Source organism: Nymphalis io, chromosome 15 (genome assembly GCF_905147045.1).
Source record: "Nymphalis io chromosome 15, ilAglIoxx1.1, whole genome shotgun sequence".
In the NCBI taxonomy this organism is placed as follows: Eukaryota; Metazoa; Arthropoda; class Insecta; order Lepidoptera; family Nymphalidae; genus Nymphalis; species Nymphalis io.
Window position 1 is genome coordinate 921,409 of NC_065902.1, and position 104,496 is coordinate 1,025,904.

Here is a 104,496-nt window from a genome sequence, read left to right on the forward strand (position 1 = left end):
TGTATTTGCGCATTGCAGTTTCATTATTTTTAAATTTAGACTACTAACGTGGCAAGTTAGAATTTCATGTACTTGTAATAATAACGCCGAGATGGCCTAGTGGTTACAACGCGTGAATCTTAACCGATGATCGTAGGTTCAAACCCGGGAAAGCACCACTTAATTTTCATGTGCCTAATTTATGTTTCATATATATATTTATGTATAATTCATCTCGAGCTTGACGGTGAAGGAAAACATCGCGAGGAAACCTGCGTGTGTCTAAATTAATTGAAATTATGCCACATGTGTATTCCACAAACTCGCATTGGGAGCAGCGTGGTGGAATAAACTCCAAAACTTTCTCCTCAAAAGGGAGAGGAGGCTTTAGCCCAGCAGTGGGACATTAACAGTTTGTTACTGTACTGTAATAAATAAATGAAAATGTCGTAATAGACTGCTATGCTTCAATACAATGAATACCATCTTACTTATTAGCATGTTTGAGTAACAGAACAAAGACATATTTTCGCATTTAAAATATTAGTATGATATTACCATGATATAACTCACAGCCACATCAAAATAATGTTAAAAATAACCCTTAACGTGCAAAGCGTGGTGAATTAAAAATATCAGATACATTACAAATGGTCGTCAGTTTATATCCAGACGTTTGTTATGTTAATTCTTTAAAAGTGATTCTAGTTATCACCCCATTTTCGCAGAAAACAAATCCTTATACATGTGCTGTAAGGACTATTTTCCCGTAGCTCGTAAGCTGGGTGGACTACCGTACTAGTCAGAAAGGTTGTTCGTGTATTGTTTACATTTGCAGACTTCACAAAAGGACTCGTAGACGGGAAATAAGTATAACATATAACTTATGTTAATTTTACAGTCATGTTTTTTAATGTAATGCGATTGAAATGTTTCCGGAATTAGTTTTATGTGATATGTACCTTTTATTTGAATACATGGCATTTATTTCCTATGTTAATGTTTTAATTCCCCACTGCTGAGCTGAGCTCTCCAATTAAATAGGTTTGAAGTTTATTCCACCACGCTCCTATATGGTATGGTGGATACACTTGAGACATTTTTTTATGTTATATGTATATATACAAATTAATAGTTCAGCCACAAATAAAATAAAAAAATACTTAAGGTAATTAAATAATGTATGTTCTTTAGGATAATTATAATCAAAGCCAATTAATAGTCAATATTTGAGGTTATTTATGAAGAAATCACAAATTTGACAAAACACATTTGTTAGGTAACGAAGCGATTTTTTCTTATTAATATCGACAGGTAAAGGAATACGCCGAGATTATGAATACTAATTGGTGCTACGGTAGGCTATTGTGAAAGTCTGGGTAATATTACCAAATCATCAGATATTCTACCATCAAACAGCAATATTTACGATTGTTGTGTTTCAGTTTGAAGGTAGTAGGTTAGTGAGCTAGTTCAACTACAAGCACAAGGAACATAACGTCTTAGTTCCCAAGATTGATGACGATTTAGTATATGTAAGAAAAGGTTAATACTTCTTACAGCCTCAATATCAATGAATGGTAATGAGCACTTAAGATCAAGTAGCTCATCAACCCGTCCTAAAGAGTTCCACGTCAAAGAAAAACTAACCGAGTTTTCAAGAAACTTCTACGTGAATTCGATCGAGTTGAAAAAGAGTTATTCATTTACCATTTCAAAACATAGAATACTATACGATAGTGACCTTCACTTCAATATATCAAAACAATTTAAAAAAGCTTTTGACATTGTACATTCAAGTACAATTCATTTTCAAATTTCGAATATGCTATATAGAAAACACCACAGATCTAAAACAGATCCAACACTAGTTTACAAACAACAATAGCTATCCCGCTCGTACGTAGTCCCACACGTCGATACGTCTATGACGCGTGTGTGAACTATCACGAACGTGTAGTGCGCCGTGGTACGGTTAGGTTGGAACTTTTGAAATTAGAATTATAGTTTTTGCTTTTTTTAATTCCTAATTGTCTCGTTTAAGGAATGGCATAAATATAAAAGGAGGTTATACATGTTTATAAAAATGATTATTTTGTATCATTTATTAAAATCTTTTAATTAATGTTTTAATTGTTATTTAATGTAGTTTCGTGGCTGCTACCAGCTGTAGCATTGTTTTATTATCCCATAGCATATAAGATTTAAGTTTTTAATGTATAAAAAATATATTATTAATATTAAATTGATTAAAACTTTTTGAAAAATAAAGAATTACAAGGTTGCATCTGTTCAACCTCTCAGTGATCGTATTAAAGTACTTTTTCGTGTTTTTGATGGATCAAGGCAGTGTTCCATTTTTAAAACACTATTATCGTTTGAATAATGTTTTGATAACATATGTCATATGACAAAATAATGTTATATTGCTTAGATGAAATAGTTTATATGTTTCTGCTAACCGTCAAATGCTAGTGTGTGTGTACTAGACATCGCCTAGACGTGCTGACCCACTGCCCGGCGACCTTGCTTTTCTTATGTTATTATTCCGTCTCGCTCGCACACACCGAGCACTATCGCGTACCCTGTCATACGTCGTCTATTGATAGGAAAGACGGTTAGGTCCAAGGTCAGCGTTCCCTCAGAACATAGTCCGAGAGAAGTGCCATGGAATTTATTACATAAGCGAATAGTTATGACAAATGTTTTGCACTAGTTATTATATACTAATAATACATACGTAGCGAATACAAAAGTTTAGAAAAATACAAGCTAACTTCATAATATTTTATTGTTATTAGTTAATTATATTTTTATAGCCTTTCATATAATCTCAAAAGTTATTTCAATTTAAGACAGTTTAAAATATTAGAATAATGTTTATTTTAATGTGGCATTTAAGAATATCTCTTAGCTATGAATGTGAGAATACCCATCCCAACATCTTTATATATAAAGAATAAAGATAAGGCTTTAGATTATGATATTTCTTTAAATAATTAAATATAAACAATAACATACAATATGATTTCTTACCTCATGTTCCCTTGCTATTGTCTTTTTTATGTATTTGTTTATTTATTTCGTAATATCTTAATTGCAAGGTTTTACGGCTAATTTTTTTACTCCCAAAAATGTAACTTATGTAAAATATGTTTTAGATATTTTTTTAAGCATTTTCAATTAATAAATTCCCATTAAATATAGTATATCGTATATCGATAAAACAGAGGATACAACAAAACACTTGGTGCTAGGGTATTGCGCAAGCCCGTCTGAGTAGGTACCACCTTAACATTCTGCTAAACAGCAATACTTAGTATTGTAGTGTTCCGGTTTGAAGGGTGAGCTATCCGGTGCAACCACAGGCATAATGGACATACAATCTTACTTCCCAAGATTGATAGCGCATTGGCGATGCAATAAATTATTATTTCTTACAGAGCTTATGTCTATGGGCGATGGTGACCATCAGTTGTCACATTAGCCACTCCGTCTACCTATTTTATAAAAAAACTATCCTATAATAAGAGTTATACTGACTAAGAATTTTCACTACATGAATGTCCTCCAGACCGATTTCGGCCACGGCGGCCAATCACAAGAAAGATTAGCCAACTGCGCAGGAGATATTATAGTGCACAAGTGTTTGCGCAAACACAGATGCACTCTCTATTGCCTAACTCTCATAATCCGATGGGACGGCAATTCGACACGACCGGAGAGAGTTCAGGCGCAGGACCAACGGCTTTACGTGCTTTCCGAGGCACTGGAGTTGAAGTGTGTACACTTCCAGGCTCCGAGCTGCTACTGACAATTTTCTGACAGAAAAACCCAATAAAATTTTATTGGCCCGACCCAAAGGAATTGAACCCAGGATCTCCAAGTCTGCGGCCTTACATATAGCCACTAGATCAACGAGGCAGCCTGTCTTATATCAATCAATCAATCAATCAATCAACAGCCAATCGTTGTCCACTGCTGAACATAGGCCTCTCCCAAGGTGCGCCAAAGCTCCCTGTCCTCCGCCTTCCGCATCCAGTTGGTGCCCGCCACCTTCTTAAGGTCGTCGGTCCACCTGGCTGGAGGGCGCCCTACGCTGCGCTTGCCGATTCGCGGTCTCCACTCTAGGACTCGTCTGCTCCAACGGCCATCGGTCCTACGACATACGTGACCAGCCCACTGCCACTTCAGCCTGCTAATTTTGCAACCTATGTCTTATATATCTATAACTAAATTAAAAAAAAATATAGTGCGCTCATAGATAACAGCAACAAGTGAATGAAACAATTGCAAACAATATATTAAACAAATTAAAATTGTAAACGATTACAAAACTTGTGGCAGTCTTTAATTTGACTATTAATAAGTTAGAGTAATATTGAATAATGGAATCTAAATCTGAAATTAGTACTATTTATACCATTTCCCCTAATATCAATTCTATGACAGTTCCTATGTGCGGCTCAGAACGTGTTTGTTGCTAGGGCGGATACTAGTTTGAGATTAAAGTCTTAGATTGCAAGGGCGCATAAAACACATTTAGGTTTGATTGAAGTTTCCGAACGTTTTAGAATGAGATTGAACGAACAATAGATTTTTTATTGCGAATCGTTTATTTCCTTTTATCGATATTAATGAACGAAAATCCAAATTGAAGAGAATTCAATGATAGTTTTTGCTGTATACATAGATATAGGAAGTACATTTTAAACCATCATTTACGTACATATAACGTATACAATTTTATAAGAATTCAATTGTAGTTAATATATGTATCCGATCAGCTGTTATTATCCGTTTTTAAAGTTAAAAAAGACAGACAAAGTAATGATTCGGCTAATGACAAAACTGATCATGTCCACCCTAAATATTAGAAATATGAGAAGTATAAATTATGCATTGGAATCTAAGGTTTTATATCACTTATGACTCTATTTACACTGGCTTAACAACATACAAGATTATTAGTCAACAAAAATATTACATTAATACTATCATATGTAATACATAATAACATAAAGTTACTTTGTAAAGAGATAACAAAGTATATAAGGCATGTTTATCCATACAAGGTTTTGCTTTGAATACATACCTTTCCCTGGTAAAAAATCTAACATCATTTTACCTAATCATAAATATTTTATATAATCATAAATATTAAAACCGAGATGGCCTAGTGGTTAGAACACGTGAATCTTAACCAATGATCGTGGGTTCAAACCCGGGCAAGCACCACTGAATTTTCATGTGCTTAATTTGTGATTATAATTCATCTCGTGCTTGACGGTGAAGGAAAACATCGTGAGGAAACCTGCATGTGTCTAATTTCATTGAAATTATGCCACATGTGTATTCTACCAACCCGCATTGGAGCAGCGTGGTGGAATAAGCTCCAAACCTTCTCCTCAAAAGGGAGAGGAGGCCTTAGCCCAGCAGTGGGACATTAACAGGCTGTTACTACTTACTACTACATAAATATTTCATCACAGTATTTATTTTGTCATAAGTAACCGAAATACGTAAACGTTTTTTCTGTTCAACACGTGTATCCAAACTTCTAGTATTATTAAACAGTACATGCGACATTTTGAGAAGCTATCGCTGTACTCCTCACCCTTTACTGGGTTTCAACACAAACAACACGACAACAAGAGCTTTGCAAGCACAATACGTCTAGACAGCACAGACTACAACCAAGACTTGTACATATATATCTATACGAATTTGATGGAAAAACAAGATTACATCATTAAATAATTTTTATTAACACATATTTATATATAATAAATATACCCGTCACAGGATTCCTGGTAGATTTGAAATATTAATAGAAAATTGTAAAATAAAAAAAATATATTACTACGCGAATCCTGCCTGAATTGAATAACAAACCACTGTTGGATTAAGACCTTCTTTGTAGGGTTTTGAAACTTATATCTCACTATTCCAATGCGGGTTGGTGGACACATAGAAGATTTTCATCCGATACATGCAGACTTCCCCGCTTTTCCTTAACGCCTAGCACGATATGAATTAAAAACACCTATTAAGCATAACATCCCGTAATCTTCGGTTGAGATTAATGTGTTCTAACCACCTGAGCCAACTGGGCCATTTCATCATCATCATCAGTGAGGGTTCATCCTCAATGACGTACACATACAGTAACAGTACAATAACAGCCGCGAATGTCCCACTGCTGGGTCAAGGCCTCCTCTCCCTTTTTTGAGGAGAAGGTACGGAGCTTATTATTTATTATTAAATGTACACATGTATCACCAAAATAAGTTTCATGACAATCAGGAAGTGCACCTTCCACCCAAAGGGGGGGAGGTAATTGCTAGCATTATAGGTAAATTAAAAAGCGGTCACCATTTCTACAACAGTTATTTTGAATTTTGATTTGTATCTTTTGTAATATATTTAAATTATTGTTAGTAAATAAAAGTAATATTGATGAAAGTGGTAGAGCTTTGGTGGTGAGCGAGCTCGTCTGGGTAGGTACCAGCCACTCTTGGTATTTTGTATTCCGGTTTGAAGAGTGAGTGAGCCATTGTAATTACAGGCACCAGAGACATAACATCTTAGTTCCCAAGGTTGGAGGCGCATTGGTGATGTAAGCGATGGTTAACATTTCTTACAATGCCAATGTCTATGGGCGTTGGTGACCACTTACCATCAGGTGGCCCTTATGCTCGTCCGCCTTCCTGTTCTATAAAAAAAGATCTGTACTTATACATTTTTACGTGATATTCAAAAATGCACTTTTAACGTATCATGTTTGATAATATTTTCCACGTAATTGATTTTAATAATTTTATTTATATAAAATCATGATTTATATTATTAAATATTTAAAATTAAATTATATTTAAAATGAAAATTTAACTAAAAACGTTATCAATACCGTATATAGGGTTAGCGCACGCCGGAAGGACATTGGATAGCCAAAAAAACTTATTAAATAAAACAAAAAAAGATATAATTGTTTCGCAAGGTTAATGTAATTTTTAAATTTATAATCTGATAAATAATTCATGAAAAATATTTTTAAATATAAATTTTATTTATATTATTTATGTATTAAAGGGTTAGTTATCTACTTTATGTGTCTGTTACAGAACGAAACTTGTTTTTTATTTTAATTAATGTTATCTGGTAATATATAAATAAATAAATAATAAATTAATAAGTATGAACAAGACAATATTATCGTACTATATATTGTATATTGTAAGTGCATAAGTTTGTGTGTCTAGATGTTTATAGATAACACTGTTATATACTCAAAGCCAAGATAACACATAACACTCCTTAAATGATTCCGTCCACGTGATGAAAATAATGAAAGCTACATCTAACACTTGTAACGGGTAAGGTTTTGTGCAAGACCTACCAATTGATTTCCCGACGATTATAAATACTTTGTTTGGCTATGGTATGGCAGTGTAATAAAAAAAAAACGGAAATAAAATTGTATTGTTTATGGCGCGTATTAAGGTCTATGAGTATTTGTGATCACGTACCATAAGCAAGTCACGAAAAGTATATACTTAGGCTTCAAAATTTTAATTCTACAGTTTATCGTGTTTAAACAACATTAATTTTTTTTAATTAATAATTATATTAAACGATTTAAAATTTTATTTCATTAATCAGAATATTTTTAAAGGTAAGTTGTTTTATTGATCTTGTTATTTTTGCTTAAAAGCATTAACCGATCGTTAATAACACTTAACATAATATATTGTCTACTTAATATTACGAAATAGCGTAATAATTAAAAAAAATGTAATCAAAAATAAAAATAAAAAAACACGACTACCATAAAAATCGATAATGAAAATTCTAACCAATGTCATTCCGGATAATGTAACGATTCTAAAAATAGCCGACACATCAAAACATATTCAGCAGTGATATTCTGTAAGAACTCACTTCATTACTCACCCGTGAAATGTTAACAACCGACTTATGGTGATATACTATTTTGATGCGTGTATTCTTGAAATGTTATAGTTATTATGGTCAATATAGCATACCACTTTCTGATATTCCACGACCGTTATCTGCGACGAGTCTCTGGTTCATTCTTACAGAATGGCCCTACTGGCATTTTAAAGTTATGGTGGATTAAAGAAACATACATACATGAACCCCGAAAACATATACATTCCTTATTTGGGGCAATCATGCAAAATAGACTTATCTACAGTTGAAATACAAATAATCCTTCTATAATATAAGCACATTTTTTAATAAATAAGGATCACTTGCTTGTATATATTTACAACAATGTTATATATATCAACAGTAAATTTGATTATTTTTATAGAAACAATGTCGTAGAAAAATAAGGAGTAAAGATTAACTTGTAGCACTAACTTCATGAATCCTTTTTGATTAACATCAAATTGGAACATACAAATTTAAAGCAGAAACACGCCGTCTATAAGATTGTCCTGTGACATTGTACCCAAGACGCTGGCACTATTGCCTCTCTGCACTGCTAGACTCAGCCTTTGGGCTAAATAAGCGCCAGCTCTTGGGCCATCAGAAGTGTGGACCAGTTTCTTATTTTTTATGATTATTTTTGTATCGGACGACCATGGACCCAATGTTTCAAAACCCAGCCCCGCAAATTCATAATCATTGGATAAAAGTGAATATTTGCGGCGCTTGAGTATTTGAGCAGCTTCAGAGGCTGCACTGGCCTTCATATTAAAAATTAATAAAATAAATGAAATCGATACCTCAAAAAATTCTGTACAGGATTAAATAGAAGATATAGAGGCTCGCATTAGGTATTTTTCATCCAGGACATATTAATTTTTTTGGATAATATAGGCGGACGAGCATATAGGGCACCTGTTGGTAAGTGGTCAGCAACGCCTATAGACATAGGCATTGTAAGAAATGTTAAGCATCGCTAACACCGCCAATGTGCCTTTGAACTAAGGTGTTATATACCTTGTGCCTATAATTACATTGGCTTACTCACCCTTCAAACCGGAACACAACAATACCAAATACAGCTGTTTTGCGGTAGAATATCTGATGAGTAGGTGGTACCTACCCAGATGAGCTTGCACAAAGCTCTACTACCAGTATAAATATACAATCTAATTATACAATCAGATTTCATTAATGAAAAAGAGTAGTTAGTGAGTTTCTTGTCTGTTTTTTTTTTGTAAAATCTACACGGCAATATGTTGGTAATTTAAAAAAAAATGATGTTTCCAAGTGTGTTTACAAAAGCCTACTTTTACTATTGATATTTTGATTATCAAAATATAATTTATTAAAAAACAACTACTGGGCCTTATTATACTAATGACAAAACCCGACGGAACTCCGCCCACGTTAAGTAAAAAAAAATATCAACGACACACATATTTGATCTGATCCCTAAAATGTGCCCCACATTTCATCTTGTTGTACTAAGAGCTACGTTTTGAACGAGTTGATTAGATGAAGGCAAAGAGTAGGATCTGCATCCCCTTAAAATTAAAATAACGCAAAACTATTTCTTCAAAATCAGAAACCAAGTTCACCTTTACATTTCAAGTATTTGAAATAGATAGGCAGTCAGGACTTGGTATATTCAGGACCTTTTATATATTTCGGAGCCTATTATAATTATTTATAGATTATACTGACGAACCGTAACGCTTGGTTTAAACACGTGGATTTTAAAAGAAAGTTTCAAGATTCAAGCTCTGGTAAGCACCTGTGAGCTTAATTTGTGTTTTTAATTTCATCACTTGTTCTGCTTTGAAACATCATGGTTCTACCACACGCATCCATTGAAGCAGCATAATCAAATTTGTTCTAAGCCTTCTTCTTTAAAAAAAAGAACGAAGAATAGGAAAAATAACGAATTGTCAATGTTTTTACATTTTAAATTTAGAAAAATAACGAATTCTGAAAAAGTATTCAAGTAGGATAATCAAAATGCTTCCGTAGCTTTGTCAATACTTCAGCGGCGTGCAGCGGATACTTCCGGTTTGTAACGTAGATTCTATCAAGAAAAACTTGGAAAATTATCAGTTTTTCGTTCAGTATCAGTGTTTTTCGTTCAATTTAATATAAATGTATTCATTTAAAAAAAATGTATAGATTGTCACGTGCGAATATCAACGGATAATAACTCGCCATAATCATCATCTATATGATAATCATCATATATATTGTATATAATAAACTTTACATACGAAATTAAATATAACATATATGAACCTCGGCAAATAGATAGTTTTAGTTTTATTCAAGACTAGCCGCAGTGCTATTTTATACGCGTTAAACGACTGCTCCCGCCCAATCGCTCATATCGTAATGTTATACAATACCTCTATCAATAAATAGACAATCTAACGCGAGAAGGTTATTTCTGATTCGTACTTTTAAGATTCTATTATAAGTACGTTTAAACAAATAATCTCTTCAGCTTCATAATATACAAATAATGAAACGTTTGAGGTAGTCTCAAGTGAGCGAAGATGAAAAGAAAACCTATTATTGTGATTTGAATATGTAATGAAATTGGCTTAATGTTATACTAAAAGAATTTAGCTAGGAGTTAAATGATTGAATAAGTTAAAAAGGCTAAGTGAATGAAATTAACTGCGAATATGCCAAGAGATAGCCACGAATGGAAAAGAACACACATCCCCAAAAAAATGGTTTGAAGACAAGCGTTGATGATGACATCGTAAAGATTTCGAACTGTTTTAGTAAAAAGCATTTTGCATTTGTCATTTTCTCTGCATCTTCATCATATTTTATCATATTTTTTTAATGACCTTTATTTTACGTCTTGTTCTTAAGTAATATGTCAAGACCACCAACGCTGCTTGACACTTATTATTGCAACATATCTGATGTACAAACACGAGACTAAAAATAATAAAACAAAAAAAAATGATTTAATTTTAGTTCACGTAAATCATCTTAAGTAAAAACAATTAGATACATTACAGAGTGGCAAGTGAACCGCCTAATGTTAAATGGTCACCACCGCCGGTAGATATTGGCATTGTAAGAAATATTAATCAACCCTTCTATCGCCAATATGTCACCAACCTTGGGGACTAAGACGTTATGTCGCTTGTGCCTGTAGTTATACTGGAGCACTCACCCTTCAAACTGGAACTCAATAATACTAAGCACTGTTACTTGGCGATCGAATATATGATGAGTGGGTTCCATACCAAGACAGGCTTGCACAAAGCTACCAATAAGTGAAGTTTTAAGCAAATATCCAGTAAAATACTTATTTATTTACTTATAGTAAAATATATTGTGAAGAAACATATTCTTAAATAAGTCCAAACGTAACATAATGATTCCTTCACTAATGACGACAGCTCATTGAATAAAGACGAAGCAAATCCCTCTGTTCGTGTTACGCAAAAGCTCACACGATTTTCGTAAACAATGAGGATTAATACAGAAATAAAATAAACACAAAATGGAAATACAAAACCGACGACATTTGTAATTTAAAAAAGTAATGACGTCCCATTTCGCGCGGGAAAGAGAGCTCAAAAATTAAACACGCTCTGCAGTGTGCCAGTTAAAATTATTTTTTCACCCGTCCCGCTGTGTGCCTCTGCCCGCTCGCAAAAAAAAGAAAAAGACACCAATACAAACACGCGAATCCATCATGTGAACGACAAAATTACGCACACAAATGAATAATACGCAACACACTTTAACTCACAACGTCGATACAAGCGCAAAAAGAATGCACTCAAACACCTACACATGCGAAAGCCTCGAAGCACACACCTAAGAAAATTCGGTGTTCTGATAATCAAAAATTAAGCTTTTGTGTGCGTAACCGTCATTCCCACGCATGCATTATGTGTTAACACGCTAGTTCTATAAGTATCGATATTTTTCTTCATTTAAAACCTTCGTTCGTTTCATTTTGAGCTGCTTTTTCGATGGCGCTCTTTAATGATTGGGCTGCATTTACGTTTATGTGTGCGGCAATGCGATTCGTTCGTTTTGTTCCTTTTTTAAATTTCACCGTTTAGTTCAATCTATTTATTGGTTGTTGGCATGTGTGTGTTGCGGTCATATGTATAAGCGTACGTGGTTTTTTTAAAGTGTGTGTGAGCGCGAAAGTGCGTAGAAAAATTGGTGGATATAATCATGTATTATCGACTATCTCTCAACTCTCAACCTTTTTTGCGTGGCAGGACCCAAAGATTTCATCATTTTACTAACACAAATTATCGTATCCTAAGCGTACGTTACTTCTTACTTCATTGATCAATATATTACGCACAGTAATATACTAAAAACCTACGTACACATTCGTAATTGCGTACGTAGTTCATACTAAAAATATCATTCTTTCCTTATCAATTATAAAATATATATAAACAGCAAAAAAAAGTTACTCGCAATCTAAAAACAAAAGTGGTAATGTTGATTAAAATGTTAGTTAATTAATAACTCAATGTCTACTAAGCATGACAATATAAAGAAACCTTTTCAATTTCTAATATATTCATTACAATTACATAATAAACTAAATATAAACTGATATGATAAAGTTGGAAAGCAGATTGTACAGATTTAATGTTCTGACATCTTAAACGATTGCTGTTAGTACCACAACGTTAGACATACGGAGACGAACGAAGGCTAGCAACCAAAATACGGAGCAAATGAAATGTCACAATATTGTGAACAAGCCAGAACTAATTTAAAAATATAATGAGAAACAGCTCATAAAATACATTTAGTTACAAACAATAATTTTCCGTTATAATTAGTGATATCTAGACCGTAAGAAGTTAACTAGTTGATGCTACATAAAAATCCACTCAAACTTTATTACACGACCGTTAGAAAATAAATATTTATCATTAAAAATTTTACAAAGAAAGCTATTACTAAATAGTACATTTTTAAAATGTAATATAATAACTGGATCTTGTATGTGTGAAGTCATTACATGGACGTCAGTGTATTTTAATCTTACGCTATCATAGTAATACTAATTACAACTAACCGTAATATAAATGAAGGTAAGACGTTTGTCCTTCGGTTACCTGTGATTACAGACCGACCCTTCGAAACACGTCACAGTTGTACAAAGTATTGCAGTTTGGTGGTAAAATAACCGATTATACAACCCGGTAAAAATATGACTTTTTACCAAAAGCAAAATGCATGATTTGAAAGGTAGCTATTTTGCCAAAAAAAAAAAACGATTTCCTTTTATTTTTATTAAGTTAATTAATTAAGTTTCGAATATTAAATAAACAAAGTGCAAAATCCAGGAAGTTCCTATTGTTAAGAAAAAATCTAATTGTTTTAAAATAATAACATTTCAATTATTTAACTTATTAAAACAGGTATTTAAAATTAAAGGCCATTTTATGAGGAAGGTTCTTTAATTTTAATTTGCATATAAAATTATTTTTTCGTTTAAATGAAGGATAGATCTTGTCTCGTGACGCTTATTATTTTCTGAATAAATAATGCATTTTTTAATTAAATATAAAAAATAAATAAAATATGACGCACAAAATTTCAAATAATTTATGATCCAATAGTATACAGTAAAGCATAAGCTAAAACGGAGAAATGCACTTACTATTTATACGGAAGAAAATAAAACTAACAAAAAAAATCTAAATATTATTATATGACAATGAATATAAATATTTATTCATGCAGTTATTAGTTTTCGCAATAGAATGGTAGGTAGAATGCGAACAGGTTTGATATTAATTGTCAACTAAAATGAACATTTGTATTGGCATATTTTACCTAAAAACCTTAAAACATTCTACTTATACTTAAGCTATATATTTCATTAAAAAAAAATCTTAGTTTGAATTTGTAATTGGAATAATGGATCTTATTATCAATAGATGACTTAATAACTAAATAAAAAATTTAAGGTTACGATTCAATGAATTTATTATTTAAACGGCGATGTAATCAAATTACGGCGTTACATTTACAGGAATATAAAAAGTAAGTAAATTATCCATATCTTAAGAGCGCCAGTCGCTTGCGCAGGCTGCGCGATCCAGATCAGACCGGTTGAGGACTAGTCCCGAATTCGTACCTTAGCCCCGCAGTATTACGTCTACACATACAAGGCATTGCACTCAGTCTGTCTGTTTAAACAAGTTTTTGTAGCAACCACTTATTACAAAGTAATTTTATAGATCTTAACAAAGATAATATGCTTGCTTGATCCGGATCAAACCAGTTGGGGACTTTTCCCTAATTCGTAATTTACCCCCCTCGATTTTACTCTCACACATATAAGTTATGACTTAAGGTTGTTCGTATATATGTACTTTTAAGTTATAATGAATTTTTACCAACATAGTTATCTGTAAAGTAATGCAGATATTTGAATTCGCAGGCCTCAGTTCTTTGATCCAGTTAAAACCGGTTAGAAGCAAGCTCTGAATATGTACTTTTACCAACATTATTGCTTGTTTAAAATATAGAAACGATTACCTACTTAATGTGATTAAACTTATTAGTATGAATATTTTACACAATTAATTTTCCGCTTTAAATACGTAATAAAAAAGCAAATCATCAGTATTTACTATAAAAATTCTATCGACTCCAAGTCAAACCAGTTGAAACTGGTTTAATCGTTATATTTTTCATATTATAAAAAAATAGTTGTTCAAGTTCAGAAATTCCTATAAAAAATTCAACTTACTGTATATCTCATGTCTACTTAAATATAATAAACAGGAATGAAAATATTTTGAAGCACATTTCGACTGAATTGAGTACGTTACATTATGTGGGCTTTCTTCTTTTTCAATCGAATTGCTTTATGTGTGTAAAAGGTCTGACGTATTTTCACAATAGCTTTCATATGCATAGGCTCATTGAAGCTTGAACCAGATAAACTGGTTAAAACTAGTTCGAGCCAGTAAGTCTGTTGGATTAGTTCTTACTTATGATATAAAGATATATAACGTCTATAATTCTGAGCTTTATAATTATTTGACAGCAAGAACACTCATACGAACGTCTCACAAATACACACACACACATTAATAACCAATATTTAATAGTTTCAACTTCAAACTAATCACTTACTACATTCTAAATATATAAAATTATATGAAATATTGACTTTCATTTCAGCCCAAGTTATCTTGGGTTTTGCTTTCGATACTTTTAAGACACCATGTTTTTTTTTTTTAAACTGCTAATAAAAACTCAATATACAATGAACAATCATAGAATAAATTAAACTCTTTGAAGATATAGTTTCAGAAATTAATAGGTTTTTTCTTCAAGATACAATACAAGATGATGAAAATGTCGACAAATATTGATAGCGCGCAAAGTCATGGCCATCGCATAGTGTGAACAGATACATGCGCGTGTGTGGGTGCCGGGTGAAATGCAACTTGTTCTAAGTAGTCGCGACAGAGGCGCGCAACATGTGGTACGAGACTAATATGTAATAAAATTCTAATTTTAAACATAACTCCTATAATCTTGACAGAGTGAATGAGTAAAATAACGGTAGATAAAAAAATTATTATTTTTTAAATGGCAATAGAATGAATCGAAATGATTATAGATATTTAAAATTTAACATTAATTGGCTAAATACGTTTATCTTTCAGAATTGTACAGCCGTACTTCTGAAAGATCTTACTTCATTACTTATACATGAAATGTTGACAACCGACTTAGGTACATACTATTTTGATGCGTAATGTTATAATTATTACGGTCAATGTTGCATATCACTTTTTGACATTTCACGACCGTTTTCTACGATGAGTCTCGGGTTTAATCTTACAGAATAGCCCTACAAATATCAGAATCTATCTTCTTAAAATAAGCACTCTTGATTTTTTTTTTTTACTGACAGTTATTCTACGAAGTTTTGGAAATCTCTAGATAATCATTAAAAAAACGATAATTTTGTTTATGTTTAGTTCAAAAAACTAAAGATAATTAAAATAGTAAATTTCCGTATTTATTTAATGTAAATCTACCAATGTTGAGTCGAATACCTCTATTACACTAGCAGAAACAAATCCAGAAATGATTGTTTATGTTCGTACAACACATAAGATTGTACCTTTGCAAGAATGTGTTAAGAAAAGTATATTTGTCTCTTTTTAATAACAATGCATTCGTACTGTAACATAAAATATCTATCTCAGTTATGTAGAAATCGAATTGCACTTAACGCTTGCAGGCGTAATCTTTAATTACTACCTTCAGTAATGTATATATTACATAATAGTATATTATATATTTCGTATACATAACAAGAATCAATTAATTTCATATTTAAGTTCAATAACGACATTCCTAAACGTTGCAACACCTAAACTTTATATCACATTATTATCTAAATAATGGCCCTATAGGGCTTTTGTTTATATATTGTGAATACATTTTATTACTTTGAAATAAAATTTGTATCTTTGATTTTATTTTTGTATTTCTCGGCCGTCGCTTTACAATAGGCCTATTATAATTGAAAACTAATATATATTTTGTTTTTTTTTTTTTTCATTTTCAAATGATTTCTTTAAAATATTAATAACTTATACTTAGGGTACGTATACACTTATTTCTACTGAGTTAAACTTATTCTTTTTCTTTGGATTTTACGTTCAGATATAAGTATCGGATTTTAGGTGATTTCTTAATTTCTTCATAACATACATACATACAAATAAAGTAATGTTGATCAATGAACGATGAATGATGTGCTTTGAATATTGATTGTCCTGTGTTTCGTTTTAGACTTTAAATTCAGGTCAAAATGAAAATTAATCAATATTTTAATATACACGATAATGTATATCTCAAATATAATAATGATATACTGTAACAGAATATCTAATATTCGCGAATACCTAGAAATAGAATAAGCTTAACGCTTATATGAGACATTTTTAAGCAGAGTAAGTGCACTTTTTCCTTCTCGTCTCCGCTTTTATATATTCGTATTTCGTCCTTCATGCTTCAATATACAACAGAAACCACGATTATCAAGTGATTAAAACAAACAAAGTCGGGAGTGAAACGTACTTTGTTATATTTTATTTAAATCCAATGCTAAGTTCCAACAAGCGACAAACTTCAAACAAATAACACCACAGCCTAAAACACTCGAAATGTCGTCAACCCCTGCCATAGAGTAATGTTACACGGGTAACAGGTCTCGGCCGCCATTTTGAAAAAGTTTTTTAGTGCTTTCGAATTTCGGGTACCTAGGCCGATGACCTCGGCTCGCCCTACAGGGCGCGTTCTGGGAAATCGAGCGATGATTCCATGCACAAAGGGTTACTAATCACATGCACACGAAACTTAGACTTTCAAGGGCTCATACCAGGTGTCCCTTAAGCCGTACAATTATTTACACCCTAACTAAACATTTGGAACGGTAGTAAAAACTTACTAAAAATAGTTACGTTTAAATAAACCGACATATTTAAGAACCTGATAAATAACTAAAGAGGTAAAATTTTATTTTAAATTTAAAAAAATAGGTATTTTATAGTATATGCTTAATTCTATAATAAGTCGATTTATCGAAAAATTAATCCGATTTGGGTATTATAAAAAATCTCAAAATGGCGTCGTATTATCGATTCATTATTAAATCTCTTTGTATATTATATAATTACAATAAAGCTTACTGTTAAATATCCAATACGATATATAATAATTGGTAATTGAAAAGAAGAAATTTTATAACTTCATTTCATGCACGAGGCCAATCTCGAGTTGTGCCGGTTTTTTCTTATCATCGCTTGCGCTGGTTTAAAAGGTTTTTAAATCGTATTTGAAATTGGTTTAGTACTTGAACAACCGTAAACTACTGTTTTATCCGCCAGAATTTAATGCCTTCGTTTTAGATTTCGTTAAAATATAACGTCATTACTATTAATTATTATTCATTATAATTTTGTAATATGCCGAGCTGTGTTATCCTTATACGTATACCTAATTGCCAAACTCACGTTATGGGTAAACATAACTGGAAACATACTGGAAAGCAGTAATATAAAATGGCTGTTTGATGGTAGATTTGTGAGTGGTACCACAAAACTTTATCAGTTAAGTTATTATTATGTCATAATAATTTATATTCATACATCAATACAACGTACAAATCTAAGGAAATAATTCAAAAGTAAGAATAATCTTTACAATGTATACTAAATAACTGAATTAAAATAAATAATAAACAATAATTGTAAATACAATAATTCCGCTGAACATCTCGGGTCATTTCTTTTTAAATTATTTCTTTTTTTAATTCTTTCTTTTTAAAATACGGTAGTAGATTTTTGAAAAATGAATAAGTGAGTATAATGCTTTTAAATTAATAAAGGTTAATAATAAAGGTTATAAGGTTAATATTAAATTTCACTTAAACTCTTATTAAGATTTGGTTGCTACGAAAGCAAGACAAAAAATTTAAAAAATCTTATGAGACGGCAATTAGAAAACGTCCAGGCTTAAGACTAAGGACTACTCTTTACGTGTGTTTAGAGGTACGGAGATATTCTTGACGTAACTCAATAACTTTTATTGACAAGATTTAGGCTCAGATAAATATAATAAGTCGTAAGCACTAGTCGATTTGGTCTGGGAACTGAGTTATGTGGGTTTTTACATCAGCCCGCCTTTACGCGAATTGGAGAGACTACGAGATTAATTTCACATATGCATCGTCTGCCCCGATCGTGGCTTGGTGGAGATCTTCTCAGACGACAGGAGAATTATCTACGTCTGCGTGTCGTTAGTGCGTTTGACGACAGCTCGAGGCCATCCCATGCTTTCCTATTTAAAGTCCACGCCACAGCCTGAGGGCAGGCTCATGCGTTATCCTTTTTTTTCGCATAACAAAACTTCTGGTTACCGGACCCTAGAGAGGTTACCGTATTATGTGGTATTCTTACCCACTAAAACCTTAATTTGTGTTCGTATTTCATTTCGTGCTCAGCGGTTAAAGAAAATATCATGAGGAAATCTGCATGTGGCGAATGAAAATCTACCCTCGTGTATCCACTGTGTAAGCTCCAAACATTTTCCTCAAATGAGGAGGCCTTAGCTTTTCTTGTGTTTTATCAAAAACTAAGAAGTAGATTTATATTAAACAGCCTTTTTATTTATAACTTTTTATCGACGAAAATATTGTGTAGATACTGTAAAACTATCATTACTATACATACAGTTATAATTATATATATTTTATACGCTACTCGACAATTTAATAAAATTAGGTATTGAATAAAAAACAATACTTAACCAATCTTTAATTTTTTTTATACTAAAGGTAGGCGAACGCGGTCTCCAACGCCCATAGACATTGGCATTGTAAGAAATGTTAACACCATCACTTACATTGCCAACGCGCCACCAACCTTCGGAACTAGATGTTACGTCCCTTGTGCCTGTAATTACACTGACTTACTCACCCTTACCAAGTAGTGCTGTTTTGCAGTAGAATATCTGATGAGTGGGTGGTACCTACCCATACGAGCTTGCACAAAGCCCTACCACCTGTAATTTTTCTAAAATTAACATATAAGTGTAAAAATAAGAGACAACGAAGATAATTATGTTACGTAAATATGTACGTATATACCTGTATATTTCACGAAGCGAAATAAATTTCACAAACAAAAAAAAAATCACTAAACATAATTAATAGACAACAAAATCGAATTAGTCCCTGCTTCTCACGTATTTGTTCGGGCGACCGCGTCCCTCCCTGCCCCCCTGGAGGTCCGGAGGTCCGTCGAAAAAACCCTTTAAAGTGAAAAGTTAGACCACACCCCTGTATCTCCTATTTACATAATCACGGATGTAAAGTTGCCCTCTGAAACGGATTAATTTCGTTGAATAAAATTCTAAAACATTTTATTGTTAAGTGACTGAATACAAATAGCGATCTATATCTCCATTGACGGCCCTAAGTAGGCTGATTTAACTGAACTTGGGCTTTTAGACATTATAAAAGAACAGTTTTTAGCTACAAATATTTAGAAAATTAAAATTGAAAATAGCTCTAGTACAAATCATGGTCGCACAGACTAGAGATTGCTTGTAGTTTTTCTCCGTTGAATCGTATTTTTTCAATTTTGATTCTCTGAGCAAAAAATTCACGAGCCCTTCTTTCATCCGTGGAGGCAATGAAACGGAGTGTTATATCGTTTGGAATGTATTGTATGTATATTAACGATTTGAAAAAGGTGGGTTGAAGGGTACGGGATTTTGGGGCTGCCCAAGATTGGGATGGTTAGCGTTCTATGGGGGAAGCTTTCGTCCAGCAGTGGACGGCAAAAGGCTGAATTAAATATTAACGTCACTACTTACACCGTTAGCAGCACATTGGCGACAAGTACTCATACATACTCTATCAATTCAAACGCAATATATAAAAATATATAAGTAAGTACATAAGCTTATCGATAGTTTGTATAAAAATATTATTAAATTGTAGAGAAATATATGTACATCATATGATATTTGTAAAATTCAATTTAATCATTGTTATCAATACAAAGGCTTTTTTATATCATATTGATGTCCCTTTGTGGATGCATCACGCGTATATGAGTTTGAAATACAAATTAAACTGGATAAAGAGCGTATTTTTTACTCAGTAACATTTAGTATTATTTTTAATTTGTAACAGGAAGACAGAAGACAGGGCTACTAACATATATTTATGCTAATTAGCTATATTTTAATTAGACACTAGAGCCCGAAAAAAAATGTTTTAAAATAAAGTATTATATATTTATTTATGCATTTTGCTTTATTATGTAATATAATATTTCTTTAAGTATAATAGTTAAGTACCACAAAGGTTTTTTGGAGATCGCTATCGTTAAGGCTACGTTTGCACTATTAAAACTTGTTCAATCCTTTAGTAGGATAATGTATTTTGTAATACACATAAATCATAAAATACTTAAAATTAGGCTTAAAGTATGTGGACATCTGATTCTTTCCGATTCATTCTGGTATTACAAACACACGTGGACAGAAATATAAAACGGTAGGAATAAAATATAAAACATGGGGACTTAAATAAGATATCCCTTGCGTCTGTAATTAAACTGAGCACCCCAGCACCCTTCAACAACAGTTATACAAAGCACTGCTGATTGCCGTTCTTTGCTAGCGGTGAAAAGCCAGCTTATAAGCCTGTATATCTAAAATCAGTGTATACATTCTAGACCAACTAATTAAGACTTTTAGTAGCAGCTAGAAGATTAGCAATGATTACACTCCTATGATCCAGAAAAGCCTCCTAGACAGGTAGGTTGATCCTGCGCCAGAACTCTCTCCGGTCATTTGATAGCGGTTACATATGTCAACGATATATCGTAGCATACTCGAAACGTTACGATTCAGTCTTATGTTCTCCACACGCCACCGATATCTGCGTGTGTGTGTCATTAGATTGCCGTCCATGAGTAAAGTAACAAAGAATGCACCTTTATTTACGTGCATATTTGTGCACTATATTATCTCCTGCGCAGTTAGTATACCTAACTGACATCAAAACTTGAGACTGGCTAATATTAAGCCCATTTTTATATTTATATATTAAGGGTTAAAATTTTGACCATAACGTCATGATCTTCTCGTTTTTCCTTCTCACTGAAACGAGTACAATAAAATCGGCAACGGTTTACAAAACGTTACACAAATATACAAAACTAAATCCCTTATATTCGTGTAATAAATCTCATTTTGACGTGAGTAACTCACAAGCGTTCCGCTAACACGTAGGATCCTGAAAAATAACATTATTGGCGTTTGTAACGACGCCTCAGGGCGACATCGACCTCAACGTATTGGTACATATTGCGTCTGCTCCATTTCATAGCAGGTCGCGTGACCAAATGTGATTAGAAAAGAAATTTGATTATATAAGAATTATTTACAATAACGGCTTAAATATATACAAATAAATGTTAAAAATAGCTTCTGTATGACCGCTTGAAATGGTGGCGAGGATGCTAGCAGCATTATTACTAATTCGTGTAGCAATTTCGGTCCTCGAGGCGAAAAATGAATCCGCCTATTTTTAATGAAAGCTTTCGCACTATTACTCCAAAGTTAAATAAATTAATGAATATATTATAAGAACGTTCTTAAAAACAAGTTTTTATATATCGAATTTTCGCGACTATGGTGTTGACCAATCTTGGCCAATCAGGTCATGCTTACCATAAAAATCTTTGTCATCAGAAGTGAACCAACATGTGTTTCAATTCTGTAGAATAAGATGAAGAGGTTTTATTTCAGCGTACAAAATTGTACCTGCACTAAAGGTTTCGTTATAAATGATTGAAATTATAACATAACAAAAAAAAAACACTTTTTAAATGGTATGTTTATATACTCCTAATCCTGTATTTATTAGAACTTCTATTTCTCTTCCAATCATGCATACAGCTTGATATTGAATTAGGCAGGCAATCACACCCTTAAGCGGACTGTAAAATGTTTAATTATTTAAAATACGTAGGCAAGCAAATGGTCTGCCTTCTGTTAAGTGATCATCACTGCCATAAACAATAGCATTGTAAGAAACGAACTCTTTATTTACCATACCTACATCGTCAATTCACCACAAGTCTTGGGAACTAAGTTTTATGTTGTGTGCCTGTAATTACACTAGCTTAGTCAAATATAAAACCGGAACACAACAATACAATGTATTGCTGTTTGGCGGTAGAATATGTGAGATTGATTCCTATCCAGGTAGGCTTGAACAGGCTATTGACGTTTGTATATTAGATCAGTTTGCCCAGTGCGATTTTTTCCTTATTCGATAGCATTAACATTTGTATTTTCGATTATTGTCATTAGACGGCGCTGTTTTCATTCCATACAAATACAGTTTCATACAAAAGCAGTTAACGTGAACACATCAGATATGTAATAGAACTCACACTAGACACCTAAATCTTATTAATTATTTCTCGGTCATTTTATGTTTTATCTGTTATAGTATAAGAACTTCTTTCACTTGGTTTATTTCGTATTGATTTCCTTTACATTTATAATATTTAAACATTGTCCAGGTTTAAAAATAAATAGAATTAAAATAAAACCGCTCTCCGCTTATATTTGTAAAATAATCCTATTCAACCCTACCCTATCTAAAATCGTTTTAGAAATAAAACGCGCACAGAGAGCCCCTGCAGGAATAACAGAGGGCTCAGGCAACTAATAAATTGGGAAATAATATGCCGACCGGACCGGACATACGTTATTTTAATGTTAAGGTTTCTCTATATAGATGACGTTATTGTTATCCAGTTAAACGATAATAACACAAAAGTAAAATCACAATAAGGTCTTATTTCAAAAATCGATTCATTCTAACACAATACAGTTAATCGATATTTAGCAGCACTGATATTCTGTAAGAACTCACTTAGAATCTCACTCGTGAAATTATGAAGACACTTACACTGATACGCTATTTTAATGCGTATACCCTTTATCTATTATTATAGTCAACTCGTTTTTGACCTCGGCTTCGCCCGCGTTTTATTTAGCTGTTAAGTATAAAAGTAGCCTATAGGATATAGATATATCCTTGAGTTCATGCTTCCTTCTTTCATCTTTTTTCTTACTAAATTTCACTCAATTCTAATCAGTGGTTTAGCCGTGAAAGCATAACAGACAGACAGTTACTTTCGCATTTATAATATTATTATAGATGTCGCATATCACCTTCTGTGAACTCGCGATCGTGTTTTGCGGTGAGTGTAGAATTTTTTCATAGGCCATATTTCTACAGAGCACAGATAACATATCCTTATTCGACTGGCGAAATAATTAACTTAATCTTTGAGCTTATCTGTTGTATTTGTCATGTATACGAATTTAGTTTCTTCCTTGTTCAGTTTGAAAATTATTACTATCTTTACTTCACATGAATGTTAGATAAATGACTATTAGAAAATCACACATCGAGAAAAGGTTGAGGAGACCGGATGTTAACAGAATAAAAAACTTGTTAGGTCTTTTAGTTTTTGTAACTCAATATTCTTACATATGAAACAATTGTAGTTTAAAAACAGTAAAAGTAACTTTAGCTTCAAAAATTATTTAAAAATTGACACTCAAAAATAATGGATTATATACGAAATATATATTTTCATAATAAATAAAATATTTTTAAAAAAATATTTATTATAAACATAATAAACAATTGTACATAACATAGTTTCAAGATTAATATCATTTACTCTTTACATTTAAAGCTTTCTATTATTAGGATATGTTACAATAACAATCGATAGTGCCATTAATATAGTTAATGTTATAAAGCAATCCTTAAAACATATATTATATAATACGACTAAAACGGACTACGATATAATCATTTAAAAAAATATACCATGCTCGACAAAATCTTACGAAATCACAACAAGACCTAATTATAATAACACCAAAGTCGAATTATAACAATTAAATCTTAACGAGAATAAGCGAGAGAGAAAAACGAGAAAGGACCAAATGATTTGTAGTTCGCAAGCCGTTTTAATGCGTGCCTTCGGACATATTTAAAATGTTAACTTTCTCCCCGTGCTCACATTTCGGTAGTTAGAAGGGCAAAGAGAGAAAAAAGCTCTCCCCGTGAGTGGGGTAAAAAATGCGTAGTTTTAGCTAATCTGCATGAGCCGGGGGGATGTTTAAACTGGGACGAGGGAGGTTTAGGCTTTTTAGCGAGGCACAAAATGAGAAGGGTGTGGAATCGGATGTATTATGCGTGGAATCTATTTATGTATTGCTCGTTACGTGACCAGAGTTTACGTAATGAAACGGGACTCGTTTACTAATGTGAATTATATATCATTATTCAGTCCTAATGTGCTTCTTAGAATTATATAACATAAATGTATATAACAAGTCTTATGATATCTGTGATTACGTAAAACTTAGGAATCATAAATAGACATTACCATTGTAGACCAGTTTATATACAAATTATATACATATTATTTCTTTTACTTTTATTTAATAAATGTTTATCTATAATGAGCCACATTTGTAAGGAATAATTTATCGTTAGTATAATAATTAATTCTGATACATCTTCAGCAGCAAGCTTATTCATCAAATTAAATTTAATTTACTTTATTCAAGTAAGTTTTACAATAATGTTTTTGAATTGTCGCTATGCTATATAATAAATGTAATACAAGTAATAGATAAGACAGAAGTTAATAATTAAGAACCCATTTATAAAATAATTGTAATGATGTTATCATTATATAGTACTAGTATATCAACGTAAATAAAAACTCATGGTATTGTAATAACAATAAATACATTTTAATATTATTATTTTAGAGTGGTTCTTCCCAGGACTGTCCCGCCCAGCAGTTTGGTCACTATACTCCCGTTAATATTGGTTGCTATAGCGACGAGGCGATTACTGCATCTACTCGATTTTTCGTCGCTTTTTCCGTTGTAATCAAATGAGGTGCGACGTGTGTGTGGGGGGGTTCGGAGGGCCAGGGGGTAGGGGGTCCAGGGGGTGACACGCGTGTACTCAATTATCCGCAGTGAATCAATAGCGAGATGAGGGTAGTTGACGACGCCTTTATGTTTATTTGGATGGTAATTTTGGAGTTGGAAAAATTTAAAACTCCATTGTTCGGGCGGTGCGTTGTCGTGTTGTCCTCTAAGCGCGGGATCAATGTACCAAAATTTTCGATTCATATTTATTTACCTGAGATAATGAGCTAGTTTATATAATTAAATATTGCATAGTGTAAGAGCTCCATGAACAACATTAAATTTATGTAAATTTTTATTTACATTAATAACACTTTCTTTTTTCACGACAGATCTAAATATCTTATAAAAAGTATTTATAATATATTACTAATATTGTCCTGCGACTTTCTTGCATGGCATACAATTAAGTTTGCTTTGTGCTTGAAGAGATAAACCTATGCGTTATAATCTACTGAAAAATAAGGGAAAGAACGAAAAAATAAAATTCAAAAACAAATGCTTTAAATATTATTTATAAAATGAAAAAGAATTACCTTAGAAATAAAACAACCTTAACCAACCTTATTACGCAATTACCATAACGATAATTCTGTATTCGTACAATCCCTTCATAAATAATTTTAGTTTATGTTGATACTGAATGAGATTTCAGTATTTAGTCAAATTAGTAAATCTGACATCAAGTGACGTTTTAAAAACTAAAAGTTACTGGAAATTATAGAGGAGCTGATCACATTTATCTAACTATACAACATAGAAATTTATCAAGAACCGTGTGCTTATAATTCTAGAAAGATCTACTCAGAAGCATAATTACATTTATCAGTGGACGAGATCTTAAACGAAGATGACGGACCAAGTCCTGATAACCACCACTATATTTTCAGGTGCTTCGTTTGTGTTTATAATACATTCCGTCTTCGGCGGTGACACATTGTGAGGAAACCGAAATGTGTTAAAGAAAATTCTGCCATATTTGGATTCAACAACCCGCATTAGACCAGTGTGGTGGAGTCAGAAATAATCTCCTCAGCATATCCTCAATAGCAGGAGGTTATTACTCTGCAAGATATTCTTTCTTACCTTACAGCTGACCTGTAGCTGTTCCGTATTAACATTAGACTTATACACATAAAGAAACACTTTATTTCTTACGTCATTCATTTATATTGAAAAAATGAAGCCATTACGTAGTATCTAAGTAATACCATTGAAATTTATCTTTAAGACGTTCAAACAGAAAATCAACAAAAAAAATTATTAAAGAAAGCCTGCCTGAAAGTCTTCCTTTCTTCAATATATGTTGTTGTTATTAGTTATTTTCCGGTGCGTCTTTTTAAATATCTTTTTTTTATACAAGACGAGGCAAAGGTGCAGAAAGAGGCTCACCTCATGGAAAGTGACTACCACCAGTCATGGACATCTAGAACACCCGAGGGCTTGCCGGTGCGTTGCCGGCCTTTGAGGATTGCGTGCGCTCTTTTCTAACACGGAAAAAAACATATAAATAAATTGCACTAAAGTTACCAAACATATACTCACTTGGTCGTAGATCTTTGATCAGGCTTATTAGGTAGGCTACACCTATTCATCACATATTTTACTGCCAAAAAGAATTAGTTAGTATAGTTTATTTAGTTTATAGTATAGCAGTTAGTTTGTGGGACTACAATTTTCAAGTATATGTCTCAGGATTTTTTTTTTATAAAATGGGTAGGCGGACAAGCAAATGGCCCACAATGGATGGTAAGTGATCACCACCGCCACTAGACATTGGCGCTTTACTACCGTTAAGTATGCATAATGGACATGGGCTCACGTCAAATCGGAACAGGAAGGTAAAAGTGTCTTGGTGTAATTTAAGGTACATGGAATCTTAGATCTCGTGCTTGAGGGTGAAGGACCAACCCGCTGTGGAGCAGCGTGGTGGATTAAGCTCCAAACCTTCTCCTCAAAAAAAGGAGAGAAGGCCTTAGTCCAGTAGTGGGACATACACAGACTGTTAATTACTTAGCTACTTACAATATCTATCGTTGTACATTACTATCAAGCGACCCTTTGCTCCTATATAAGTAAAGGAATTTAAGCACATGAAAATGCAATTCTACTTTCGAACCCGCAATCTTCGGTGAAGTATTCTAATCACAGGACTACCTCGGCCTATACCTTCCTAAAGTAAATTTAAAAAAGTAAAATTTTTAATTTTTTAAATTAACTATACAATCCTCAATTTTGACTCCGGGCTGTTTTCGAACTTTAATTCTCAATAATTAATTTAAATCTAATATCAATATCTACTATTATCTTAAATTAAATAACAAGATTATTGTTATATGTTATTGTTTTTATACATTTTATTAAAACCCGGATGTAAAATTACTACCAGTTTTTTTATTAACTAAAATATTGAATCAAGAATAAACATGTGACATAGACATATACGATTAAGCGATATTACTCACATAAGAAATATAAAATATATAATGTTACATACATATATATATGATATAAATGACTACTTAATCGATCATCATGAAATTCTGTATATACGCTGTCAGGGGTAATAAAAATACATAGGATACCAAACACCCGAAAAATCAATAAAAAAAATATTTATCAAGAATTTTTCTCTATACGAAGGTATAATCTTCCAAAGAAACCTGAGTCCTGAGGTAGGGAAAACATGAAAAAAGCCGAGGATCGGAAAGGTCAAGGGATCACATATGCATTAGCTGCTTCTTCCGTGCTTTGCGACGTTTTGGTCCTGGAAAAGTCTATCGAGTCATTTTTCCGGCGCCGACTAATTAGTAAGCCGCCGGTAGTACTTTTATTAAAAAAAAGTATCTTCGTCTCTTTTCCTTCGTGCTCATTTAAAATAACACTAAGCATTTTTGTTTAACGCTTTATGAAAACATAAACTTAATTTTTATTTAGTTTTTGATGCACTTTTTACTTTTTTATTTATCTTATATCTTATGAATAGAGATTTATCATACTAAATGATTGATTTAGTAATCGTTCTATCAAAATGAAAATTTTGGTTATTGAATTCTTGGTATTCATAAATAATGTTTCTCTCTACAACTTCTAATTATCATTTTGTTTGCTTACTTAATAATAGCTTTCAGCTACAAGTACTTTAAGACATTTAAATTTCTGAGAGGTACTTATTGTATATAATATAATTTATTATTCTTGTAACAAAATCATTATACATAAAACTGCCATCTATCGTCATTTTCTAGTACTTGTTAAACATAAATTACAAATAACTACGATTATTCATTAAACCCTCACTTTAATAAATATTTTACCCTTATTTAGTTTATCAACCCCTTCACAGATGTCGCTATTAATGTCATGTTTTACATTATCTATGGTGTTTGGAAGTGTTAGGGTTCATATAGAAGTTAATACTACTAGCGCCATCTCTTGAATCAAGATATGACTAAGCTTATGCACATATTTTGAATATCATCTCTACGTTTTATATTTTACTTAAAAGAATATTGTAGTAGATACAATATGATTTATAACTGTCTGTTTGTTATGATTACTTCCGTTATTTATTAAATGAATTTGGCAACTATATATTTTATTGTTTTTTTAATGTAAATACTTTAATTGACTTTAGTTTAAAATATAAGCCAAGATGGCCCAGTGGTAAGAACGTGTGAATCTTAACCGATAACCGTGGGTTCAAGCCCGGGCAAGGACCACTGAATTTTCCTGTGCTTAATTTGTAATTATAATTCATCTAGTGCTTGACGGTGAAGGAAAACATCGTGAGAAAACCTGCATGTGTCTAATTTCACTGAAATTCTGCCACATGTGTGAATACACATGTTGGTGGAATCACCAACCCGCATTGAAACAGCGTGGGGGAATAATCCCAAACCTTCTCTTCAAAAGGGAAAAGAGGCTTTAGCCCAGCAGTGGGACATTAACAGGCTGTTACTGTTAGTTTTAAATATAAATATAATTAATATGTTTAACAAAGGGGGATGGGGTACAGTTTAATAAATAAAATACAAAGTTAATTTGCAAACTTTAGTTATTTATAAAAGTAATTACAAATAAAACATTAAATTATTCATGCAAATCAAAATATTGTTTATTTTTTCATCATTTATAATCTAATTCTCTTACGTATTCTCACATTTACAATAGAATAGCACTTAATGGAATGAGATAGAATTCAAATTTGCTTGGCACAGTTTTTCGTTAATTTAGGACGGCGCTAACTAGAACACAACTTTAATATTGCCTTTAATTGAACTTAAATTAAATATATCTATGTTATAGTAAAATTGAATTAAAAAATAAAAAAAAATTATAAAGCAAAAAAATATAATTAGAATATATTTAAAAAAAAACACAAGTGAAACTTCTTAAGGTGCGACGAGAGTAATGAAATCGAATTTGACTGCAACGTTTCTGTTTATCAATTAAAAATGAAAAGATTCTGACGAAAAAGACGAAAATAATAACATTGTAATATAAAAAAATTAAGTCAATAATTTTTGACGTTTAGTGGTTTGAAAGTACCATCGACTATTAACTCTATACTAAATAGCTAGTTATAGTCAAAGACATCTTAATTATAACTTTTAAATCACGTCAGATGTCTTTTTTTTTTAAATCTTATGCACGAACACCAGTGTTGAAAATCAATTGAAGCCACGAGTATAAAGCTTCCCTATAAAGCAACTGTTAGACTTAAATAAAACCAAACTAAAAATTGTAAATTCAAGATTTGGAATCATTTCTTAGAATATTTATCTTTTTTGAAATTTATAACATGGCTGGAACTAATATTAATCCGAGTGCCGAGACTTGCGTTTCAATCCGAAAATAAAACACAGTCCATGACAAATCCAAAACTAAAAACCTTTGTTACCAAAACAAGTCAAATAATATAATAAAGTACACATACATAGAAAAAAAACATTTATAAAACGAAATACAAAAATTGATTAACACTATACTTTCACAATCAAATAAGATACATAGGTTTATATTTTATTATCAATTTCCATTTTGATACCATTTCTTTGATTTATTTTTCCACGACCTTATCATTTACATACATATTTGTTTAGTATGTACTTATGTACTTATATTACGCCTTGACATTAATTTGACCACGAAGAGGGTGAGGAATATTAAAAACTAGTTATATTTACAATTACTATTACAAAGAATGATTATATAATTAGAAAACAATTTATTCAAATCATAAAAACGTTTGTGTAAAGACAAAATGGTTTTGCTAAAAATCAAATACAAAAATGTCTCAATATTCCAAAGCTTCGTCTTCTTGATATCCATATGATTCTTTTTTCCATTCGATTTTGAAATCAATAAATTGTAAAGGCCACAGATTATTGTGTAGTTAGATAACTACAATCATAATTGTGTATCGGTCGAAGTTGACAGGCGAAAATCAATTATTATCTTAACATAATAAATTTAAAACCATTACTTACATAAATTAATAATTTTATATTATTATGTAATATTTAGTTATATCATTTTAGTTTTACAAGCAAGTTATTTATGGTGATTCAAAGAAGTTAAATTAAATTCTGTCGTTCTTGTGTACAAACAAATTTCAAAATATATTTATTTACTTAGCGATGACAACGCTCATTGTTGTTTATATTATGTTATTATATGCTCACGCTAGTATATATTATATAATGATTAATCATATGATTGTATGTGTGTGTTTGTGAAAAAGTCATTAGATTGTATGATGTGATATGATGTATCATGTACCCTAAGGCGATTTCGGTCACGGCGGCCATTCTTATTGGACAATAGCCCCCTGCGCAGGTAATAAATCCTTAAGTGATACCTCTCTATTCCCTCGCTCTCATAATGCGATGAGACCGCAATCCGAAACAACTGGAGAGGCTTCAGAACCAAGCCTCCAGACTCCGGGCGGCTATTGACCATTTCTCGACAGAAATACCAACATCTTTTTATTGATTTATGTATTCATGTTATATTGAAAACAAAAATAAATATTACAAAAAATTAACTAAATTTCCATTTACTAAAGTAATGCATACTTCAAATCGTCTCTAGTAGTGTCAACATAGAAATATTATTTAAATTAAATGCGAAACCGTTTATATGTACTGGAATTTATCTCTTTAAGAAGTTAAACTGAATGTAAAAACCACACTTGAATGTATTTTACACAATCTTCGAAATATCTTAATTTAACAAATATTTCGCAAAAAACTTATACTCATTTAGTTGTCGAATCTTTTAATATTATCGGCCAATACTCGAGCTTTTCACCATCCACGCGTGGTAATGTAATATTGTAAAACACAAATAAAAACATACTTATCGTTATATTTCATACAACAATGTTATTTCTATAAAACAAATAAAAAAAGCCGAGATGGCCCGGTGGTAAGAACGCGTGAATCTTAGTCGATGATCGTGGGTTCAAACCCGGGCAAGCACCACTGAATTTTCATGTGCTTAATTTGTGATTATAATTCATCTCGTGCTTTACGGTGAAGGAAAACATCGTGAGGAAACCTGCATGTGTCTAATTTCACTGAAATTCTGCCACATGTGAATTCTACCAACCCGCATTGGAGCAGCGTGGTGGAATAAGCTCCAAACCTTCTCCTCAAAAAGAGGAGAGGAGGCCTTTAGCCCAGCAGTGGGACATTCACAGGCTGTTACAGTTAAATAAAAAATAATTAAAACATTGAGCACAATTATATCGTGCTACTCTTTCCGCGGCTATATAATTTTCATACATATTAATATCAATTTCTTTACATTCTATATCTGAATTACAAACCTTAAAATAATTTTAATACTATATTCTAATAGGTCTTGTGACTCTCGCCTAATGTTGGCAAAATAAAAACAATAATAAATAAAAAAAGAAGAAGTTCCAAAATATATATGTAAAGATAAAATAAGACTGTCAAGTAGACTGTACATAAAATATTTATATAAACAAAAAATATATAAGAGAATATCTCTCAATTTAAAAACCCTAAAATATGATTCTGAGCTGTCTGTTTGCTCTCGCTTATAGCGTTTTTACTGAGTTATATACGTTAAATTACATGTTACATAATATTAATTATTTTTCGGAAAGTAAATTATAACTTTAATGAATTTGACAATCGACGACCTCGACGCAACGAACGATAAAGATATTAAACCAATTTCAAAATATATGAAAAAGTTTTTAAATACAACAAGATATGAGAGAATAGTTCAACTGTTACTTCATGAAATTAAAAGACAACTATAGTAACTGCACCCATGTATCTACAGATGAAGATTTACCAATAGTTTTGCCTAATAACGCAAGCGTCACATCGCTCCTATAAATACATTAATAGCGAATATAAATCAACACGGAGATAAACTACATTAGATTATCTAATACGCCAACATTTAATAAATAAAACGACGGACAAACGGAAAACAGTCCAATATAGAAGCTTACAATGTGCTACTACCTGACTAAGAAAATTTCACAAAATGCCTTAACGTACGCGATTCCAGTTAAAATATAGAGAACTTATTTTTAATATTACTTTGAAAAAGATTTACAAACTATATCATAATACATATCTTACTGATGAAATAAATAACGGTTATTACATAAAATAATATATAAAATTTCTTTAAAATATATATAATCAAAATCAGTTACTGGCACCGCACATAAAACCCTACAAAATACTAACTATCCGAATCTTCAAATCACATTACTTACGTCTATTTACAATAAAATTGAGATAGAATTAACTGGTGCTATCAGACTTTGCCGACTCACTCTCCTCCGTGATGGTGATCATGGGAGGGTTGTCGAAACTGCTCACACCTGGGGAAATTTCATTCGTAAGCTTCTCGAATTTAGGTGACTCTGTTTAAACCACCTCCTTAACTGATTCATACTTATTAATGGTAAAGATGCTCTCTTACCTTTTATTACTTCCTTTGAAAAATCTTCAACTATCGTCTCCATGACTTTTGCTTCTGTTTCGTCTTGTATAGTAACGGGCAAACTATCGACCCTATTAAATGTTTTAATTTTATTATCAACTTTATCAGATATGGGTATGGCAACACCGTTTTCTAATTTCTTCTCCCTCATATCGTGCAAGTGCTGTAAGCTAAATTCTCTGGCCTGCACATCAGATAGTAAAGGACCATCAGTTGACCCTTCGATACTATATCCAGGACCTTGCAACATGTCATTACCAATTATGGAATCTTGTTTAAATATAGCTGCAGTAACTACAGGCTTATCGGGATCTGTTGGTGTTTTACCTATAAGTGGTTCTTGAGAATTGTCATGCACTATAGCATCAGCAAGATCATCTTTAGAAGTATCGTATCCAGCATAAACTGGGTAGCCGAATGGGCCTTGATCGTATCCCATCTGGCTGCTGTACGAATAGCTGATATTGTGTGAACCAATTGAAGACATGCTGAGGTCAGATATTGATAAGCCTGTACTCGATAAGGCCAGAGCCTGACGTTCAAACTTTCCGCTACTTCGTTCACTGTCCTCTTCAATGATAACCTTCCTTTCCAAATCCTCAGGGACGCGATGAATAAGTGCTTGATTGGTCGATATTTGCGGGTCGTGTGGTGGGGAATTGTGGATTGATTTATGGGATCTGTAAGTAGTTGATTGTTGGACTTCAACTACAAATATACCATCGTTATCAGGAGAGTATTTCATTTTCGTCTCACGACCGTTTTTAGTTATATCCTGAAAAAAAAAGAAACAAACATAAAAATTAACATACATATATGTATTCTAGGAAATAATATATTCATGACACGACATTAAAGTCATTGAACTTTAGACAGATTTAAAATTATATGTGATATAATTTCAGTATTGTTATTGGTCTTAAAATAATCTGATTTACTGGCGCTGTAAATTATGGCATCTTTAAAAAAGTGATTTAATGACAACAGTTATAAGCTTACATTTCTCTCCTCCGTTTCAACAATAAGATGATTATTTTTAAGGGTCATGGTGAAGATGGATCCGTTGGCTGGAGGCGTCTCCACATCAGTACCACCTTCATCCGAAGACTTCAGCTATAAAAAAATATTACAAGTTAAAACAAACTATTATTTATAGATTTATATATTGAATGCATTAGATTTATAAAGCATGGTTAGAGAAAAACAATAGGGTTACTAATACAAGCTCTATGATGTGTATCGGCACCCTTATTTAACTCAAACCCCAGATTAAAGGAAATCTTTTGAAACATGAGCACATAATATATAAAAGACTTAAAAATCCTTTTTAAAAACCTTAAACCCTTTTCGTCTGATTCAAATTTACATCACTCCGAAGGTATGCAATCTAAAAAATGATTTAAGTACATTCATAAACAGACTCCAAATGTGCTGTAATTCTTTTATTGCAACGTAGGGTTGCCTACTTTTTGGTATTATATATAATGGATTAGTTTCCGCGCACAGTATCGCTGGCTTGTGAACGAGGGAGTTAGGTACATATCCTTTTCCGTACTCCAATGCAAATTTTCAAGATGATCGGTTGTGCAGTTAAGATTTATACATCTCGCAGTGTATGGGCAACGATTTAACATGAGATAACCAATTTTCTCCGACTTTCCTCAAAATCAAAATATATTGTTGCTGTTGTTGTTGCACTTAGAATTAACATTTTAAATGATTATAATAAATGTAAAACTACCACCGGTTTGGAATGTAGATACTAACAACCAAGAAGAACTATATAAGAATATATATATTATATAAATTTATAATATATATTTTTATATATATATATATATAAATATATATATATATTATATAAATTTAAAATATATACCACGAAATATTCAGATGTGATTCAGTTTATATAAACTTAACTAGTTAATATAAACAGTCAACGTCTACAAGAGAAAATATAATTGACTATCTGTTGAGCACCAACCCTAAAACTAAACTCGCTGACTAACAACGAGCGCGCACAAAGGATCAAGTTCTATTCGTCGCGGTACACTGTTCTGCGCTAACGACCTGCGCAATGATGAGCGTTCGTCTTCGCCCACATGCTCTTAATATTTAAGGTATTAATACATTCAAGTTCTTAACGTTAATTTTATCGAAAACATAACTTTATTCTCTTGAATATGAATAAAGTAAACCGTATTGAATATTAATGCAAAAACGAAATATTTCTGTATTTTCTGTGCGACTAGTCTATCTAACCCCAATAAGTATTTATTTTATGTTATAGGTAGATGGGCAGATTAGCTCCCTCATGGTAAGTGGTCACCATTGCACAAAGACATTTGCGCTGTAAAAAATATCAACCAATCCTCACATCGCCCATGCACCACCAACCTTGGGAACTTATATCCCTTGTCCCAGTAGTTACACTAGCTTACTGAACCTTCAAACCAGGACACAACATATACTAAGTATTGCTTTTTGGCGGTATAATATCTGATGGTGGTACCTACCCAGACGGGCCTGCACAAAGCCCTACCACCGAGTAATCAAAACGTATATAGTTATATACATTTGCTAAAAATAGCAACTCTTTGAACTAGTCGATTGGTTGAAAATAAGGATCAAGAAGGTGCGAAGCTCCCTTTGAATATTCACAAAATCTTGTGTTGTTGCGCGTCTGCGTGACAAAATAGACCATTATTTTCCTCTAAATTTCAAGTCTATGTCATATATTTGTCAATGATGTCATTTGTCTATTTAAAAAAATATATATTATAAGCAGAATAAGTTAACTTTCCGAACGTCAAGCTGTCAGATTGGTTTTAAAAATTAATCCAGTTTTGGCGGTAGACAGCGCAAAATACGGTTACGAGTATCACTGGTATACTATTTTGTAATAATATTCAATAACGAGAAATTGTTACAAGTATTATCTTACTCATTCTTATATTATTATAATAAATGTATTAAAATACGTTCTGTTTTGTATATAACATATATATGTGTTTATGGTTTTTTATTGGTTTTTAAATAAAGCAAATAAAAAATATAAACTTCTATATTTTAATAGAAAGGACTCTAACAATCATAAGTGATATAAAATTAATACATTTTGTAATAATAATACAAAAAAAATTAAGTCGGGCAATTAATAATCCTATATTCTTCTCTAATTGAGCGTAATGTTTGAGTTAGAAATAGGGATGACACTAAACAGAAGGCGTCCATATACCGTTGAAGCTAGTGTTGAAAACCTTCTGGCTGAGTTAGGCGGCCATTCTCCAGGAAACTAGCCAGCAAGATTTATAGTGCACAAGAACACTCTACTCCCTTTTTCTCATAATCTAATAGGACGGCAAATCCGATGCGATCGGAAAGAATTTGAGAGAGTTTTCCAAGACACGGAGTTGTAAGAAAACATTGAAATAAATATCGTAAAATTAATAATGTTTTAATGTATATATACATAATGCTTAATTCACTTTTTACTAAATCAATCGCTTTTGTTTAATAAAAATGTTAACACTTCAATTTTAGATTTTATCTGAATCTTAATTAAACTCTTCTTTACGAATAAACTTATACATATACATATATATATTTATTTATTTATAATCGTAAAATAATATAATACATATTTATTTATTTTCAAACCTACATGACTTATAAATCAAAAATATAAGCTACACAATAATTTGAACGACGCAAGCATAATTGAAAAAAGGAAAACATTCCATTTACAAAACACTTCGTCACAAAAACTAAATAAATAGAATTCTATGTGTCATCGTGTCATCGACACGTATATTTCAATACAATTATAAACACATTTATTAGCTTTCAAAGTCACCTTCCTAGGCGGTCTAAGTGCCGGGCGGGGTCGACGGCCGGTCGACGCCCGCGCAGTTTTCGGCCATCTTTATTTCCCGCCCGCAGCCTCCAGCGATCGCGTTGCACTTTTTAGATGTACCTACTCTTGCCATACGACTATCTAACGACTGAACAGCGATGAATATGGAGTTATCTGTTATATATGGATATATTTTTTTAAATAAGTGTCAATGGCTTAATATGGTATATAAGGCATATTTTATATAAGATTAGAAATGAAATTAGTTTATTAATCCGTTGAACTTAAGAGACATGTAATCACAAATGCCCCTAACGGTCCTTACTAGTTTAAAAAATGTGTAACATAGAATACACATCGCTCGACAAACCATTTTTAATAAGTACAGACATCAAACCCGCGATCCGTTGGCATAACAGTTGTCAATCAGTTCGTCGAAACTGAAATTAACACTTGCCATATAAGATATTTTAGCCGTATCATATATGACTTAATTTGTGGGTGCGGTTTCAATAGCTCGCAGATAAATACGTGTTCTTTACATACAGAGTAAATGTATTAATTTCTGTCTCAATATTTAAATTTGTCAAAACTAAAATAGAAACTTATTAATAAGAATCTTTAAATATGTTAAACATAAATATTAAAATATACATTACATAAATTTACCAAATACTTATGTAACTTATGTAACGACCAATTGATATCTAGATCTCGTCTAGAAGTTAACTATTTATGTATAATTTATATATACCTTCTCAAAATTGAGAGGAGGCCTTAGCCCAGCAATGGGACATTAACAGGCCGTTACTGTACTGTATAATTTATACATCATATAATTTATCTTTTGATTAAAAACATGTAACAGTCAATATTGATTTTGATTTTAAAGCAATCTTTTAAGTCAGTCAATTTATCCTTAATGATCAAGCGTTCGCCCTAAAGATCTTATCTCATATTGGAGAGTATTTCCTCTCTACAGCACCTCTGTCCCTCCCAATTCGCCTCACAGTACATTGCACTACAACACCAGTCTGACTAGATTTTTGGCAGCTCTCCCCGCCGCGCCAGAGCCGAATTCTTTTATAAGTTTTTGACGACTTAGGCCTTTTTTTTTCATCTTACAAACACACGCAACGCACATACGTAGTAATATAATCATATTATTATAGGAATTAGGTTATTTTAATGAGAGAGAAAGGTTTAAATAAAATTTCTTTTCATGTTACACGCTTTTTTTGTTTTATTGCAGTTGCAAATTTAGTATCAACCTTTTTTTTATGCAATAAATATCCTAGATCGTAGGAGTCGTTTTATTTAATTATTACGGAAACTTGCATGTGTCTAATTTCACTAAAATTATGCCACATATGTATTCCACCAACCCGCACTGGAGCAGCTTAGTGGAATAAGCTCCAAACCTTCTCCTCAAAAAAGGGAGGTCAGGTCTTAGCCCAGCAGTGGGACATTCACAGGCCAATCTGGCATCAAACTATGTCAATAAGTTTTGCCTCTTTTGTCTATAATTGTACCTTATTCGCCCTTAAATCAGGAACATAATAATATTAAATCGTGCTGCTTAGCGGTAGAAAAAGTGATTGTATCTACCACGTGGGTTGATACACATGATGGAGAAAAATCCGTAGTGCTTGTCTAGGGTTGAACCCGCGATCATCGGATCATCTCGGCTCTATTTATATTTCAAATGTACCACCACGTTGTTGTGTACTTTGTCTCATAAAGTAATTTATAGTATTCTATATATTAAAAAAAAACTTTTTATTCGTGTTTTTAAACTCTACTATATCGTATAAGGACATACTGTAAGAACACATATCATGGAATAATTATCGTAAACTGACAATTAAAATATTTTCTTTTTTTTTTATAATTACTTCTTAATATGATATACAATTATTCTTAACCTTAGAGTTGAAATGTTTTTGTTGCAGTAAGATGGATTTTTTTTTTCATTAATTTTATTTATTGTTTTTTTTGGTTAACGTGATTGGATTGTAAAGTAATTATTTAACGTAAATTAAAAATTTCGATTTTTTTTTTTTAATTTATTTCATAATATACATAACGAGTTGGTAGTGGCCGTGACTTTTCTTAGACTTTAAGTGAAAAAAGCTTTTTAGTCATAAAAATTGCCAACACTTATTATTTACTGGCCGTTTTTGTGCAAATGACCGTTGATGAAAAAATTCGCAACTGCAAGAAATAACGGAAATAATATATAACTAACTTTATAATAAGATATTTGATAAATCTATACTCATTAGAAGCACAGCTGCTTTTTCCTCTAGATGCACAGACAAACAATATTTTAAGACATATTTAAATAAAACATTTTTCCTATATTTTTTGTGCAGACGCAACACGTTACAAATTTATTATATAAACTGATTATAGCAAGCTCGTCACTATTAAGTAAGTTATATAACAAGTGACATAGCTGTTATATAATGGCATTTGTGATTTAGAAATTGAGAGTAGCGTCAGCATAATAAGAAACATGTAGAATAAGAAATTAATAATCTAATAAACGTAATACCTAACAGAATGACGATTGAATATTTTTACTTGAAAGACAAGATCATTGCGTATTATTTGTATTAGTCATTTAATTTATTAAAAAACGGCATATTGTTTGTCTCTAACCGATTGTCTTTTTTTAAGGTGAGTTAAATTTTGTGATCATTATGTATTAATTATACATTCTAAATGTCAAAACATGTTTTTTATATAGAATAGGAAGGCAGACAAGCATATGGGCTACCTGATGGTAAGTGGTCACCAACGCCCATAGACATTGGCATTGTAAGAGATGTTAACCATCGCTTATATCACCAATGCGCCACCAACCTTGGGAACTAAGACTTATGCCCCATGTTCCTGTAATTACACTGGCTCACTCACCCTTCAAACCGTCACACAATAATACCAAGTACTGCTGTTTTGCGGTACGATGAGTGGGTAGTACCTACCCAGACGAGCTTGCACAAAGCTCTACCAACAGTAAATACGTCTACATACGTCTGGTACAGCAAGAAATTAGCCTAGTCGCAATGACAAACTGCATATATACAGCGTGATTATTTAATTCTGATATACACTTCCATTAGTTAAGATAATTATATGTGAGCCGGATGGGCAAATGGGCCACCGCCCATAGACATTAGCGCTGTAAAAAATACTAATCATCCCCTATATCTCCAATGCGCTACCAACTTTGAAAACGAAGATGTTATCTCTCTTGTGCCATTAGTTACAATATCTCAATTCTGCCAACACAACAATACTTTGTATTTGGCGCTAGAATGTGTGATGAGTAGGTGGTCTCACCCAGACGGACTTGCAAAGGCCGACCGTACAATATTTGTAAATAAAAATAAAATATATTAATGGAGAAATATCGTATCGTCGCAACAGCCTGTGAATATCCCACTGCTGGGCTAAAGGCCTCCTCTCCTCTTTTGGAGGAGAAAGTTTTGGAGCTTATTCCACCACGCTGCTCCAATGCGGGTTGTTGGAATACACATGTGGCAGAATTTCAGTGAAATTAGACACATGCAGGTTTCCTCACGGTGTTTTCCTTCACTGTAAAGCACGAGATGAATTATAAGTACAAATTAAGCACATGGAAATTCAGTGGTGCTTGTCCGGGCTTGAACCCACTATCATCGGTTAAGATTCACGCGTTCTTACCACTGGGCCATCCCGGCATGGAAAAATATAAAAGGTTTTTTAGTAGCCATATCTTAGTACTGGTAATTCGTAGCATACCTAATGATTCTAATATTATTAAAATCTAGTATAATAAATTTCGTGAATTACAAATTATTAAGCAGTTAGTACATTCCGGTTAAGGTAAGGTTAGACTATCGAGCACCAACATTACTGGAGCCACACGTGTATTCCACCAACCCGCATTGGAGCAGCGTGGTGGAATAAGCTTCAAACCTTCTCCTCAAAATGAGGAGAGGAGGCCTTTAGCCCAGCAGTGGGACATTCACAGGCTGTTTCGGTTTCGGTTTCGGCTTTATCGTACACCATAAGAGTTACAGAAACATACAGTTCTGAACACAAAAAAAAAAAAAAAAACGAAAACTATTAATGTACAAAAGGCGGTCTTATCACTAAAAGAGCAATCTCTTCCAGACAATCCATGGTGAAGGACATGAAATAAATAAATAAAGCGGTAAGGAGGTGTACAGGTCAACTTACTTTACTGTATTTTCTCCACAATATTTTGTTACTAAGACTTAAAAGAAGTCCATGCCCAGCAGTGGTATATAACATCTCTGGAAATCGTTATAGTATATATAACAAGCGATAGTATTATAGGTATTAGTCATAAAATAGTTAAAAACAGGAAAATCCGGAAAAACAGGCTTAACTTTAGTTGTTATTATATTAGAATCTCAGAATTTAGGTTCGACTTTACGACATACTGTAGATACGATCGGTCGTAAATGCAAAAGTTTTTACGACTAACTTCGTTGAGAAATTATAAAATTAGACGACCCGGTCCACGACCCAAAACCGACAAATATAAACGTTTTTGTACACACACGAACGGGAAGCGTTGTAGTGCTCTATTATTGAAAAAAACACGATTCAATCATTTTTAAGTGCTGAGTCCTAGTTTCCCCACGCGGCTTCGGCCGTCTATAATGGGAGGGGGAGGTGTTAGGTACTTTAAGGCCTTTTATGTATCCCTGACAATGTGCATGCAATATTTTATAATGATCGGTTCAGTAGTTAAGCCGTAAAAGAGTAACAAACAAATTAACTCACTTTCGCATTGATAATACCAGGAAGGATATTTGTAATGGTGTATTTCCGGCAAAGTAGAATAGAGTCAACTTATCTTAACTTATTATATTTATCTTTATAAAGCTGTGGTGATCACTGACCATCTATTGGCCTATTTGCCAGACCATATCGTAAAAATTAAAAAATATAACATTACTCAAAACATAGGAGAATACTCAAAAGAACAGCTAATGAAATAGCAAATGCTCATTATTGATAATTTTAATCAATGTTCTAAACTTATTCGTTAAAAAAAATCAACAAAAGATATTTTAATCCACTTGTATACAATATTTTTATTATAGCTTTAAACGATTTTATTACCAAAATTTAGTTTACTTCATATATGCTACGTCTACGACTAGACTACGAACTACGTCTACTACTAGGCTACGAAGTCTACGCTGCATAGCTTGCTACGACCAATGACTATGTCTAGTCGTAGAAGTCGTAGTAGAGAATGAAGGAAATCTTTTTACTGCTAAGCTAAACACCATATATATAAATACATATTAAGCTACATACAGTTACAAAATATGAGCTGTGTTTTAAAAAAAAACATTGTTTTGTCACGTACACGTCGTATTGGTTTTAACGTCTTTGATTGAAATAACCCTAACTTAAATATGCTAATAATAAAACTAAGCTGCATTACACTGCACCTTTGTTTTCCGTATAAAAACAAAAACAAAAAGACCTTTGTACTGTACGCCGTTTTTTTTTTTGTTTCTAATCGAGTTTCATTTTTCTATATCGTTTTATTTCCCGCATTCCGCATTCGAAATATGAACATACTTAAAAATAAATTATATGTAAGCAAAGTGTGCGTGCGTCTTGTGTTAGAATTTTTAATATACATAAGACTTATAAATACTAAGCGATGATTATATTTAAAACAATAGCAAATAAAAACCACGCTATGGACCACTGTATAAACTGCTAGTACGTTCCAAGAACTGTAATCTTTAAATACTTATAAATATTATATGTTCAATTAAGGCCACGTGCACACCCACAAAAATGGTAGTATGATTGTATGAAATAATTCAAACTTCGCGATAATGGGATTGCGCGAGTTAATGACGAACAATCAGACGTAGGAATTCAGCCAAATCACTTGAGAGAGTTGGAATGAATTAGCAGTAAAACGTATATACTCGTAACTTAACGTGACTTTGTTTGAGCTATGATCATTTGAACTTTGAATAACATAGACTGACAATCAAATCGCTAGTACATTATATAAAAGGTAAACAGGTCCTTATTCAATTTATATATACACACATACATAATATACATTACCAACAATAAATTATAGTTATTGTCGTTTCTTGTTCTTATTCAACTTGTACTTACACTTTATACTGAAATAGAAATACCAAGCGCTGCTGTTTAGCGATAGAATCAACGCGACTGGATGACGACTCTATACAATAGATTTGTCTAGGAAATTTTGTTACAGCTTTCAATATTTCTTATATACAAGATACTTAATAAAACAAACTATAAATAACACTGTTCTTTAATTCGTTTAATTATTTAATTTTCACTTAAAATTAATGATTATTGTAACAGACATCCAACTGCAGCTAACTTATCTAAATACATCTGAAATACACCATACGGGCCTACTAAATACATCGAGTAAAAATATTAAATAGTTAAAATATCTTCGTTTTACCAGCGCTAAAAACATTCTATATCAAACACACGATTTGAACACCTTTCATATTTCCTTGAAAACAAATTGCGTTGTAGTTCCGGCTAAAGTCATTTGAGCTTTGTCTCAGTACTCTTTCAATATCAACCCGGATAATATGCAATGTTATAATTGCACATAATATTAAATATATCACAGGATTATCGACTTTAAGTCAATGATAATAGTGGCTAGTGAATTTTTTATTAATATTTTTGTATACTTGTAAGAAACCACAGCGTCTTTGTTACGGACTAACGGTAGATCTGGTTTGGAAAGCCATGTATTATATTGAAATGTCTGACTGTACGTTGAATGCGAATTGTAGGTGTGAATGTGGTGACTTTGAATATTTAGGTTATATGTATGTCTGACGCGTGTCAAATAATTTGCGTAATAAATCATATGTATGAAAGTAGATGTTATATCTTTGTGTTATATAATTAAACTTGGCACCTGTAATTTATTGTACACAACCACAAATATATAATACAAACAATACAAATATATAAAGGACTAAAAAATAAATATGTTTTAATTACATTTTATGTTTTATTACATCTAAGGAAACCTGCATGTGTCTAATTTCAGTATAATTCTGCCACATGTGTATTCCATCAACCCGCATTGGAGCAGCGTGGTGGAATGAGCTCCATACCTTCTCCTCAAAAAGGGAGAGGAGGCCTTAGCCCAGCAGTGGGACATTCACAGGCTGTTACTGTACTACATTTTAAAAACATAATCTGAGTAGCAGTAAACTTATATACAAATATTAATTATATATATATATATATGTATGTATTACTATTATATACTAATCATTATTTAAAGATAAAAAAATATTGATATACAATGAAATTTAGTAGTAGTCTAAATTATTATTTAAATAATAGATTTTAACTTATTTTTCGGAATATATAAGCTGATTACTTTTTTTTCATACTGTAAGACTAATCCATAACTTAAGGCGTATAGAATGAAGCAGTATTAAAAAAATAGTTTGATAAACGTGCATTTTTAATCATAGGATTTCGCATAGGATCTTAAAGCGGAAGTTAAAAAAACTAGTGTATTGCTCCTGCATGTTATTTTTCATAGTGAAGTGTTTTTATACTATACATAGTTTGCTGTAGTTCAACGCTTGATAGCGCTGCATACCATTCAACCAATGACCATGAAAATTTATATAAATATATTTTTTAAGCATGGAGAACTATTTCGAGTATAATTTAATGGTTGTAGTACCGCGTTAATGTATTTCTGATTAGCTTAAATGTTGACTGGTAGAAAATTTGGGGGATTTAATCCGCATTGTACCAATTACAATAATTTGTTCAATGAAGCTTTTGTGATAAATTACTATTTCCTTTTCTTCTACTTTTACGGTTTTATTTAATTCACACATTTTATAAGTGGAGACTTGACTGGTATGTGTGCTAATATTAATATTATAGTTTTAAGAATTAATTTACTGTTTGCTTACCAAATAAATAATAAAAAAAAATTAACTCAACAGACTCCTATTCTTTCCCAAATACAGATCGCATATAGATGTTTATATACACAGAAGTTAATAGATACACATAGACGAGATAATATCTGCTAAATTTTTAAAATTACCATTTTATGCTAATAAAATTTAAGAGCGTGTATTGTTTGTATATTGATTGTTCAATAAACAAAATATATACTTTTAAATATAAAGCTTTACTTCAAAGTAAAGGCCTCATTTCCTACTCATAAGGATTAGAACTTCCACGACTTTAGCCATTGCAGCTTAGTGCTTAGAATTGAACGCGTGATATTCGAATTCTAAACCATCTAGTCACAAAAGTTTATACAAGTTAAAATAAAAAAAAATATACTTTTAAAAAAAATCTTCTCAAAAGCATAGGAAACCTTAACCCAGCCCAGTAGCCAGTACCCAGTATAGGATATATACGGCTTTTGTTTTACATTTATATCGTGTATTTTTTTAATTATCGTAAAATATATCATATTCAATCCATGTAGACGCAACCAATATAATTTTTATGAGTAACCGTAACAGCCTGTGAATGTCCCACTGCTGGGCTAAAAGCCTCCTCTCCCTTTTTTGAGGAGAAGGTTTGAAGTTTATTCTACCACGCTGCTCCAGTGCGGGTTGATGGAATACACATGTGGCAAAATTTCAGTGAAATTAGACACATGCAGGTTTCCTCACGGTGTTTTCCTTCACCGTAAAGCACGAGATGAATTATAATCACAAATTAGGCACATGAAAATTCAGCCGTGCTTACCCGGGTTTGAACCCACGATCATCGGTTTGAGTGTATAATTTATATATTTTGTCGAAATAAATACATTGTTTAAAATTAATCACATTTTTATATGTAATTTTAAAATAAAATCACGTGTTTTTTTCTACATGCAAATACCAGGATATGTCTTCCTTTTATAAAAATATTTTTTGAGTAACATATTTTTTTAATGATATGAATTTAAACTTAAAATTAAAGATTTTAATTATCATTAACTGTTTAATTAGTAACTAGTGTTTTGGGATAAATAAGCCGTTATATTTCTTTTCTATTTCAGTTATGCTATATATTTAACACTGTTGTCTAATTCTTATTGTTCTGCTTTATATATCAACGCCAAACCGAACATTTTTATTTAAGAACACACCGAACGAATCCTTGCACACATATGAGTGTTATATATAACAATGTGTACATAAATTGTTGACCTTTCATCAACGTATCGTTGCAACACCAATATATTCTTGTTAGAGTGTTCGGTCGACGTTAACGAGAGAAAGCGTACTCCTTCTCGGAAGCTGTGAGAGTCAGGCATAGATTTCAAAGCGAGGCAAGTATCGGGCACACTTGCGTGATCAAGCGTATCTGCGGCGTATCAAACGAATTGTCATTGTTGCAATGGAAGTGTGGCTGTTGTTTTAGAGATACTTTCGATTCGCTTAGTAATTTATTGATGCTTAAAACCACGTGGTTGTATATAGATATTAGATTGTAAGGCTTTGTGCAAGCCCGTCTCGGTAGAGACCACCCACTGAGTAGATATTCTACCGCTAAACAACTTAGTATTGTTGTTACCTGTCCGAGTAGGTACCACCCACTCATCAGATATTATATCAAACAGCAATACTTGTTACTGTTGCGTTCCGATTTGAAAGCTTAGTGAGCCAGTGAAATTGCAGGCACAAATAATATATCATCAGAGTTCCCGAAGCTGGTGACACATCGTTATGTAAAGAACGGTTATTTCTTACATGTCCAATATTTATGGGCAGCGTAACAGGTGCCCGATTGCCTATAAAATAAAATAAATAAAAAGTACTTTATTTCAAAGTAAAAAAAATTGATGCAAATTTAACAAAAACTTTCTTAAGCTTAACCAGACGATACGTTTTAATTAGCAAGCTGTTCTTACCAACCGGTGATAAAAATAGAAACGTTAAAGTAAATAAATGTAGTATTGAAGTTGAAATTTAATATATTCCTAAAACACGTTCAAAACTTATCGTAAAAATTCACGAAAGGAAGTTACATTTGGTGCCAAACAAATGGCAGTCGAATAAAAATAACACCTGTTGAACCGCTGCTCCGAATTAAAACTTTCATGTGGTTTTTATCGTTTATTTGATCAGGTTTCGTTCACAGATACAACACAATACTTTCGATTTTTATTTCATCCAAATAGTTATTAAGTTAACAACAATTATTATACAATATAGAAGCGTTACACTTGCTTTGTTAAAACTCTACCATGGAAAGAAATACTTCAGATATAGGCAAAAGAAACTTAGTGAATTTTATTTCTCATCGATAATTGTCTAACAATAAAATAACATTATAATTTTATTTGAATTCATTCCGACAGTACATACGTATGTTACATTATTCATCTTTATATATAATGCTCCTTAGCGCTAATTGAATATTACGGCTGTGTATATCTGTCGCTCTATGAGCTATAAACAAACTCGAAAGTCTTCGTACAATTTCATTGTATAATGTCAAATAATATGCGTCATAGATTATATATTTTTAATATTCAAAGAATAGCGTAACTCTGTAACTCGTTTTGCATCATTTTGATAATGATGAAGTCCTCACCGACCACGGCGGCCTTTATAAAGGGAGAATAGTCAACTGCGTATGACATGCTATAATGCAAAAGTGTGTTGCGTAAACTCAGATGCACTTTGTCTTCTTATTTACACGCGAATAGGTCAATGTCAATTTCGTTTTTTTACAGAATAGCTTTTTTTTATAGTATAAATAGGCGGACGAGCATATGGGCCACTTGATGGTAAATAGTCACCAACGCCCATAGACATTAGCGTTGTAAGTAACGTTAACCATCGCTTACATCGCCAATGCGCCACCAACCTTGGAAACTAAAATGTTATGTCCCTTGTTGCTTCTTACACTCACTCAAACCGGAAGACAACAATACCAAGTACTGCTGTCTTGAGGTAGAATATCTAATGAGTGGTTGGTACCTCCCCGACTAGTTCGTACAAAGCCCAACCACTAGTAAAATTTCTACTTTTAGCGACAATTTTGTTTGGTTATCCAGAAAAATATTAACGGAACGCTTTATTAAAAGAAGGAAAATTGTCTTTGATTCCAAATTAAGATTTAGTCTTATTTAAATATAAAAATACGATAGAACATGGGTGTTCTATCGTATTTTATAAGATAATATTAATTTGCTCATTTATGTTACTAGTTTCCACCCGCGGCTACGCCCGTTTGGTAGTGGGGGCAGATTTTGCTTATAAAAAAGTAACTTATGTCCTTCCTCAAGGTTCAAGCTTGCGTCATACGAAATGTCATCAAAATCACGTCAACAGCTTAGTCATTAAACATAACAGACAGAGCTACTTTCGCAATTATAAAATTAGTATAACTATACATTAACGCTATAAATATAGTAACAACGTGAAACTGAGAGTCATACGGCTTTTACTGGAATTCCAACCACATTTAACCGGCAAAAGGGCTAGTTCTATTCAATACTGAGCCACTTGTTGCGACTTAAGCGCTGTGACCTTGATTTAGAACTTATTCACGGCAAACCCTTGGCACAGTCGCATCCGAAATGTAATGTGATACTCCTATTACCTTGAAATGTATTCCCTTCGTTGGTAGCGAAATAGGTGGTCAAATTGGAGCATATTTTGTATCTGTGTAACATTAATATGAACGTTTTTGCTGCAAGCTGCAAGACTTCAGCTGTACGTACTTTTAGAGGTTTTTTTAGAGATGCTGAAATTTAATGCTGCTAACTTCGCAACCAGCCTGCTACTACGAATTTCTTGATAGAAATATCTCTTATAAAATTCGATAGAAGGCAATAAAACTGCCTTGTTTAATGCATTTCTTGTATATATGTACATATATATTTATTTATTTTTTTGATTTTGTGTAATTTAGTTTTTTTTATGGGCAGTTGTTCTCTTCAAGATCGGATAAACCCGTGGGAATCAGTATTGATGACCAGCGCGCCCCTCTTATGCGCCATTACTCCGAGGAGCTCCCGGTCGTTGACCAAGGAGAGATTAGGGCGGCTCTAGAACAGCTTAAAAACAACAAAGCTCCGGGAGATGACGGAATCACAACAGAGTTGCTTAAGGCAGGCGGGACTCCGGTCCTGAAAGAGCTAGCAAGCCTCTTTAATTCCGTCATCCAACATGGCAAGACCCCGGAAACGTGGAGCGGGAGTGAGGTGGTACTGTTTTTCAAGAAAGGTGATAAAACCCTCTTGAAAAACTACAGACCAATCTCCCTCCTGAGTCACGTGTATAAGCTGTTCTCAAGAGTCGTCACGAACCGTCTCGCCAGACGACTTGACGAGTTCCAGCCCCCAGAGCAAGCCGGCTTTCGATCAGGCTACAGCACCGTGGACCACATCCATACTGTTCGGCAGATTGTGCAGAAGACCGAAGAGTACAATCAGCCGCTGTGTATGGCATTTGTGGACTACGAGAAAGCCTTCGACTCCATCGAAACCTGGGCAGTGCTCGACTCATTGCAGAGATGTCATATCGATTGGAGATATATCGAGGTACTGAGATGTCTGTACAACGCCGCTACAATGACTGTCCACATCCAGGACTGTAAGACGAAGGCGATCCAACTGCGCAGAGGGGTGAGACAGGGGGATGTAATATCCCCGAAACTGTTCACCAACGCGTTGGAAGACGTTTTCAAAACGCTGGATTGGACTAGGTATGGAGTCAATGTAAACGGCGAGTACATCTCACACCTTCGATTTGCCGACGATATCGTCATCATAGCAGAGTCGCTGGAACAACTCACCGAAATGCTGCGTAGCCTAGGCGAGTCTTCCCGGTGTGTCGGTCTCGGTATGAACTTGGACAAGACCAAGGTCATGTTCAATAGGCATGTCGTGCCGGGACCGATATACGTCGAGGGGAAACCTCTCGAAGTTTTAGTGAATATACCTACCTAGGACAGATAATACAAGTCGGTAGGAACAACTTCGAGAAGGAAGCCGATCGAAGAATTCGCTTGGGATGGGCAGCATTTGGCAACCTTCGTCAAGTCCTCAAGTCGTCTATACCGCAATGTTTGAAGACGAAAGTCTTCAACCAATGCGTCTTACCTGCCATGACATACGGTGCCGAAACGTGGACACTAACTGCGGGACTAGTCCACAAATTCAAAGTCGCTCAGCGTGCTATGGAGCGAGCTATGCTCGGAGTATCTTTGAAGGATAAGATCAGAAATGAGATTATCCGGAAAAGAACCGGAGTCACCGACATAGCTTGCAAAATTAGCAGGCTGAAGTGGCAGTGGGCTGGTCACGTATGTCGTAGGACCGATGGCCGTTGGAGCAGACGAGTCCTAGAGTGGAGACCGCGAATCGGCAAGCGCAGCGTAGGGCGCCCTCCAGCCAGGTGGACCGACGACCTTAAGAAGGTGGCGGGCACCAACTGGATGCGGAAGGCGGAGGACAGGGAGCTTTGGCGCACCTTGGGAGAGGCCTATGTTCAGCAGTGGACAACGATTGGCTGTTGATTGATTGATTGATTGTGTAATTTAGTGTACACAAAAGAAAGTAGAAATAAGATAACTCATATTCTAGCTCGATCTGGGATTCGAACCTAAAAATCAACCGCGCAAGTCGGCCACTAGACAATCGAAGCTTATATTTACGTTAACTGAAGCTTTCATTGTAGCGTAAGTTAATGCTTATTCATAAAATATAACAGAAACTTGTCCAAAAAGGTACACCGACTCTTGTCAAAGTATTAATCGGTTGAGAACAGTACTGCCGTCATAATATGTGTCGAATGATACATAAATATTTGAAGGTAATACAATAATTATCGTTAAACTACACGCACTTGTAATTCAATGCTCTTCGGATATCTATACGCATGATGAAACTATAGAGGCGATACGTCTGTATGTAAAATATGGACTTATAAACGTTCATGTAAAAATTTTCATTAATTTCGTATTTTGTTACGTAATATGATATAATTTAAAATTGGTCTGCCTCGTTGGTCTTTTGGCTTGATGTAAGGCCGCAGACCCGGAGGTCCTGGGTTCAATTCCCAGGTCGGGCCAATAAAAAGTTATTGCGTTTTTCTATCAGAAAATTCTGAGTAGCAGCCCGGAGTCTGGAAGATGAAAGTGTGTTCACTCCCGTGCCTCGGAAAGCACGTAAAGCCGTTGGTCCTGCGCCTGAACTCTTTCCGTTCGTGTCGGATTGCCGTCCCATCGAATTATGAGAGTTAGGGAATAGTGGTGCACCCTGCACCTGTGCTTGCGCACACACTTGTGCACTATAATATCTCCTGCGTGGGCTAATCTCTCTTGAGATTGGCCGCCGTGGCCGAAATCGGTCTGGAGGACATTCATTCATTCACGATAAAATATTAATACAACGTTTATGTATGTAACGTTTCTAACGTAAAGTTTCATATATGGCACGCGAATTTTACGTTTTTTTTTTTAATGTGGATTTTTTGTTTAACCAAATTATTTTTACATGTGCTGTTAATATTTTTGATATAAGTATGTACTTCTAAGTAATATTTGGGTTGTCTAGAAGAGATGAAACTGTTAATCACTAAAAGGTAATATGATAAGATTCACGCGTTCGTACCACTGGGCCATCTCGACTTAGCGGTATATAATACATTTAAATAAGATTTTATAAGAACACAGGATCCTCGGGGTATAGAAACCGTTTATTTCCACGAGTCACGACAAACTTGGACAAAGCTGAGGATACCAGCGCGTTCACTGATGATTTGGTAATTAATAATGAACTATATAATAATATCCGAAATAAATCTCTCGAATATTCCTGTTAACATACAAGGGATATACAACCAACTTGTGCCCTTTAACAAAACCCAGAATAACGATCTGAACGACGTTATTTTTATACGAAACGACCATTTTAGCAATTATTTTATCTATTTCCTTAAAAAAACTCCCTGAGTAAACAAATATCAATTGAGCAAAGTTGTAATTCAATTGTTTTTTTTTTATTTAGTTTTGTAGTCTATCAACTAACACGATAATTGTATTACATTATACATCCAAAGACTTACTTAAAGCCTTCTTTTTATGAAATCCATTTTTTTTAATCTATTCAAACTTAAAGAAGAACATTACTTATCTTATCACCATTTTAGATAAATCCTAAGAATGTACAGATGGAAGCAACAAGGAAATGACACAGAAATAAAAATATGAAAATTTTAATATTATAACAATTTAATGACGTCACATCATGTACATCTAAAATCAAACAATATTTATATAGATATTCAAATAAACTGTTCATAAATAGTTATATACGATCGTCAAATAAAATGTTGTCATTAAATTTGGCGGTCTGTACCAACTGCAAAAACGAGTGGGCTAAGGGCTACCTATCTATAAATAGCTTTCCACTACAGCACTATAGGTACCCTAAATGTACTTTCCACCGAACCGGCTTACACGGACACACCTTAACGCACACATACACGCACGGCTGCGCGCGCGCAACACAAGGGCGAAGGGAAATTTTGGCAATAATTTGTGGTATACGAAACGTACGGCTGATGCGGGTGCAATTTCATTTAGTTATACTCAAAATATAACACATTTATGATTTTACTATTACTCAATGCTCTGTATATTGGGGATCCTATAGCGTTGCCGTTTTAATTTTCTTGATTCAACAAAGTTACATCTAATTATCGGTCCAAATATAAAGAAAAAATAAATTAAAAAATTAACGCCATACTTAGGCGATACTTCACTCATATTAAAAATTAATATGTATATAAATAAAATATACAATTTGAAAAACTCTTTAATATTTAAGTCGAGATGGCCCAGTGGTAAAACGCGTGAATCTTAACCGATGAACGTGGGTTCAAACACGGGCAAGCACCTCTGAATTTTCATGTGCTTAATTTCTGTTATAATTCATCTCGTGCTTTTCGGTGAAGGAAAACATCGTGAGGAAACCTGCATGTGTCTAATTTCATCGAAATTCTGCCACATGTGTATTCCACCAACCCGCATTGGAGCAGCGTGGTGGAATAAGCTCCAAACCTTCTCCTCAAAAAAGGGAGAGGAGGCCTTAGCCCAGCAGTGGGACATTTACAGGCTGTTACTACTTTAATATATTTAAGAATAAAAAAAATATTAAAAGTAACAAGCACATTTCTATAAATGTTGCCCGTCTATCTATCTTTTTATGTTTCATGAGTTACAATAAGAATATTTTTCTTTCGAATGTTATATCAGTAAAGTCAGAGGGAGAGATATCGGTGTTTAAAGAAGATATAAAATTGTTGTACTAATCACCCAATAAAAATGTTTCTGGGCATATTTTATAACTTAATAAGCTAATGTAATAACTTTTTATAAAAACTTAAAATGTTTCAGTTCTATTTTTTTTATACTAAACGGCTTTTTTAATACCAGAAGAATACCAGGATATGTTTTTTTGTACTTGCTCCGTTCCACATAAATACATTCAGATATCTATAATTGGTTTGCATCATGTAATAAAAGATTTATTGCAGTAGAGACCAAATAGGTAAATAGAAAAACGATAAAAAGTTATTATATGCATAACTTGTAATAAATAAACTTAGCTCAAACTAAGAACAGTTTTACAAATGCATATTAATATAAAATTAAATGATAAATACACAGCAATTTATTAATTTAAACATTAAACAGAGTCAAATTAAAAACATAAAAGAAAGCAGTGCACTATAAACACGAACTCATAAATATTAACGTAAATAAAGTCGAATCAAAGCTTTCACAAAACTACTTAGAAAGAAATAAAATCCAACGAATCGTTCCGCGGGTTTCAGTAATTTTATAAAAGTACTGCACTCTGTTTCGTTGAGGGTACACTAAAGTGCTAATATGGGCGAACGTCCTTGTGTGGGTGTGTATGTGCATGTGTGGGGCTGTGCGTGTGTGCGGGCAGTCATTATTCGTAAGTACTAGAGGATAGAACGTCAGTATGTATAGATTTTGGGTGTACAGTCGTGGAAAGATATAGGCTTCGGAAATGTGTAATAATAATTATTAAAATGACATGCCGGTTGGCGTGGTTTAAGGATGTGGGTTCGATTCCCATCCAGGACAGATATTTGTGTGCATGAACATGTCTGTTTGTCCTGAGTCTGGGTGTAATTATCTATATGAGTATGTATTTACAAAACAAAAGTAGTATATGTAGTATATCAGTTGTCTGGTTTTCATAGTAAAAGCTTTGCTTAGTTTGGGATCAGATGGTCGTGTTTGAATAATGTCCTAGGATATTTATTATTTATTTAAAGTTTATCCGTCTTTAAACATTATCCTTTATATTGAATGAGATTTGAATGAATGACACTTAATATACAATGTACTGTTAAAATGCGTTATACGAAACACATTTTCGATACATATTAGAATCAATGTCAAAGCTATATCGCTATGCGAACGTTTTTTAAGTTTTTTTTTTATATAAACAGATTGACAAATAGTTTATTTATTAGAATGTAATTCGCAGCGTTACTTTGATTTTTGTATGATAGTAAATAGTTACAAAATAATGCCAAGCAGATTACACAATATACATAAGTATTATTAAGAATATTATTATGAAATAATAATACGATTTATTTATATATAAATATCTAATCAATCTTATGGAAAAACAAATGAAATCAAAATGCACCAATCATTATGTGTAAAAATACGTATTAAATGTACAAAATTGATATTAAATATACATATTTAAACGTCATCGACTGTACATCAAGAATCCAAGCACTCCTGCACTCGACCAAACTGCCAAAATCGGTCGGTGCGGCGCAAGCGCATAGGTCAAGCGCACTCAATCCATCCCCCTCGTACTCGCAAGAGAAAAAAGGACAGATATACATGTTCTATAGAACTTGCAAATATGCGGTCGACGAAGTATGCAATAATGATTTTTTTTTTATTTTTTATTTTTTTGTTTTCTTTTTAATGTTGTACATTAACATACACAAGCTTAGGTAGAGAAATTTTGATAATTATAGTGAACATGAACATTATATCAATTGAATTAAATACTTGTATATACATTGAGTCGTGATGGCCTATTGGTTAGAAGACGAGAATATTAAGCGATGATTCCGAGTTCAAGCGCAAGCAAATATCACTGATCTCGCAAATTCACGTGCTTAATTTGCGATTATAATTCATCTCGTGCTCGGTGATAAAGGAAAACAATGAAAACCTGCATGTGGAGGATGAAAAATTGCCACGTGCATCCACTAACCCGTATTAGACCAGCATGGTTATGAAAGCTGAAAACCATCATCTCAAAAAGGATAGAAATCAGCCCAGCAGTGGGACATTTACAAGCAGTTTACTATACTCCTTTACTAATATACATATCATCAAATTACGTGTGCGAGTTTGTTGTTAATATTGATTTTTATCGATAAACACACCATATAGCGCTAAACAGTCAGTCCACCCTTTACGATTTGCACCGTGTGCCAACCGGAGATTCTAATGTAACTGAACTATCTTTTAGATTACAATCTGTATATAAAACATACGATACCGTTTATCAAAATAAATTAAAGTATTTCCAGGAATATATTAAGAAAGCTCCGTCAATGAATACCACGCGAGCGTTCGCGAACTCTCGCATTGAACTTTTTTAATCAAAATAAATGAAAAAATTATCTAAATTTCGTTCCTATATAATATAGTGAAAAGTAATAAAAGAAAAGTTACAAGTTTATCATCTCGAGTAAAAGAAGTATCGATTCACCACGCTGCTCCAGTGCGGATTGGTGGTTTCATCCCAATCCTTCACCACCAAACACGAGATGAATTCCAATAAAATATTAAGTGTGATGACCTTAAGAAGGTGGCAAGTACCAACTGGATGCGGAATGCGACGGGCCGGGAGCTTTGGTACCTTGGGGGAGGCCTATGTTCAGCAGTGGACTACGATTGGCTGTTGATTGATTAATTGATTAAGTCTGTGTTCTTCGTATAAAATCCACGTTTTATCACTGGGCCAGTTCGAAGTTATCTTATATAAAATATATATATACAAATAAATATAATTAATTGATATGTCTGTCTTTGTAATTTCAAAATAATTTTCTGTTATACGGCTATAATGCTATTTGCAATTTACCAAAATCAAAATGGCAATTATTTTTAATTTTGTCTTAAAAATTAAAAGTGCAAAGAAATGCTGCCGGCTAGAATCTACGTTCTAAGCTGGTAGGAGCGTCCCATTTAAGTTAGTTTTTAATTGACGATTCAAAAGTGAAAAACACAGATACAATTAAAATAGTAGACTAGGTAGTAGAACCTTGTACAAACCCGTCTGGGTAGGTACCACCCACGCATCAGATATTCTACCGCTAAATAGCAATACTTAGTATTGCACAACAATTTGTGTTACGGTTTAGGGTGGGTAAACCCTTTTAACTACAGGCAAAAGATCACTTACAGACATAAAATTTTCCCAGCGCTGGTGGCGCATTGGCGATATATGCCTATAGGCGGTAGTGACCACTTACCACCAGGGGAAGTAAAAAAATAATATAATTTATTTACTTAAATACCTTTTATTATCATTAGTTTAAAGTAAAACTATGTTAAGATAATTATAAGAGAACAACTTAAGCGCGCCCAAGGCCAGCAAAACTTCATATTTTGTTTTTAATTTAATATTGTGGTCTCCTTTAATTGAAGGAGCACATATTTTTAAAAAATATTCCACGATGTAATGTACTTGTAACCCTTTGTATCCTTTGTTGGAGATCCTTAATAAATAAATAAATACTTCACACGGCTCTCTCTCGACGTGGTCACATTTTTAGACATTTTCTATCTACAAATACCAACAGCATTGTATTTGATTATTTTTATCGTGGCGCACATATGCTACAAATTATTCTGAAGAATATGGTATAATAATTTTAAATATATTATGACAATTAATTAATTAACATAGCGCTGTCAATTTTCGCTGTCAATTTTCCACAGTCCTCTGATCTCAACCGCGCCGCAGTGACTAATTTAAGAAACAAATATACGTTGAAGTATGAGTGCCATGCGAAGAGATGTGGTCTATCGCGGAAAGGAATTATAGTAAGTGCCAAAACTTTTTATTATTATAAAACAAAAACAAAAATATTTTAGAAGAAAAAAATCCCTTAAAGGGCTGTATAATTCGAAAATCTTTGATACTTATTTGAAAAGTAAATATTTTTATTTTAATCATCAACAAAACTGCGACTGATCATGATATTTATAATATTATTGTTTATCTGTGGACTGTGTGTAATAATGACCTCCAGATCGATTTCGGCAACATACAAGAGAGATTAGCCAACTCAGTAACTAACTACACAAGTGTGCGTCTCATAATCCGATGGGACGGCAATCCGACACGACCGAAAAGAGTTCAGGCGCAGGACCAACGGCTTTACGTGCTTTCCGAGGCAAGGGAGTGAATACACTTCCAACTTCCAGACTCCGGGCTGCTACTGAGAATTTTCTGAAAAACCCAATAACTTTTTATTGGCCCGACCTGGGAATTGAACCAAGACCTCCAGGGCTTTGTGCAAGCTCGTCTGGGTATGTACCACCCATTCATCAGATATTCTACCGCAAACAGCAGTACTTGGTAGTGTTGTGTTCCGGTTTGAAGGGTGAGTGAGCCAGTGTAATAACAGGCACAAGGGACATAACATCTTAGTTCCCAAGGTTGGTGGCGAACTGGCGATGTAAGCGTTGGTTATCATTTCTTACAAAGCCAATATCTATGGGCGTTAGAGACCACTTACCATCAGGTGGCCTATATGCTCGTCCGCCTACCTATTCAATAAAAAAAAAACGAAAAAAATACACGCCGCGGTTGTCTTGGTGACTTTTTTTGACAGCGACGTTATCTTGAGTTATTTTCATTAAACTTGCAACTTTGACTTTGAATTACCATTATATCGGTCGAGATCTTGAATAACAAATAATCTATGGTATTCATTATGGATTCGAAAGAAATTACGTTTTGTATGCCGGCGAAGTTATTATCGAAACTTTTGAAACAAAATTAAAGATGATATAAACAGTCAGGTGGAATAATTTTCTATTATAAATAATACAAATTCGTTTTTAAATATAAAGAACTCTATGTGGGGCATAACATAGGAGAGCCATTAGTAAATCGTATGGACTTTAATTGATAGATAATTCTATGATTTGTTAATATATACAACTATTAACATTATAGTAAAATAAAGAATATGCATATATGAAACTACAGAATTTTCATGAAAACATTTTAATTAACTGTAAAACGAAAATGTTCCATCAATTCGAAGATAAATTTCAATAGTAAATTTGTGTAAAAAGTCTTCTTACTTTTTCTGTATATATTTTTAACTTGCAGGCAACGCCTTAGGCTTCATACCCGCCTGTTATGATTTGTAATAAACCGAGATTCTTCATGTATTTTCAACATTTATTTATAATATTTGAACACAACTTCGCGTACGTGGTATGAACCGACATTTTATATTCAGAAACTTTTACCTATTTAGGAACTATAAGATAAAATTATACGTGTATTTGTAATCATGTCCAATATATGGTTGAGTAAAGATCAAGTTCCTTAGTCTAACTTTGAGCTGAAAATTTAAGAAATAATTCCACCAAATTATTCTTTTACTTCTATGTATAATATTATATAAATTATCAAGATAATCACAAATTATAAAATATAAATAGACAGCAACCATTTTATGTCACATGCCACTATAAATTGGCGAGGCAGTTATAAAACAAAGTGAATTACACCTGTCGTTAATAAACACCCAGTAGTAATAATTTGCTTTCGTTGTAGTGAATATTATCAATGAAATTTAAACTAAAATATTCAAAAACATGTTTTACCTTTTAAAAGTAAAGAGTAATCAATTATTTGTGACTTTATTATTATTCGAACGCCTACACTAAAAATTGAGCAATTAAATTCAAACGATGATTTGCTATATTTTTCATAAAAATAATTTATACTAAGGAAATCTTAACTAATTTAATTTTACTGGTTACCTACTGTTATTATATATACTCTACACTCCTTTTAGAATTCATTACTAAAATAAATTTTCCGTTAACTAAAAATAAATTTAATAGAATAAGACGTATATGAAGTAAAGAACAACAAAGTAAGTTTGAATCGTATACAAACGCTATACTTATGAAAATTTTGCAGATAGAATTATTAAATTTGTAATTAAACAAATAACTTTTAAATATACACTAAATCATATTGTTACGTTCCAAGAAGTAATTACTATTTATTTGCTTCCTAATAATCGAACCATTCACATCCTACACAATACATATTATTATTTTTTTTTCAATTTGTGTCAGTACAATTTTTTACTTACCTGTTGGTGGTTATTATCATGCTTCTCGCTGCTATCAGAAATCGATGAATCAGTAGGTTTCTTACACCAAGTTGGGCACCAGCGTCTCAGCATACACCTACAATAAAAAATAAAAAAAAAATTAACGAATACAGCTAAAAACTACTCTGCTATATAGACATACAAGTATTTGAATAAATAATGTAAATATTTAAGAACTATATATAAGTTGTAAATAAAATATATTTGAATCTAAAACAATATATGAATAAACTTTAAAACTGTGCTGCAAAAGTAATTAATGATCACACTCAGTTTCGTATATATATATTTTTTATATTTCTAAAACAAGTAATTGAAAACGACTAATGTTAAAGTGGGATTCCTTAATTGCTTGTCAGAATCAAGTCTATTAATTCGATTGTTATGGATCTTTACATTTCATATTACCTTGATATAGTTTTAAGATATGTGTATTTAATAGACTGGAAAAATTGTCTATTTATGTCTATAACAGTATACAATAGAATATGGTAGTGTATTAATAGTTTTTGAGAGTATAACAATCGGATAGAAAGTTGTTGGTGTTTCCAAGCGCCCACTGCCAAAACTATAACGAATACATGAAAACTTTGTATGTTATATTTGTAGATGTCCAATATGTCTACAGAAAATACCGCAACTGTATGTTTTATCTGTCCATAATAAATTTTTACTAGATATATGTCACGGTTATAATTTTTTTATAAACATTTGCAAAAAAACTATAAAAGTTAGTTCAATTTTTAGAACACACTATTATTAATAAAATAGAAATAAGTAACAGAATAATATAAAGCTTTTTCTGTTTTTTTTTTTCACCATTTCTTACCTCCACGCGCCACCAACCTTGCGAACTAAGATGTTATGTCCCTTGTGCCTGTAGTTACACTAGCTCACTCACCCTTCAAACCGCAATACAACAGTAGTAATTAGTACTGTTCGGCGGCAGAATATGTGATGTATGAGAAAAAAGTGGGGCATGTAGTAAGGTGTATAAGTAAAGTACAAGCGAATAAAATGTTTTATAAAGAAGCTCTTATTAAATCCATGAATTAAAACGGTTTTTAATTGCCGGTCTTCGGAATCGATGGTAACTTACATTTAATTTAATCTGGTGTTCCCAGATTAAATTAAATGTAAGACTCGAAAGTTCTTCTAAAAGCCTTTTTAATATAGAATACTTTACTTTTCATTTTAATTGCCTTTCCATATCGTATTTGTCAAGTTAAATAAATGCTTATAAAATGATATCATGTCGTAAAGCCTTAATTTTGCATCAAACGCAATGCAAAATCAGTAGAGCACAGTATCTTAATTTTTTGTTTATTCAAGGTTATATAATTCTAAGACGTAAGTCCGTTGTCACTGAAGTTCTATTCATGTGAACTAAAAACTTTTCGAAGTAAAAAGTTCCCACATACGTACGTTACATTGGAATACTTCGGAAACAGTGATCTGTCTTGATATTCAGTAGTTTGGCTCACGTCCAGATCAGCAAGTTGAGGTAAGAGATATATCACGGATTTCCGATATAAGTAGGATATTTTTCAATAAATTTCACAAAATATCCGTCCATTTCGTTCATATTGATGAGTTAAAACTTTAAAAGTGAAATAAGTCACCGGAGACAGTAATTATTATTATATAATTTGTTTATGTCTAGGGTTTATATCACTAGGAAGGAACAAACTTACTACGAAATTATTTTCTAGCTAACATTATGTTTATTTTTGTGTTTATAACACCCCAGGGTAATATACGTGTATTACGTACTCGTAAATGATAAACGTTAGTGGTATTTTTTTATATAAATACAGCGTTGTAGACTACTTTATATGTGGTTTTATCGGCTACAAACTGATATATTAACATGAGGCCGATACTATATTACACAATGATAACATTAAAGCCATTTTTAATTTTCTCTTCATATGTAAATGTCCCACTGTAAGACAAAGGCTTCCTCTTCTCATGAAAATAAAGTTGCGCCGTATCCCCTCACGCTGCTTTAGTGGATACTCATGTGACATAATTTCATATATATAGATTTGTCACGATGTTTTACATTAACGCTGAACACAGGATGAATTACAAACATAAATTTAGCACATAGGAATTAACATCTTTTTCTTTATGTATAAATGTACCTCTTACTTTTGTTTGCTTTTAATCAAATAATTAATATTTAAAAAATTTAAATGTTCTCCGATATTTATATTTAATTCATTTTATACTAATCAAGTGATAATTTTATAATAATTTAATTGTTAATGTCTTTTCTATTTGTTATAAATATTTTGACTTAACTCGAAATGTTGATATATTTTGCAACAACTATAATTTAGGAGACACTTGATTTGTATAACGTCATGTTTAAAGGCATATAATGGCATATACTGGGGTTATCTGAAGTCCGAAGACAGGGGGAGGACACGATAACTCTAGAGTCCGGTAACTTACTCTACTTCCGCGAAGGTGATAACCTCTCCCAGGGTGGTGTCGGTTTTCTAGTCAAAAAGGATCTCATTAGCAGCATTGTGGAAATCAGTAGTGTGTCGAACCGGGTAGCGTACCTTGTCCTAAAACTTTCCGACAGGTACTCCCTGAAGGTTGTACAGGTATATGCGCCAACTTCGACATACTCTGATGATGTGGTCGAAGCGATGTACGAGGACATCGCAAAGGCCCTCAACGACACCTCGAGGGCCCACTACAATGTTGTTATGGGAGACTTTAATGCTAAAGTGGGAGTACAAGATAGCGGTGAATCGAAAGTCGGACCTTACGGCTTGGGCTGCAGAAATCACAGGGGGCAAATGCTGGTAAACTTCCTCGAAGCGCAGGGGCTTTTTTTGATGAATTCTTTCTTTCAAAAGAAGCCTCAGAGGAGGTGGACCTGGCGAAGCCCCGATAACGTGACAAGGAACGAGATAGACTTTATCATCTCGAATAAAAGGCACATATTTAGAGATGTTTCAGTGATCAACAGGTTTAATACCGGAAGTGATCACCGCTTGGTTCGAGGCACTCTAAATATCAACTTAAAAGCCGAAAGATCGAGAATGATGAGGTCTACTCTCCGACCTACCATGCTCCAAGCTGCTCAAGGCTCCGAAAAGTTCCAAATGGAACTTCAAAATCAATTCACCGCGTTGGAAACCATAAGCAGCATTGATGAGAGAACCGACACGCTGGTCAAAATACTGCAAAACACATCCCGCAAGTGTTTTCCGCCACAGAGAAGAGACAACGCACCAAAACTCTCTGCTGAGACACTCGAGCTCATGAGAAAACGACGAGAACTACCATCGTTTTTGTCAGATAAGGCCTTAAACCGAACAATAAAAACGCTGACGCGACGCGATCTCCGACGCTCCAATACCCGTGCCATCAAGGCTGCGATTGAGCAAAATCGGGGATCGAAAGTGTTCGCTCGCAAGTTTGGGAGGCCGCGTCTGACAAAACTTAAAACTGAAAATGGTGGGGTCGTTACCTCTAGGCCTGAGATTATCGGAGAAGTAGAGAGGTTTTATGGGCAGTTGTTCTCTTCAAGATCGGATAAACCCATGGGAATCAGTATTGATGACCAGCGCGCCCCTCTTATGCGCCATTACTCCGAGGAGCTCCCGGTCGTTGACCAAGGAGAGATTAGGGCGGCTCTAGAACAGCTTAAAAACAACAAATCTCCGGGAGATGACGGAATCACAACAGAGTTGCTTAAGGCAGGCGGGACTCCGGTCCTGAAAGAGCTAGCAAGCCTCTTTAATTCCGTCATCCAACATGGCAAGACCCCGGAAACGTGGAGCGGGAGTGAGGTGGTACTGTTTTTCAAGAAAGGTGATAAAACCCTCTTGAAAAACTACAGACCAATCTCCCTCCTGAGTCACGTGTATAAGCTGTTCTCAAGAGTCGTCACGAACCGTCTCGCCAGACGACTTGACGAGTTCCAGCCCCCAGAGCAAGCCGGCTTTCGATCAGGCTACAGCACCGTGGACCACATCCATACTGTTCGGCAGATTGTGCAGAAGACCGAAGAGTACAATCAGCCGCTGTGTATGGCATTTGTGGACTACGAGAAAGCCTTCGACTCCATCGAAACCTGGGCAGTGCTCGACTCATTGCAGAGATGTCATATCGATTGGAGATATATCGAGGTACTGAGATGTCTGTACAACGCCGCTACAATGACTGTCCACATCCAAGACTGTAAGACGAAGGCGATCCAATTGCGCAGAGGGGTGAGACAGGGGGATGTAATATCCCCGAAACTGTTCACCAACGCGTTGGAAGACGTTTTCAAAACGCTGGATTGGACTAGGTATGGAGTCAATGTAAACGGCGAGTACATCTCACACCTTCGATTTGCCGACGATATCGTCATCATAGCAGAGTCGCTGGAACAACTCACCGAAATGCTGCGTAGCCTAGGCGAGTCTTCCCGGTGTGTCGGTCTCGGCATGAACTTGGACAAGACCAAGGTCATGTTCAATAGGCATGTCGTGCCGGGACCGATATACGTCGAGGGCAAACCTCTCGAAGTTGTTAGTGAATATACCTACCTAGGACAGATTATACAAATCGGTAGGAACAACTTCGAGAAGGAAGCCGATCGAAGAATTCGCTTGGGATGGGCAGCATTTGGCAACCTTCGTCAAGTCCTCAAGTCGTCTATACCGCAATGTTTGAAGACGAAAGTCTTCAACCAATGCGTCTTACCTGCCATGACATACGGTGCCGAAACGTGGACACTAACTGCGGGACTAGTCCACAAATTCAAAGTCGCTCAGCGTGCTATGGAGCGAGCTATGCTCGGAGTATCTTTGAAGGATAAGATCAGAAATGAGATTATCCGGAAAAGAACCGGAGTCACCGACATAGCTTGCAAAATTAGCAGGCTGAAGTGGCAGTGGGCTGGTCACGTATGTCGTAGGACCGATGGCCGTTGGAGCAGACGAGTCCTAGAGTGGAGACCGCGAATCGGCAAGCGCAGCGTAGGGCGCCCTCCAGCCAGGTGGACCGACGACCTTAAGAAGGTGGCGGGCACCAACTGGATGCGGAAGGCGGAGGACAGGGAGCTTTGGCGCACCTTGGGAGAGGCCTATGTTCAGCAGTGGACAACGATTGGCTGTTGATTGATTGATTGATTGATGTTTAAAGACTCGATTGTATTTATTAGTGTAACCAACAAGAAGTTGGTGTTGATATTATAACAAATAAATAAATAGGAATTCAGTGATGTTTAGTGATGGTGATCCTTGATTAAAATTCACGTGCTCTAAATACTGGACTCGATTTTTTTTTCGTTGTTTAGGAAATTATTTATTAGAATTCAAACTATAATCAACATATATATATACTGTTTCATTTCCAGTGGTGGGTAAATCTATAAAGTCGTTAGTTTTATAACAATCACTAGCATACATCTAGTGTATATAAAGAATCATATAAAGAATCCTTGCCAGTTTTTTATTTAACTTAACTATTGAGATGTTATTTCATGTTTATTTCAACTTTATTTTAAAAAGTAGAAAAATTCATAAATTTTATTGATGTTTATATCGGACCTTAACATGAAATCTTATCTTATCCAATTTATTCATCTAATAAACCCTCCCATTCATTGATCTCAATCCAATTCAAGCCAAATATAGCAAAGAGGAAAATAAATTTAAGTTCTAAAAAGGGTCAAGATATTGGCGCCCGACGTGGGACTAAGCTGATAAGTGACGTTGGCTATTCATATAACAAATTTCCTTTTAGCTTGTGAAAACGTTTTCAAGTAAGACTAGATTTAATGGATATTAATTGAAGTCTATTTTATTAGCTTTTTTATGGAAAATTCCAACTTTAAATTACGAAACGAATTTTTTACATATTATATAAAATTGCTTTTTAGTTATACTAAACTTTGTTGTAGTACTGGTGGTAGGGCTTTGTGCAAGCTCGCCTGGGTAGGTACCACCCATTCATCAGATATTCTACCGCAAAACAGCAGTACTTGGTATTGTTGTGTTCCGGTATGAAGGGTGAGTGAGCCAGTGTAATTACAGGCACAAGGGACATAAAATCTTAGTTCCCAAGGTTGGTGGCGCATTGGATATGTTAGCGATGGTTGACATTTCTTACAATGCCAATGTCTAAGGGCGTTAGTGACCACTTACCATCAGGTGGTCCATATGCTCGTCCGCCTTCCTATTCTATTGTTGTAAATGACTGTGTAATATTATATTATAATTGTATAGGAATATTTATCTGACAAATATACTTGGAATAATTATTGTCTCTTATTATATTATTAAATAATATTACTTCTCATATCTTGTGTGTTATAAAAGAAAATAACAATAGAGTTTCTTACTGGTTCTTCTCATTAAAAACGACGTAGAGAGCTAGTGGTGAAGCTAGTCAGTACAAAATTGTTTGTAAGTCTATTGGTTTTTCATTTCTTGTTATAAAATGACAATGATGACCGTCTTATTTATTATAATAACTAGTAAGTATTATATAGTACTAGTTTTCGCGGCTTCGCCCGCCTTTTGGGCGGGGGCGTTTCTTTCGGCATATGTTAGGTATAAAAAAGTAGCTTATGTCTCTCCCCTAGAGAGAACTGAGCCCTAGCTTAGTTCGCAGCTTGCTTCATACATAATTAAATCAATCATCAAAGTCGGTTCCGTGATTTCACGGGTAGTGAAAGCGTAACAGACAAACAGAGATACTTTCGTTTTTATATTATTAGCATAGAAGTCAGTAGTACTACAGGTATGCAATCAACCAATGATGCAAAATATTCGTAAGAAAATTCAAATACTGTATATAACAGTGGAAAGCTTATCGCCAAGTAAAACTCTGTTAAAAATGTAGTTCATAATGTATCCATGTTCCATAAATGGTTCGAAGAGTTTTAATATAAAGGTATTTTACGCTAATACAAGATTTCGCACTTAACAGATTCATGTAAAAATGAAACTGTTCCGCGGGGAATAGTTACAGATCACACAAAAGGCCGAAGGTCACAATGGAACCTTTGACTGCGGTTTCAGAATTGGAAATCCACAACTATTACGTAACGGAGAGTTTTATTCAACCGTGAACTATATTATAACTGTTTCATTACAAGATACCCACTCCAACTTTGTACGGGTACAATTAAGTTTTTAACTTAATCTGTTTTCATATATATCTTCAATTTTTTTTATAGCTAAATCGGCAAAGGTATGTACCATTTTCTCCTTTGATTGTTTTTGGTTTTTTTTTTGGTAGCTATAAGCGACCTTAAATGTTGTAAAAAATTGGAAATTAGAGTAGAAAAACCTCGAATCATGAAAATTCATATTCTCGTCAATTTTTCTAATAATAATTGTTGTTGACTTTCAATCATTAAGCGAACACTAGTTATTATAATATGAAATTCGAAACAGATCAAATTCACAACATAGTTTATTCAAGTCGAATCTGCAATACTATGATTTATTATAAGAACCACGTTCATTACTAACACGTGATAATTTTTCCATAGAATAGGTAGGCGGTCGGGCTGCCTATAGACATTGGCATTGTGCGAAATATTAACCATCCCTTACACCGCCTATGCACCGCCAATCTTGGGAACAAAGATGTTAAGTCCCTTGTGTCTGTAGTTGCACTTACTCACTCACAATTAAAACTGGAACACAATAATACTAAGTACTGCTGTTTTTCGGTAGAATATCTAATGAGTGGGTGGTACCCACCCAGACGAGCTTTCACAAAGCCTTACAACGAAGTATATTACTATAATATGTTAATTAAATAGTTCTAAAGCAGCTTTGTATCGTTATATTTTAGGATTATATTTAGATAGCTAGCAACGGTTTGAAATGTAAATAACACTTTTTTTGTAATTGTATATATAATGATAAAATAAAATAAAAAAGCAAAACTTAAATAACTTGAAAGGAATATTCGGAAAACTTTTAAAATGTTAGAGATGAGAAAAGCCAGACTTCAATATAAAATTTTATATAAAGCCTCATTGTACGAACTATTTTCATTGTTGTTTATATAAATATCTATATCTATTCAAATATTAGAAAGAGGTAAAAATTTTATTTTCTGTATGTTTGTTTGTAATGGATAAACTAAAAATCTACTTAACCGATTTTAAAATTTCTTTTACCATTAGAAAGCTATATTATCAATGAGTAATATAGACTATATGTTTTTTTTTAAATCGAGATCCCCACGAAAAGTACAATAACATTATATTTTACGCAGTAAATTTCTATTAAGTAAACAGTATTATTTTTTTAATTTCATCCGACAATTGCCGTTTTCTCACGATGTTCTGCTTTATCGTCGATCATGAAATTCATTAGAAACACATATAATTAAGACGAAATAAACTCAAAAGTGCTTCTCCATATTTGCACCCGCAATCTTCTGTTGTACTCATACGATCAGAATGATACCTGTTCTTAGAAATTATACAGAACGCACCGTTTTATTCACATTTTTTTTCTCGTCCCGTTGTAGAATAGGATTCAATTGACTGGGGTTGATTTAATTACACACTCCTGGTAGGACCCCTGTTATTTGATAAAGTGATACCGGAATACATTTATTGCTTCGATATAAATAGATCAGATCCTCTACATCATGTAAATTGACAATCGGAGATGTTTTTGACGTTCATAAATTTAACGTAAATCAACTAACAATTTCTCATTTCGTCCAAATATGATTCAATAGAGTTGCGTAGTAAATATAGAGCACGAAAGGGTATAAAGCCGAGATGGCCCAATGGTTAGAACGCATGAATCTTAACCGAAGATCGTGGGTTCGAACCCAGGTAAGAACCACTATTTCTAAATTTAAAATGTTCTTATAAGTTGTGTTATTAATTAATCTGTGCCCTTGAAATATGGGTACATATTATTGTTACAAATTTCTGTTGCTGTTCATTGAAAATATATCATCAGTCTGTCGTCCCCATTATAAGTGACACGTGTAACATTCTACTGTACCCAAACTCTAAGCGAATTTAGGGGTTAATTAAGCTTTCTCATGTTGAGTTAAAATTGCTGTGTTCCGGTTTGAAGGGCGAGTGAATCAATTAGTGAGCTATTACAGGTACAAAGGTTATTTTATTTGCCATTTATGATGGCATGGTTGTAAATGGGACAATGGTTGGAATCCTAATGGAAGAAATGGTTAATTTCTTATTATTAATTACAATAATTATGTCCTGCCTTTCAATTTTGAATTAAAAAAAACCGTTTATGTCCGTTTTTCATATTGAAGGCGATTCGTTTAACCTATGGACTGGTTTGTCTACGAGTTGTCGTTTAAAAGTGTCCCAAGAAAAACTATTCGTAACTTTTTAAAGTCACAACTTACATGAGACAGAGAATTATAGGAACCATTTTAACAACTACATTATAAACACGAATGCGAGTTCGTTTGTTCCGTATTATCATCTTAACTACTCAATCGAAAATCGTGAAACTGTATTGAACAGTCACAAGATATCACGTAACTCTGACAAGTTACGTGACATCTGCTCCCCTTCCTCGCACGTGGGTTAAGCCGAGCTTGTTCATAATAAATAAAACCTCTCTATTTTCCTCTTTATCAACGCTGGTTGAACGCAAATTCAGGCATTGCCACGTATTAAACATTATTTAATACCATGAAAATATACGCTGTCACGTACAATTATTGTGATTAGCTAAAGCCCCGGGTCAAACGGACGCGTCCCGATTAATCACTGCCGCGGTATAATTTCATTTCCTATACCGACAGATAAATCTTTATTTTAAAACATAGCATGGATGTTGATAGTTTTGTTAGTAATTATTAAACTTCAACTCCTTTTGACTATTTGCAATAAATGTTTGCGCATGTATATATTTTATGTAAAAGATTTTTTCCAATGTTGTGATAATGATGTCTTCCTGACCGATTTCGACCACGGCGGCTATTTTAGAAAGACATGAGCCAACTGCGCGATATATATAGTGCACAAGTGTGTGCGCAAATACAGGAGCATTCTATATTCCCTAACTTTCATAATCAGATGGGATGGCAAAGCAACACAACCGGAAAGAATTCAGGCGCAGGACCAATGGTTTTACGCGCTTTCCGAGGCACGGGAATATACACACTTCCAACTTCCAGACTCCAAACTGCTACTGAGATTCTTCAAGAAAATAACCCAATAACTTTTTAATGACCCAATTTTGGATTTTATCCCGATGACCTCGAGACCTGCGGCCCTATATTAACCAACGAGGCAGTCACTTTGTTGTAATGCACTACGAAACGTTGCGCCCACAACACACTGTCTAAGTCGAATAAACATTCTTAATTCGAATTTGAACTATAAATAATATAAAATCAATTCTTAGTCATAGTAATGAAGACAACAAACTTTTAATCATTTTTAAACTGTTATACTTTACAAAACTCAAAGTAGTCTTATTCCAATGTTATTAGCATTACACATTGTTAAGGTTGTATTTGAAGCGTACACTCAGGCGTACATTCAAGCGTACAATACAAATGCATCCTAATAGTTACCGGGTAAGATAAATTGCCCGAATAATAACTGAGAGTCTATCAACCGAGAAGAAAGTCACCCGGTGGCCGGTTTATTCATTTAACTAATCGGTGGCATTGTCAACGAGTATAGCCAACTTTACATGTAATATTCTAGTGCTCAATTGTGTGCGTAAAAAAGTGCACTCTCTATTCTCTCACTCTCATTGTAGCGGCAATCGAACGGATAAATAGAACTATATGGGAAAGGTTGCTAACTTTTAAAAATCGGTCTGCTACTAAGAATTTATTGACAAATGTGCCACCTAAGTAAGTGGTCACCGTCAATAGAATAGGGACTGCAAGAAATATTAACTACCCCTTACATCATCAATGCGCCATTAACTGGGAACTAAGATGTTACTTCTCTTGTGTCTGTAGTTTCACTGACTCGCTCACCGTTCAAACTGGAACACAACAATACTAAGTATTGTTGTTTTGGTGGTAGAATATATAATGAGTGGTACCTACCGAGTCTACCAGATGGCCTTACAAAGCCCTATCATCAATAAAAATCGGTCAATTTTAAATCAACTGCAAAAATAAACATTAAAATATAGTGCTGATAGTAACAACGTTTGCACTTCGCTTTCTGGCCGGGTAACTCAATAAACCGGTCGACTATTCAACCCGGATGTACCCGATTGACAGATATTGTCCCGGCAATTTGATTTACTGTCTATAATGGAACATAAAGATAGTATCATACAGACATGTATATTGATCTTTCTACTATCAACTTTTAATATAATTTTTGATACTACGTACGCTTATATACGTACTTTATTTATTAAATTTAACTCATACACTTCTTTGGGAATTATTAATATCAAAGAGTAATTCTTTTTGTTTTTTTTTTCAACTCTATTTTGGTAAATTTATTTTTGGTTTGACGTTTGTAATGATAATTTTATTTATTTACTTCGTATTTTTTATGTTATCAGTTCTGTTTTATGAAATTGATAGTATACTTTACTGTATCATGTGACTTAAAATGTACGTCTAACTTAATTAATTTGGTTTAATATTTTTTTATATCTGCACGTGTTAACTACTTAATGGGCTTTATTTAACAAAATAAACAATTTGTACATTATATTGAACTATTCGCGCAATATGTAACCGGCGCTCCAAAATTTATTTCTAAGAAAGAAATTAAAATATTGACTGTCGCTTCTATATACTTAATAATGGGATATATGTTCGTAGAAATACAAAAGATTTATTTCATGTTTGAGGATTACTTATAGCCTTAACATTTCCTTATGTAGAAAAAACCTCAACATAAAATGGCGCGGCGGGGCAACGACAACGTTTGAAAAGAGAATCGAAACGGTTGTTACGTCACAAGGTTCTCAAGGGATGGTCAAAAGCCGTATGCCCTTGTCCAATGTCAACCCGAACCAGTGCGGAGCAGTATTATTTATTTATTTATTTAAAAAAGAACATCTGCAGTATATATATTAAACAATTTTGAATTTATTAGCATAATTTAGTAACTTCTATTATATATATGTACCAATTACAGATATGTTCGACACTGTATTTACACAATATACCCCTGTATATGTCGGGCTGACTAATTAATTGAGTTACACAAATTTCTTTCAGGATCCAAACAATTACTTCGAAAATATTTAATTATTCACCCGTACGTAATTCTGCCTTTTATACGGATAACACAGCGTACGGTTTTTATCTCATTAGCGGACCTAATGTTTTGGATGCGTGCAAATTGAACGAGACAAGAAAAATTGTTTAATTCTGTTTTATGTGAATAAGCCAACCGGCCTAAATATTAAGTTAACTAGGTGATTCAAGTATGATCCCAGAATATCAAAGGATTATTTCTGCATTCAATGCAATAAAATTATTCCATATTAACATATATGTATGTATAAAGATACGAGTAAGTTAAGTATGTACTTGATGTAGGGATTTGTGCAAGCCCGTCTGAGTAGGTACCACCCACTATTCACATATTCTACTGCAAAACAAAAATAGGTTAATACTTTTGTGTTCCGGTTTGAAGGGTGAGTGAGCCAGTGTCAGTGACAGTTCTAATGTCCGCCTACTTATTACACAAAAAAGTGCAGAAATTTCAAAACATTTAATTTTTTAAATTAATTGCTATGTTTACAAAAAGTGTTCCGTGATGGCTTAGTGGTCAGAACACGTTAACCTTATCGTGGTTCAAGCCCACGAACTGATCTTGCATGTACTTAATTTGTGTTTATTATTCACGAGTGATGAAACGAATTAGAATAAAAATTGCTTTATGGAATTCATTTGCGCCAATAAAGTGTTTTATTCTTCACATATAGAGGCTATGCAGTGAAATTGACCGTAAAATTTATACATAGAAGAGACCGTGGTGGAATCTCGCTGAAGCAGATAAAAGCGAATTTGACAAAGCCTTGTAAATTTTGTACTTCCAAGTCTTGCTACATTCAGCATATATTATCATCTAAATCATTGTATTTGCAAAACAGCCATTACGAATCATTATATTATAAGTTAGCCTATAAATAATCTAAACGGCACATCTAAGCGAGCCAATACAAAGTTTCGGGCCATCTAAAATTAGCAACAACGAACACAAGCTTGGACTTAGTTTTTTTATATTTTTATGTAAAATAGTAGCTTTAGAAGTCATTATATAAAAGATTTTTACTTTTTTTATTCCCCTCCTTTAATTAATCTGCTTGTATTTCTTACAAAATAAATGATATTTCAATTTTTATTTAGGTAACGGATGGGCATATGGACCACCTGATGGTAAGTGATTACCATCGCTCATAGACGTTTTCGCTGTAAGACATATTAACAATTCCTTACATCGCCAATGCGCCACAAACCTTGGGGACTTAGATGTTACGTTACGATGGTTATACTGTTATACACAAAGCCCTACCACCAAGATATATATTATAAAAGTACGGTAATGAAACGTATTTAATTCAAACAGTACTGTACATGAAAAAACATCTATAGTGCCATATATTAGAATATATTAAAAAGAAGGTTCATAATCTTACCTGACAAGAAGCGTTGCGAAGAGCACCATTAGAAGCGGCAGCAGCGTCGCGAAGCAGGCCAGGAAAAGTGTCTGAACGTCAGTGTAACCTGAAAACATAGACAAAACTGCGACAGGTCATATGCCTACACGCTGCGGGTATGACCGCTCAGCTAGTCGCTCGACAACAGACAGCTTGAGAAGTTTTGAAATTCGAATGTAATTTACGACGCCTTAAGCTTTTAATTAATTACCGACAGCGTCTAACCGTGAGATTGGAATACATGGCACTTATATGATTTATAAGACTATAATGTGTGATATATGTAAAGCTATCTCTATCTAATAAAACTTACAACTACAATAACATATAAGATTATTATGAAATAAAGATTTTGACTATCAGTTTCTACGTTTTTATATGTCATGACATTTTGTTACTTCATTTCAAATGCACTGTTACGTCATCAATTTTAGTTATATATATATATATATATATATATATATATATATATATATATATATATATATATATATATATATATATATATAAATATATATATAAATAATACTTTTTTTCGTAATTTTACTGATATTAGTGATTGCATTATTTCTGTATTCAATTGTAGTTGTTGACAGAATATTATAGGCCTCATTTTTAGTTCTTTGTACGTCATACAATTGCTTAAGAATTAATTATTATTATTAAGAGAACGTTTTCATTCTGTAGCTCAATAAAAAATCAAGTTTTAAAAGGATGTCTTTGAAATGCAGCCGCGATACCCGCCCGCGGTTTCGAGTTTTGCGCAGAAGAATATTAAATTAAGGAATTTAGTCATTGGATATATTTGGAAAGCTACATCTAGAATATACGATATTTAAGAAAAATAATAGTACGATTAATATATAATCTATATAATAAGATCCATAAAGAAACAAAAGAGTGTTAGTTATTTGAGGAAAGAAAATAAAATTAAGCTTTTTAACTAATTTTACGTGACAAGAATGAATGTTATTACCGCTGTAACTTTTCACTCAAATGCGACTCGGAAAATTTACTTACGCTCAATGAAGTTTTTCTTCACCAGCTGTATAATTAAAAAAACAGTATAATAGACACACACACACACAAAAAATAATGTATGTAAAGGTCATTTGCAAACTCAGTATATATTATGTAATGCCCGTATTGCTTCCTCTTTTCACATCTTTAGTAATTTCTATGTAGGCTAGATTTCGATAAAGTAGTTCAAAAATCGAAAAAAAATATGACTATCAGCTTATGCCAAACTTTATACATTCATTCATTCCGTCTACATTAATCAATAACAGTGTAACCTATATCCCTGGCTTTCTAGATTCAGTAGTTTTGATTGTACGGACGTAATCTGCCCCGCCAACTATTTTATAAGAATATATATCCTCCAATGAACAAAATAAATAATTTAATAAAATTAAGTAATCTTATTGTTTAAATTAACGTGACATTTAATAGGTTAGCCCAAGTTATTTAATCGTACACGTACTGCTGATACGCCTGAATACAAACCCTGAACGTGGGTGAGTTATAAATTTAGAATGCTCGTTAATTTGTCAAAAAGATCCGCATCCTGGGATTTTAAGGTCTCCAGTGAGTACGCACCTCGTAAAATACGAGACCTCTGAACCAACACGGTGGTAATTATATATTTTAGTCAATGTATGTATAAGCGAGGAGAGCTAATTAAAAATAACACGCGTGTACCATATGTACCTCAAATTATATTTACTTGTTGTTTTATATGTAATAGAATATCTCTACAGTATCTTCTACTTGTATTTTTAATTAATTTTATCTTTGATTTGATAACATATCTTTAATTAACATTAATTTAAAGAGCAAAAAAGTTTTAACAATCTTTATATATAAGCGACATACCACCCATCACGAGTCATCATATACACATCGACTTGAAATTTGTCAGTTACTCCTTTCCTTTCCTTTTAATTTCTGTTTATAATTCATCTCGTGCTTTTCGGTGAAGGAAAACATCGTGAGCAAACCTGCATGTGTCTAATTTTATCGAAATTCTGCCACATGTGTATTCCACCAACCCGCACTGGAGCAGCGTGGTGGAATAAGCTCCAAACCTTCTCCTCAAAAAAAAAAAAAAAGGGAGAGGAGGCCTTAGCCCAGCAGTGGGACATTTACAGGCTGTTACTGTTACTGTACTCCTTTCCCAGTGTAGACACTCACTAAGAATGGATTTAAAGCAAATCCTACCCAAAATACATTTCTACATTCTTTTTATCTACCCATGTGAAACTTTGAACCGAGATGGCCTAGTGGTTAGAACGCGTGAATCTTAACCGATGATCGTGGGTTCAAACCCGGGCAAGCGCCACTAAATTTTCATGTGCTTAATTTGTGATTATAATTCATCTCGTGCTTGACGGTGAAGGAAAACATCGTGAGGAAACCTGCATGTGTCTTATTTCATTGAAATTCTGCCACATGTGTATTCTACCAACCCGCATTGGAGAAGCGTGGTGGGAGAGGAGGCCTTAGCCCAGCAGTGGGACATTAACAGGCTCTTACTGTATACTGTATACCCATGTGAAACTGGGATGATTAGCTAGTACATTTATAAAGCCATCTCTTGTTTTATTATTTTCTATAAGCATTGATTAATATAATAGGATAAAACGCAAAATGAAAACCAGATAACAGAAGATATTTTACCCTAATTATCGAACAAATTACTGCAAATTCAATTTGAGCAAGGTTAATCACGTCTGCCATTGATAAATTGGAGTGTGACAATAAATGCGTTATTCCGAATTAATTCTCGAACAAATAAAAACATTCCGACCTCTTAATACCTCCGTCCCTCCGCTTGTGGAATGCATGTCGAATTGAATTTGTAAGCTCGCAATCCCCAATGTTAATACGAATGCTTTAATAGTGTGCATACATATATTTTCTTTTAGCGAAATGTGTTAACAAAATACGGCAGAATAATTTACGATCCACTTACGCGGTTATGTAGGTTTTTATCATAAGCATAAATAGTATTTCTGAATTTTGTTAAGATTAATGTATTCTTTAGAAATGTACAATATTATAGACAGTAAACAGTTTAAATAGAACAGCTACTCACTTGTGTCCGGGGCTACGTCGTTGTCTACATTGTGCGCTGTGATATTCGCTAAATTGTACGCACTCTTATTTTCATTTATATTCGAAGGCTTGATCACTTCTACTAATTCAACGTAATCCACTTTTCGTAGAACATCACTTACGTTACGATTTCTTTTATCTAAATTATTATCACTAAAGACAATTTCTTTAGTATCATTACCATCACTGCCATTAATCTTAGCGGCAATTAAGAACTCGAATCTTGGTGTATCTTCAACAAATTCAGAATCAGGTCTAAAGAGTATGTCGGTTAATGTTCCTTCTCTATCTGATTCGGAATTTATCATCTCGTCTAACAAAGGACTTGATATGTTCAATTGTTTCTCGAATGCTTCCGCTTCGTTTTTTGATATTTCTAATATACTAGCTTGGTCTTGGTTATTGTTTTCGGAAAACGCCTCGTCCCTATCTTGTTCAGCATTAACTATAGCTTCCATTTGTGTATTGGAACTCTTATTAGTTTCTTCTGGTGTTTCTTCCTCGCTCGCAACAATGAGCGTGTCAGAATTAGAATCTACGGGAATATTAAAGGTACTACTATTATTAGAAAAGTTCATGATAATATCCGTTGTACTAAAGTTGGAGTAGGGGCGTGAATGCACTAAGTCTGCAGATAAAAGTGAGTTGAGGAGGTAGAACATTAGTTTTAATTTAACGTTTGTCATTTTCCTGATCGATTTCTTCTCTAGTCATATACCCATTATCAATATAAAGAAAATTCAGTGTTTCTAGTTGTATATCTTCATTTTTATTCCGTCGTTGTTCAGCGAATCTGCGAACAAGGGAAACTATTAAGTATGAAAGTTTTCATAATCTGATTTAAGTGCCTCAAATATCGCTTGTTGTTTTCAATGGTTCCCTAACTTAACGAACAAAAATCTTATTACAATGATTGTTTTCTTAAGACACATTTATAAAAATAGTAATATCAGAAAATAACAGCCGGTATTATTTCCATATATACTCTACATAATTATAATGTATGAATTATGAACAAAAAAATATTTTCGATTGTTAATATTATCAGATATTTGGTCGTAACTAATTTTTTCATCAGCGGTTTCACCCGGGTAGTGGTAACACCTATGCCTGATATGCCTGATATGTCATTTTCTGTAGACATGACAACGTGTAAGCAAAATTTCGGATAAGTGCAGTAGTTAGACGTGAAAGCGTAACAAACAAACAAATAACGAAACTTATGTTAGGAATAAACAATGAAATGAGCAGGAAATGTAATCGCTTCATTAAATTCATCTTATGTTCAGTGGTCAAGGAAACATCGTGAGGAAACCTGCAGGTGTCGGATACAAATCTCCCACATGTGTATTCCACCAACTCCCATTGGTAAATCTCGATGGAATTAGCCCCAAGCCGTTTCCTTAAAAAGGATATAAGGTTACTGAGACATTTACAGGCTGTCTATTTACTTTTCTACTTTACTTTTACTGTTGGTATTGCGTTATATAGTTCTTACATTCGAGATTGGTTTAATGCTATATAAAGTTAATATTGGCAATTATATATTAAATAAAAATTTATATGTATATACTTTAATGTATTAGACTAAATCGATCAGTTAAGTAATATAATTGCTTGTGGTACAATAGTAAACTTCTAAATAGGAAACAGCTATAACAATGCTGCACTCCAATCAACCAGCGACAATTAATCAACATCGCAAGCTATCAATTATATCATTGTGTATTATGTAATATGTTTAAAGGTATATATTTACGGAGCAGTTAAATTAATATTTATAATATTATAATTACACAATTTTATATATTTATTTAGAATATATTTTAAGTTAAATTTGCCTCAATATAATATTATATAGGTAGTATATGTCAGAGATAATAAATTTATTCGGGTATACGACGTCACTTATTAGAATAGCAACACCACACAACGTGATGTATGTCATGTATGGTCGGTTGTCAGACGTCAAGTGTGAAAAGTATAAGACGATTGCCCATTTTATTATGTAGCCGACTGATGGAAATACAAAATATAAAGGAGTATGTCAGTAGCGCGTGTGATCATTTTGTCGAGCGACCCCTTTGGTCTCTTCGTCTCTTGCTCTCAGGACAGCGCCAGCGCCGGACGTGCGCACTGACCGTTTCAATAAAATCAATATATTGGACGACAATGACGGCCATTAAAATCCATTTGAATCCGCGACATATATATGCTTTGTAACGTCGCACGTCACTGCTGAATTTTCTTCGAAATTTTGTCACCATGTATAACCATCGACCCGTATAAGAGTTGTATATTGGAATATACTCCAAGCCTTCTCCTTTAAGATATGGCATTTACATATTATATACTTACATTATTTTTCGTATTAATAGAAATTGCCTTCCCTCCGGACCTCTGAGGAGATCAGATGTGCCAAAAGCGAACCATTTATTTTCGTTACAATATTTTATTCATATTTCGTTACTTTTTATTATTTTTAATGTGTTTAGCCTTGAGGGCGCCGGTAACAGCTGTAAGTTAGTTTTCCATCTAATACATTTGTTATCCTTTCATTAAATTTTAAGATTCCTATTGTAACACGAGACTAAATAAAGTATTTTTGTTATTATATAAATAAATAAACAAATAACTCATATAATCTATTTATATATCAAATATCACTTGAATCTGTGGTCCATACAAAAAACACATTCGCACGAGTTTAATGTGAGTAACTAACCATTCCCGACGACTTAACTAATTTATATTTTTACCGTATTGTTATATATATATATATATATATAAGTATTTTCTCGTAATTAATATATATATATATAATAATCTAGATCCCAGTCTACCAGAATATCCAATTCATTGCGATCACCTTGATTTATTCGTTTACTTTTTCAATATTAATAAGAAAAGATCTGTTCAATATCCATTATAATGTATAGTAACTCCATGAAATGTATCATCGGTTACACAATGCATATAAGCCGCTATTGTGTGAACGGTAGCATAATGGCTACGCTAATGAAAGTCGAACAATTTTTAATATCTCCCAACGTCACCTGACAGTAGCAATTGTATGCTTGCGTACCTATATACATGGGGTACAGCACAACACCACTGTATCGTATTCATCGGATGTCATCCGTCAATGTCACTGTCAACGCTTAATAGCTACGGCTTTCTGAAATGAAACTCCTTGGGGCGAAATGAGATTTAACTTTCAAGGACAAATTCCAATGTAACGATTAAGTGAAACAACAGTGAAACGAAAAGGTGTCACTAGTGTAAGGGTTGCACGCACTTTAATTATTTATTAACTACTTAAAAGCACCGGAGTGTACACTTGCAACTTAAACACTCCGGAGTATTACTGAGAATTTTTCAACAGAAACGCGCGATAACTTTTAATCCTGACCTGGGATTTAAGCCCTCTTGATCTGCGGTCTTATATCTAGCAATTGAACAAACAAGGCGGTCATATATGGTATTTATTTAATGTTATTTGTTAAAATATACAGAACAATATTATTATTGATCGATATTGAATGTGCTTCCATTTAAGAGTATTCTATTTATAGTCTAGTCTATAAATACCCTTGACATTTACACAAAGCAAAGTACAATTGTTCGAGGATAAATTTGATGGACGAGCGGTTTGAATCCAGAATGTACACCGAGCACTACCACTACGAATGAGCCTATATTTGTCAAAATATTGTTTTATGTATTAACAACAAGAAATCGAAAAATTAAATGGATTTTAAACATTATTTTTGTCACATAATATATTATGTGACAAAAATACTGTATTCGTCTAACAGTTAATCGAATAATAATCATTTTAAAACTAAACTAGGAGAATATATATAATATTCATTCATTTGACACAAATTGACACTAAGTACCGATATTATTCATGAGAAGCACTCAAATAATTAGATCCTTACTAATATTATAAATACAAAAGCGAGTTTGTTTGTTAACCTTTTTCGTCTTAACTACCCAACCGACCATCTCGAATCTTCTCGGTCGTTTACTTCATTGCTGAAGGTCGTGTCCACTCTGATCTGTCTGTATCCTCAGCTTTCCTCAGGGCTGTGGTCACATGGAGACCAGTGAGGTTGGTAACTTGGTCCGACCATCGTGTGGGGCCACTTGGTCGTTTCCCCTCTACTTTGCCAAGCACCATCAGCTTGTCGAGGCTGTCAGACTGCTTTCGCGCTATATGACCAAAATAACGAAGGACACGCTGCTAGCAAATACTTCTAGAATACACGTTGACAGTGATATAGAATAATACATAGAATACCTAACTCCCCCCACTAACACGCGGGCGAAACAGCTAGCGAAAACTAGTACTCATATACATATAAGGAAATTCACGCTTGTCACGTCAAAATTAAACTTAATAATATTATACACTAAACCCTTATGAAACACGCTGTTATTATCATCTATATTACTTTGACTTTTCGCTTAGGCACTACAAAAAAACATATCATTTATTTGTATACATATAAGTACAACCGATACTTGCAATATGAACAGACTATACAGTAAGTTGCTAGATTATAAAATAAAATCAAATCAGCTAACTTGTGTAGTATTAAGTAGCATCTTCATAACAATGTAAGCGAGTTATAAAAGTCAACTTGAACTACTAAAAAGGCTATTGAAACGCTCATAAAATAATACGATTCAAGTAACACGTTCCCTTATCTAGAATATGTCTTTAAAGTGTAAACGAACTGTTATTAACTTTGTACGAACTTATGTTCTTTCCATGAGACGGTAGTTTACTTGGTGGGTAGACTTTGTGCAAACCCTTCTGGGTAAGTACCGCCTAACATCATATATTCTGCCGCGAAACAAAAATACTTGGTATTGTGGTGTTCCGATTTGAATGATAAGTTAACCAGAACTACACGAGAGACATAACATCTTAGTTCCCAAGATTAGAGGAGCATTGGGGGCGTAAGGAATGGAAGTCTATAAGGTCCTCCAGACCGATTTCGGCCACGGCGGCCAATCCTAAGAAAGATTAGCCAATTGCGCAGAACATATTATAGTGCAAAAGTGTGTGCGCAAACACAGGTGCACTCTATTCCCTAACTCTCATAATCCGATGGGACGGCAATCCGTCATGACCAGAAAGAGTTCAGGCGCAGGACCAACGGCAAGGAAAATCCCAATAACTTTTTATTGGTCCGGCCTGGGATTAGAACCTAGAACCTCTGGGCCGGCAGCCTGAACATCTAGCCACTAGAACAACGAGACAGTCAAGTCTATGGGCGGTGTTGACCACTTAACATTAGGTGGCCCATTTGCAGGCCGTCTGTGTCCGTCACCTATTTCATATAAAAAGACGATAAGAAAAGAAAAAAAAGGCGAGTACACACCAAACAATACGCGCATGACAAAACTCGCCTCATTTGTATGTAACTATTTCACGAGAAACATATTTGTTTACCGACTAATTACAGTTATTATCTTTGAATTTATAGTTTTTGTATAGTAAAACTATTATTTATTCTTTGTTGAATTTGCTTCAAATTTGAAAAATTAATTATTATCAATAGTATTTTGTTTCATAAACATAATTAAATCATATTAATAGACTTATCTTATTTATTTATTTTTGTTTATTTGTGAGCGCTTGTGATGCTTAAACAAATGTAGTTTTATTCAACTTGTTACACGATTAAAGGTTTTATTTAAAGCTTATTAAAATATTTAAAAAAGCAAAACATTTCAAACATGCATTGAAAATATCAAGTTAATCAAGTAGGTTTTTCATTGAAAGGTTTTATATGTCCTACAAACTTATCTGAAGTCATACAAATAGCTTTCCCGATACGTTAAGAATCGCTTAGTCGAAGCATCCTCGAATTCAACACAAAGTCGAATATAATCAGCTCTTAGACTGCATCAAGGCGTGCGATTTAGCAAACAATACATTATATAATATTTATTATAACTTTATTTTTAAAATGTATATATAAGTCGGAATTTTCATTCATACGGGATGACAATTGAGAAAGAAATATGAAAAAAGTAAGAAAGAATGCTTTCGGTATCGTGTGTATTATTTTCGGCTTACATTACCATTTCTTAAGCTATGTAGGTAAATATGGAAATATGATATAAGGAAGCGATTCCAGTGTTGAGTCGAAATGGCCCAGCGTGAAGATATAGCAAGCCCAGTTTTCTTGGATTTAATTTATGTTTCGGAAATGAAGAAAAATATGTGTATTTATAAACCCGTATTAGAGCAACGTGGTCGAATAAGCTCCAAGCCTTCTCCTTAAAGGGAGGGGAGATATTAGGAGAAAGATTTCTAATGCGAGTGGGTGAATAAAGATGTGGCAGAGTTTTAGTGAAACAAAACATATGCAGGTTAACCTCACGATGTTTTGCATCACTTCCGAGCACGAGATGAATTTTAAACACAAATTAAGCACGTGAAAACTCAGTGATGCTTGCTTGCAATTATCGTTTAAGATTCTCGCGTTCTAACCACTGGGCCATTTCGACTCTCACTAAAATGTAAGCACTGCGAACTACCAAACTCACCGAAAAATAGCAATGCTTTGTTTTAATGTGGTTATGTGTAGGTGATATCACTGTAATTACGTGTGAAAAGACATAGCGTTTGACATTCAATGTTATCATATTCACTTCAGAAAGAATGGTGCTGTCTCCAGCGACTTGGTCAACGTATAAAATATACTAATATAACTATAGACAGGTAAGCTCTTATAAGAATATACTTCAAAATTAACATGTAGATTCTACCGAGAAGAACCGGCAAGTCAGTGCTTTCACATTTCATTGCCCACAATTACTATTTCGGGGGATTATTTTCAATTTTAATTTCACATTTAGTTGTTATTATATTAACAAATATAGCATTTATTGCATATTTTTTCTCTAAACGATAAACAATTTCAAAAATTTGACTGACCATATTCTACAATGTGTGTTTTCTTTTAGTACGTACGATTTGAAGTTCTCTTATAAAATATATGTTTGTTTTTATCTTATAGAAAATAGTACAGAAGAAGCGAAAAGTAACTAAAAACATTAGTATTGAACAAAAGCCTGTAACTCAATATTTATCGTGATAACGGCGCGAACTGATTTATAACGGATATTTGTCGTCCGAAAAACGTCCCTTGAAATAAAGAACACGATATCATAACAGCCATTATCGGCCATTTTTATTCTTCACAATAAAATTACATGATATGAAATAAATAATAATAAGTGTCAGTCATATTAAGCTATATTTCATTTTGCAGTATTTAACATAAGTATAAAAAGTACAATTATATATTATTACGAACTGTTGCCCGTGGTATCGCTTGCGCTTAAGTATAAGGAAAGGATAAATGATTGTTTGGAAGTCTATGATTTTAAAGTAAGAAGCATGAAATATCATTCTGGTTAGACAGACTCAACCGATTTTGATGTAATAAAAACTAAACGATACCTTGAAATACTTCTTATAATAATTCAGTTTATTCGAATTGTAATTTTTAGCCGTTTCAAAGATTAGCCTGGACAAACAGACAGACAAACAAAACTCAAAATGAATGATTGTTTTGGTTTTGATAAATCGCAAATAGCCATATTGACTTTAAAAGAGGCAGTTATTTTAAAAACACAGACAGACACTTCAATTTTTTTTTAAATAAATGTATACATATAAAATGTATACATTAAAAAAGCCGAGATGGCCTAGTAAAAAAGCCGAGATGGCCTAGTGGTAAGAACGCGTGAATCTTAACCGATGATCGTGGGTTCAAACCCGGGCAAGCACCACTGAATTGTCATGTGCTTAATTTGTGTTTATAATTCATCTCGTGCTTAACGGTGAAGGAAAACATCGTGAGGAAACCTGCATGTGTCTAATTTCATTGAAATTCTGCCACATGTGTATTCTACCAACACGCATTGGAGCAGCGTGGTGGAATAAGCTCCAAACCTTCTCCTCAAAAGGGAGAGGAGGCCTTAGCCCAGCAGTGGGACATTAACAGGCTGTTACTGTACTGTTACTGTATACATATATGAAAACATTTCAACTGAAACTGAGTTTATTTATAATATGATACTTATATTCCTTTATTTCCTTAATAAACATTAAGAGAAATAACATAACTTAGAAGCCTACCTAACTCTAAGCATACAAAGTTGTTCGCAACAAACGTTAAAGTTTATAAAGAAATTTTACATAGCCCTTTAAGTTTTATTGTATATGTTAAAGTTAGATATAATACATAAAAAGCCACATTAGCATATCTTCCTATGATATTATTGTAAGACTTTCAGGGCCTCTTTGAAAGGCACGTCTCATGTAACATTTTGGTCAAAAGATATTCGGGTGAAAGCTCTCTAGATACGAAAAACGTTTCTTTATTCAATTTTGTTACTATAAAGCATTACAAAACCACCACGCATTTTTTTTCATTTTTTCACAGCTCCAAGGGACAGCAGACCTCAGTATTTGGTATTAATTTCAATGTCTTGACGAACAGACGGACCACGAAGATACCTTATAAGGTTTCCTTTTTATTCTTTAGAGGTACGAGCCCTAAAAAAATACTTCTGACGTGAGTAGCATGCCAATGGTCGCTTCTAAAATACGCCTCGTAAGCAATATAATTAAGCAAAACGAAAATATAGTATCCGCCCGGTTATTGTGTTTTATTTTTGGTCATACCATAGTGAGAAATTTGATTTTACTGATGCCAGAATAACGCTTCTTAGACAAAATTTTGTGTAAAAGATTATATATTCAAATACATTATAGATAAGGTTTATTATAAAATAAAATGAATATACAGACAATAAGCTCCAAACCTTCTCCTCAAAAAGAGGAGAGGAGGCCTTTAGCCCAGCAGTGGGACATTCACAGGCTGTTACGGTTACGGTACGGTACAGACAATAAATACGTGTGGAATAGTTTACATTCGTAGATTTCCATATCGGATATGTACATTCAATTATAAATACTAATCTAAGTATTTCATATAACAAAAAAATAACTACTATTATTGTGACCGGCTTAGCGGTAGAGTCTACAATTACTGAAAACACTTAATTGAATTGATAAAAAATAATAATAAAGTTAACTATCCGACAGTACCTACACCAATATTTAAATTTAATTGAGTCACATTGTCTTAATTAAATATACACACATAATAGAGTCGATAAAAAACATCCACCGTGGCTTCACGATAATCGTGATAAAACGAAAGGTCACCCGTATTACCGAGTTAAGTCATTTATTTCAGTGCTATTTCGCCTCACGCGAGACCGCATGGTAACATACAAGATGATTGAACGAGTTCGAGCCAATTACAGTTCTTAATCTCTCTAGCAAATTGGTTAACAAAATCTTAATTTATTTCTACCGATTGTAATAGCATTACTGAAATGACTGAACATTATCAATTGATTCATTTATAATCTCGCTTCCTAGTACGTAGAATTTGGTTCCGTTCTCTATCCTTGCAATATTATTTGAGGCTGTTATTAGACTGGCCCATTCACCTTTGAAATAACAGTTCAGAAATATAAAACGATTTATTTTAGCAGCTTTAATTATATACACGGTATATGTATATGAGGTTATATTCCACGTCTTTACGAATATTATATATTATATATAGTCATAATAGAGATATATATTTTCAATTACGACTATTGAAGAAAGGGTAACAACAATAATTGTTAACAAATTTTATTTCCGCTTATGAAACCTACCTGTATCCCACTTCGCTCATCATACATATAAGTATAGATAGTTATATATCTATTTTATTTCAATACTGAAATTTGTATATATATATAAAGTACCCTATTTAATATACCATATATTCAAACTACGTACTAAATTTTTTCGAACAGCTTCAACGGTCTTTGCCTGATTGAATATATTAGTCACCAACTTCACCAAGTTACAACCATGGCTAATATTAAAGCTAGCATATGCAGGATGTATTATACTACAGATGTGTATATGTATGTGTGTGTGTCATCACTCTTTTAGTCCGATAGGACACTTCGACACGATCAGCGATATCAGGAGCACAACGTTACGTGATTTTTTTCCAAAAGCAAACAAATCTCAACAAACGCCTTGTTTGTGCCTTTTGTACATATTATATATCGTAGTTCAGTGATCTGGAAACGCAGCAGCCATGCAACGATGTTATAAATATTGTGTACTTTAAATAGTTTTGTTACAAGAAAAAACTTTTAATTTGCCAAGTTTATAATTTTACCTTTATATTTAATTGTAATATTTAGGAATATAACATTACAGGAAACTATTATAAGAACATATTCTTATTCGTTTAATGAATGGACAATAAGTTAAAACAACAAAACAGTATATTCCTTTTTTATTTTATGCCGGCAGACCTTTGCTAATAGAATCTGGTACTCAAAAAAAAAAAAAGTTAAAACGCCTTCAATGTCACATATTTGATCACATCTTTGATCCAAAGATTATACATGTAATTACACTGGCTCACTTACAATTTAACCTCTAACGTATAAAGTATTGTTGTTTAATTTTATAAAACTGATATGATACTGTACGGTATCAGTGTAGTGATAGTGAAAATATATTCGAAGAAGTAGTAAAATTGATATAATCCATGCCATATTTTATACAAGTTCATAGTTTTAATACTTACGGAAAAAAACTCATCAACTCAGGTCATAAAGTTGTTTTTTAATAGACACTGGCAATGATTTCGCCATTCTAATTTTAAAATAAAGGGATATTCCATATACCGCTCCGTCCAATAAGACATGATATTCGACTTGATATTCGAAATACCTATAACTGAAATTTTAAAAAAACCTATATCTAATTTCAAATGTGACATAAAATTTCATAACTGGGTTCAAGCCGTTCTTGGGTTTGTGTTGTGATTTTTGGGTTGAGGTTCCAAAAATCTTTAGATACATTTAAGTTTATTTTCTATAAATATGCACATGTTAAAAGTTTACGTGTTTGTTGTATAAATATAAAGCATTTTAGCAAAGTTCACAAAAACTCTTCATTCAATATAAGTTTCAAACTCACTCATATTCCGGATTAAACTGGTAACAAGCGACGTTATTACTTTTTGTAAAAACTGCTGATACTTGTTATAAGTCGGTTAGTTGTTTTTAACAAAAGTAGTGTTTGTTATATGTTTGGCGCATATTTTTTTATTTATGGTACCGAACACTGGAAATTAATAACATTTCTACAATACCTGCATTAAAAATAGTATATCACTACAAATCGGTTGTCAACATTTTTCTAGTGAGAGTTCTTACAGAATAGCACTACAGCTAGGAATATTAGAAATTAACTTTTATTATTTTATCCGAATAAGCTCCAAACCTTCTCCTCAAAAAGAGGAGAGGAGGCCTTTCGCCCAGCAGTGGGACATTCACAGGCTGTTACAGTTACGGTATTTTATCCGAACTTACACAAAAACAAACATTTGATGCAGTTTTTTCAAATTGCTTCTAAGCCTGAAGATGGCCTACAACAAGTACAAGTTCACGTTTGAAGCTGTTCTTCAGAATGTAGATTCGAGAATAACCGACAAGGAGCTCATTTTCAATAGCCTTTTCAAATATTCCGTATGACAATCAATGCAATACATACCAACGTCAAGATTTTTTATCATCTTATAATCTTGTAGCATATTTCTTTCTAGCTCACTCACCCTTTAAACCGGAACACAACAATAGCAAGTACTGCTGTGTTGCGGTAGAATATCTGATGACTGGGAACGGGAAAGGGCCGATCCTGCTCGGCGGAGACGACGACGGCGTCATCCCGGCCCTCCCACAGCCCCGATACCCGGGGCTTAAAAGATAGGGCGTAACCCTAGGGTCGTGGATGCGTGAGGTGAGGGCCTCGCGTGTCTCATTTCAGACGGCCCTGAGGAGGACGGCAGCCGGGATGGCCTCGCGCTGCTGTATGCACTAGCGAGGAGTGTGGGGGGGGTGCATTACCTTTGCCCCTAAGGAGAGCTCCGCCGAGCCACGTGCGGAGCAATGCACGGGAGAGGCCGCGGATGCGTTATATTTACACGATCCCGCAGCCTCCCCGATCCGTGCCGAGGACGGTCATCGCAGTGGTTTTAGTGGGTAAGAATCCCACATAACCCAGTTCCTCCCCCCATGGGAGCTGGGTACCTTTCTGAAGATTCCACTGCGTGAAAAAAAAAAAGAAAAAGAATATCTGATGACCTACCTAGACGAGCTTGCACAAAGTCCTACCACCAGTATATTAATATATCGTTTAAATGAGCTTTAAATGTATCTATTCGTATATTTTTATTAACTTATACAATAGACGGTACCCATCCGGCGTCTGCGCCACGATCTGCAACCGGTAAAACAACATATTTATAGTAACTTCTATACTGCTTATTAATTCCTTCCGCTTCTTATGTTTTGTTCATGTGTGGAAGTATAATAAAACAGCATGTACGTAAACATAGTTAGGTTAAAGACTACTACCTGGTAAGCCCCAGAAATCTTGAAATAGGTCAACGTAAAACCCATTGTGGCCGGATTTTGTACAGCAGCTATTCCTTTGATTGAATACTAACCGGCATAATCCGGTTATGATCGGATCCATTCGGAAATATTCGGCACTTCGCTATTGACTACTTTGTCGTTTATCATAAACTTTACTTACGTTGACAAACATAACACATTTTTTTATGTCATTTATCTTCTGAGTATCTAGCCTCACAGAAGGTTTATCTGTGTACTGATTTGAAGCATTAATAAAGATGTAACAGGCTCGATGGAAATAGATCCATATTTTAAAATTAAAAAGTTTCCTTACATTATTATATAGGTAGGCGGACGGGCAGATGGGCCACCTGATGGTAAGTGGTCACCACTGACCCTAGGCATAGGGCCGTAAGAAATATCAATCATTCCTCACATCGCCAGTGCGCCACCAACCGTGAGAACTAAGATGTTACGTCCCTTGTGGCTGTAGTTACACTGAGTCACTCATCCATCCAACTAGAACACTACAATATTAAGAATTGCTGTTTGGCGGTAGAATATATGATGAGTGCGTGGTATCTAACCAGACGGACTTCCACAAAGCCCATCATCATCAAGTAAACAGGACACACGTGACAGGCGGCTATTTCTCCATACGAACATTTCGTATCGTATTTCTATCTCAAATCTTTAAAGAGAATGAAATTAAAGTGAAACGATAACACAAGTATTAAATTAAGAGCAACTATTTGCTTCTTCAATATAAACTTTAATGTGAATTTGTTTTTAACTCAAACTGTCTAGTGCTTGCTAGAATTACTCAAACTAACTTACAACGCTAGCCGTTTAAGAAGTGCACGAGAAATATCGCAACGTCGGAACTTTCTACAACTGTTTACACTTAAAATCCTTTCAACGGCGATAATAATATATATATATATATATATATATATATATATATATATATATATATATATATATATCTAATAAATGTAATATATAATAATAATATAATATAATAATAATATAACCATATATAATAATAGTTTACATTGAATATTTGTAACCGAAATTATTTTAATTTGTCGACTGAGAAAATATTTACAGTTTTTTTTTTGAGATACAAAACAGACAAACGAATTTTAATTTCCGTGCTTTGCTTGTATCTTGTCTTTAATTTATATAAATGTTATTTGAATATGCCTACATTTTTATTACCAAGCATCACAATCAACGTTTCAGGATTAAAATCTTTTTACGTCGCAGAGTCCAGATGACTACTTTATTACTCGATAAACAAATATTATAGTAGATGGGATCGGCGCGTGGTCGATACTGTTTATAAATTAAAAAAAAAACAAATATCCAGTTCGGCAGCCATTTATAATATCCCTCCATATTTACAATTCTCTTTGCCGCCCTTTTAAAATATTAGTCTTTAAAAAGACAGTTACTGCTTAATAGAAAAATATGACCTCACACTTATTTATAAATTATAACAAAATCAATGAAATATGGGAAAACAAAATAACATAAATTAAATATACTATTAATGATGAAATATTTATTAATCTCCTTAATCGCTACCGATAACTGTAATTAGTGAATTGGATTTAGCTTAGATGGTTTGTTTGCTTAAAAAGTAAACTATTAGATTCTACAGAGAATAAACTTAACTACCGAACACTGTAGTGCAAAGTCAAAGTAATATGTGATAAACTCTATTTCAATAATAACAATTAAATTAAAAATTTGGAGTGTGATTGTTTGGTAATAAAACATGCAGGCGCATCAAAATAAAGTTAATTTAAATTATAGAAAATTTACACCAAAGCACGGACTGATTCTGAAAGGTCAACAAGGTCGACAAGACGATGTCACTTTGAAGACGCTAATTAACCATACGCAACAACCATTAAACAATAAAAGTATAACACCTAGCGAATATCATTAAAAAATATATTTATCATGACAATTTACGATAGTTATTTTAATTATGTCATTTAATTTTAAATACATAATAAACAATATATTTTAGTAGCTCAGCTAGCCGAGATGGCCTAGTGGTTTGAACGCGTGAATCTTAACCGATGATCGTGGGTTCGACCAAGGCAAGCACCACTGAATTTTCATGTGCTTAATTTGTGATTATAATTCATTTCGTGCTTGGCGGTGAAGGAAAACATCATGAGGACCACCAACCACCACTATCGTGAGAACTACCAACTCGCATTGGAGCAGCGTGGTGAAATAAAAACCTAAACCTTCTCCTTAGAAAGGGAGAGGAGGCCTTAGCCCAGCAGTGGGACATTAACAGGCTGTTACTGTAATATATTTTAAACTTCGTATCGCGCTGTTACAAGATCATTTAAACCATCTATTTTATTCTATGTACAATTATTTTATTACTTATTTATATAACCACGTATCCGAAAAGTCAATCAGTTTAGGTACTGGCGTCTATTCAATATTCAATCTCTCAATCTGTGGGCTATACTTCCAAAGCACCGATCTGTACAAAGAATAAAACCCATGACTTTCTAAAACAAAAACTCATTGACAGTCCGTAAATATCTTTTTGCTCGCAATTTCATCCGTCTCGTGCTGTTTCCTCACGGTTTCACGGCCGAGCACGAGATAAATACACAAATTAAACACGTAACTAAAACCACTCGTTGCGTTTGTTTATATTTTAATCTTCAGTTAAGATTTATTCTATACACTGAGCCATCTAGGCTCAAAAAACATCGTGTAATAATATTATAAATATAACTGTACAAATACTCAATAAAACTGTATTAATAAAGACTTTGTCTAAGTTGTAGACTTTATATAAGTGTCAACTTGTAAATGATAAACGGCTGGCCTAAGGCGTTCCCTTTTTTTGAGGAGAAGGTTTCCAGCTTCTTCTACCATGCTGCTCCAATTCAGATTCGACAACACAGGCACGATGTTTTCCTTAACCGCTTAGACCGAGATTAATAAACAGACATTAAGAAAAAGAAAATTGCTCCTTGCCCGGGAACTCGCTCCTTTTATTCGAGATACATATATTCTAACGACTGAGCCACCTTCATTGTGTAATTAAAGTAAAAACGATTGTGTACGTAAAACAAACATTTCACAGTACATAATAGAATGACAAGGGCAGCAAAAGTACCTGACCTCCGCGTGTTTTGTTCTTGCTATACAATGTGTTACTTAACCTTCAACTTGAACTTAACATGAGGCTAACGTGATGGTAACTTAAATCAGGACCATAAATTTTCAATTTACAACGTACTTTATGTTATGTTATGCTTGGTATATAACAAAAATGTTATATAGAAAAATGATTATTTCTAGTACAAACCCGAGCAAGCACCACTGATATTTGATGTGCTTAATTTGTGATAAAAATTCATCTCGTGATCAGCGGTGAAGGAAAACATCGTGAGGAAACTTGCATTTATTTTATTTCACTGAAATTCGGCCACATCTGCGTCCACCAACACAAAAAACATTAAAAAATAACTCCTCACTTTTTATTTTTTTCTCTTTAAATAAATAAATAACAACTATATATTTATATAATTGAAATTAACAATTTTATTTACAATACTGGTGGTAGATCTTTATGCAAGCTTGTCTGGGAAGGTACCACCCACTCATCAGATATTCTACTGTAAAACAGCAGTACTTCGTATTGTTGTGTTCCGGTTTGAAGGGTGAGTGAGCCAGTGTAATTACAGGTACAAGGGACATAACATCTTAGTTCCCAAGGTTGGTGGTGCATTGGTGATGTAAGCGATGGTGAACATTTCTTACAATGCCAATGTCTATGGGCATTGGTGACCACTTACCATCAAATGGTCCATGTGCAATTCCGCCTTCCTATTCTATAAAAAAAAATAATCTATTTATCTTGACGACAGGAGGAAATTGAATACGAAATGCGAAAATCCAGTCTCAAGATAAAGCCTTAATGACATAAATAAAACTAAAGTATCGATTGAAAACGCTACGGAACTTAATTACCAATATAAAGAGCATTAACAGTTATTTACATTTGAAAATTTATATTTCGTTGTGTACAAAATCAAAGTATTATTTTATTCAAGAAGGCATTTTACGGGATTATATTAGCATCGATTCAAAATGTAGAATCTACTAAGAAGAATCTGCAAGACACAGTTTTTATTCCTTGTATCTCGGCAGACGTGCTGTCCGTTCCTTTGGTGTATATTTACTTTAATTTATTTTAATGTTAGTTTAATGTGCCTGCAAGTTTATTACCCAAGTTGAGCTGCAGAGAATACTACCTCATCTTTCGCTTTGGAACTTATTCCACGAGCTGCTCCAATGCGGATTGGTTGATGTGCCACACGTGTGGCAGAATTTCAGTGAAATTAGACACACATGTAGGTTTCTTCACATTTCACCTTCACCGCCGAGCACGAGATGAATTATAAACACAGACTAAGCACATGAAAATTCAGTGGAGCTTGCCTCGTTTGAACCCGCGATCATCGCTTAAGATTCATGCCTTCTAACCACTGGGCCATCTCGCCTCTCATACATACATATATTTAAAAACTAACTAAATAATGAAACTTTCATCAAAATAAAGAACGTCGTTTAAAAGTTACCGCTTGTAATAACAATGTCTGTCCAAACATTTTAAGCGATGCTCGCTCGCATTCAAGCTGGACTTTTATTACATAATTGTTTTGCACTAGCATTCCCCGCGGCTTTATTCGCTGAAATTATACAGAATTTAAACTATATATCTCATACTCTAATTGAGTAAAATTGAAATATGCTTTATTCAGTAGGCTGACACGCACATTTGCATAGTCTTTTTTTTACATAAAAAAAACAGGCGAGACCCGCGAATGGGCTACCTGATGGTAAATGGTAACCATCGCCAATAGACATTGGTGCTATTAGAAATATTAACAATCCCTTACATCGCCAATGCGCCACCAACTTAGGTTGGTTTGGATTGGATTGTGCCTGTAGTCACATTGGCTGACTCACCGTTCAAACCGGTACACAACAATACTAAGTATTGCTATTTGGCGGTAGAATATGTCATGAAGGGGTGATGCTTACTCAAACGAGTTTACACTAATCCCTACCACGAAGTAACTTTATCTTGTAAAGTCACCATCGGTTTAGAATATAGATTATCCCGCGAAGAATTGGCTAGAACGGTTACAATTTCTCATCAATTAAATTTCTACATTATTCTTATACATATATAAAAAGGGATGTTGATACATGTCATTACATTGTCATAGCAATCGGTCGAATGCTATAGAAGTGCTGGTTTTTACATGCTGTAGTATCATCTAAGCGAGATAAAACAAAAAAAAAATTATACAATCAACTTCTTCATGAAAAAAAAAGTATATGCCAACTCTCATCTTAATCGTTTTTACGTTGTATAATCTCAAACAGATGTATCCACTATAATGTAATGTTATGTAATGTACCAACATTTTTATATATAGATGTAAATATGTAGGAGGAAAAAATAAAGTAGCTTTTAACAAAACACAAACATCACAAAGCGTGATTGTTTGAACCTCACACCCATAAGTCAATACATTATTAAATAAGCGCTCTTCATATCACATTAAATATGTAACAATAGACTCAGCCGATTTTACTCTCTAATAATGAAAAATAAAATATCAAGTTCATTCATATTTTTATTACTATTTACAAACGTGTGTGGACAAAGATTTGAAATAAATGTTTTGATTAGTACAATAATTTCTGAATTGTCTTCTTTTTATCAAACTAGTTTACAAGTAAGTAGGGGATGTGTTATGTACGCTGCGTATTCTCCTATTTTTTATGTTACAGGCAGGCGGAAGAGAAAATGGGACACCTGATGGTAAGTGGTCACCACCGCCCATAGAAATTGGCAACCGCCTACTTACCTTGGGAACTGAGATGTTATATCCTGTGCCTGTAGCTACACTGGTTCACTCACCATTCAAACCGGAATGCAACGTGTGTGCAAAACAATTTCATGATAATCAGTTGAGTAATTAAGACGTGAAAGCCTAACAAACCTACATTCGCATTTATAATATTAGTAAGGATATATCTGACACACAAGGAACACGATTTTCAACAAACACAATAATGACACGAGCTAGATTTTCAGGTTTTCATAAATGAATCAATGAAACTACGGGATGTAGCTTGTTTCGTGAAACGTACTCGCGGTACATCCCCGTATTAGGAAATGGGGTCACAGCCTAGTTCAAATTACTCATTACGAAGGTGAAGCGCTCCATTCATTACATTTACTTTATATAATTATGTATTATAACACATATGACGTTGCCCATTTCATCTTTTGTCTGTCTCGTAATTATATTCGGATTTAAAACTTTAACCGAATTAACCTCATACATGTGTGAGGACAACATGGCTGATCTATGCCAGACTTCTCATTTAGTTTATATTGCTTAATAAGAAGAATATTATTAATATAGTAAATTTATAAATATTAAATTAAATTTTGTTCGGAATTATTGTGGTAAATATTATATGTAAAATATTATTATGTAAAACCTATATTTTTATCATACATACATCATTGTTATATACTTTTATTTACTAAGATGCTTTCCCGTTCTACTCGGTAGAATCTTAATATTTTTATTTATTGTAAATTCTGAACAGTGGTAGCTTTAACTTTTTATTATACATATATTAATGACGCTTGAATAATACTTGTTGTATTGTTGCATTCCGGTTTGAAGGGTGAGTGAGTCAGTGTGATTGCAGGCACAAGGGACATGACATCTTCGTTAATATTTCTTACATCGCCAATATCTGTGGTGACCACTTAACATCAAGTAGCCCATTTGCCCGTACCTTTAAATTATGTTTGTATTTTATTTTCCTTATTTTTTTACTTAAGTGAAACCATTAATAACACATCTCACAATAATAATAAAAAATAATCCCCATTACGCTAAGATTACTATCAATTTCACCTGAAATTAATACAATATAAATACATTTTATAGTATGTAACAAAAAAAAAAGGATCAAGAAATGCAATGAAATGTAATTAATAATTTAGAATGACTTGTTACAATATAATATGCCAATAAAAAATATAAAGTCAATATTAATCGAACCAATCTTACTCGAAATGTCTAAAGACACCAAATCAAATGACTGAAAACCAAACATTTCGTAAAGCGTCATTTCCTCTCAGCCCTCAATCGTCTTTGAAATGCGATCACTTCTGACACAAGTACACAACGAGTGGCTAAACCGTCAGCTAAATCAAACAGGTGGTTCTTTAAAGACGTTCTAAGGACTACGAAATGACTAATCGAAAGATCTCGAAAAATATCTGAAGAAAAACTCCGTTTAAGAGCCAAACGTCTTTTAACTTATACGGTTACGTCAGTTGTTTTCTTTTTTTTTCCGGCATGTATCTACGCTAGTTGAGCGCAAAATATTCTGCCAATGTCACGTATAAAAGAGAAAAATGAGATATTACGAATAATATTCATATTTTGAAGCGCTTAATGGTGAGTAGAAACTATGTAATTCTACAGCCTGGAATATCTATAAAGATTATATATTGATTATATTCCTAGATATATCTAGTCTATTATTAATTGTCTATTGTTATTAATCACGTGATCAAATAATACGAGAATTATAAAATCACAAGAATACTTCAATGATTTATTTGGTTAGTTTTTTCTTAAAGGTTACATATTTAAGAGCCGATGTAGACCAGTTGCTCTTATACATGAATCTTAAACGATGATCGTAGGTTCATAAAAGCACAACTGAGTTTTCAATGAAATCGGCGGTGAATGAGCGCGTCGTTATAAATACATGTGTTGAATGAAATTTTGCAACATGTGTATCAATTTGCAATGGAGCAACGTGGTGGAATGACCTCCACTCCTCCTCGAAAGGAGGAGAAGCCTTTGCCCAGCAGTGGGATACTAAAAAGTAATTACTTTCGATAAAATAACGACGACATTAGTGATATTATACAGTTTGCTATCAAAAATACGACATTAGCAAGGTAAGTCACCAGCACTATTGTCGAAGTAAACGTACTAACAATAAATTTCTCTTCATCTTATCAATTGAAGTACCTAATATATAAATACAATATTTTTCTCAATACGTACACCTTCTTCAACTTCCCGCAATATATATTATAGGTAATATGAAGACAAATATTAGACAGGCAACATTATTTCAGTAGTAAAGAATAATTTACATTATCTTTGTTTGATGTTTTTATGTGTATAATTTACCTTATATTTATTACTAAATATTTATCAAGATCAATCTTTCATACAATCATTTGATTAAATTATCGCTCGTCGTATGAAAAAAAATCTGAACAACAATTTTTTTTTTTATTATAAACCAGTGTGTAAAGTAACTTATAAAAAATTGTATATCGAATATAGACAATAAAGATAAAAAAAACGTCTTAATTAAAAATAAACATAAATATAAAACAACAATGGCAACTTACAAAAGCGTATATAATGAGTTTTTTTTTATTTAAAGATTCTGGCAATGATCATATTATTTATTTTATATTTTATTACTTTATTTAATCAACCCTTTTAGTATTTATTGTTTAAAGTTCTAAATGTTTATTAATAATAATTTGTAATACTGTACCGTAATTGTATAATATTTAAATTTATGCATCCAATTATCTATTATTTTTTAAACAAACTATGCTCATGTCAAAGAAAATTATAAAATTTATATGCATTTATAATACAAAATACTCACCGATTATTTATATAATTTTTGATTTAAAATACATACTTGAGCACTTCCCACTGGTATAGTCATAAAAGAATATCATAAAACAACTGTCAAGTTACAGCATTCGCACGGGTAGTAAAAATCACACACGGGGCTTAATAATGCTCGTTCATTCACAGAGGTTAAGAAAAAATTATTATCGTTCCAATTTTAAAATTGACAGCGCGACAATACACATTAGGACGCATTCTCATTAGTAATTATACTTCGATATTTGAATTATTGTTAAATAATAAAGCGTTTTGTCTCGAGTATCGGATTTTTTGAGGGAGAAACGTCGTCTGCCCGGGATGTTCGTCGGGTTTCAGAGGCTGACTCTCGTTCGAGTCGAAGCTTCGTAGTGCGCAGTCCCTCTTGCGTAACTATTGTTACAAATTAGATAATTCCCGGGTGCCACGTCAAATGATGTAGGTAGATTTTGGCGAATGATGAAGATATTCTTTAATATAATACATTTCAATGCTGAAATAAAAAAAATATCTTCCCTAACTTATATCTCTCATTTGCAAAGGAAAATTTATATTCTAATATTCAATTGGTAAAAAATACATAATAATTGTAATCAATGTCCATTAACAGTTTCTGAAAAAGTTTTGATATTGTATTGACAAACATTAATTTTCGTTTCAAATCATTAGTAGCTTACGTAGCTTCGAGCGACCCACATATCTTTCGGGAAAAGCTTCACAGCGCAGGCGTCAACTGGAAAATTGAAGTAAGAGAGAGACAATAGTTGAATATGAGAGAGAGTGACAGCAATACAGCTAAGAGCGAGTGCATAAAATCCACTCAATTTGTTGTCTAGGCACGTTCGAATTTTAAAAAGGATGGCTTTATTGTAACAGTTTTTTCCCGTTTCATTATACATCGTTAGGTTATTTTTTCATCGTTAAAGATAGTTCAAGTTCCATACTAATGTACGTTTTTTTTATTGCAACATTGACATAATTATATTGTTTATCGAAAGTTTTAATAAAATATAAAAAAATAAAGAAAATCATTTAATGCAGAATAATAATTTGATATTTATTTGGAATAAATAATATGAGTTTATATTTTTTATTATAGTTTTTATTTATGTATAAGCGAAACACTACTCACTGACTCACGTGACTACACATCACGAGGTCTCTAAAAATATATCTATGAATTTTACCTGTTCGAAAACACAAGCAGCCCGTAGCTTGTGTTTTAAGTGTCACTTCCGGAGATACTGCAATTGAAAACAGAACTGTTTAATAAAGTAAGAATTATAAAAGATACCTTCCTTTTTTTCACGCAGAATATTTAAAAAATATGTTTTAAATAGATTTTCCCGCATTAAATCATCATCATCATGCTACAAAGCTAAAAGTTGAATTTATCTGAGTGATATATGTGACATAAAGGCATCTGTAAAAATGCAATATGGGCGCAATTTCAATTTTTGTTCTATTATATAGGGAACTAATTTTGACTCACAGCTTCATTTGGGGGGGGGGGTATTAGGCTTAAAAGAGTAGCCTGTGTCCTTTCTTTCAAGCTTACTTAATTTTTACATTGCATCTTTCGCATTTATAATATTAACAAATTTATAGGGCACTTTAAGCTGATCATCAAATACATATGTTTAGTTTTCGTAAGTATGATATAAAATATTTTATTAAGATATCGACAATAAATTATAATTTGTATCTAATTGGTGGTAGAGCTCTGTGCAAGCCCGTCTAGGTAGGTACCACCCTCTCATCAAATATTCCACTGCCAAGCAACAATATTTATCATTGTTGTGTTCCGGTTTGAAGGGTGATTGAGTCAGTGTAACTAAAGGCACGAGGGACATAACATCTTAGTTCCCAAGGTTGGTGGCGCATTGGCGATTAAGTTATAAGACATTAGTTTTGCGCCTGCGACTTAAGGTGGGCGGTATTAGGTACCCAATATCCTCTGTACCCTCAAAAAGGTCATAGACAACTTAGAAGTGATCCAGTACTGTCTGGCTCTCAAGGAACACTTTATTTCCCATGGCATATTTTTTATAGTTCCAACGTCTATAGGTCATTTTGCCAGAACATATTATTACATAAGAGTAGTATAAATAAATATATATGTAAATTACACGAATGAATTTGAGTCACATGGCTTAACGTTTGCATTAAACAAGTACGTAACTAGTCACTGGTTAAGCGAAGACGAGATACTTGAAACCAGAAGTGGTATATCTATACTTATATTATGTTTTTTTGAATGCGTTAATCTCAGGAACTAAAAACTCGCTTTGAAAAAATCCTTTTGTCTTCTATGACTCATTTTTTTTTATAAAAACCGGGAAACCGGAACTCCACTCCACCTGATGGTAAGTAGTAGTGGAGTCCAAACGCTACGACGGCTAGTTCAGTGGGGAAGAATGTTCTGCACTAGCCGCTCCCACCTTGCCGGCCCGCAAGATACCTCTTCACGCTTCGTTTAAAGAAACCCAGATTATAAGAGGAGGCGAACACGTGTGCTGGTAGAGTTCCATATTTTAGTGGTCGACAAAAAAAAAGAGTTGCCAAATTTATTTGTACGCGATGGAATTGAAGTCATAGTAAGGCGGTAACTTTGAGAGCCAGTACGCGTATTTATTAAACAGAAATCTATACAAACAAATAAAATTGAAGTATCTGTCTGTGATTTCAAAATAACTGCCTATATCTATAATAGATTTAAGATAACATGACTGTTTGCGAGTACCTCTTCTACCTATTAATTTAAATATTTTATGTGCTCATTTAGAGTAGTAACGTTTATCTAATGACTCCATATTGTAGGTCAGATAAACAACAAATAAAAATGATTCCGCGCCTAGAGTTCTGGTGACGCTTAAGTCGGAATTAATCGGAGCATAATTAAGGTTCCATTTTTGACGGACTAGCTTGTTTTGGCATGTATTTTTAATTGGCATTGTATTTTTTACTTTTAGACACAGTACTTACTAAATTTAATCACCACTCAAAACGAATAACAACCGTCTTCATGCGTTCTCACAAATAACAATTGCCATTCGCTCCACAACCATAAAATTTAAGTCAGTTAACGATAACAGTAGACGAATAAACAAAAAATTGTCGAATTATTTGTCAATAATTAATGAGCTATCATTTCCAATTAACTTGTTAATCTGTGGCGTGCAGCTACAGCGCACAGTTGAGAACCGCAACTAGCTCGCTTTGAGAATTATTCATTGGACCACTTGTGATTAATTCGAAGTAAATTACCTGTGTACCAGCTCGATAAAGTTAAAGATTTGTAACCGTTTGAACAATAACTGTAAATGTGCCGCTACGCCTTTAAAATATATGTAACAAATATAAATATATATAAATATATATATATAATATTATATATATATATATAAATAAATAAATATATATAATATATAAATAAATATATATATATATTATATATATATATATATAATACTGTAGAATTATATAAATTATCGTTGAGGGCTCTGTGCTTAGAACGCGTAAATCTGAACCAATAATGCGGATTCATATGATCAATTTATATTTCTAATCGTTCCGACAGCACGGGTAGAAAATTAAAAAAATATATTTTGTATTGTATTTGCGTAAAATCCGTTCGTAATGAACGTCTACGTCGGAGAGTAACTATACTAAAAACTATCTAAAAAATCAGATCATAAGAGAACTATACAGAACCTTTTTTATTAATAGATATGATGTTAAAACCACTTCAAGTAAGCCTACCTTAGTCTCAACATAATATCGTCCTTATTTTTTATCTAAAGAAATAAATAAATAACAAAGGTCCCAGATGTGTTACATAATCCGTACCGAGTGCCTAAGATATTCTTGCTTGTGTATGTAATTACACTGGCTTACTCATGGGTTAATTTGACATTCATATTATGCTATACAGAATATTTATGTAACCTCTTAATCTTTTTTTTTGTTATATTTAATGTAATTTATATTATTCGAACCTGTTTAGTTTGGTTAGTTTTTATAGGTTAGCCAGCATAATTTCAGATGTCACCTGTGCGTCCCTTACAAAGCCCTCTCGCCACGCGAACATGAGTAATGTATTATCCATCGACAACGACATTATATTTAGTAATCTTATTTAGTATCAGTTATTTTATTTAGTATCTATAGAAGCAGCTTCAACGAGTTCGTCATAAATAGTTTCTTAATACCTTTTCAAAATTGATAGTAACCGTATCAATATTAGACATTTTTATTTCTATAATAAATATAGATACATAAAGGATGGATGCGGGATGCCCAAAATCGGGTGGTTGGCGTTCTGTTGGGGAGGCTTTCGTTATTGAATAAGTTATTGAGCATAGAGCTAACTCTGTTCGAAAAAATCATACGACTAAATAAAGTCGCATTTTCAATTACGAAAAAACATTGCTATAGTTATTTTCTATTTGAAAGCAACCATACGCAAATCATTCGAGGTCGGAGGTTACAAGAGGGAAGTCTTTAAAACTGGGTTACGCTCGTATAAAAAGAATTCAACTATACTTCAAGTTTTTTGAAATAAAAGTCTCAGTTTGAACGAACACGGTTGTATCACGGTAGTCCACCAAATTGCATTCATTATGATACTAGAATAACATTTTTATATATATCACGGAGAGCTGGTTACTTATATTAGGCATTGCTTTTAATAGAGGCGATAATGTCATCCTGACGGTTATCCGCCAGGACGGAAGCTACCGGTATATTATATTATAATGTGCGCAAATACAGATCACACTCAACAGTAATCTCTAAGTAAAATTATTTACCAATGACAGTGGGTTCAAGCCGGGGGATTTCGCGTCCCATCGGATTTTGACAAAGCCTAGTGGTTAGAACGCGTGAATCTTAACCGATGATCGTGGGTTCGAACCCGGGCAAGCACCACTGAATGTTTGTGCTTAATTTGTGTTTATAATTCATCTCGTGCTTGACGGTGAAGGAAAACATCGTAAGGAAACCTGCATGTGTTTAATTTCATTGAAATTCTGCCACATATATATTCTACTAACCCGCATTGGAGCAGCGTGGTGGAATAAGCTCCAAACCTTCTCCTCAAAAGGCAGAGGAGGCCTTAGCCCAGCAGTGGGACATTAACAGGCTGTTACTGTACTGTACTTTGTTACTCTATTGAGATTGGTCACCGCGGCCAAAATCGGTCAGGAGGATAAAAAAATTTTTCAGCTAATCGCCATCTACTGCTAGACGAAAACCTCTCCCATAGAACGAAAACCATCCTACTATTATTTTCTTAATATAATATAGAATAATTTTATTTTGTTTGTTTATGACATATAAACATAGGTTCTAAAGGCGTATACGATCTAATGTTACCTTCTAATTACTAAAGTAATGTTTGCAAGTGAACTTTATTCGGTCCGTGTGTAGGCGTTGAATGCTCGAGCTTAGCATTAGGTATATGTATGTTAGCTAAGCGACCCACACTTTGTCTTTGTAAGATGATTGATTGATTATCATTATATATTTATGGCGTACATTGATTAAACCATGATTGAATACTTTTATTTATCGAAAAATTATAACGTTTTATATTGTTGCTATACTATACTGGATTGCTGTTATTTCACCCTAATAAAAGCCCTACCACCAAGTTATATAGCGCTTAATTTTAATTGGTCTCGAAATATTCATTATTCGGTAAAATTGAACATAATAAGGGAAGTTTTATTATCGTTGTAAAGAGGAGACGATTCTCTTCAGCACTTTAAGCTTTTAATTCTTAATTTTATTCCAGCACTATATAGGAAGTTAAAGGACGTGACTTACAGGCTATTATTCAGCGGCTGCAAAGATTTATGTCAGCGCCGGCAGCGACTGCGTAATTTATAGCAACAACAATATCTTGAAATGAGCATTCCTTTTTACACTTTATAATGTTTATATAGTTGACTTTTTAATTGCGAAAATTAAATTATCTGTAATTTGTAAAAACGTGGCCGTCATCAGATGTAAAACATTGGAATTTATGGTTATTGAAAGAATTTATCAATACTAATATTATAAATGCGAAAGTAACTTTGTACGTCTGTTACGTTTCCACGGATAAACCATTGAATCGATTTTGATGAAATTTTTTATGAAGAAGGCTTAAACACCAGAGTAGGACATAGAATACTTTTTTATTGAGTAGAGTGGCAGCGGAAACATAACGGCAAAAATGAATGTTATGCTGTTTGCCGTCACGGCGTACGAGCCGGTCTTACCCTCACGGGCCAATATTTTCGGGTTTCATATCAAAAAGATTAAAATCTAAAAAAAATATGTCAATATATTTATTTGCAAATTTCGTACTTAGATTGTAAACTAAATAAGAATGATTGTTTTAATATCTGCGTTTATTTTCACCGGAGAATATATACAATACAATAATAAATTATAAGTCAGTCTCAAATGTCGACATTTTTTAAACCTATATTACGTTTACTAGATGGTAGGACTTT

At 33.4% G+C, this 104,496-nt stretch overlaps 1 protein-coding gene across 2 annotated transcripts; it reads right to left on the bottom strand.

Annotated features, from left to right (window-relative positions):
* Positions 1 to 33,193: 33,193 nt before the first annotated feature.
* Positions 33,194 to 98,315, bottom strand: LOC126774048 (uncharacterized). 2 transcript variants are annotated; one of them, XM_050495369.1, is made up of 7 exons: positions 97,989 to 98,315; positions 76,630 to 77,442; positions 73,512 to 73,599; positions 59,878 to 59,974; positions 34,534 to 34,647; positions 33,514 to 34,309; positions 33,194 to 33,412 (listed from the first exon to the last, which is right to left on the bottom strand). In XM_050495369.1, exons 2-7 carry the CDS (start codon positions 77,333 to 77,335, stop codon positions 33,333 to 33,335), a joined length of 1,881 nt encoding a protein of 626 aa, XP_050351326.1. In that variant the 5' UTR covers positions 77,336 to 77,442; positions 97,989 to 98,315; the 3' UTR covers positions 33,194 to 33,332. The 2 variants fall into 2 exon arrangements, with proteins under 2 accessions (XP_050351326.1, XP_050351325.1); XM_050495368.1 differs by having other exon boundaries at positions 73,512 to 73,617.
* Between the last annotated feature and the right edge of the window lie 6,181 nt (positions 98,316 to 104,496).

What these genes read in the sequence shown, in the direction of transcription:
- LOC126774048 (XM_050495368.1), bottom strand. Translation starts at nt 77,335, where the DNA reads ATGACAAACGTTAAATTAAAACTAATGTTCTACCTCCTCAACTCACTT. An exon ending in TTCGCAACGCTTCTTGTCAG is followed by an intron (nt 59,975 to 73,511) that starts GTAAGATTATGA and finishes TTTTTATTGTAG; the next exon opens with GTGTATGCTGAGACGCTGGT. An exon ending in ATGATAATAACCACCAACAG is followed by an intron (nt 34,648 to 59,877) that starts GTAAGTAAAAAA and finishes ATTTTTTTATAG; the next exon opens with CTGAAGTCTTCGGATGAAGG.